Consider the following 115,200-nt stretch of genomic DNA (forward strand, 5'->3'; position numbering starts at 1 on the left):
GGGCAGACCTACCGCCCCGAGAGTCGAGTCAGCCTCCCTCAGTCCATGGTCCTGGGACCCTGGCTGACTGACCTTGCTTCTGGGCTTAAGAGCTCGTCTCCAGGGGGACCCCGAGGGTGAATCCCAGCTCAGAACGGTGCCAGGCTGTGGCATCCATAGCTGTTGGGGTGCCATCAGCACCCTCTGCCTGTGCCAAGCACCCAGCCAGAGTCTTGGTGTGTGGTGTGCCTGCCTTCCCGACAGGCTGGGTACTGGTTCACCCACTTGTAGGTGAGGGGACTGAGGCCCCTGGGTGTCCCTGTACTCCCAGGAGTTGGTGCCCCGCATTCCCAGGTTTCCTTTTTATTTGTGTATTTGTGTGGGTGTTCTCATCAGTACTTCTAGGAAAGGAGCCCTGGGGCTTAGAACCTCTGCCACGGTGCCCTGCAGAGCCAGGCAGGGCATCCAGGAGGTGTGTACAGAGCCCCAGCTGTGGACACAGGCACGTGTGCACACGCTGCGGGTTCCACCCCTCAGGCAGCTGCTCCACTCCCTCTCCTGCTGTGCGACAGACCCCGAACCCACTTCCTAGGAGAGAGCCCCAAATCCTCATCCCACAGCCTTTGGCAAGACCCATCAGTGTACCCCACAATTGCTTGGGGTTCTCACTGCTTCCACTGAGACCACCTGGTCCAGGCTCCTCATTGCTCTGGGGTCCCCCCCACTCAGCCTCCTTCCTGGTCTTTTCTTTTTTTGTTACCCTGCATGGCATGTGAGATCAAACCCATGCTCCCTGCAGTGGGAGCGTGCAGTCTTAACCATTGGACCACCAGGAAAGTCCTGAGCAGCCAGAGTTTTGTGAAGCTCAAGCCTGACTGTGCTCACTTGTTCAGAACCTACCATGACTCCCCAGTACCCTTGGGAGAAGAGCCCAGGCTGCTAACAGTGCTGAACACTTGTGGGGAGGGGGCTTCTTAACCCTTACAGCCTCATCTCCCTTGCTCTAACTAGCTGTGACCTCTTACCCTCTGCCACTGTTCCCTTACCTGAGACATGCCACCAGGCACACAACGCTTCATCTTACCCTATGCATCCTCCAGGTTGTAGCTCCACAGCTCCTCCTCCAGGAAGCCCTTCCTGACCACCTCCTCTGGGACAGCCCCCACCACCACCAGCTCCCTGGTCCCACATCCCAGCCCTGCCCGCTAAAGGTCATTACTACCTGGGGACAGGTAGTGTCCACTATGGACTGAGCCCTGTGAGTCTCAGAGCTGCCTTGGCCATTGCTGTGTCCATGGCACAGAGGAGTCACTGAATGTGCTGAGTGCATGTTTGCACAATTCTGACTCACAGGCACACATCCAGAAGTATAGACCTAGATGGGACCTGTTTTAAGACACCAGTGGAGAGACTACCATACAACTTGTTGGTCAACAAGTGTTCCCTGAGCCCTTCTGCTGCACACTGCTCTGAGCTGGGGTTAGTTCTGTGCACACAGTAGGGGTCAAAACAACCCCAGGCCTGCCCTCATGGTGCTCAGAGCCCCAAGCTGAGGATTTCCGACGTGTCCTTTCATTCACCCAACAAAGCGTTGTGAACCCTGATATTTCATGGGGCACAGGGAAGCAGGTGGACTAACTGGCCCTACACATAGGAGCCACTCTTCAACACTGAGGCAAGTTCTAGTCTAGCTGTATGTGGTTCTCTTCATTAAACTTCGGAACCCAATGGCCCCATCACCTTAGGGACCACGGCCCTTGCCTCATCTCCACTGCTTCCCCAGCAGTCCCTCACGTCCTTGCTGTTCTCTGAACATGCCATGCGTGTTCCCACCTCGGAGCCTTTGCACTTGCCATTCCTTGTGCCTTGAACACTCAACCTAGACATCCACATGGATCCTTCACCATTTCAGGTATCTGCTCAGATGTCGCCTCAGACCCTCTCTGAACTTCCAAACCCAAATGTTACCCTCATACTCAATCCTTGTATCCTGCTGTAATCTTCTGTAATACTATCATCACCGTGAGACACGTATTTGCTTATCTCTTTTCCAGCTGTCTCTTCCCCAGCTTGGATTTCAGTGCCATGATGGCAGGGGCTTTTTACTATTGTGTTGCTTGCTGTGTCCCCAGCTTTTGGAAGAGTGCCTGGTACTAATACCCTGTGCGCAATAACTCTTGTTAGTCATAGTTCACAAGAACAGATGAGAAAACTGAAACACCAGAGAAATTAACTTGTCCAAAGTCTGACAAAGTAATGTGACATAAAGTGCTAGAACAGTGCCTAGCATGTGGAAGAGCTCTATACAAGTGTCAACTATTGTTAGTATTTAATCCTCACAACCATCATATTAGACCCATTTTACAGAAGCGGAAACTGAGGCCCAGAGATGAAGTCAGTTTCCTATGATCTCCTAGTAAGTGGGAGACACAGGATTGGAACTTGGGCAGCCTGATTCTGAACCTTCAAATCATAGCCTTTCTAGCAATGCCCTTGTCATATGCAGACTGCAGCCTGCAGGCCCAAAACAGCGTTTTGAATTTTTCTGTAATTTTGACATGTTTTAAGTGGTTGGAGAAAAGTCTCAATAATATGTTGTTTCACATGAAAGTTAAAATTCAAGTTGCAGTGGCTATAACATTTTATTGGAGCACAGTCATGCTCATTGTTTCTGTATGGTCTTTGGCGCCTTTTGTGCTATGGCAGAAAATCCCATGGACGGAGGAGCCTGGTGGGCTGCAGTCCATGGGGTCGCTAAGAGTCGGACACGACTGAGCGACTTCACTTTCACGTTCATGCATTGGAGAAGGAAATGGCAACCCACTCCAGTGTTCTTGCCTGGAGAATCCCAGGGACAGGGGAGCCTGATAGGCTGCCGTCTCTGGGGTTGCACAGAGTCGGACACGACTGAAGTGACTTAATAGCAACTTAGCAGCAGCAGTGCTATGGCAGAGTGGAGTTTTGAGACGTCTGATCCTCAAAGCCTAAAGCAGAACAAATTTGCTATCCAGCCATTGCAGAAAATGTCTGCTCCCTATTTGGCTTTATAGCAGTACTCCAACTTAAGCTGACTTCATATCACCAGCAGGCTTAAGGCTACACCTTGAGAACTACAGTGGACTCCCCTGCCTCCCATGAGCAGTTCCAGGGCTGGCTTGGGTGCCCTGGTACCCAGTGCAGGCTCTGGCACACAGCAGGTGCTCAGGAAGTGTATGTTGACTGAATCAGTGAGTCCATGTGGGTCATGAAGAGAAGAGGTGGAACACTCAAATTTTTCACAAGCAGACACAGGATGTCAAACCTGGGCTCTGTGACCTGAGGGTGCCTGGTGTCCAAGCTGTGACCTAATGAATAGGCTTAGACATGATCTAACCAACTGGCTACCCCTCTTTGAGCCTCAATCTCCTCTGCATTAGTCCCAATTATCTCACCTTTCTCTGATGCTGGTGCAACGTGTGAGGCATTGGTGAGGGCCCCAGGTAAGCCCAGGGATCAGGCACTCAACTCGTGTACCCTGGGGTCTCTGCTGTTATCTTTCCCAGTTATTGAGCCTTTGAGCTGAAAGTGTTGTGGGCTGTTAGAAAACCTAAGGGAGCTGTGGGGAGGAATGAAACATCCATCCATTCATTCAGTAAACATTATTGGGCACCTACAGATGCTGTTCTAGGTGCTGGGTATACAGTAAGGAACAAAACAGACGAATCCTAGAGTTGACACCCTAGCTTTAAATGTTTCAGTATCTTCAACGATTGACTCAGGTAAAGGAACTGAGGTGTAGAGAGACCATGAAGTTTCGAAAAGTTTATCATCAGAGCAGCTATGGAGCTCTGGTAACCTGATCCTGAAGCTTCCCTTCCAGCCAAACAGGTCAAGGCCAGTTGGCAGACTTGGGAAGGCAGGTCACAGTTTCCTAATTTGCTACATGGGTAGGTTAGGTAGTGGCTCCAAGTGGACTCAGTGGTCTCGGCCTGGGTAATGGGAATCGTCGCTAGTCGGGGCCCCTCCGGTGCGCCCAGCCTCCTCTTCCCGGCCGGCACCGCCCCCGAAGCCACGTGACGCGTGGGGGTTTTCCCGTTCCCCTGGCGTGACGTAACGACGGGGTTCGGGCCAATGAACGCGCAGGCCGGCGGCGCCGGGGAATTCCGCCGCCCCGCCCCCGCCCGCCGCCCGCCCGGCCCGGCCCGGCGCCCCCCGCAGCCCCGGGCGCCGCGCGTCCAGCCCGGCCTGAGGCCCCAGCCCCTGCGCCGCTCTCCCGACCCGCGATCGTCCGCCAGACCGTGCCACCTGGCCGCTCTGCCCGCCCTCGTGTGTGTGTTTTGGTCTGGGCTGGCCTCCGGGCCGTCAGTCCCCACTGGTTGGGCCATGCCGAGTCGCCGCGTCGCCAGATCGTCCGCTGCGCCGGAGCTCGGGCCCTTGGGTAAGCGGGGCCAGGGATCAGGAGAGGAGTCTGGGGCAGGACTGGAGACGCGGGAGTTCTGGGGGTCCCGGAGTAGTCTGGGAGTTCCTACAGGAGTCCAGGGGTTTTGCGGGGAGAGTGTGAGGGTTTGTCGACACTATATCAAAGGGAAGGAAGGAGGCAGAGGATGGTGACCGGGTCCGGTCCAAGGTAAGAGAGAGGCGTCCCACTATAGAGTGAGAAGGGGGCGGGGCCTGACCCTGAGGCAAAGAAGGGGGCGGGACCCGACGACAGAGGGGAGGGGTGGGGCCTGACTCCGAGAAGGAGGAGCGCAAGCCGTTCCTGAGGGATTGGGCGTGGCCAGACGCAGAGAGGGAGAAAAAGGAGGGGCCTGGCTCCCAGAAGGGGGTGGGGTCTGAGATTAATACGATAAGGGGGCGGGGCCTAACATAAAGAAGGAAGCAAGCTTTCGCCTACTCAGAATAAGAGGCGGGGCTTACGGTGATAAGGGGGCGGGACAGACTCAGATAGGGAGAAGGGGCAGGGCCTGACTCTGGCAGAGAGAGAAGGGGGAGGGCCTGTTCTGAAAAAAAGAGGGCGGGGTCTGACTCAGAGAAGAAAGAGGAGGTGGGGCTCGCCTCAGGAGAGAAGTGGCAGGGTCTGAGAGGGAGAAGAGGACTGGCTTGACACTGGAAAAGTGAAGGGTAGGGTCTGACCCTGAAATAAGGGAGGGGGTGGGGGCTTTTCTAACTGAGGTTGATAAGGGCTCCTCCAGGCCCTTCTCAGCCTTCTTAACGGAGAGAAGGAGCAGGGTCTGAGTGTGACGAAGGGTGGGGTGACTGAGAGAAAGTAGAGAACCTGTCCATGAGTTAAGGAAGTAAGGCCAGACCAAGCAAGCCAAGAGTGAGGGGCCTGACCCAAAGAGGCGGTGCCAGAAGAGGAACGGGGTGGAGCTTGGAAGATTCTCTGGTTTTCCCGCCGCATCTTCATCACCTCCTGAAACATGCTTCCTTCCCTGCAGGGTCCGCTGACCTCTCCTCGCTCTCTCTCGCCGTTTCCAGGACCACGGGTGAGCAGCCCTCCACAGTTGCTTGCCCGTCTACACTCTCAGGACAGGGCAGAGGGAATCCTATGGAGGTGGCATTGTGCACGCCTCTGTCTGGGGGGTTTTGCAGAGGTCCACCTCAGCTTTCCTCAGCCTGTGTCCCTCCCTGCCCATTGAGAAGGGGGTCCCCAGATGCCCTACCTCCCAGGTGATAAGGAGCTGGGCAAGTATAACTTACTCGCTTTGTAAGAGTCCTCTCTAGAGATTCACTATCATAGTGCAGAGGGTAATAATTATATACTGGTGCCACCACCCCTTCACTGTGTGAATGTCTGCAAGTCATTTCCCCTCTCTGGGCCTCAGTTGTTCTCATCTGTAAAATGGGCATAATATCAATGCCTCCCTTTTAGAGGGACCAAGATGAGTCAATGAGCTGATACAGCTTAACAGTACCAGTATTAAAACAGTGACAGTATTAAAGCAATATCTGCCACACATTTAAGGATCACCAAGAGAACTGTTAAAAACAAATCTTTGGGCTCCACCCCCAGAATTTGATTCAGTGGGTCCAGGATGAGCTCTGGAAATGTGCATTTCTAGCAAATTCTCAAGAGATACTCAGAACCACTAGTCTATACAGCCCCTCATTCGGTGCCATCCAAAATTCATGGGACTTCCCTGGTGGTACAGTGGTTGGGACTCCACGCTTCCACTGCAGGGGGCATGGGTTCGATCCTTGGTTGAGCAACTAAGATCCCACGTGTCATGCAACAACAACAAAACACCCAATATACAGCGCTGACCAAGGAAATACAGAACCATGGCCAAAGGATGACATCGTTTCTCATAAATGTGCTGGAATTTGCAGGTCAGGAATTGAATCCGTGGCCCCTGAGGGCTGGGTCTGAACCTCTCTCTGGAGGTAGAATCTTGGGATGGACCCCAGAAGTGCTGGCATGGCTGTGGAGGAGGGCCTGTGGGTTCTCTAACAGATCTCTGAGTGGGAGATTCTGAAAGGTGGGAGCTGCACTGGAAACAGGTCCTCCCAAGCACTGCTTCTGGGCAGGAACAAGGCTGAGATTTTTCTGACCCAAGACCTAGATCTTTGGTTTCAATTAAGAGTAATTTTTGCCATAATCCATTCAACAAATATTGAGTGCCTATTCTTTACCTGGCCCTGTGCTGGGCAGTACTGAGGACTCAGCAGTAACTGAGACAACCCTGGCTGTGCCCTCATAGTGCTCCGTGGAGGCAGCTAGGTACACAATGAATTAACTGTAGGATTGTAAAATGTGATAAAGGCTATAAACAAATCTTGGGATCAGTGACACCTAAATAGCAAGGTGAGGATGGGAGAACTGAGATGAGGGAAATTTTCCCTCATTTTGATGGACCAGACACATACTGGACCCTGGGTATAGTGGGGAGGGGCAGACGTGTTTCCTCCTCTCTGGTGCTCACAGCCTACAGGAGACTGATACGAATCACTGTACTATAAGGTCATGTCAAATCCTGACAAGTGTCATGACAATGATAAAACCAAGGCACCTAACTATGAGTGACTGGAGGGGGGGTTCTGGGGGTTACCTTGGATAAAGGAGTCAGGGAAGACCTATCTAGGAGGTGACACTTGAATGGGGAACTGAAAGTGGAGAAGAAGGCATACAAAGAACTGAAGGAAGGGCATTCTTGCAGAGGTTAGCCTGTGCAAAGGCCCTGAGGCAAGTGGTGAGAAAGACAGTTGCTCAAGTGTGCTTAAGTGGCTGCCCCTGAATGGTGGCAAGTTTGTGTAGGAGGTGGAGAAGGGGGGTGTAGGTTGGTATTTGAGCAGACCCTGAATAAGGTGAAATCCCTAACATTTCCTGACTGAAAGAGGATTTTAGATAATAATAATTAAAAAAAACCCAATAACTAAACTTTATGAAGGGCCTGAAGTGTTCAGATTCTATACTAAGCAATTTCCCAGTGTGCGTCTAAATCCTCATGCTAATGCCTGAGATATATCAGAGCTCATTTTATAGAGAAGGAGGCTCAAGAGAAGTTAGGCAACTTGCCCAAGGCAACACAGCCAGCAAGTGACAGCTGGGATTCAAACTGACATTTGTGTGACTCCACACCTGATATTCTGATATGATGTCTTCCAACCTCCCCATTTTATAGACAGACAAACTGAGGCCTAGAGAGCAGAAGCAATTTCCCCAAATTCATAAAATATTGTCTCTGACATCTTACCCAACACTAGCCAGCATTTATGTATCACCTACTCTTATGGCAGTTCTCTTATGGCTTCCTGTATATCAGCTCATTTAATTTTCACAACAGCCCCACAAGAGGGGCATTAGTATTATGTCCATTTTATAGATGAAGAAACCAAGGCACAAGAAGAGGTTAAGGGACTTCCCCTGGAGAAGGAAACGGCTACCCACTCCAGTATTCTGGCCTAGAGAGTTCCATGGACTGCATAGTCCATGGGGTCACAAAGAGTCGGACACGACTGAGTGACTTTCACTTCGCTGGTGGTCAGTGGCTAAGACTCTGCACTCTCAGTGCAGGGGGTCCAGGTTCCACTCCTGGTCAGGGAATCAGATCTAGATCCTACATGCCACAACTAAGAGTTCACATGCCACAACTAAAACATCCCAAATTCTAAACTAAAAAAAAAAAGTTAAGTAATGGGCTCAAGGTCACATTAGCACATAGCAAGGAATAGAGCCAGGATTTGAACTGAAGCAGTCCAGAGCTTCAGTCAAAGTTGCCCGGGCCTCAGTTTCCCCCCGCAGCCTGGGAGCTCCTTGAGAGCTTGGACACAGGCTAAGTCATCTTTGGGGCCCCAGGTCATCCAGCACGGACGCCTAAGAATGTGTTTCCAAGTTGAAGTGACTTGACGTTGGCCCTGCCACTGAGCGACAGCATGTCCCTTCCTCTCTCCCAGCCTCAGTGTCCCCATCTACCAAGTGGGGGTGTCTTCCTCACCCTGCTGACTTCACAGATCACATGAGATAAGAAGTGTAGGAAGACTGCTTGCTTTCCAAGGAGCAAAGGTCTGGCTGCCGGGAGCCACTCCCAGAGAGTGGAGGAGGAGGACAGATCTGGCAGCTGAGCAGCTCGGTGATAATCCAGCCACCAGTCGCCAGCGCAGGCAACCATGGATGGGGCACCTGGACCCCGCCTGCCCTCCCTGGCTGTGTGACCCTCCAGGCTTGCTTGCTCCCTCGGGGCCTCCCGTTGTTCTACGTCTGTGGAATGGTGGGAGGTTGGTTTCGATCCTCCATGGTCCCTTCCAGGGCTGGGCTTTCCTGAGGAGGTGATAAGGGGCTTCCTCAGCATTGCTGTTATTCCCTCCTTAGGAAGTAGAGGTGAATCCTGGATCCCGGGTGGGCACTGCTGGGGACCAGCATGGGATGCAGAGCAGGTGGTTGCTTGGGGTTGGAGGATCAGCCTCCCTGGGGCTTCAGACACCAACAAGTGATATCTTGGGGTCTTGGGTGGGCTTTAGGGAGGGGTGCAACCTCACATTTTGTTCAGAATCTTTTTTTTTTTTTTTTTTTTGCTGAGCTATAGAACTTGTGAGATCTTAATTCCCCAACCAAGGATCGAACCTGGACCCTTGGTAGTGAAAGCACAGAGTTCTAATGACCAAACCTCTAGGGATTTCCCTTGTTTAGAATCTAAGGTGTCCCCTTTTTTTCCCCGCTGGTGATAAAACCCTTGGCTTTTCATCAGATTTTCAACAACGTTTCATAATCCCTGGTCTAAATGTTCTGAGAGGAGGCATTTGAGGGTAGCCTAACCCTAGGACCCCACATCGGGAGCTGAAGGGAAAGTAGGCCAGGAGCGAGAGATGGGGGTTGGGGATTAACATCCCAGGATTTCTCAGGATGGAGGAAGAGGGAAGGGTTCCAGGAGGGGAGGGGGTTGAGGGGGGTCTGTCTTAAAACATGAAAGTCTTGACTACTTTCTGGACCTCACCTTTCTTACCTTTCTCTTTCTCTTCCTTCCACAGATGAATTGGGTAAGTATCACAGGGTGGTCTGGGTGGGGAGGCTTAAGAGTCCCAAGTGCTCACAGAGGGGGATCTTGACCTTCCTTGTTGGCGAGGAGGTCACGGTGTGACTTCTGGGACTGCTGGGGGATTTTAACAGTCATGTGCTCCCAGGGTACTTAGCAGCACTTGTGAAAATTCAGCATATGCCAGCTGCCTTTAATATTAGTTACTATTACTACAGCTGTTGTTCATTCCTTGAGGGCACCGTATGGAGCACATGCTGTGAATTCGGCCCTGAACCAAAGCCTCTGCCCTCTTGGAGCTGATACTCTAGTCGCAGAGACCAAAGGAAAAGGAATAAAGAACAAAATAATGTTAGATCGGGCTAAGGCTTGTGAAGGAAATAAACAGGAAGGGGCCTGGGGAAAATACATTAGATCAGGCCTTTCTGAAGAGGTGAACTGAGATTGGATGAGAAGGAGCCTGAATGCTTCAAATAGGGGGACCAGGCAGATGGAGGAACCAGTACAACACCCTGAAGAGGGCCGGGCTTGGTAGGTGCAACAGAAAAGAGACCAGAATGTGGTGAGAGGGGGTGGTGGGAGGCAAGAGGCCCAGGACAGCCAGGATTCTGTGGCTAAGGCCAGGGGTGTGGGTTTTGTCTTGCTTTCCTGAGATGAATGGAGTCTGGGGGGAGTTTTATATGGGGAAGGTGTTGACTGACTCGTAGGGAGATGGGAGCCACTGGAGGTTTCTGTGCACACGAGGACAGGGTCTGATATCAGATCCCTCTGGCTGTGTGTGGTGGGTAGACTGGAAGGGGGAGGTGGGGACCAGGAGCAGTGATCAGATGGGAAAGGATGGAGGGCGGCCCAGGGCAGCGCGGGTGGGAGAAGTGGTGGGACTATACATGTATATTCGAGGGAGAGGCGAGAGAGAGAGTTCCAGGTGGTGCTAGTAGTAAAGAATCCTCCTGCCAATGCAGGAGATGCAAGAGACGCGGGTTTGATCCCTGGCTCAGGAAGATCCCCTGGAGGAGAAAGTGTCCACCCACACCAGTATTCTTGCCTGGGAAATCCCAAGGACAGAGGAGCCTGGCGGGCTACAGTCCATAGGGTCGCAAAGAGTCAGGCGTGACTGAAGCGACTTAGCATGCACACACACGCAGGAAAAGTTCATGGATTGGGCCTAGGGGATGTGGGATCCTGAGCCACTGACAAACTTGGCATCCTTCCAGCTTGATCACTGGACGGTGATGCTCCTTTCTGAGATGAAGCTTCGGCAAAGTAGCTGTTATTCTTGTTGTTATTAAATGGGGCAAGATGGAGGCAGGGGTGCTTGTGGCCTGGTCTTACCTTGATCCAGGTGAGAGGTGATCGAGGCGTGGGTGCAGGAGCTGTTTCGGAGGCGAGTGGACATGAGGGTGCAGGAGAAGGAGAAACCAGGCCCACCCTCAGGGCCTTAAGAACTGGGCATGCTGGGGGTCTATTTGCAAGAAGGAAGGCAGGGGCTTTTTTGTGTGTTCAGAGCTGAAGCCCCTACTCTGTGTGTGTGAAACCCACAAGAAATCTGTCTTGAAGAAACGAATGGACGGGGAATGGAGAGGGTGGCAAAAGTCAGGGGATTCAACAAGCCTTTTAACTATCAGCGTCACCCCCAGTTTTGGCTTCTCCCGCAGAGATCATTGACGAGTACATCAAGGAGAATGGCTTCGGCTTGGAGGGGGCGCAGCCCGGCCCGGGCGAGGGGCTGCCACGCCTGGTATCTCGCGGGGCGGCCTCCCTGAGCACCGTCACCCTGGGCCCCGCGGCGCCCCCGCCCCCGGCCACGCCGCCGCCCTGGGGCTGCACCCTGGGCCGGCTGGTGCCCCCGGCCCCGGGCGCCGGGCCGCGGCCGCACCTGGTCATCACCGAGCAGCCCAAGCAGCGCGGCATGCGCTTCCGCTATGAGTGCGAGGGCCGCTCGGCCGGCAGCATCCTCGGAGAGAGCAGCACCGAAGCCAGCAAGACGCTGCCCGCCATCGAGGTAGGCCGAGGGGGCTGGGCACCGGGAGGAGGGGGAGGGGGTGGGGTGGGGTGGGGACTGCGATTCTCTTGCCCCCAGGAGTCACACACGCGAATTTCTTTATTCGTGCGTTCTTATGAGGATGATGATTGGTTTTTGAATTTCATCTATTTATTTATTTTTGGCTGCACTGGGTCTTCCTTGCTGTGGGCTTTCCCTAGTTGCCGGGCGTGGGGGCTACTCTCTAGCTGTGGTGCGGGCTTCTCATTGCGGTGGCCTCTTGTTGCAGAGCAGGGGCTCTAGGCCCTCAGACTCGGATGCTCCACAGCATGTGGAATCTTTCCGGACCAGAGATTGAACCCCTGTCCCCCGCACTGGCAGCGATTCTTAGCCACTGCGCCAAGGGAGAGGTCCCTACGGTGGTTATTATTGTTGTTGTTGCTACTGCCGGGGTGGATGATACCACTGTTGCATGTGTGTGTGTCATGTCCAACTCGGCAACCCCATGGACTGTAGCCTGCCAGGCTCCTCTGTCCATGGAATTCTCCAGGCAAGAATACTGGAGTGGGTTGCCATTTCCTTCTCCAGATACCACTGTTACTTGGCATTAAATTTAAAGAGTTTTCAAAGAAAGACCTTCTTCCTGGCAATATGACAGTATCGATCACAATCATTATTGCTGTAAAGGCTGTGTAGCCTCTTGGTTCACGGTAAGAATCAGAGTGCTTGAGTTCGAATCCTGCTTCCACCAGCTGCTAGCTCTGCTGCCTCGGGCAGGTTACTCAGTCCTTCTGTGCCTTCTCTACAAAACGTGGTAACAAGGACTTCTCTGGTGGTCCAGGGGTTAGGGCTCTGCTTTTATACCTGAGGGCCTGAGGCTCAATCCCTCGTTGGGGAACTAGGATTCTGCAAACCGTGTGGCATGGGGAAAAAAAAGTAAAATAAGATCCCCAAACTTCTGGAAGCAGGATTGCCCATCAAAGGCAACTTGACAGCCATTGCCAAGTTGCCCTCCTCGGGGGTTGCACCCATGACTGTCTCTCCCAGTGATGTCTGAGAGGCCCGGTGCCTCATGCCTCTCCAACACGGAGCCTTGTTGTATTTCTGGATCTTTGCCCAAGTGTCTGTGGAGCCTGAATTGTGTCCTCACCATCCCACTAGGGCCGGATCCAGGCCCAGCTGCTCCCTGACCTCCAGCTTTCTCCCTGGTGACCAGCTCTCAGTCCCCTCCCAGATTTCCCTCCCCGCTTCACTGAGGCAGCCAGAGAGGTGCTGGTAAATTACACATCTGCTCCTCTCCCCTGCTTAGAATCCTCCTTTGTCTCCAGAGTGCCCTCAGGAGGAGGCCCAAGATCCTCCTGGGGAGGATCCTCCCCAGGGCCTCTGAAGACCTTTGCTTATTTCTTAAAAAAAAAAGAAAAAAAGATTTATCTATTTATTTAACTGTGCTGGGTGTTAGTTGCAGCACGTGGGATCTTCCATCTTAGTTGTGGCATGTCGGATCTGGTTTCTTGACCAGGGGTGGAACCCAGGCCTCCTGCATTGGGAGCGTGGAATCTTAGTCACTGGACCACCAGGGAAGGCCCTCTAAGACCTTGCCTGGTCCAGCTTCTGCTGCCCACTCCCACCCAGCCCCCTCACTCCCCACCATCCAGCCATCAGGCCTTCGCTACTGCTGTTCCTCCTGCCTGAAGTGCTTTCCACTTGCAGCCTTTAGTTCAGTTCAGTTCAGTCGCTCAGTAGTGTCTGACTCCTTGCAACCCCATGGACTGCAGCATGCCAGGCCTCCCTGTCCATCACTAACTCATGGAGTTTACTCAAACTCGTGTCCATTCAGTTGGTGATGCCATCCAACCATCTCATCTTCTGTCGTCCCCTTCTCCTCCCGCCTTCAATCTTTCCCAGCATCAGGGTCTTTTCCAGTGAGTCAGTTCTTCACATTAGGTGGCCAAAGTATTGGAGTTTCAGCTTTAGCATCAGTCCTTCCAGTGAATATTCAGGATTGATTTCCTTTAGGATGGACTGGTTGGATCTCCTTGCAATCCAAGGGACTCTTAAGAATCTTCTCCAACACCACAGTTCAAAAGCATTCTTTATAGTCCAGTTCTCACATCCATACATGACTACCAGAAAAACCATAGCTTTGACTAGACAGACCTTTGTTGGCAAAGTAATGTCTCCATTTTTTAATATGCTGTCTAGGTTGGTCATAACTTTCCTTCCAAGGAGCAAGCGTCTTTTAATTTCATGGCTACAGTCCCCATCTGCAGTGATTTAGGAGCCCAAAAAAATAGTCTCTCACTGTTTCCCCATCTATTTGCCATGAAGTGATGGGACCAGGTGCCATGATCTTAGTCTTCTGAATGTTGAGTTTTAAGCTAACTTTTTCACTCTCCTCTTTCACTTTGATCAAGGGGCTTAGTTCTTCACTTTCTGCCATAAGAGTGGTGTCATCTGTGTATCTGAGGTTATTGATATTTCTCCTGGCAATCTTGATTCCAGCTTGTGCTTCATCCAGTCCAGCAGTTCTCATGATGTACTCTGCATATAAATTAAATAAGCAGGGTGACAATATACAGCCTTGACATACTCCTTTCCCGATCTGGAACCAGTCTGTTGTTCCATGTCCAGTTCTAACTTCTTGACCTGCATACAGATTTCTCAGGAGGCAGGTCAGGTGGCCTGGTATTCCCATCTCTTTAAGAATTTTCCACAGTTTGTTGTGACCCACACAGCCGAAGGCTTTGGCAGAGTCAGTCACCCTCTATTTACCTGTGAGGCCTCAGCCCACCTCAGGGATGCCTGTTCTGACCCCTGTCCTGGTGCCAGCTTCCTCGTGTGAGATGTTTCCGTCTCCTCTCCATCAATGCCTCTCTCGTTATTTAATTGGAGGATAATTGCTTTACAGTGTTATGTTGGTTTTTGCTGTACAACAATGTGAATCAGTCATAACTATATACATATCCCCTCCCTCTTGAGCCTTCCTCTCACCCCACCCTTGCCTCTCTTTATATAGACATTTATAGGGGGCAATTGGAAAGTGAGTTGGAGGTATGATACTTTACTCAAAATGTTTCTGCCTGTATCTCTCAAAAGCCATGACTTTTTTTTTTGCAAGGTAGGATCTGTATCATGACAACACTCTTATCACATACTAGAAACGTAATATTCATGCAGCAATATCTTCTAAGGTTAAGTCCATAGTCTGTTGATCCCACTGACCCCAGATATCCTTTATAATTTTTTTTCCTTTGGTCCACTTGTTTAATATCCAGTCTAGTCCAATCGTGCCTTTAGTTGCCAGGTCTAAATATTTGTGTACCCTCTCCGTTCATACATTCAAACCCTAACTCCAAAAGTTGGAGGAGGAAATGGCAACCCACTCCAGTATTCGCGCCTGGGAAAATCCCATGGACAGAGGAGCGTGGCGGGCTGCAGTCCATGGGGTCCCAAAGAGTCAGACATGACCGAACACTCGCAACTCTGAAGGTGATGGGAGTAGGAGGTGAGGCCTTTGAGATCAGTGACCTTCCAGATGAGGTCCCAGAGAGCGTCCTCTGCCTTCCCCCATCTGAGGACACGGAGACAGAGCCTGTGCCCAAAAGAGGCCCTCGCCAGAACCCAGCTGTGGCGTCACCTTGATCTTGGACTTCCAGCCTCAAGAATCCTCAAGAAACAAAGACAGGCATCTTCGGTGTGATGGGGTTTGTTCCTCAGGTTGCCTTTGCGTTTCGGGACAGGGACATTTATGCAGGACAGAAAAGGTGTCAGTTTTTGTTGTTGTTGTTTATTTGGCTACGCTACAGCTTAGTTGTGGCTCGAGGAGCCTTCGATCTTCACTGCGGTGTGCAGGCTCTTTAGTTGCCTCATGAGGGATTTAGTTATGGCACGTGGATTTTTAGTTGCAGCATGTGGGATCTAGTTCCCTGACCGGGGATTGAACCTGGGCCCCCTGCATTGGGAAGTGCGGAATCTTGGCCACTTGACCACCAGGGAAGGTGTTTTGTAGTATGTCCCACATTCTGGATTTATTGGCTGTTTCCAGGTTAAATCAGGTTATTAATTTTGGCGGGAATACCCCAACGGTGAGGCCGTGGTCCTCTTAGAGTCTGACATCCTGGCACGTGGGGTGGCAGTTTGTCCTAGTATCTGATGCTGAATCGGATCCCGTGGTTAAGGTGGTTTATTACTCAGCTCTGGCTGCCCTCACAAAATCCCACAGACTGGGTGCCTTGAACCACAGGAATTTATTGTCTCATGGTTCTGGAGGCTGGAAGGCCAAAACTGAGCTATTGGCAGGGGTGGTTTCCTCTGAGGCCTCTCTCCTAGGCTTGCAGATGGCCGCCTTCTCTCTCTCCTCACTTGGTCTCTCCTTTTTGTCCACACTGGTGTCTCTTTGTACATCCAGATTACCTCTTCTTGTTCAGTCACTCAGTTGGGTCTGACTGTTTGCAACCGCATGGACTGCAGCACGCCAGGCTTCCTTGTCCTTCTTCTGGAGTTTGCTCAAACTCGTGTCCATTGAGTCAGTGATGCCATCCAACCGTCTCATCTTCTGTTGTCCCCTTCTCCTCCTGCCTTCAATCTTTCCCAGCATTAGGGTCTTTTCCAATGAGTCAGTTCTTCGCATCAGGTGGCCAAAGTATTGGAGTTTCAGCTTCAGCATCAGTCCTTCCAATGAATATTCAGGTTGATTGCCTCTTCTTGTAGAATGGCAACCCACTCCAGTACCATTGCCTAGGGAGTTCCATGAACAGAGGAGACCGGTGGGCTACAGTCCACAGGGTTGAAAAGAGTCGGAGAAAACTGAGCAACTTTCACTTCAGAACAGAAGGCCAAGAGGCAGGTTGCATTAGTCCCCACCCTAAGTGAAAATGAAAGTGTCAGTCACTCAGTCGTGTCTGCGACCCTGTGGACTGTAGCCCGTCGGGCTCCTCTGTCCGTGGGGTTTTCCAGGCAAGAATACTGGAGTGGGCTAGCCATTTTCTCCTCCAGGGGATCTTCCCAACCCAGGGATCCAACTTAGGTCTCCTGAATTGCAGGCAGATTCTTTATCGTCTGAGAAATCAGGGTAGCCCCTACCCTAAGGGCTGATTGATTTACTCACCTCTCTAAAGGCTATAAGGCTTCCCAGGTGGTGCTAGTGGTAAAGACTCCACCTGCCAGTGCAGGAGATGCAAGAGACTAGGGTTCAATCCCTGGGTCAGGAAGATCCCCTGGAGGAGAAAGTGGCAACCCACTCCAATATTCTTGCCTGGGAGAAATCCCATGAACAGAGGAGCCTGGCGTGCTACAGTCCATGGGGTCGCAAAACAGTCAGACACAACTAAGCACAGCACTTACAGGGTCTGTCTCCCTGGGGCTAGGGCTTCAACATATGAATTTTGGAAGTGTGCAGTTTAGCCCATAACTGGTAGTGACTCAGTTCCTTGATGGTCCAGTAGTTAAGACTGCATGCTTCCTCTGCAGGGGCACCAGTTCAATTGCTGGCCAGGGAACTAAGCTCCCACAAGCTGCATAGCGAGGGAAGAAAAAGCCACCAAAGTGATGAATAATTCTCAGTCTAAATGAAATCCAGCGCTCTCTCAATTGACACAGCCATTGCAGTTTTTGACACTTCAGTGCATTTGAAAGTTATGGGAAAAAATATGTGCGTGTGTGCTCAGTCGCTCAGTCATGTCCAACTCTTTGCGACCTCATGGACTGCTGCTCACCAGTCTCCTCTGTCCACGGAGTTTTCCAGGCAAGAATACTGGAGCAGGTTGCATTTCCTATTCCAGGAGTTAACCCGACTCAGGGATCTCCTGCATTGGCAGGCAGACTCTACCATTGTGGCACCTGGGAAAAAAATGCTACATATGTGAAACGGAAGGAGGCTCTGGCTTCTGACTTTTTCAAACAGGGTTGTCACCAATGTGAATGCTGGCGGGTTATTCAGAAGTCTTACAGGATTTGTGTGGGTCTGGTATTGCAGGCGGGGTAGCATCTCTGGCCCTGTGTCCTGTCTGCTGTCTCCATCACCAAAATTGTCACCCCTAGAGGGCAGTACTCGCCCACGGAGACACACCTGTTCATTGTATTTTATAGGCACTAGTTTTACATGTCCGAGAAGGCAGTGGCAACCCACTCCAGTGCTCTTGCCTGGAAAATCCCATGGCTGGAGGAGCCTGGTAGGCTGCAGTCCAAGGGGTCGCTAAGAGTCGGACACGACTGAGCAACTTTACTTTCACTTTTCACTTTCATGCATTGGAGCAGGAAATGGCAACCCACTCCAGTGTTCTTGCCTGGAGAATCCCAGGGACAGGGTAGCCTGGTGGGCTTCCGTCTATGGGGTCGCACAGAGTCGGACACGACTGAAGCGACTCAGCAGCAACAGCAGCAGCAGCTTTACGTGTTCACTTTCCCTGGTGGCTCAGCTGGTAAAGAATCTGCCTGCAATGCAGGAGAGCTGCGTTCGATCCCTGGGTTGGGAAGATCCCCTGGAGAAGGGAAAGGCTACCCACTCCAGTATTCTGGTCTGGAGAATTCCATGGACTGTAGAGTCCGTGGGGTCGCAAAGAGTTGGACACGACTGAGCAACTTTCACTTTTCACTTTACATGTTCAGATCACACTTTTTAGAGGTTCTCTGACCGGCAGGGCCCTTCGAGTGACCCAGGAAAACCAAGTAGGTCTGGGCCCCACCTCAAGGGGCTGGTATCTGTCTGCTGCCCCATGTAGCTGCAGAGTAGAATTCCAGCCCCAGTTGTCATAACTTCTTTTTTAAAAAGGAAAACCTGGAAATCTAGAAGAGCATGATGTCTCATACCTTTTAAATGTAGGCTCCAAATTTTCCCCAACTTCTGTTTTTTTTTTTTTTTTGGCCGTGCTACACATTAGTCGGGACCTTAGTTCCCTGACCAGGGATCAAACCTGTGCCCTCTGCAGTGAAAGTGCAGTCTTAAACACTGAATATCAGGGAAGTCCCTTCCCCAACTGTAAAAAAAAATTATTTTATTGAATTATAGTTGATTTACAATATCATGTTAATTTCTGCTGCATATCAGTGATTTAGTTATATATACATAGCTATATATTTATGCATATATTCTTTTCATTATGGTTTAGCACAGGATATTGAATATAGTTCCCTGTGCTATCCAGTAGGACCCTGTTGTTTATCCATCCTACGTATTCTCATTTGCATCTACTAATCCCAAATTCTCAGTCCTTCCCTCCCCTACCCCGCCCCAACTTTTTATTTTGAAAAAAAAAAAAAATCTTTTAAATCTTTCTTCTAGATTTCTTGTTTGTTTCTTTCTTTGCAGTATAACTGATATAAAAAAATACACACTTAATGTACACATTTTGATGAATTTAGAATGAGAACAATTGCAATCTCCAGAAAAATTTAAAAAACATACAACAAGCACCTGTGTACCCTTCACCCGTATTCACCAGTAGACCTCAATTTTACCTCAATTTGCTATATCTGACCCTCTTTCCATGCACACAAACATACATACAGATGCGTAGTGCTCACACACACACAGATATGCACGTTGCTTTTCTTGCAGACCTATTTGCAGATGAGTTGTAAATATCATGTTATTTCACCTGTAGATACTTCAGGGGGCATCTTCTAAAAATAAGCTCCTGCATGGCTGCGACACTCATTACTATGCCTAGAAAAAAATCAATAATATCACATAATATCATCTAATATACAGTCCATGCTGGAATTTCCAAATTGTTCCCCCCAATTTTTTTTTTTTTTTAAGATCTATTGCTTGATTGATTTTTGGCCGTGCTGGGTCTTTGGTCTGCACGGGCTTTCTCTATTTGCAGTGAGTGGGGGCTTCTCTTCATTGTGGTGTGGGGGCTCCTCCCTGTGGCAGCTTCGTTTGTAGTGGAGCACTGGTTCTAGGCTTGGGGGCTTCAGCAGCTGTGATGCACCAGCTCAGTAGCTGCAGCCCACTGGCTCTAGAGCACTGGCGCAGTGGTTGTGGTGCTTAGTTGCTCCGGGCTTAGTTCCTCCAGGCATGTAGGATCTTCCTGGACCAGGGGACCCACGTCCCCTGCATTGGCAGGTGCATTCTTAACTGCAGGGAAGTCCCTCAAAATGTGTTTTATAATGATTTCTCCCTCCTCAATCTAGGGTCCTGTGTTGCTTTTGGTTGTGTCTCTGGAGTCTCTCGCCTCTGTTTTTTTGGAAATTGAGTTGTATTTGATCAAATATTGTGTGTAGCTCTAAGGATTTTGACAGATGTATACATTATTTAACTATCAGCCGATCAAAATACTTTTTTTTTTCTTTTTGTTCAAATATAACACCTATCTTTTTTTTTTTTTTTTTTTGCTGCTCTGGGTTTTAGTTGTGGTGTGTGGGATTTAGTTCCCCAACCAGGGATCAAATCCAAGCCCACTGTGTTAGCACAGAGTCTTAGCCACTGGACCACCAGGGAAGTCCTCACTCATCTTTTTATTGTCTTTCATGACACAGATATGTCTGAATGGATGACCTGCAGTTAGGGCTTGTTTGACATTTCCTCATGATTGGGTTCTGGGGTTGCACTTCTGGAGGGGCTGTCATAGAAGAGAGCCTTCTTTACGGTCCAGCTCTCACATCCGTACATAACTATTGGAAACATATCTTTGACTAGACGGACCTTTGTCGGCAAAGTGATGTCTTTGCTTTTTAACACACTGTCTAGGTTCGTCATAGCTTTCCTCCCAAAGAGCAAGCATCTTTTAATTTCAAGGCTACAGTCACCATCCGCAGTGATTTTGGAGTCTAAGAAAATAAAAATCTGTCACTGTTTCCAACTTTTTCCCCTTCTATTTGCCATGAAGTGATAGAACTGGGTGCCATGATCTTAGTTTTTGGAATGTTGAGTTTTAAACCAGCTTTTTCACTCTCCTCTTTTACCCTCATTAAGAGGCTCTTTAGTTCCTCTTCACTTTCTGACATTAGAGTGGTACCATCTGTGTGTCTGAGGTTGTTGATGTTTCTCCTGGCAACCTTGATTCCAGCTTGTGATTCATCCCAGCAGAGGATGCCTGTGCTCCGTTGCCCCCGTATTGGTGATGCTGACCTTGTTGACCTGGTTAAGGTGGTGTCTACCAGGTCTCCCCACTATTAGCTTGCTCTTTGCAGACCACACTTGGAGACCTTGTATGCATCAATTTTTTTTAAGTTGAGCGGCCAAAGACAGTGCATCCGTGGGTCAGCTCTCATGTTATGAGGTCCCCAGGTTGGAAGCTTTGGGTTTAGGATCTAAAAGAGGTCTTCAACCGACACACTTCCATCGTTGAGGGGGAGACGAGGTACCAGAGGAGGCTTGGATGGGTGCAGGTGTCTGCGATGGGACCCCAAAAGCACCCGTCTTCCTGCAGCTCCGGGACTGTGGAGGGCTGCGGGAGGTGGAGGTGACCGCCTGCCTGGTGTGGAAGGACTGGCCTCACCGAGTTCATCCCCACAGCCTCGTGGGGAAAGACTGCACAGACGGCGTCTGCAGGGTGCGGCTCCGGCCTCATGTCAGCCCTCGGCACAGGTACCTGACCCTTGACCCCTTGTGCTTGGTCATGGAGATTTTGAGGGGCTGAGGATCACCCGAGAGAACCTTAGGGCTGGGGCAGCTTAACCAGACCCTCCCCACTGCACTGCCTAGATGGGGAGACCAAGGTCTGGGAACAGCGGAGGGTCTCATTTAGGCCTGGAACCCTGCTGCCTGCACCTTCACATGCATTATGTTTATCCCCATTTTGTAGGTGAGAAAACTGAGGCTCCGAAAGGTGAAGGGGCCCAGATAGCCAGTGGCAGAGCTGGGGTTTGACTCCAGACCTGACTTAACTGCAAGGCCCATTCTTTCTTTCACTTTATAATTTATATGTTTTCAATTAAAAAAAGCAAAAGGTCCGGAAAGGGTGTGCAGTGAAAAATGAATTTCTTTCCATCTTTGGTCCCCTAATCACTAGTGCCCCTTCTTGGAGGCAACTAAAGTCGTGCTTTGCCTGTATATATATATTTGTCATTCCCTTATGAATGGTAGACATTTGCACCTTGTTTCTATGTTTTAGTACATCCGAGAGAGAATTCCTGTCAGTACATTTAGAACTGTCCTATCCTTTTTTATTGGCTGCATAGTATTCCAATGCATGGATATTAACAATTAATCGAATATGTTCTTATTACTGGGCACTCATTCCAATCTCTTGTTGCCCTGTTACTGTTATTCATGAATGGTTTCATATATACCCTTTTCTAGGATAGAGTCCTAGAAATGAAATTGTTGGCCCCACATCTGTGCATTTATACTTTTAACAATTTATAAACTTAATGAAAATGTAAGTTCTGTGAGAGCAGAGATTTTCTCTCTTTTGTTCCATGCTGTAGCCCCCTGTTCCCTGTGCCTAGCACAGTCCCTGCCACACAGTAGGTGCTCAGGAAGTCTTGCTGGAATGAGTGAATACTGCCATGTTGTCTTCTAGTACATGGTCACTCGGGTGACTTACAGTCCCTCTAGCAATGAGTGAGAGTGCCTGATTCTCTACAACATCACCTACAGAGAGCACTATCCAGCGTTTTGATCTCTGCTGTTTTGGAGAGTTTTTTTAGGAATTGATATCACATTTGAGTTTAATTGGCAGTTTTCTTCTTATAAATGAGGTCAACTGGTGCTTTCATGGGATAAAGATAAGGTGTGTTCCCAAGTTCTCTCAGGAATCCTCCATACCCCTAAGGGTTTGAGCCCCAGCCTCCTCCCAGTGCTGGGAACCCTGGGCCTGAGGGGGCTTCGGCCTCTGAGGGTGTGAGCCCCGCAGCAGCATCTGCCAGAGCCGTCTTGTGGGTCAGGGTGACACCTGCCCTCTCAGGAGTGCCTCCCTTCACCCCTTCCCCCACTCAGCTTCAACAACCTGGGCATCCAGTGTGTGAGGAAGAAAGAGATCGAGGCTGCCATTGAGCGGAAGATTCAGCTGGGCATTGACCCCTACAATGGTGAGTCCCTGCGCCTAGCTTAGCATCCCATCCTCTCAAACTCCTCGCCCCTCCGCCACCCCATCCCCTTGCCTTTTCCAGTTTCCACCATTGCCCCAGCCCCAGCCCTTCCTTGTCCCCCATCTGCTTGCTAGGGTCTCCACCACCCACACTCAGCCTTCCTATGTCTCTCCCACAGCTGGGTCCCTGAAGAACCATCAGGAGGTAGACATGAATGTTGTGAGGATTTGCTTCCAGGCCTCATACAGGGACCAGCAAGGACAGATGCGCCGGATGGACCCTGTGCTCTCTGAGCCTGTCTACGACAAGAGTGAGTTGAGGGTGATGTTCCATTAGGATTGCCATTGGTCGCAAGTACTGGAAAGCCCCATACACAATGGGTGAACAAACAGGGAATTTTTTTTTTTTTTTGCTCAGTTATTAAGTCTGTTCCTGCTGATTCAGCTGCTCAGCTATATCAGGGTGCTGGTTCAGTAGCTCTGTGATTCTCGTGGCCTTGCCCTCATGGTCACAAGCTGGCTGCCACAGCTCCAGACATCATGTCTATGTTCAAGATGGTGTGCGGTGTCACCCTGTGTGGTGTGCAAGCTGTACACTGCCCACCTCTAGAGGTCAGCATTTACTAAGTAGCCTAAGGAAATGGGGCCTTCTAGTGTTGTAGAAAGCACAGTCAGTACAATGACGCAGTCCTTGGGAACAGGCAGCATAAGTAATAATTTCTCTCTTTTATAGAAAATAATACATTTCTCAGAATCACCCTGATAGGCATCTGTTTATGTCTCATTGGCCAGAACTTGGCTCCATGGCCACCTTTAGTTGCAAAGCAGTCTGAGAAAGCATGTATTTAGATTTTTCATCCTGTATCGAGGGGTACAGGCATAGAAGAGAAGATTAGGAATGGCTGTTAGATTTTAGCCCACTTACAGGGACTGCCACAGACATCAAAATGGGCAGGGAATATCAATCTAGGCTTTTATGGATGCAAGAGATAGAATCTCAACTCACATAAGGAAAAAAAAAAAAGAATGTTCCATTAACTAAAAATATCCAGAAGTAATACAGTGCTTCAGGTTTGTATGTATCCAGGCTCTCAGTGATGTCATTAGGGGTCTATTTCTTTCCATCTCTCAGTCATGCTTCCTTCATGTTAGAGTCACTCTTAGCAGGGCCCTCCCAGGCAGGGGCAAAATAACTGTACAAAGCTCTAGTCTTATGTCCTACCAGCCTGGAACTTTTCTCCCGCTCCTGAAGAGAGATTCTTTTACCCAATTTCTTTTTTTTTTTTTTTCCCTGCATGCAGGCTTTCTCTAGTTGCGGTGAGTGGGGCTACTCTTTATTGAGGTCCGTAGGCTCTAGGTACTTGGGCTTCAGTAGGTGTGGCAAGTGAGCTTAGTAGTAGCAGCTCAAAGGCTCTAGAGCTCAGGCTTAGTTGCTCTGTGGCATGTGGAATCTTCCCATACTAGGAATTGAACCTGTGTCCGCTGCATCAGCAGGCAGATTCTTACCCCCTGTACCACCAGGGAAGTCCTCTTACCCGATATTTTTGCTCAGAGTCCCAGGGCTGTCTCTCATTGGCCTAGTTTTCCTCACATTCTCCTCTCTGACCAATCAGCTGTGGCCAGGAGGAGGTGATGCTTTGATTGGCCAGGTCTAGGGCACATGGTCCCCACTTAGCTACCAATGGGCTTTGACCTATCCAATCCCCATGACAGAGATGGGAGCTCACTAGACCTCAGTGCAGAGGACTCATGGGATGTCCATTAACCCCTCCACCCTGGGCATCTTCTGTTTTCCACCTGCAGCACAGGTTCCAAAAATATCAGACACCCTGGCCTGTCCATTTCCCACCTCTCCACATCCTGAGTGGGCACCCACTGAGTTCCTGGTAAGGATTTGATGACTAAATTCCTTTTTTTTTTTTTTTTCCTTTGTGTGTCTTCCTCTCCTCTTTCCCAGAGTCTACAAACACGTCGGAGCTACGGATTTGCCGAATCAACAAGGAGAGTGGGCCGTGCACGGGTGGCGAGGAGCTCTACCTACTGTGCGACAAGGTGCAGAAAGGTGAGGGGCCTGGGGCAGTGAGCAGGCAGAGTGGGGTCTGCCAGCTTGCAGAGACTGAGACGGTGAGGAGTAGCTGGTTAACCAGGGGAGCCTAGTAGAAGGGTCCAGAGCTCTGGTTTCAGATATTGCCCATTGATTCACTCACTCACTGAGTCACCCACCCACACACCCACTCACTCATTCATGAACAGAGAAGGAGGCCTGTTTATACTAGCCAGCCTTGAATGCTGGGCAGACCTTGGCATCAGGAACTTTGGGGAACTATTCTGGTATTAAAATCGTGGAGTTGTATAAATAAATGCCTTATGACAGTTGGGTCGGGGCTCCAGATGGAGAAAATGGAGGTTTCCACTTGAGTCACATCCATTCAAATGCAAAACCCCTTTCTCAAACTGGCTTTTAAAAAATTTTATTATTTATTCATTTTTGGCTGCGCTGGGTCTTTGTTGCTTTGCGTGGGCTTTCTCTAGTTGTGGCAAACGGGGGCTACTCTTCGTTGTGATGTGCAGGCTTCTCATTGTGGTGGTTCTCTTGTTGCAGAGGACAGGCTCCAGGTGCACACATGCTTCAGTGGTTAGAGCACGCAGGCTCAGTAGTTGCACCATGCAGGCTCTAGGGCACGGGCTCAGCAGTCGTGGCGCACAGACTTAGTTGCTCCGCAGCATGTGGGGGTCTTCCCAGACCAGGGATTGAACTCATGTCCCCCTGCATTGGCAGGTGGATTCTGATCCATTGTGCCAACAGGGAAGTCTGGGTTTTTGTGGTTTTTTTGAAAGAGCAAATGCTTATTGGGTGGCTCTTCGATGCCGGCCTCTGTGCTAGGCAGTGCTGGGGCACAGCAGTGACCGAGACACGTCCAGACTCTGCCCTCACAGGGCTCTCAGTTCAGTGAGAGGTAGGGAAAGAAATACAAATTATAAATGTGTGTAATGCTGATAGGGAAGAAGACACAGTACTGAGACTGAACAGGAAGACCAAATATGGTCCAGGCATCTGGGAAGGCTTCCTGGAGGAGGTGGTATTTGAGCTGAGATCTGAGGAAGGCCAAGGAGATTCTTAGGAGACTGGGAATTGGGGTTAGGGCAGAAAAACTGATCCTGCCCCGGGTGAATGATTCAAGGTAGATTTGAGTTCTATTTCGTCATTGACTCACTGGCTGATTTTGGCCAGGTGACTTTAATACCCTGAGCTGGTTTCCTCAACCCCTAAAATGAGCTGGTATTAGGATGAGATGGGATCCCAAGTACCTAAGAGCTACATCACAAAGAGGTGGCATTTACTGAGGATTTTCTGAGTTCCAGACCTGGAGCTAATATTTTACATAATGCTTATAAAAGCCATCATACTTAACAAGGATTGATCACCTATTATGTTAAGTCCTCTTCTAAGCCCTTTTATTGGAATGACTCATTTAATCCTTCTAACAACTCCTATGAGGTGAGTGCTATGACTTTCCCTCTTTAGGGTGATGACTGGGCCCAGAAATATCAGTAACGTCCCCAAGTCCTAGGAGCTAGTGCTAAAGAGCTCTTGCTTGCCTGGATTCCCATCTTGGCTGCACCACGTGTTGACCACGTGACCTTGGACAAGTGGCTTAATCTCCTGGTGCCTTTGCTTTTTCCTCAATATCATGGGCTTCCTAGAACTGTTGTATGTCTTAGAGGTAATCTGTGTGTGTCCAACACATATAAAGTCTCAATATATATACACATATATGGGCTTCCCAGGTAGCGCTAGTGCTAAAGAACCCATCTGCCAATACAGGAGACACAGGAGATGTGGGTTCAATCCCTGGGTGGGGAAGACCCCCTGGAGGAGGCAATGGCAACCCACTCCAGTATTCTTGCCTGGAGAATCCCATGGACAGAAGCCTGGTGTGCTACGATCCATAGGAGCCAGACACAACTGAAGTGACTTAGCATGCATGCCGCATAATTAGTTTTATTCTTAGAAATACTTGTGTTGATTTTGGGGGAGGCTGAGTGAGTTGGGTCTCTGGTGGACCAACTGTCTTGGCTCAGCTGATGCCCCCACTTTCCTGCCAGAGGATATATCGGTGGTATTCAGCAGAGCCTCCTGGGAAGGCCGGGCTGACTTCTCCCAGGCCGACGTGCACCGCCAGATTGCCATTGTGTTCAAGACACCACCCTACGAGGACCTGGAGATCGTTGAACCTGTGACAGTGAACGTCTTTCTGCAGCGGCTTACTGATGGGGTCTGCAGTGAGCCTCTGCCCTTCACCTACCTGCCTCGGGACCATGGTAACCACAACAACCCAGGGTGACCCACTGCCCCAGAGACCAGGTCTCTCTTGCTTGGGATGACCCAAAGGGGAAAGGGGAAGAGGCAGAAGTAGAATGCAGGCTCTGAGTTGCACAGATGGGTTCAAATCCTGGTCTGCTTACTGGCTTGTGTGACCTTGGCTTCTCCTAGTCTCAGACTCCTCCTGTGCAAAATGGAAATAGTAACAGTACCCATCTCATGACATTTTGGGATTATTTAATAATTTCTCCTCTCAGCACAGCTGCTCATGCCTGGCCCTCTGCTGGGAACATAGTGGTACCAGAGACAGCCCCAGCCCTGTGCTATGAGGCTCATCGTCCTATAGGGGTGGGGGGATGGGGGGGAACAGATCTATTCCCATACAGTGGCAGCCAGGGTGGGCAGGGCTGGGATGGAACTGCTTATAGAATTCGTCTTGCAGAGTAGGGCAACTGACCCAGCCTTAGAGTTCAGGGAGGGTTTCCTGGAAGAGGGGGCAGCTGACCTGAGGACAGGAGAGTGACTAAGCAGTTTTCCAGAAAAGTGATAAGAGTTGAGGAAGAGTGTTTTAAGTAGCTGGAACAGCAAGTGCAAAGGCGCTGGGGCAGAATTATGCCTTAGATGTTCCAATGGGGTTAAAAGTAATTTGGGTTTTATTCTAAGATATGGACATCTATATACATTGGTTGGGAAAAAGCCAGAACAGCTCAACTTCCCAAATGGTTTCTATAATTAATTCTTATTTTTCATGGGTTATTTTGTATGCCTCTGGTATCTCCTGAACAGACAGCTATGGCGTGGACAAGAAGCGGAAACGGGGGCTGCCTGACGTCCTTGGGGAGCTGAATAGCTCTGGTGTGTCCCCTCTGCCCCTTTTGATGTCCCTCTCCAGGTCCCTGGGAGGGGTTGACTGACCCAACGCCCTGCCCACCCCCCCAGGTTGGGGAGGAGAGGCTGGTGGGATCCAGGGGTCCTCATCTTTGCCTTCCTTCAGATCCCCATGGCATTGAGAGCAAACGACGGAGGAAAAAACCAGTCTTCCTGGATCAATTCCTGCCTAGCCATGGCTCAGGTGGGTGTTGGTTCAGCGCAAGCCCCTGCCCTCGAGGTGGGCTGGTGGGGGGGGGGTTGCAGCCCCGCTTTTCTAGCCTCTTCAGGCCCCCCAAGAGCTCCTACATGGCCAGTGCCTCACCACTTAACCAGCAACATAAAGTGGAAAGAAGTGTTCAGAGGCTCCGATCTCCACTTGGCCGTTTACATGCTGTGTGACCTTTATCAAGTTGCTCTACCTCTCAGAGCTTCAGGGCGCCTCTGAAAAGTATCACCACATACCTACCTCATTGGCCTTTTAAATGTTACTGTATTTATTTTTACAGACACTCTGAGCATAACTGCTTTGTGTGCGTTCATTTAATCTGTACAGTCCTTCTGGGGGGTGCGGGGTGGGTGCTGTCATCTCCCCCCATGCCCCAGTCCCATTTTACTGGTGAAAAACGAGGCCCAGAGAGGTGACATCTCTTGCCCAAGGTCACACAGCCAGTCCCTGGTGGAGCGGGGAGTTACACCTGGGCAAAAGTTGATTTACTTCTAATTTATTAAAAATTTTAATTATTTAGGCTGCAATAGGTCTTCGTTGCAGCACATGGAATCTTCGATCTTCTCTATGGCACGTGGGGTCTTTAGTTGCGGCATGCGAACTCTCAGTTGCGGCATGTGGGATCTATTTCCCTGACCAGGGATCAAACCCAGGGCCTCTGCATTGGGAGCATGGAGTCTTAGCCACTGGATCACTACCCATGGGCACAGGTTTAGATTAGTGATGATACATGAGAAAGCAGTAGTAGGGAGTAGATGATGGATAAATGGAGGTGGTGTCAGAGCTAGCCAGCCTTGAATTCAGTCACCCCCTGACCTCTTCTACCATGGCCCTCATCTCACCTCACACGCCAGCCTCCAGATCCCATGAACTGTAACCCTGTCTGGCTTCTATCCAAAACCTCCCCACTCGCTGACCACTAGCTCTAAGAACACTGTCCCCAGCACCCCAGCTACCCCAGGAGCCCAGCTCCCAGCCAGTCTGCTGGAGTTGTCAATCTCAGCCAATCTCACCTGAAGGTTTCAAGTGTCATCTGTTGTCCCCCAACACCCTCTAACTAATGCCCAAGACCTCTGCCCTAGAAACCCCCAGTCCTAGTCCATTTCATCAACCTTCGACCCTGAAGTCCCTCATCATTAGCCACTTAGTAATTCTTTCACCTGCTCCATCACCCCAATTTCCCAGTATCTAAAGTTCCCCTCTCTCATTCCTTTGGCAAAGCTGGCTCTAGAGTGGAATGGTTAGGAGCCTGGCCTCTGCAATCAGACTGGGTTTGAATTCAAGGCCACAATTAAGCCACTGTGTGATCTTTTTTTTAAAAAATATTTATTTATGGCTGCATCAGGTCTTAGTTGCAGCATGTGGGATCTTTCTGGGTGTCATGTGGGCTGTTTGTTGAAGTACAAGGTCTTCTCTCTAGCTGTGGTGTGGGGGGGTCTAGAAATGGATTTGTGGTGCATGGGCTTAGTTGCCCTGAGGCATGTGAGATCTTAGTTCCTGAACCAGGGATCACACCTGTGTCCCCTGAATTGGAAGGTGGATTAACCACTGCACTGGGAAGTCCCTATGCAATCTCTTTGGGCCTCAGTTTACTTAACTTGCAGATGGAGATCCTCCTTCTTGGGGTTCCTTCTAGAATTTAGTGAGGCCACAATGCACAGTTATTTAGTATAGGATTTGGTGCCCAGGAGATGTTAGGAACTTGCCGGAAACCAAGAATGCCACCTGCATTTTGTTATGATCATGTTTAACTGAATTCACAGCAAAACCCCAAATAACAGGAACCTCAATAGGGTAGGACATTATTTCTCCTCTCACACACACACACAGTCCAGGGGTGGGTGGTCCACAGATGGTTTGGTGGCTGCATGATCATTGGAAACCCAAGCTCCTGCCATTTTCAGCTCATAGTTTCCACCTCCTGGTGCAGAATGGCTGTTGCAGCTCCAGCCAGCATGCCCACATTTCAGCCAGCAGCACTTGGTCACATGTCCACATCAAGCTACCAGGGAAACTGGGAAATAGAGTTCCAGCAGCACTGTGACTCCTTCTAAAATAAGTGTAGTCAGTCTTTGCTGGTGAGGTTTGTGTTGTCTCAAAAAGACTTCCACAATGACACTTAACCATTTTACCTTACAATTTTGGGATTTGGTATTTCTCCTTGGGTCTCCCATGGTGTGGAGATTTCACCTTTTGGGTTGTCTTTATACGCTGGGGGGCTTTGGAGCATCCTTGTCTTCCTCATTCTTGAGGAAAACTCACTAGCATTATAGGAGCACAGTTTCAACCCTGGTTTCACAACTCACCTGTGGACTGCAAGTTATTTTGCCTGTTTCCTTATTAAATAAGAATGATTCTTAGTTTTCTGAGGAACTTCCAAACTGTTTTCCACACCAATTTACCCTCCCACCAACAATGTATAAGGGTTCTCTTTTCTCTGCATCCTCACCAGCATTTGTTATTTATGTCTTTTTGATGACAGCCATTCTGACAGGTGTGAGGTGATACTTCATTGTGGTTTTTATTTGCATTTCTCTGATGATTAACCATGTTGAGCATCTTTTCATGTGACTGTTGGCCAAGTGCATGTCTTCCTTAGAAAAATGTCTATTCAGTTCTGCTCATTTTTTTAGTTGGGGTATTGTTTATTTAATATCGTATGAGCTGTTTTTCTAGTTTTAATTCAGGAAAGGATAGGCTAACTCTCCTGTTATGCACAAATGCAGTGGGGTTTAGGATAAGGACTGCCCTTATCTATAAGATCCCTGGGTGGGGAAGATCCTCTGGAGAAGGAAATGGCACCCCACTCCAGTACTCTTGCCTGGAAAATCCCATGGACGGAGAAGCGTGGTAGGCTACAGTCCATGGGGTCGCAAAGAGTCGGACACAACTGAGCGACTTCACTTTGAGCTGTTTTTATTTTGGACATTAACCCTGTACTGGTCATATCATTTGCAAATACCATATGACCCGGCAATTCCATTCCTGAGTGTATATCCAAAACAAATAAAACGAAAACACTAATTTGAAAAGAGACATGTACCCCAGTGTTCATAGCACCATTGTTTACAGTAGCCAAGAAATGGAAGTAACCTAAGTGTCCTTCAATAAATGAATGGATAAAGAAGATGTGGTGTATATATATACAATGGATTACTGTTGCTGCTTGGTCGCTTCAGTCTTGTCTGTCTGTATACGACCCTGTGGACTGCGGCCTGCCAGGCTCCTCTGTCCATGGGATTCTCTAGGCAAGATTACTGGAGTAGGTTGCCATGCCCTCCTCACAATATATTACTGCTCAATCATAAAAAACCCCTGTAATTTGCAACAACATGGATGGACTTGGAGAGTATTATGCTTAGTGACAGAGAAAGACAAATACTGTATGATATAACTTATATGTGGAGTCATAAAAAGAGTGAATAAAACGAAAAAGAAATACTGACAGATATAGAGAGCAAACTAGCGGTTATCAGTGGGAAGAGGGGAGGGGGAGGGGAAATACAGGGATGGGGATTAAAAGGTACAAATTACGATGGATAAATAAATCAGCAACAAGGACAGGGAATACAGCACAGGGAATATAACTAATATTTTATAACAACTATAAGCAGAGTATGGGCTTCCCTGGTGGCCTGGATGGTAAAGAATCTACCTGCAATGCAAGAGACCTGGGTTCAATTCCTGGGTTGGGAAGATCCGCTGGAGAAGGGAATGGCAACTCACTGTAGTATTCTTGCCTGGAGAATCCCATGGACAGAGGAACCTGGCGGGCTACAGTCCATGGGGTCGCCAAGAGTCAGACACAACTGAACGATTAAGCACACACACACAAGTGGAGTATAACCTTAAAAAATTGTGAATCACTACGTTGTTTGTACATCTGAAACGTATAATACTGTTCATCAACTATACCTCAAAAAAAATTATCGTAAATTAAAAAAAGGAGATAATGGTGATAGTCCCTACTCAGAGTTCTCCCTGGCGTTATAGGAGGCCACATGATAAAGTATTTAGCCACAGACCCGGCATTTGAGCTGGCGGAAGGTCGACCCTAAAAGCCCACCATGCTTCCTTCTTTCTTCTCATTCCTGCAGGACCGTACCTCCCGCCGTCAGTGCTGCTACCCGACACAGACTTCTTCCCGGGCACCGTATCCCTCCCCAGCCTGGAACCCCCCGGCGGGCCAGACCTCCTGGACGACAGCTTTCCCTACGACCCCGCTGCCCCCACGCTCTTGACCATGCTGGACATGTTGCCCCCAGCGCCACCACTCACCAGCGCTGTCGCGGGCAACGGCGGTGCAGGGGCTGCGGTCGGGGAGCCCCCCGGCCCCGAGCCGCTGACGCTGGACTCTTACCAGGCCCCGGGCCCCGGGGACGGAGGCACTGCCAGCCTCGTGGGCAGCAACATGTTCCCCAACCAGTACCGTGAGGCCGGCTTTGGGGGTGGCCTCCTGTCCCCGGGCCCTGAGGCCACGTAGCCCCGCGGCGCTGGAGGAGAGGCGCTGGGTCGGGAGGGAGGTGGCCTTCCAATCAGGATACCCAGCACCCCCATCCCCTGGGGCGGCCCTTGGTCAGTCTTCCGACGTCCTCGTCCTTCTGAATCGGACATCTTCAGCGCTGGGGAGAAACTCCGTAACACCGGTTTCTCCTGAGCTCATTTACAAATGAGAAAACTGAGTCTGGAGAGGAAAGGGGGCTTGGCTCTCAAGCACTAGCTTGTTAAAGCTGCTGTCTCAGCCCCCACAAGCAGGGGCACCTTCTCCAGGGGGATTCTGTTGTGTATATATGGGAGGAGGGTGCAGATCCCCCATCCTCCTTCCCCAGGCTTGAAGGTGGGGGGGGTGTAGGTTGTTTGTTCAGAGTCTTCCTAATAAACATGAGCTTTTGATCCCTGGGGGTCTCGTCTCTTCGCTAGAGAAACAACCCCCACACTTAAGTATGAAGTCTCCAGGCTCCGCCTACGCCCCTCCGATTTCCTCAAGCCCCGCCCTTCCGCTCACTCTCTAGTCCAACCTAGTTCCCGCCCCTCGAGTCGGCGGAAGTGCCTCTGCCGCTCCCCGCCCCGTCCCTCAGCCTCCCACTTCCGCTTCCGGTGCGGGTCGCGCGCGAGCGCAGCGGTGGGAGGCGGCGACGAGCCGGTGAGTGCAGGCAGCGGGTGACCTGCTGGCCTCGGGCGGACGTCAGCCCAGCTTCGCCCTTGCCTCGGCTTCTCCGCGGTCTGCTGTGAGACTCTGCTCGACCCGGGCCCCGAGGGCCGCCCGCCCCGCACCCCTTCGGCCTGCCGTGCCTCAGGCCGCGCCCTGCCTCCGCCGTCGGCCAGAACTCGCCGCGTCGGACCCTGCCGCTTGCCACAGGTCCCGCCCCCTTGTCAGAAAAACTTAACCGGATCCCTCAGGCCCAGACCGGGTGCTCGAGCCCGATCCTCCAGGCTTGCCCCTAAACGCAGCCCACCCGCTCCTGTCAGCTCGCTCCGCCTCCCTCAGCCTCTGTACCCTCCCCCCGCCCCCAATTTAGATTCCTGCTTTAGAGCTCGGCAGCGCTCCGTTCTTTTCCTCCGGCGCTGCCTCCTGCGCCCTCCTCCCGCAAGTGTCTGGAGGACATCCACCACCATCCACGCCCTTCACCTGCCCTCGACCCCGACCTCCACACCACTACCCTTTTCCCATAAAAAGTTTCTTCGTCCACCTGCCTTCATCCCCAGACGTCTGGTACCCAGACCCTCCCCCCACCCACCTGGTGGGCGCCGTTTCAACCCTTCCTCTCCCTTGAGCTCCCAACCCCAGCTGCTCATGTTCTTCCTCCAGACCTTACTTCAAACACTCACTCCTTCCATCCTTGAACCTTTCACCCTGATTCCTGCTCCTTCAACACAGGGTACCACTTTCGCTGGGCTGCTCACTCCAGAATCAACGGGAGTGGGGGTGGGGGATTCAGAATGCCCAGGGTACTGGATCAGACTTGCCCGGGATCCACCCGAGTGTATCCTGCTGCACAGCTCTGCAGCCTCACTTACACTCCCTGAAGCTGATGTTCAGGATTAACTCTATCAACTTGTTAGGTAACGGTGATTCTGCCCTTATTATTTTTTTTTTAACTCCATCTGACACCCCTTCCCTAATCCCTCAGGTTGAGGCCCCAGCCTTGGCCTCACCACAATGTGGCACGAGGCTCGGAAACATGAGCGGAAACTTCGAGGCATGATGGTCGACTACAAAAAGAGGGCAGAGCGGCGCAGGGAGTACTATGAAAAGATCGTAAGTGACCTTTAATCTGGGCTGGGAGCTCTGTGAGAGGGCGGAGCCCTGGTTATCCTGGTACCACCAGGCTTGGAAATATGCTAAGAGGGGATACCCGTTTTCTCAAAGAGAATGTCCATTTTTTGAGCATAATCATATGCTGTGCTGTGCTGTGCTGAGCTGAGTCTCTCAGTCCCATCCAACTCTTTTCCACCCTGGTGGACTGTAGCTCACCAGGCTCCTCTGTCCATGGGGATTCTCCAGGCAAGAATACTGGGGTGGGTTGCCATCCTCTCCTCCAGAGCATAATCATGGGGGGCGGGGGCAGGGAACTGATGTATTTTGTTTATTGTCACGTGCTGTGGTGTCTGGTATGGACTCAGTACAGAACTGGCATTGGCAGGGAGGAGGGAAGTCTTTGTAGCACTCCAGACATAAGATTGGCCACCTCCGGAATGTTGTCGGTCTTGCTTATTATTCCTGCGTTCACAGTGCCCAGAGGAGCTCAGCCCTTCTTAAGGTTTGACTGGGCACCCGGAAGGAGTACCGTCAGTATTCACTGAGTGAATTCTGACCATTTCTCCCCTGTTAGATGCTTCAGTTGCTTTTGGAGAGAAGAGCACACTCCGTCTTGTGACCTAAAAGGCCCTTGTGGTCTGGCCTCTGGGCTTCAGCCTGAGGTAGCTCCATTGGCCTTTTTTTTCCATCTCTGCCGCCACTGGGTATGGAGGCTTTAATGCCTCCTCTCAGTTCTTTACCTGTTACTTGTTCTTGAGACCCCAGCTCCAGTGGCATTGGCACACTAGGTTCTGGTCTTCCGTGAGATGGGATTTGTGTGGACGGTGTCATTTACTACTGCAGCCCTGCCGCAGGCTCCTCCCTGGTGTTTTGGCTTCCAGTCCTGCCGCCTCTAATCCACCTTTCTCAGAGGCCAGAGAGGTCTTTTTTTTTTTTTTTTAATAAGGGATGGAATTGCTGTTATTTTTTAAAAAAATATTTATTTGGGTGCACTGGGGGTTGGCATGAGAGATCTAGTTCTCTGACCAGAGATCCAACCTGGGCTCCCTGCATTGGGAGTGTGGAGTTTTAATTGCTGGACCGCTAAGGAAGTCCCCAGAGAGGTCTTTCTAAAGCGTAAAGCTGACTCTGCCCCTCTCTTACTCAGAACTTCTCTGTGACTCTTTAGTGCCAGGCTCCTCATGACAGCCTTTAAGACCATGCATGGCCTGGCTTTTACCACCTCCTCCAGACTCATCTTACTCTGCTATCTGCCTGATTCCTTTGCTCGTGTCATCTGGCCTCCCTACTATCTGGGGCTACTTTTTCTAGCAAAAAAAGCTGTGTAAAGAGCTACCAGTTTACCTCCCCAAATTGTATAGTTCTCTCTAGCCATAGGGGCTTTGCGTGAGTTTTTCCTTTACTACGTTAGCTCCTGCTCATCTCTCAGATCTCAGTCCTCAGGGAAGTCTTCCCTCATCCTTCATACTCAATCAGTGTCCCCTATAAATGCTGTCATGCTTCTTGTTTTTCCCCTTTGTGGAATTTAACACACATTTTCAGCTCTGTGAGACTGGGGACTAGGTTTATTTGGGTCATGCTACTGCTTTCCAAGCTTGAGCCCAACGTGGTTTATTTGGACTAGATGAATAAAACAATAGCAGTTGCCATTTTAATTGATCTTTCTCAGGCTCCAGGCTCTGTGAGGAGAACTTCAGATGTATGATTTCTTTGAGTCCCCGCAATCACCCATGAAACAGAGGCTGCTGTTATCCCAGGAGAGGAATCTCTGAGAGCCCGTCTCCAATGGTGTTGGAACAACTATGACATGACCACAAAGGCAGGGCCTGGGTCTGTGTTGGTTATAGTTGGTTATATATAGCGGGCCAGGAATGCTGTCAGCGCTCGGGGCTGAGTAACTGCTGCTCATTAAGGGTTCGGGGTGCGCCAGACCCTGTGCCTGCTACTTCGGCATGTTGTTTCTGGTCCTTTTAGCAGGCCTGGGAGATGGGTGTTGACCCCTGTTAAAGCTTTGCTCATAACAGTAGTAATGCTATTGAGCATTTGTGTGTTAAGCACTGTACTGAGCGCTTGACAGTGTCTCTGTTTCATCATATCTTCACTGAAGACAGAAGTTTATTTCCTTTTTACATAAAGGCCCAGAGGTGGCCAGTCCTGCTCAGGGAACTGTTATTCAGCCACGAGTGGCTTCTCTTGCCAGTGTTTTCTTAAGGTCTAAGAGGGCTACTCAAGCTCTAGCCATCATGTCTTTATATTCCATTCAGCAGGGCGGGAGAAGGGAGGGAGAAGAGGCCAATGGGCTCATATCAGTTGTTAAGAAAGTTTCTAAATGTTTGCACGTGGTATATCCACTCGTATCCCCATGGCCGGAAAGTAGCCCCTGGTCACATACAGCTGCCAGGAAGGCTGAGAGGCGTACCCTGGATTCTGGGGGGCCTTGTGCCAGTTATGTTAGGAGTCTCATTACTGTGGAGGAAGGGGCAGTGGATGTTGGTTGCCAACTAATGGGCTGTCACAAATGGTGGGGATAGGGGCACCTCCCTCCCAGGGTATCTGAGTATTTGGTGAGATTGGACACGGAGACTCCCGAGAGCCAACCTGCCCAGGCTAACTTGCTCAGTAAATGCCAGCTCTTCTTGGTGCTGAGGTTATTATTACCAAGTAGAGCTGGAATCGCATCCAGGTGGATGGATGGAGTGGAGGAAAGAAGGCCGGAGTGGGGTCACTCAGAAGGCCTGGGACTCCAGGTTCTCGTCCTTGTGAGCCAGAGAGCTCGCTGAACTCTGTTTTCCCCCTTGGGATAGGGATGACGACCAGCCCCTCTCACTGGGTGACAGGGAAGAGCTTCAAGAATAGAACAGTGTCTGTGGGGCGCGTGGTGGTGCAGGCCTGTACAAGCAGCTATTGTCCCCGAACATGAGCGTGATCAGCATTCAGATCAGAGCCACCAAGCTTTGGACGGTGGCGGCTTTGAGGAGAGGATGGGGCTGTTACGTGTTCTCTCTCATCTTATTCTCCGCCCGAGAGAGGCAGCTGAGGCCAGTGTTGAGGAAGCAGAGGTCGGCTGTGGCAGACTGGGCCGGTGTGTCCAGACAGCTGATTTCTCTTCTCCTAATCTGTCCTTGGTGCCTGCTCTCTCTCCCTTCCTGTCCCTGTTCCGTCGACCCTGTCAACTTTCTTCTAATTAGTGGTTTGGGTACAGAAACAGAATTCCATGTTGATGTGAAAGTGGGAAATAAAACAGATCTCAGCTCTGGCATCTCCTTCTCCAGGAGGCCCCAGCGGGCTGAGCGATACAACCCCTGGCTCCCCCATCCCAGCACTGCTCACTCTTAAGTCGTCACTGTGGGGCCCGAGTCTGTCCCCCACAATGAACTCTGAGCTGTGGGGACAGGGCTGACTGTTTCAGTCACAGCTGTGGCCCTAGCACAAGGCCTTGCTCAGAGTGGGTCCCTGCTTCACAGTTGAATGAGTAAGAGAAAGACCACGAACTTGTCTGACCCTCTTTGATCCTGGAGATGTAATGGTCCAGTGGTTAAATATAGATTTTGGCTCTTGAAGGATTCGTACATGTTTGTTTGGAGTTTGTTTCACCATAGCCAAGATGTGGAAACATTGTCAATGTCCAGCAGCTGATGGATGGGTAAAGAAAAGCGGCCTGTACGTGCAGTGGAGTATTACCGAGCCGCAGAAAGAAAGGGAATTCTGTCACAGGCTACAGCATAGAGGTACCTGGAGGACTTTATGTCCAGTGAAATAAGCCAGTCACAAAAAGACAAACCCTGTGAGATTCCATGTGTATGAGGTATTTGAAGCAGTCCGGCCCTTCGAAACAGAAAATGATGGTTGCCAGGAGTTGGGGGAGGGGAAAGAGGAGTAGTTGTTCAGCAGGTGTGGAGTTTTGGTTTTGCAGACAAAGAAGGTCTAGAGATCCGGTGCAAAGCAAGGTGCAGACAGTTAATGCTACTGTACTGTGCATTTAAAGGTGGTTAGGTTAATAGATTTTACTTGTGTGCCTGTTACCATGACCAAAATTATTTTAGAAAAAAAGTGGATTTTGGAGTCAGGCCTATTTGGGCTCAGATCCTGGTTCTGTTTGTGACTGGTGTGATCTGGAGCGAGTGAGCCTCCCCACTCTGAGCTCCAGTTTCCTCATCTGGGACGTGGGGTAGGAGTAGCGCCTTCCTCCCACGGTTGAGAAGTTTGAGGTGTACATAACGCAGCTGGCTTTTAGTGTGGTTCAGGGACTTTTCCTGAGGCTCCCAACAGAGCCAGGCCAGGGACCCAAGTCTTAACTCCTCACCCAGTGCCTTTTTGTTTCTCTGGTGCGGGTACAGTGAGTTCTTGGTACAGGCCAAAGTCCATCCTGCAAACAGTCCTGTGTGTGTCTTGGGTGTGGGAGCCAAGCATTTGGCCTGGAGCGGTCTCGGAACTCCGGGTCTTAGAGCTGCCCCGGGCGGTCGCGGTCACGAGGCCTGAGATGAGGGACTGAGGGAGGCGGGTGAGGTGCGGGAGGCGTTGGGTGGCAGCAGCGCCACCCTGTGGACGCGGGTGGAGCCAGCGCGCACAGGACAGGGAGCAGCCCCGGGGTAGCTGTGGTCATCCGGGAGTGTCCTCAACTCCTGCGGACCGGGTTGGGGTGGGAGCTGGAGGCCGCATGCGGGAGTGCAGGCTCTCGAGAGCTTGAGGCTGATGTGTTCTCAGTCGGGCTGAGGCTCCTCGCCTGTGAGTGAGGCTGTGTCCTGTCTCCTTTGGTCAATGTTCTGGGCCCTGCCCTGGGCGCTCGGAATACAAGGCGGGTCCTGGCCACGGGAAGCTCCATTCTAGTTGGGGCGGTGGGTGACAGGTGATGGGTGATGGGCGGTGCTCTGAAGAGAGTAGGGTAGAGTAAGGAGCTAGGGTCAGTCAGGGGCTGGGGGAGCTGTTTAGATAGGCTTGACGAGGAGGGCAGCTGGAAGGGAATCGGAAATAAGTGAGGAGACAGACGTGCAAGAGCAGGGCTGTTCTGTGGTGTGGAGGCCGGCGGTGTGGGACGGGGCAGGGCGGGGTTGGGGGAGCCCGTGGCGAGCAGAGAGGGCCAGGAGGGAGCAGGCCAGGGAGTGGGCCAGGCTCTGCGCAGAGGGACAGGGCCTAATACGTTTTAACACCACCTCAGGCTGCTCTGTGGAAAAGGAGCTGCAGAGGGCAAGGGTGGTAACGAGGAGCCGAGCCGGGGAGAGGAGGCTGCTGAGTGGTCAGGGACGGTGGTGGGGCAGGGCGCTCAGGATGGGGGGTGGTTGGAGCCTGGGGAGGGAAGTCTTGGGGAGTCAGGGTTTCGTGGGGAGCACCAGCTCTCCGGCTCGTGGCTCTGACGCGGCAGGGGGCTGGAGCTCAGCCAGGGCCTGGCACTTGTGGCGGGTGCCGCCAGATTTCAGGCTTTCCTGCTCCAGTTATGGTCACTTGGGGTTGTAACCTCCACAGGAGAGCTCAGGCCAGAGGTGAGAAGTGAATGGAAGGTAGCAGCAGGTGGTGAGGGGGTGGGAGGGGCTCTGAAGAAAGCAGTGACTCAGGGGCCTGTCTCCTCCATCTTGGTGCCCTTTTTAAAAAATATAGCTATATTGAGATATAATTCACATACTCAGGCCTTCCTTGGTGGTCCAGTGGTTAAGACTCTACACTCCCACTGGTTCTATTCTTGCTCAGGGAACTAAGGTCCTTTGTACCTTGAGGCATGGCCGAAAAAAAGAAGAAAGGGGGAAGAACATTTTTTAAATCCACATACTGTACAGTTCAGTGGTTTTCAGTATCTTCCCAACCCAGGTATTGAACCCAGGTCTCGCACATTGCAGGCGGATTCTTTACCAGTTGAGCCACCAGGGAAGCCCAAGAATACTGGAGTGGGTAGCCTGTCCTTTCTCCTGCGGATCTTCCTGACCCAGGAATCGAACCGGGGTCTCCTGTATTGCAGGCGGATTCTTTACCAGCTGAGCTACCAGGGAAGCCCTTAGTATATTCACAGGATTGTGCAATCATCTCCACAGTCTAATTTTAGAAACTCTTTGTGACCTCCAAAAGAAGCCCCATGCCCATTAGCAGTTAGTTCCCCCCTCCCCACAACCCTGGGTAAGCTATCTACTTTCTGTCTCTCTCGAGTCATCTGTTTTGGACATTTCACGTAAATGGAATCATAGGATATGTGGCCCTTTGTGACTGACTTCTTTCACTTAGTGTAGTGTTTGCAGGGCTCATCCAGGTTTTAGCATGGATCAGTACTCCATTGCTTTTTACTGCTAAATAATATTACATTGTCTGGCTATGCCATGTTTTGTTTCTCTGTCGTGCATTGATGGACTTTTGAATTGTTTCCACTTTTTGGCTGTTGTGCCCAGTGCCACTGTTGGTGTACAAGTATTTCAGTGTCTGTCCTTAGCTGTTTTAGGTATGGAGTGGAATTGCTGGGTCATGTGGCAGTTCTTTGTCTAACTTTCTGAAGAGCCTGATTTTTCCGTATTCCTGTCAGTTTCTTGCTATTGCCTGTCCTTTCAATTTTTGCCATCCTAGGGAGTGTGAGGTGGTGTCTTGTAGTTCTGATTGCTGTTTCTCTGATGAATAGTGATGTTGATCGTCTTTTCATGAGTTTATGTGGTCATGGTGTCTTTGAGGCTGCTCCTGGCCAACGTGCTTGCACCTGGCTCTGAGTGAGTGGCCCTGGGGTGGGTGTGGGGTGAAGAGTTGGGGACTGATATTTTAGGGAGGTCAGTCTCGGTACTGGCTCTGAGGAAGACTGAGCCAGAGCTCAGAGCCTCCTGTGGCTATCTTGAGAGGAAACCTGTCCCCAGAGGTTAGGTGGCCCTGTTGGTGCTGCCTGCACGCCCTGGCGTGTTCTTTTACCTCAGAAGTACGGCTTGCTTGGTGTAGAGGTGAAGCTGCTGCTGAACTTGGCTGTGAGGGCAGTGGCAGGGCTCGGGGCTCAGTTGGGTGGTGGCCTCCATCTTGTCCATCCCCACAGAAGAAGGACCCAGCCCAGTTCCTGCAGGTGCACGGTCGAGCTTGCAAGGTGCACCTGGATTCTGCAGTTGCCCTGGCCGCGGAGAGCCCCGTTAACATGTAAGACCGGGTTTGAGGGTGGTATCTGTGGCTGACGGTTAGGGGTCCAAAGGGACCTGGTGTATGGACAGACCTGTGGCGCCTCAGACTGGAAAGGCTTGGCTTGAGTGGGAGGGTGAAGGTCACTAGCTAAGGCGAGATGGCAGGGTTTGGGATGAAGACCCCATGGTGTAGTGGTTGGAGCACCTAGAGGGAACGAGCAGGGCCATGGCCGGAGGCCCAGGTAAGCAGAGAGTTGCTTGCCAGAGTGGGTGTTTTGAGGTGTTAGCAAGTGGCCCATGGGACCTTGTTCAAGGTCCCACTCTTGCGTGGTTCTGCAAACTAGGGCCCCGATTTCCTCAGGGCCCTTTCAGGTCAGGAGCCTGAATGTAGATTCAGGGAGTGTTGTGGCATAAGGAACAGGAGGTGGGGGCTGCGAGTGGGACGGGCCTGGGCATCAGAGGGGCTGAGGGCCAGGTTCCCAAGCACAAGGTGGCAGGGGGCAGGTGCTGTGTGTCCGGGGCACTGGGAGCCCAGGCGCCTTCCTCCCCTGCTCCTACTTCAGGATGCCCTGGCAAGGGGACACCAACAACATGATTGACCGCTTTGACGTCCGCGCCCACCTGGACCACATCCCCGACTACACTCCCCCGCTGCTCACCACCATGTAAGCCGCCTCCCCTGGGGTTGCCGGCCGGCGGTCCCTCCTGGGAGGGAAGGAGGTGTGCACGTGGGGCAGCCCCCGCCAGCGGGAGGCCGCCCCCTCATCCCCCTTCCTGCAGGCCTGGGGTGGGAGCTCCCTGTGATCTCAAGACCTTGTCCTCCTCCACAGCTCCCCAGAACAGGAGTCGGATGAGCGGAAATGTAACTACGAGCGCTACCGAGGCCTAGTGCAGAACGACTTTGCCGGCAGTAAGTGACCTGGGGTGTGGGGAGTGGGTTGAGGGGAGGGGTCCCTGGAGGCTGGAAGACCGCAAGACTGCAAAGAAAAGTTATCCCAGTACTTTCTACTCCAGGGCCTTGGGCGTGGTCCCAGCTCTGTCATGGACCCGCTCTGTTCCCATCCCTTTTCTCTCTTGGGGCCTCCGTCTCTGGAATTGGTACAGGAGATGTCTGCTGACCGAGATGGTCCTACCAGGTGGCCATTTTGACAGCCCATGCCCTCTAATTCTGTGATCTTTTTCCTAAAAAATCGGAAGAAATAGGAAGAACATATTTTTTTGCTGTATTTTCCCCACCTGCATGGGTCAGAATGTTAGCTCAGAAGAGGAAATTTATGCCTGTTTTAAGTGACTGCCTAGGCAGTTGGACAGCTTGCCAAGTGTTCATACATGTCCAAGGTTCTTTTCCCAAGCTGTCACCTCACAAAAGAGAAAACAAGTGTAGGGGCTGTTCCCTGCTCTGGACTTGTGGAGGTTCCAACCCTGATAGAGTTTTTCGTCTCTGTTACTGCAGCACATCTGTGTGATCACCCAGCAGGGTGGGGGTGATGCCCCATTTTACAGATAAGGACACTGAGGCTCGGGGGTTGGGAGGGACCCTCCAAGGAGTTGGGCTTCTCACCCTGCCCTTAAGCACTGCTGCCTCCTGCAGGCAGCTCTGAACTGGAGCTCACCTGAGAAGGATGCAAAGCCTCTCTCCCAGATCCCTCTGTGAGAGTAAGGGCCACACACTCGTCCCTCAGCCTGGCTGGCCTCATTTCCTGGAGAAGAGCAATCGTGGAAGTTTCTGTCCCTCAGGGTGATGTGAGGGTTCGCGTCAGGGATGCTTAGGGCCCCTGCACAGAGCCTGGCATAGTCCACCCTCACCGTGGGTTCACTGTACCCACATTTCTTTGTTTCTGAAATAGATGTTTAGATCTTTAAAAGCAGAGATTTTCAAATTCTGGCTATCAATGAAGCCTTCACATCAGGGGAGTGAAGCGTCACTGACGCGGTGGTGGTTTTTGCCTTCCCCCAAGGCCACACAGATGCTTGATGATGGAGCCAGAGTTTCCCTTAGTTCTGCCTGATTCCATCTCTTCATCCATCCATCCATTCATACAATTCCTGAGCACCTGTAGCGTGTCAGGCATTCTTCTGGGAGGAGGGGTCTAGTAGGGGAGCCACGTCATCACGAGAGCGGATGCTCATTACAAGCTGAGGCACTGTTTCGACAGATGGTATGCTGTTCTCGGAGGCGCTTGACTGAGGCTGGATCAGCAGAGGGTGGGGTGGGGCGGGGCGGGGAAGGAGCTCCCCAGTGAGGGGAGGTGGCTCCCGACTCTGTCCGAGCCATAAGGACAGCCGTGAGGGGACAGGAGGAGGGTGGTCTGGGGGACAGGGAAAGCCAGCCTGGCTGGAGCTCACGTGAGACGGCTCATGGGGCTGCCTAAGCCTGAAGCCTGCATAGAGCCCCAGGGCCCTCCCCTGGGGCTGCGTAGACCACCAGCAAAACGGGGGAGCCTGCGGTGATGGCTGTGCTGTGTCACCTTGGGGCTCGCCCAGACCCCCCACCTCGCTTTACAGATAGAAAAGCTGAGGCCCTCTGAGGGAAGGGGACATGTCCAGGGTCCCACTGGAGCTGGGCATGTGTCTTATTGTGCACGAACCAGGGGGCTCTGGTACATCGCTGAGCACCTCAAGTTGGGTGTTACAGCTGAGAGCCCAGATTAACTTAATTTAAACTGGGTCCCAGAGGGCCAGAGTGGCAGGCGCGTGGGGTCCAGGTGACTGACGCCCAGCTCTCAGGATAGGTTTGTTGTTCTGAAGGGTCCAGTCAGAGGTCTCTGTGACAGTGATAACTGTAGCAGTGCCCAGGCGCTCCCTCTGCCAGTGGTCCTCCCATTTTACAGGGAAGGAAACCGAGGCACAGAGTGGCTGAGTCCTTTCCCAGGGTTGCATGGCGAGTCAGCGGTGCAGCCAGGTCCCTCCTGTAGCTGCTGTGTCGTCGCCACGCACGCTGTGATTATCTGGGAATCCATGAGCCTGCCACCAGCCGTGCTGGGTTCACACCTGCCCAAGCCCCACTGCATTCTTAAGTCCCCCCTGAATTCTCAGTGTCCCCAGCCCCCTCTGACTCATGTGCCTCTTGCCCCACCCCAGTCTCCGAGGAACAGTGCCTGTACCAGATCTACATCGACGAGCTGTACGGAGGCCTCCAGAGACCCAGTGAGGATGAGAAGAAGAAGTGAGTCGGGGTCCGGGGCAGTGGGGGCTGCGGGGGGCAGGAGGACCATGCGCCCCACAGGGCTCCGTCTACCTGGTGTCCCCTAGAGCTGGACCTGGCGCTGGCGCCCAGTTGGTGATCGCTTCATCAGCGCTGCAAGGAGCAGGCAGCGCCAGAGGGGACGGGTTTGCTGACAAAGCTCTCCGTGGCGTTTTCCACCCTTGGGTTGGGAGGAGGTGCAGTTAGGAGGGCAGGAGCTGGACTGGGCCAGGGCCTGGGTTTGAGTCCTGCCCTCCGAACCTTGGTGCCGCCTGCTTGGGTACCCCAGGACTACAGGAGATGGAGCTGGGGAAGTGCTTGTCACCTGCTAGGCAGTAAGCGTGTGGCCCACAGCAGCTGATGTCACTCTGCAGAGGGCTTCTCCAGGCTGTGTGCCCTGAGGAATGGCTCATCCCTCTGCCAGCCTGGCCGGCCCCTCCACTGCTCTGCAGTCCCGGAGCCGCCTGCTTACCCCTTGCTGCCAAGCCGTCCCCACCGTGGTCCTCACAGAGGTGACTGAGCGTCTCAGTGACCGACCCTTATTCATGGCCACCTGTTTTGGACGAGGCTGGCGCAGGGATGGCATCAGGGCGTGTCAGCTGAGTTCAGCAGCACACGTGCCCTAGGCCCCTGCTCCATCCTGGACCAAGTTGGGCTGCGTTGTTACCCAAGAGAACTCGGGCCGGCTGTTGCAGGACACGTAGTCGGGGGTGGCAGTGGAGAGACCCAGTGTGAACGGGGCTGGGAGCTGAGGACGGCTGCCACCCCCAGACGAGGACTTCTGGACGGTGGTGCGCTGGAGCTGTAGGAAGAGGAAAGGGCTGGTGGCAGGTGGCCACAGAGCGTTCTAGGCCAAGGGACTGTTTGAGGGCACCAGGCTGCCTTGGCTCTCAGGAGGGTGGTGTGTGGGTCCTGGAGGCGTGGCTGGGCTGCATCCGGCCTGGGGCCTGCGTCTCCTCCCGGCGTGGCCCTGATTCTCGGCTCCCCCTTGCCAGGCTGGCAGAGAAGAAGGCATCCATTGGCTACACCTACGAGGACAGCACAGTGGCCGAGGTGGAGAAGGTGACAGAGAAGCCGGAGGAGGAGGAGTCCCCGGCCGAGGAGGAGAGCAACTCGGATGAAGATGAGGTCATCCCCGACATCGGTGGGGTCCCCTCTCTGCCCTCCCCATCCACAGTCCCCGGGCAGCATTTTCGTGTCTCGCCCCTCCCCCTGTGTGGGGCGCCCGTGCTTACGAGCCCGCCTCTCCTGCCCCCCGCCTCCCACTGTCCTTCCGTCTCACTCGTGTCCTCCTGGTCCAGCCTCCCTCGCTGTTTCTCTCTCCTTCCTCGTTTCTAGGACTCTGCTCCTCTGACACTATCCCCACCTGGGTTCTGGTTCTGTTCTCTTCTGACTTCAGCCTCTTGGTCTCTCCCTGCCCTTCTCTTTCGCTCTCTTCTGGAAAACACGTGTTCCTCCAGTTACAGAGCCGGCCTCAGCCCCCACCCCACTGCCCACCACCAGCTAAATGCCCACTGATCAGACCGGCCACCCATTTCTCCCCTCGACTCATCCAGCTCACTCTCAGCCCGTCTGCTGTTTGTTCAGATGTGTGTAAAGCCCACTTGACTCAGCCATCAAGCATCCCGCTCCCGAATACCTGAGACCTGCACCCCTGCCTCTACCCACCTAGATCTTCAGCCGCCCTCGTTCACACCCCTGTGTACATCACTCCCTCCCCGTCACATCCCCCTACCCCCACCCTCACCCACTGTCTATGGTGCTTGCTCCTGGCAGAGCCCCATGCCAGCCTGGGGATACCAGGACGTGCTGACTCGTGTCCGCACCCCCACCCACCCACAGAGGCCTGAGGTCTGGTGGGCACCCCCGCCCCCATGTCCTGGGGCGCTGCCCCTTCCTGTCCTCTTGCTTGGCTTTGGCCCCTGACAGCCTTTCTCTTGGTGCAGACGTGGAGGTGGATGTGGACGAACTGAACCAGGAGCAGGTGGCAGATCTCAACAAACAGGCCACGACCTATGGCATGGCCGATGGTGACTTCGTCAGGTGAGGCCTGTGGGCTGACACCGCTCCCCACCCTGTGGACCTGGCTTCTCTGCTGTTGCCCCTCTTCCTGAGCGCTGGTGTCCCTGACTCTGCACCAGGGACATTACACGCACAGGCTCCCGAGCTCGTGGAGGAGGGGTGGAGGTTGTAAGGGTTGGTTCTTGGGGTCAGCTTCAGTGATGTTGAGACAGAGGCTGCCCCGGCTGTGTGACCTGAGGCCTTCTGAGCCCCGGGAGCTTCAGGGGTTTCTGGGCATGGTGGGCAGCGCCCTCTAGTGGAGTGGCTCCTCTCCCTGCATTCACTGGCAGTTGCTGGTTGGGCCTGTGCCCTGTGCCTCACCCGGGTGGGTCACAGAGACTGATCCCAGCTAACAGGGTACTGAGTCCTGAGTACTCCCACGTCTGAACACAGCCTGAGTGTCTGAGCGTCCTCACTCAGGAGCAGCCAGCGTCCTCACCACAGCCAGAGTCTCACCTCTCTGGTCCCCTCCCCACACACTCCACCCCTGCCCGGCCTCCATGGCCTCTTTCCCCCTCAGATGCCCGAGGCCCCACCTGATCTGGGGCCATTCAGGTGCTGTGGGCTCTGCCTGCACCTGCACAGCTCACTCCCCAGGGGTCTCATCAGCTGTTACTCTAAGAGGGGCTTCCCCAGTCTCCCTGTTGAAAACTGCAGCCTCTACCAGGCCCCTGGACTTCTCTCCCCCTGCTGTGATTTCCTTTCCTATCAAGTTTTTCACTATTTAGTGAGTCACGTGTTATGTGACTTTGGTCATTGTCTGTCTTCTCCCCAGAATGTTAGTCCATGAGAGTGGGGAGTTTTGTTTTCAGTAATCCTGGATGCCTGAGATAACACCTGGCGTGCAATCGGTGCTCAGTAATAGTACTGAATGAATGTGAGACCCACCAGGATGGCTTGGGGTCCTTCGCCTCCTGCAGTGACTCTGCCTGTAATCTGACCTCGTTCCTCCTGGTGGCCCTCCTCCCCCTCCGCAGGATGCTCCGGAAAGACAAGGAGGAGGCGGAGGCCATCAAACACGCCAAGGCCCTTGAGGAGGAGAAGGCCATGTACTCGGTGAGGGCTAGGCCCGGGTGGCAGGGCAGGTGTGTGCTTCGTGGAAGGCACAGACTCACCAGCCTCGTCCCCACCCTGCTCCAGGGCCGTCGCTCCCGGCGCCAGAGGAGGGAGTTCCGGGAGAAGCGGCTGAGGGGCCGCAAGATCAGCCCCCCCAGGTAGGTGAGGTTCTGCCCTGTGCCCCCGCCCTGCCAGCATCAGTCTTTCAGGACTCTGGGGGAGGAGCCAAGGCTCAGGAAAGTCTGGGGGGCAAGCCTGTGGCTTGGGGAAAGAGTTGTCCTAATAGAGCGAACAGGGAAGGTCTGGGATAGGTGTGGCCACGAGGCACGTGTGGACACCCGTCCTGCCAGCCATCCCCCTCTCCCTGCTGGATTTGGAACCCATGTCACGTTCCCTGGCTGTGAGCAGAGTCAAGGGGGCATCATTGCTTCTGTTGTGGGCTGCCTCCCCCTATTAGAGTTTGGATAGGTGACTTTCTCTTCTTGAGCTGCAGTTTTCTCTTTGGGAAAGGGGCACCGTCACCTTCTGGGACGGGGGCTACACCAGTGCCCACAGTGAGGTCTCGGGCAGGTTTGGATGAGGCAGCTAATGTGCAGAGAGCCCAGCCTGGGGCCCAGGCAAACCGATGCCTCTGCCACATCTCCTGTGTTCAGGGGGAGTCTTAGGGTTGCTGTGAGGCTTAAGGGACCTGCGGTGGGCTCAGGGTTGGATGCGTGGTCTGGAAAATGTTCAGTCACGAGCTGCGATGATTCTTGCCATCGTCACCGAAGAAGTACAGGGCTGCGGTTCAGGCTCTGGGCAGGTGTGAGGGGATAGGAGGAGGGATGAAGGCAGGGCCCGTAACCTGGCTGGCAGCCTCCTCGTCACTGTCCAGTGCGTGGCCTGGGGCACCCAGGTCAGGGATTGGCCTTAATTCCATGTGTACTGACCCCACCCCCCACCGCACCCCGTCCCATCTGGTTCTCTCTACAGCTATGCACGCCGAGACAGCCCCACCTATGACCCCTATAAGCGGTGAGTTCCCAGGGCCCAGCACCCTCCTGATGGAGGGTAGGGTGGGGTGGGGTGGGGCCTGTGTGCTGTAGGCTGCCTTCCTGAGATCACAGACTGGGGAATGTGTTCTGCTTTTTTCTGATTTAAACATAATGGAGTTTTGTGTTAAAAGTGACCAAACATGGCAGACAGGCGGGACTTAGGTGTCAGGTGTCTTTAATCTGAACTGCCAGAAATAACCAGTGAGTGAGGAACGGGTACAGAATGGCCTGGTCACACACAACATGTGTCTCCTGGTGTGGGAGTGGTTGGTCAGAGGCCTTGGGGGTGGACAGGTCTCAGGCTGACCCGTTCCCTTTGTTGGATGGGGTGAGAGGGACCCTTGGGGCCCCTGGGAGGACAGATGAGATAAGGCAGGTACGCCTTTTGAGAAAAGGTCTGGCTCAGGTAGGTGCTCAACTGTGGGTGCCATGAAAGAGATTACGTAGTTTCTTTAACAAAATTGAGGTTGTTTCACACTTAATGCTTTCAAACTTGCTTTACACCTGACTTGACATCTTTTGCCAAGATAATGCACTGCTCATAGCAAACACCCTCTTCCAGCAACGCAAGAGAAGACTCTATACATGGACATCACCAGGTGGTCAATATCAGAATCAGATTGATTATATTCTTTGCAGCCAAAGATGGAGAAGCTCTATACAGTCAGCAAAAACAAGACTGGAAGTTAATTGTGGCCTCAGATCATGAACTCCATATTGCCAAATTCAGACTTAAATTGAAGAAAGTAGGGAAAACCACTAGACCATTCAGGTATGACCTAATGATTGTACAGTGAAAGTGAAAATAGATTTAAGGGCCTAGATCTGATAGATAGAGTGCCTGAAGAACTATGAACGAAGGTTCGTGACATTGTACAGGAGGCAGGGATCAAGATCATCCCCCAAAAAAAGAAATGCAAAAAGGCAAAATGGTTGTCTGAGGAGGACTTATGAATAGCTGTGAAAAGAAGAGAAGCTAAAGGCAAAGGAGAAAACTCTGCATTTGAATGCAGAGTTCCAAAGAATAGCAAGGAGAGATAAGAAAGTCTTCCTCAGTGATCAATGCAAAGAAGTAGAGGAAAACAATAGAATGGGAAAGACTAGAGATCTCTTGAAGAAAATTAGAGATACCAAGGGATCATTTCATGCAAAGATGGACTCAGTAAAGGACAGAAATGGTATGGACCTAACAAGCAGAAGATACTAAGAAGAGGTGGCAAGAATACACAGAAGAACTGTACACAAAAGATCTTCACGACCCAGATAATCACGATGGTGTGATCACACCTAGAGCCAGACATCCTGGAGTGCAAAATCAAGTGGGCCTTAGGAAGCATGACTACGAACAAAGCTAGTGGAGGTGATGGAATTCCAGTTGAGCTATTTCAAATCCTAAAAGATGATGCTGTGAAGTGCTGCACTCAATGTGCCTGCAAATTTGGAAAACTCAGCAGTGGTCACAGGACTGGAAAAGGTCAGTTTTCATTCCAATCCCAAAGAAAGGCAATGCCAAAGAATGCTAAAACTACCCCATAGTTGCATTCATCTCACATGCTAATAAAGTAATGCTCAAAATTCCCCAAGCCAGGCTTTAACAGTACGTGAACTGTGAACTTCCAGATGTTCAGGATTTAGAAAAGGCAGAGGAACCAGAGATCAAATTGCCAACACCCATTGGATCATTGAAAAAGCAAGAGAGTCCCAGAAAAATATCTATTTCTGGCTTATTGACTGTGCCAAAGCCTTTGACTCTGTGGAGCACAACAAACTGTGGAAAATTCTTAAAGAGATGGAAATACCAGACCACCTGACCTGCCTCTTGAGAAATCTGTATGCAGGTTAGGAAGCAGTGGTTAGAACTCGACATGGAACAACAGACTGGTTCCAAATAGGGAAGGGAGTACGTCAAGGCTGTATATTGTCACCCTGCTTATTTAACTTATATACAGAATACATCATGAGAGAAGCTGGGCTGGATGAAGCACAAACTGGAATCAAGATTGTCGGGAGAAATATCAATAACTTCAGATATGCAGATGACATCACACTTAGGGCAGAAAGAGAAGAAGAACTAAAGAGCCTCTTGATGAAGGCAAAAGAGGAGAGTGAAAAAGTTGGCTTAAAACTCAACATTCGGAAAACTAAGATCATGGCATCTGGTCCCATCACTTCATGGCAAATAGATGGGGAAACAGTGGAAACAGTGAGAGACTTTATTTTGGGGGGCTCCAAAGTCATTGCAGAAGGTGTGTGCGTCCATGAAATTAAAAGACGCTTGCTCTTCGGAAGAAAAATTATGACCAACCTAGACAGCATGTTAAAAAGCAGAGACGTTACTTTGCCAACAAAGGTCCGTCTAGTCAAAGCTATGGTTTTTCCAGTAGTCATGTATGAATGTGAGAGTTGGACTATAAAGAAAGCTGAGCACTGAAGAATTGATGCTTTGAAACTGCGGTGTAGAAAACTCTTGAGTCCCTTGGACCGCATGGAGATCCAACCAGTCCATCCTAAAGGAAATCAGTCCTGAATATTCATTGAAAGAACTGATGGTGAAGCTGAAACTCCAATACTGTGGCCACCTGATGCAAAGGGCTGACTCATTGGAAAAGACCCTGATGCTGGCAAAGATTGAGGGTGGGAGAAGGAGATGGCAGAGGATGAGATGGTTGGATGGCATCACTGACTCAGTGGACATGAGTTTGAGTAAACTCTGTGAGTTGGGTGATGGACAGGGAGGCCTGGCGTGCTGCAGTCCATGGTGTCGTAGAGAGTCAGACACGACTGAGCAAATGAACTGAACTGAACTGCACTGACATCCATGTAGAGGAAGCCTGCTGCTGTTGCAGTACAGATCTGTGCATCTGTTCTTAATAGTTCTCTGTCACTGCTTTTCCTGGTTGTATTGAGAAGGCCTCTGTGGTCATGAATCAGATGCTTGCAGGCCTGCTGTCTTTCTGCCCGCCGGCTCTGTTGTACCTGCTGTCTGTTGCCGCTCGGGACCCTGCTCTTCAGTGACCTCTCACTCTGTGGAGGGTTTGTTCGTGGGTGGACAGGCTCGAGGGGCCCGGTGACTGAGCCCCTTCTCCCTGCTCTTCAGGTCGCCCTCGGAGTCCAGTTCCGAATCCCGCTCCCGTTCCCGCTCCCCGACCCCCGGCCGGGAGGAGAAGATCACGTTCATCACCAGTTTCGGGGGCAGTGATGAGGAGGCGGCCGCAGCCGCAGCTGCAGCAGCTGCATCAGGGGCTGCCACAGGGAAGCCCCCGGCGCCTCCCCAGCCCGGCGGCCCCGCACCGGGACGTAATGCCAGTGCCCGGTCTGTAACGCTCACGCTGCCCGCCCTACACCCCAGGCACCGTGGGGGGGACTCGGGGCAGCGGGGGGCCACGGCCCGGGCTGGCGCTGACCGCCCCCCATGCCCACCTGCAGCCGCCGCTCCTCCACCTCCTCCTCCTCCTCCTCCGCCTCGAGGACCTCCAGTTCCCGCTCCCGCTCCAGCTCCAGCTCCCGCTCCCGCCGCGGCGGGGGCTACTACCGCTCCGGCCGCCACGCCCGCTCTCGCTCCCGGTCCTGGTCGCGCTCCCGGTCCCGCTCCCGGCGCTATTCTCGCTCTCGCAGCCGTGGCCGGCGGCACTCAGGTGGGGGCTCCCGAGACGGACACCGCTACTCCCGCTCGCCGGCCCGGCGCGGCGGTTATGGACCCCGGCGCAGAAGCAGGTGCGTGGGGCAGGGGCCCCATCTGGGTGAGACCCAGGCTCTGTGAGGGAGCTGTGGGGTTGGTGGGATGGTGGTCATCCCAGGTGTGGTGCCAGTGGGTGGGAGACTAGACTATGCTTGTTCCAGGGGCTCCCTGGGTGTTTACAGCAGCTGCCTCGTAGGACCAAGGTGCCCCGAGGGGAGGGCAGGGTGTGATGTAAGCACTTCTGGTGGGGCAGGAATACCGTCCTGGGAGACAGGAGGATCCCTCCTGCCCTTTCCCGGGGGTCAGGGCTGCCTATGGAGGGACAGCACGACCTGCTGGGTGAGAGTGGGACTTCAAAGCAGCCGGCCGGGTGAGGAGTCTGGCCCTACTGCTGAGCTGTTGGGGCCTCTTCATCTGTAGAAGAAATAGAATCATTACATCTCCTCCATTGAGTGCAAAGTTGTGACAAATTCTACTTGAGTGTTTGGTTCAGAGCCTAGCACTTGATGAGTGCTCTTGTTGTCAACAGCGTTATTACCTGTGTTATTGTTGTGGGGATCTCAGTGTCAGCTACCCACGAGATCTGGCAGGTAAAATCGAGGCACCCCGTGGGCCTGGTGACCTGGGAGCACACTTCCCCTCTGCTGGGGTTGTAGGCTACTCAGTGGCGGGTGTGGCTTGCCCAGTTTTTTGATTTTTCCAGAGAAACTGAGTTGGATGTTTAAAAGACAGCTCTTGTTTTCTCGATATTGCTGACAAAACCCGGGACAGTTCCCCAGAGTCTGTGTGATGTTGGTTTGGCATCCAGATCATTGCCTGGAGCCTGCCCCAGGGCAATGGCAGGAGACAGGCTAGGGGTCAGAGGGGGGCCTGGTCACCCTGAGGAGGGGCCCTTGCTGAGGAGTCCCCACGTCTTAAGCAGAGAGAGGATGGGGCTTACATATTCCCAGACTGGATTCTGTGGGTCTGGGTCGCAGGCTTGTGGGGAGAATTGAGGGGTCGTCCCCACTGGTGGTGAGACCCTAGGCCTGGCAAGGTGAGGAGGTGAGCATCCAAGGGGGGTCACCAGGCAAGTCCTGCCCTCCCAGAGATCACCTCGCAGGGAAATGGGCACACATGTGTCTAGTGAGACATGAAGAGCTGTTCTAGGCCAGTGTGTTGAGGACAGTCTCTGTTTAGAGACCAGGGAGGCCAGGGAGGATGTCTGAGGAAAGCAGCGGGAGGAACTTGGAGACAGACCACAGGGCCTCTTGGAGGCATGTAGATTCAGTGCCAGGGTGGGGGCGGCGCTCAGAGGGGTTCCCTGGAGTCTCACGGCCTCCCTCCTGCTCTGCGGCGCCCCCAGGAGCCGCTCCCGCTCCGGGGACCGGTACCGGCGGGGCGGCCGGGGCCCCCGGCACCATAGCAGCAGCCGCAGCAGCTGGTCCCTCAGCCCATCCCGAAGTCGCAGCCTGACTCGCAGCCGCAGCCCCAGCCTGAGCCGCAGCCGCAGCCTGAGCCGCAGCCGTAGCCGCAGCCGCAGCCAGAGTCACTCTCCATCGCCGCCGAGGGAGAAGCTGAGCAGGCCGGCAGCGTCCCCCGCTGTGGGCGAGAAGCTGAAAAAGTGAGTGGGGCTAGGGCTGGGGGACGGAGGTGAGGGGCTGCCCCACTGTTGTGTTTCAGAAGGAACTTGGTCCTGCCCTGGGCGGGGTCTGCCCTTGGCGGGGGTGGGGGTACTGAGGAGTCCCAGCCTTGCCTTGGGTGAAGGGTCAGAGGGGGTCACGACCCTGCCCTGCAGGATCCAGGAGGCACGTGGTTTCCGCCTGGGGGTGTTTGGGGCACACAGCCTTTGCTGTCTGGTCTGAGGGCAGTGCTGAGGCCACGTGGGATTGGAGGTGGCAGCTGCTTTTTCTTCCAGGACCGAACCTGCCGCTGGTAAAGAGACAGGAGCTGCCAAAGTCAGTAAGAATTTGGAACTCACCCGTCTAATTCCCGCCAGCAGCAGTGCCCGAGAGCTGGGCCCGGTGGGCCTGCAGGGGGGCCCGGGTGGGCCGGGAGATCCAGCCCCAGGGATTAAGATCCGTGCCCCGTCCTCCCTTTCCTCTGTCCACTGGGGCTCCCAGACCCTCGTGGCTGGTCTCCGCAGCCTGCCCATCCTCCGCTCCTGCCCCCGCCAGTCCCAGACTTTGGATGAGGTGGGTTGTGGGAGCTCCGGGATACCCACCCGCTCTCCTGCCTCTTCTCCCCCTTCCCCAGCCCAAGCTGAAGCCGCAGGAGAAGCTTAAGCTGAGGATGCAGAAGGCACTCAACAGGCAGTGTACGTCCTGGCCCCGCCCCTCCAGGGCTCCCCTGCTCCTTCTCCTCCCCGTCTGGCTGGGGAAGGCCCTGCTGTCTCCCAACAGGAGGCTCTTGGGAGGAGCGGGTGTGTACCCGCCCTGTGGCCGCCAGGTCCAGGGCCTCTCTGAGCTCAGCCTCTACCTGCTCATCCCTTGTGCCCTCTCCCCACAGTCAAGGCGGATAAGAAGGCGGCGCAGGAGAAGATGATCCAGCAGGAGCACGAGCGCCAGGTATGGGGCTGGGAGGGCGCAGGGCCCACGCAGGGCACAGCCCGGCCCCGCCCTCACCACCACCTCTGCTGCAGGAGAGGGAAGACGAGCTGCGCGCCATGGCCCGCAAGATCCGCATGAAGTAAGACTGCCCCCAGCCTGCCTCCGGGTGGTCCTGTGTTCCCCACCACCAGCCCGACCCAGAGCTCTGACCAGGCCCTCCGGGTGGAGAACAGTCAAAGCCTTCTCCGGACCTTCGTGTCCTTCCTGCCTCGCAGCTCCGCCAGCCTCCAGCTGGGGTTGCCTTTCCTTCTCTCTCCCAGATACCCACCCACTGTTCCCCAAGGCTGCTCTCGGGTCCTTACTGTCCTGTGTGGAATAGCACCCCCAAAAGCACCGTCCTCCAGCCCCCCCCTTCATAGCGCTCGTCTCCCCGGCATCCTAGCGTCCTGTCTGTGTCCTTACTCGCTCTTGCTGGCGTCCCCACTGAGAAGTTGGGTCTGGCTGCCAGGCTTCTGCTGTGTGCTCAGCCCCCAGAACCCTGGTGCTCATAAATGCTGAGGGCTGGATGCAGGCCAGCCCTGCGCTGGGAGCCTGGGCTTCGCTCCCCTTGCTTTCTGCTCCTCTCCTCGCCTGACTCTTCTGCAGAGCTGAGTGGCCCAGAGCCTGGTTCAGACAAACCTGGGGTTTAATCCAAGCTCCGCTTCTCTCTGACTCTGTGGCCCTGGGGTGGGTGCTCGTCCATACTGTGAACAGTCCTTGTTGCCAGCTGTACAGGGTAACTGAGGAATCAGTGCCCTTAGAGCGTCAGCCTGTGTGGGGCCCGTGAGCAGAACTGGAGGCTGTAGTGCTTGGTGTTGGCAACGAGGGGAGTCAGTCAGTTGAGAGCTGTGTCACCTGTACTTATTTCTCTTTCTACCCTGTGTTTGTTGTGGGTCCTTGGGCAAGTACCTTAACCTCTCTGAGCCAGGATTCGTTATGTAAGGTAGATGGAATAAGGCAGCCACCTCTGGAATCCCACTGTAAGGCTCCTGATGTGTGGTGCCTGGCACATGGGAAGGCTTGATGGCTGGAGCTGCTGATACTGGTTGGTTGTTTATTACACACCCATCACACGGGTGCATCAGGAGGTGGGGAGCATAGTGCGTAGGGACTCGGCATTCTAGTCAGTCAGGCCCAGCTTCTGATCCTACCTCACCTCTGCTACCCCCTAGCTGTGGGCCTTTCTCCTGTCTGAGCCTCAGTGTGCTCATCTGTTAAATGGGGATGAAATGAGATGTCCCATCTCATAGGCTTGTGGACAGGATTTTGTGTGATCAGGGCCAGGCGCTACAGCACTCAATTAATGCAGCTGTTGGGGTGGCACTCAATAAATGCAGCCCTTGGAATAGCAAAGCAAATCCCGGTCATTCTGACAAAGGCCAGATAAGCACTTAGCGTGTCAGTCCCTTTGTTCAGAGGCTGCGCCTGGAGCATGACAGGAAACGATCCAGCCCTCAGCAAACTTTTCATCAGGTGGTAGACTGGGATTCAGCTGCCGGCCAGTGTCCCCTGTCTGAGCTCAGTGCTCTCGTTTCCAGGTGGGGAAAGGAGCAGGACCTGCCCCTTGGCTAACTTTTCCACTTGACCTGGCAGGCGACCCAGCTGGCCCTCGAGTTCAGTATTCTCACCTCTTACCCTGGCTCGCCTCTCCCTGCAGGGAACGGGAGCGCCGAGAGAAGGAGAGAGAGGAGTGGGAACGCCAGTACAGCCGGCAGAGCCGCTCGCCCTCCCCCCGCTACAGTGAGTGTGCCCCGGTCACCCTCCCCGCTTCAGTGAGTGTGCCCCGGTGGCCCTCTTCCCGCTACAGTGAGTGTGCCCCGGTGGCCCTCCCCCGCTACAGTGAGTGTGCCCCGGTCACCCTCGCCCTCTACAGTGAGTGTGCCCCGGTGGCCCTCGCCCTCTACAGTGAGTGTGCCCCGGTCACCCTCGTCCTCTACAGTGAGTGTGCCCCGGTCGCCTTCCCCCGCTACAGTGAGTGTGCCCCGGTGGCCCTCTTCCCGCTACAGTGAGTGTGCCCCGGTCACCCTCCCCCGCTACAGTGAGTGTGCCCCGGTGGCCCTCTCCCCGCTACAGTGAGTGTGCCCCAGTGGCCCTCGCCCTCTACAGTGAATGTGCCCCGGTGGCCCTCGCCCTCTACAGTGAGTGTGCCCCGGTCACCCTCGCCCTCTACAGTGAGTGTGCCCCGGTGGCCCTTGCCCTCTACAGTGAGTGTGCCCCGGTCGCCCTCTCCCCGCTACAGTGAGTGTGCCCCAGTCGCCCTCCCCCGCTACAGTGAGTGTGCCCCAGTCACCCTCACCCTCTACAGTGAATGCGCCCCAGTGGCCCTCCCCCCGCTACAGCCAGTGCCTCTCTGGTCGCTGGGTCAGGAGAGCTGGGCTGGAGGCTCTGGGACATTAAAAAGAGATGTCAGAACTGGGTTACAGAAAGCCGCGGTACACCTTCCACATCAGCCTCCAGTAAACTGGAACGTTTAAGCTGTACACACGGCACACAGTGCTTCAGTCCCCAGGGAACTGCAGGAGTTGGAAGAGCTTCGTAGCACGTGGGTGTGGGCGAGGGGCAGGCAGTGTCCTGCTCTTCTCACGTGCACTCCTGTGCCCTTTCTTTCCAGGTCGAGAATACAGTTCTTCTCGAAGGTAAGCAGGCAGGCCCTGTACCCCGGGCAGTCACTGTTGTCCTCTGGTGGGAGGTCCCAGTCCTGGTTCCCCCATCCTTGCCCTGGCCCCCCTGCAGTCATCAGAGCTGCCCAAGGCCTGGCCGCATGCTGCACGCAGCTGATTTCTGCGTCACTGAAGCCCCAGTGGTCCCACGTGGGTGGCTGTGTGTGCACCTGCCCACACGGCTGGGCTCCCTGCTTCCTGCCCAAACCCTCACGGGGCCTCTCTCCCCGCTTCTCCCCCCAGACGGTCGAGGTCCAGATCCCGAAGCCCCCACTACCGACATTAGGCAGAAGCGTGGGCAGGCAGAGATGAGGTGGGGGGACGAGGGCTCGAGCTGTGATGCTGCTGGTTTCTCTAATAAAGTCACACGTTATTTAATTCCCTTCCCTGGTCTCCTGTTTTTGTCTGTGTGGTCAGTGCAGGGCCCCCACACCCCGGTGCCCACCAACCGAGGCCAGTGGGGGAAGGTGCTTGGTGGCTTCAGGGAACAGGCGCCAGTGTGAGCTGGTGGGGAGTCCTGCCCACATCTGGGCACTGGAACATGGCTCCTTGGTAATCAGAACTGCTGCTCCTGCCACACTCAGGGCCCGGGTGCCCTGTGGTGGGAAAAGGGCTGAGCACCCCGCCTGTGGAGGATGGGCCAGGACTTTGCCCAGGGGCCTCCGGTGACAGGTCCAGGCCTCTCCCCGCCCTCGCCTCGGCCCCTGCCCTGGCCTCGCCCACACCAGGAACCGGGAGCACAGCTTTCTGTGCCAGTACTGTGGTGCCCCAGGCGCTGGGGGCCAGCCTCTCCCCTCACCCCATCGTTCCAAACCGGTCTGTCCAGCTGTCCACCCCAAGGAGGGAAGCCTCCCACCCCAGCTCAGACACCCCAAGAAAACCAGAGTCCAAACATGTGTAGCTGCGGGCAGGCTTTACTCATGGGCTGGGGGGAAGGATAGGAGGTCACAAAGGTGGGTAATCGTAGTGCCCTGGACGGCAGGGGGGCATCCCTCTGCTCAGGCGTCCCCAGCCATCTCGGGGTGCTTCTGCCGCAGGTGCTTGTCCAGGGTGGCCCGCAGGCCGAAGGGCACGCAGCAGTGGGGGCACGCGAAGCGGGGCCCGCTGGGCCCCAGGCCGTGCATGCGGCGGTGGCGGTTGAGCTTGCTGCTCTGGGCGCAGGCGTAGGAGCAGAGCTCGCAGGCGTAGGGCCGCTCGCCCGTGTGTGAGCGCCGGTGCACTGTCAGGTTGCTGCTGTTCGTGAAGTGCTTCCCGCAGAACTCGCAGCTGCCCCCAGGCCCCGGCCCCCGGTTCTTGCCCGCTGGCTTCAGCGGCTTCTTGGGTGACGTCTTCTGGTTCTTCTCCGGGTCCGTTCTTTGCTCCTTAGTTTCAGGGCCCCAGCCGTCCCCACCAGGGCCTGCCTGAGCCCCACCGCCAGGAGCCCCGGGTTCCTGGACCCCTGCCATGGCGGCTGCCCCAGCCCCCTCTCCTCCTCTGCACGGGAGGACGCTGGCAGGGGCTGCGGCATGGGCGGCGGGCTCGGGAGGGGCGGTGGAGGCCTGCTCCTGGCCAGTGTCAGCCAGGCAGGGGCTATGGGGCTGCAGCTGCCGGTGGGTCTTCTTGTGGCGGTTGAGCTTGCTGCTCTGGGCGCAGGCGTAGGGACACTGGTCGCAGGCGTAGGGCCGCTCGCCTGTGTGCGAGCGCATGTGCACTTTGAGGTTGCTAAAGGAGCTGAGGGTCTTCTTACACACGGGGCAGGTGGGGCTCCGCCGGGTGGACCCCACCCGGGAGCCCTTGACCTCGGCTTCGGGCCCCACCACCGATGACACGGCCGACACGGCCACGGCCACCTCAGCCAGGCCCAGCAGTGGGGCCTCCGGGGACTCAGGTTCCGTCTGGTAGATGGACAGTCCATGGTCCCACTGGGCATGGCGCAGCAGTTTCCAGGCTCCCGTGAACTGTCGGCCACAGCGGAGGCAGTTCAAGGCCTTCAGGTCCTCACGTTCTGCAGAGGGGAGAAGGGCCAGGAAGCAGTGTGACTGGCAAGTTGGAGAGGGGAGAAGGGCCAGGAAGCAGTGTGACCGGCAAGTCGGAGCAGCTGCAGTTCACAGCTGCCAGCTGGACATGAGGTGGGAGAGGCTCTGGTCCAGCAGCTGAGAGGCAGCAGAAGAGGCCAGGCCCCCTGCCCTCCCGGGGGGAAGGTGTGCAGAGAGCGGGACGGACAGATAGGGAGCAAGGAAAATCCATGCAGTACATGAGTCCCTGGGGACTCCCTCTGTGTTTGAAAAGTCTTCAAGAAAAGGTTAAAAGAGGAGAGGGATGGATAGAGGAGTGCTAGCTTATATTGGGGTCACAAAGGGCTGACCTAATTAGGCCTCCTGGGCACCTGCCACCCGCAGCTCCCTCTTAAAATTTTCCTTAGGAGAGAAGGCTTTCATTTTCCGCATGGGAAAACTGAGGCAAAGAGACCTTTCCCCAAGGTCACAGTTAGGAAGGGGTTTCAATCCAGAAATCCCAGGGAGTGGGAGAGAGAGGAAAATTTTTTTAGAAAAAATTATTGGTTTACTCGTAAAAACAGCTCTTGATAACTGGATGTCTCTGCCAGGCCCCATATACTTGGGTTCCATCCATGATCCCCTTTTCCTGCCTTAGAGACAAGGGTGCCAAGGTTTAAATGAGAAGTTTAGCAGTCACCGTTTTCCTTTGACCCTCAGGTACTATTAGTAACGTACTTCCAGATCCTTTTGCCTTTATGTTTTGGATGGGGGCGGCTTTCCCGATGCACAGGTCAGGAGCACAGGTGGGGGTTGGACAGGGTCAGCCTGTCCTGACTTCCAGTTGGTTCCCCTGCCCCCAAGCTGTGTGACCTTGGGCAAGAAATACACATCTCTGAGCCTCAGTTTCCTCATTTGCTAGAATATGGGCATCCTAGGGGTCCTCTCCCTTTTAGACTTGCTGTGACCTCAGATGGAGAATAGCTGAGAGTTCTGGTCCATCAAGCCCTCTATAAGCATTAACTGTTGTTTGGTCACTAAGTCTTCGCGACCACATGGACTATAACCCACTAGGCTCCTCTGTCCCTGGGATTTCCCAGACAAGAATACTGGAGTGAGTAGCCATTCCCCTCTCCAGGGGATCTTCTGGACCTAGGGATCAACCTAACCACATCTCCTTCTTGGCAGGCGGATTCTTTATCACTGAGCCACCTGGGAAGCCCATCGGTGTCTACAATTCTCCCAAGCCCAAGCACCTTGGAGTGTTTTGTTCCCATGATCCCATCACAGCCCCACCCTTGTCCACCGGGCCAGCCTCCCTGCTGCAATCAAAATCCCCCCTCCCCCTCTCACTGCAGGACCCTCTCCCTGGCCCAGCCCTGAATATAATTCCATTTCTCACAAATCCCAGGGGCACATGGCACAGGGGCTAGAAATCCAGAGCTGTGTATGAGCTTCACAATCGATGCTGACCAAAAGCTCAGCTCGCCAGACATCTAGTACCAAGTTAAGGGTTTTAATTCCTACCCACGGCTGGGAGCCCAGGTATCCAGACACCCAGGACCTGGCTGAAAACAGGGGCATGCAAGGCTGGGAGATTCCATCAGAGAGGGAGGCCAGAAGCCCCTTCCCCAACTCCAAGCAAATGCCCAGCACCTCGATGAGAAGTGATCATTAAATGGAAGGGGGTGATAACACCCCCAGTCCAGCTGGCCTCGGCTCCCCTCCCCCAGGCTGCTGCCCTCCCCAGAGGTCCCCCCTACTGCCACACTGGTCCAGCCACCTGGCCAGTTATTTCTGGCCAAGGGGAAGGAGAAGTGAAACCAGATTGGGGGTGTGTGTATGGCAAATCCCCAGACCAGTCTTCTGGGGCTGGCCACACCCTGTGGGTGGCCCTCCTCCCCTGCCCAGCCCCGCCCCCACCTACCCCCCTCACCACTACTAGTCTCAGCCCTAGGACAGGGCAGGCCGTGGCCACGCCTAGGCTGCACCCGGTGGGGAGCCAGAAAGGGGAAGTAGTGCTCACTGCCCCGCCTGTCCAGCTCAGCCCCTCTCCCACAGGAAGCCGGGCCCTTGAACTTGAGACCGGTGACTGCATCCCGGCTCTACTCACCTGAGCCCTGGCAGGGGCTGGGGCCTCTGAAGAGCTGACAGCCCAGCTTCTTGTGGTCCATGAAAGCAGTGATGGCCTCCAACGGGAAGGTCTGCAGGCAGCGGCCGCAGGTCAACAGATCTGGATGTTTGTCGGTCCACGGCTGGCGGTCTGCAGGGAGGAAGCGGGTGGTGAGCGTGGGGTGGGGCCAGGATGGGGCCTGGGGGTTCAGAGGAAGAGGGGAAACCCGAAGGTCAAAAGGCAGGTTGGAGGCTAGGACCTGGCCAGGAAATTAAGGCAGGGGCCGGGAGCTGGGGGGGAGGGGGACGGGGGTCGGTGCCCCGAGGAGGTCCCACCCGAGAGGGAAGGGAGGGAGCTTGGCCCGGGGCTGGTGTAGGGGGCGCTCACCGTGAGGGCTCAGGGACAGCGGCGTCCACGGCGAACACTGGTTGCTCAGGCTGAGGGCGTGGATGAGGCCGCCGGCGGGCACGGGGCCGGCGCAGTGGCGGGGTTCGCTCTCGAACCGCTCTGGTGCGGGCACTTCCTTCGGGGTCAAGGGCCCTAACCCCGGGGCCTGCAGGGGCCGCGGGTCCGGCTCGGGCTTCACGTCGATGACGAGGTCTCGCATCTCCATCTCGTCGTCTGAGTTGGCGGCGGGCGAGGGTTCTATTCGGCGAGGCATGCAGCCGGCCTTGCGGCGGGACATGGGTCGCGGGCAGGCGGACTGACGGACTGGCGGATGGCGGGCGGAGGACACGCGAGGCGTGCGCGCTCAGACCGAGGCGCCCAGGTGAGTGACTGCGGCGACCCGCAGCGAACTCTTACACGTGCTGGCCCGGCCCGTGGCTCCGCCCACCGAGGCGGGGCCTGCCGGGAGAGGACTGCCCCGCCCTCAGCCAAACTCAATCAGGACCGTGACCCCTGCGTTTGGCTGAACGATTGAATGTTTTAAAGATAAGACTTCACGCGACCACGCACAAACAGCTATTCCTGACCCCGTTCCCGGGCTGGTGGAAACTGAGGCACAAGCTGCCCACTCACACCCCCAAGCGAGAAAATGGTAGGGGCCAAGTTTCTAGCTAGGCGCCTGATAGTAATCTGACCTATTCCACTGAATGCATTACAATAAAAATTCCTTACGTAAACAAGGGTTAAGCGCCTACTATGTGCCAGGTTCTGGACTAAGCACTAAGATGCAGCAGGGTAGAAAAACAGACAATAACCCTGACCTCTTGCAGGTTATTCGTTCTGAAAGACAGAGTCTCCAGAAGATAAACTGAAATATGAAGTGCTGTTCACAAGTGCCATGGGGGGCTGGCGCGGAGCTAGGAAGGGTTATAAAGGGACAGGATTACTGGGGTGGGGTTGGGACCTCAGTTTTCTCCCCATGCCAGGCCTGTGTATTCGAGGAGTTCTGTAAATTAAGTTCTGTATTGACGGAGTTCTGTGAGAAAACAAGGTCAGCTCCAGGGACATCTTTTGACCACTTTAAAGTCTTCGGGTTTTTTGAGACGGAAGCCTTGGGAGGATTTGGAGCCCTGGAGGGTCATGATCATATACACTGACTCTGCTCCTAGACCTGGACTCGCCATTAAAACCAAATAGCCAACCAATAGCCTCCTTCCGCTGGGGCCTCCTCCAACTTCCCTTGTCAAAGCTGCTCTCTGATCGCTATTTGAAGTGGCATCAACACCCTGCCCCACCCTCCAACCTTGTAAGTTTTCTTTTCTTCCTGGCACCGACCACATCACCATCTAGAACTGTTTGTTTACTCTCCTATCTCCCCTCTCCCTAACACAAGCCCCCCCCCCCACCCCCCAGAGGTCAGGGCCAGGGTCAGTTGGCTCTGGCCTGCCGGCTGCGTCCTCAGCCCAACACTGAGGGAATTTCACATGCTAATCTCCTGGAGTCCCGCTGCAAGCCTGAGGGCCCCCTCATATTGTTATTCAGGTCTCAGCTCAATCTTCCTCTAAAGACCAGAGGACCTCCCTGACCACAGGATCTAAGAGAGCCCCACCCTGCCGAAGGCCTTACAATTTACACTCCGTGACCTCCATCTGTCCCCAGTTCCCTCCTGGGCTTCAGGTTTCCCATCTGTGACCCAAGGTGGCTTCTTCTTCAATGCTACCTCCCATGACGGCCCAAATAAAGACGCTCCTCCAACCTGCTACCCCCTATCTTATTCTCCTTATTTTATTCCTTTTGCATCCTTGTCAAGCCTTGAAGGACCTTGTTGGTGTATTTGTTCATGTAATAACCTATCGGATCTCTCTCAATCTCTCTAGAATGTAGGTTCTGAGATGGACGGAGCCAAATCCATCTTGTTCAGGAACAGAGCTCCTAATGGTTCATAGTTCAGTTAACAGATTGTGTATTGAGCTACTTCTATATGCATTTTTTTCCAAAATATATCTGTAGAGGGTCTGTGTACCAGGCACTGGGTCTTGGGGATCCGGTGGTAAGCCGAGGTCCACAACACCCCTCCCTTAATGAAACCGTGGGGAAGAATGCATTTTGAGCCCAGAGCAGTGCGTTTCCAACTCAGGACAGACATTTTGCCTTTCAAGGCCTCAGTTTTCAAGACAGGGTTATGGAGAGTCCTGCTGGGCAAAATGACCGCCTTTGGTCTCTCCCAGGTGCTGCTCTGCAAGGCTTTTTCCTGGTGCGTGGCTGCTGAAAGCATGATCTCAAGGTTTCAAAGGGAAGGTGGGGTTCAGAATGGAGGTGAGGGGTAGGAGTGTGCACGTGTATGGGGTGGGGGTGCCAAGTCCCATGTGCCTAGAGGAGCCTCAGTTTCTTCTGTAAAATGGACATCCTGGACCTCCACACCTCGCAGACTGGTAGATCAAGAGCTAAGCGCAGGGTCAAGCCGCTGGCTGGGTGGCACCCCGGGTCTGTGCTGGTTTCCGAGACCGCGCCCGCGCGCCCGCGACCACGTGGGGCGGCGGCGGCGGCGGCGCGGGCGGAACCCAGGCTCAGAGGCTAGCGGCCTGCCCGGGCCTCTGCAGCTGGAGCGCCGGCGGAAGTAGGGGCGCCAGCCGCCGTGAATCTCAGAGTGGTGGGTCGCGAGCAAGATCCGGCTCCATGGTCCCAGCACGGGACGCTCGCCCGCGTGTAAGACCCCGAGCGGCGGGAGGCGGCGGGTCCGCGCTGGCAGCACCGACTACTGGGAAGTTCTAGTCCCCGAACACCTGCATCGGGGAGGGACTGCACTCCCAACGCAGCAGCGGAGACATCCCTGCGCCCGGGGTGAGTTGCGGGGGAGGGGGGAGGTGTCGGAGGTCGGAATGCAACCCCTCAGGAAAATAATAACGACGACGATAATAACAGTAATAATGGCTGCAGTTCTCAGACTCCGGCTTTTCCTGGAGCAGAATCGTTGGCTTAATCTGTGTCGGGAGGTAGGAAGAACGTCCAGCCCAGGGCGGAGTGGGGAGTGGACGCCTGCGGGCCGGGAGGACCTACTTAGTATGAGAAAAGGAGAGCGACGGGTGGCCGGGGCGGAAATGAAAGGAAACTGACCAGCCCTGGTGGGGGGCGGGGGATTCAGCGCTCGGTGTCCAGATGCTCACCCGACGCCCCGTTTAACTAATTTGTATCCAGACCGGGCCAGCCCTTGGGGTGGTGGTTGTAGGCAGGTCATTATGTCGGTGAATTCGGTCTAGAGTCTTCGCTGTTAGCCTGGTAGCTCAGTTGGTCTCCAACCCTGGCCATTGAAGGTTTAGCTAAGCGTTTGTCCACGGAGCCGACCATTCTTATTTTCTAGAAAGTGAACTTTGAGGCCCCCGAGGATGGAAGTTTGTGAGTCTCCTGCCCCTGCCATTGATCCAAGTGATGGGCACTGTAGTTTTTTCTAGTGGGGAATGGGATCCAATTTTTTTTTTCCCCCTGAAACCTGGGCAGGAAATCCTTGGCTTGGAGACTGATAGGATTAAGGACTCCCAGTTTGGTCACCAGGAAGAATACCTGCTTTTGCTGTCTTGGGCACACCCTATGTGACCTTTCTCAAACCAGTTTCTTATCAAGTCACTCCCAGACCTCAATGGCTCTCCTTTGCTCACTGAAAAAACTGCCCTTTTGCATAGGGCAGGGGTGATGGCCCTGACTGTTGGTAGACCAACCTGGGTTTGCTCCCTTTTCCTGTCAGTCACCAGCTTGCACCCAGTAAATGCTTTGGCATCACCCAACTTCAGTTTCCTCTTTGGGAAAATGGGGATTGTTGCAGGTATGACCAAATCTTTTTTTTTTTTTTTTCCTCCATAGTAGCAAAAACTATGCTGGCCCATGTTTAATTTAATTTTGTTTTACTAAGGAATTTAACAGAACTCTTCGGCAACTTGCATATTTCCCATCGGCCCTAGAGGGGAGTGTTTCTCCTAAAACACTCAAGTGTTAACCTACAAGTGCTGGGAGAAAGCCCTGGGGGCTGGTGACCCTGGACTAAACTGGGAATGCAGTGGTCAGATACATTAGAAAGCGTACATATCCCTTAATCTCATTGACAGCCATCTGTGGTGAGATAATGAACATGTAGCAGTCCCAGTAATTCATTGTTCACTGTGGTCTTACCCATCAGGTGGAAACCTGGGAGTCTTCCTTGGCTCTGCCCAGTGCGTTAGCAAATAGTGAGGGCTCTCAATCCTCAACAGATAGCCTAATCCAATCATTTCTCCCCGCCTGCTTCACTGCCCCAGATAGTCATCTTCCGCCTTCCCCAGTGAGCTGGCTTCCTCACTGGGCTCCCTGCTTCTCCCCTTGCCCCTCACAGTCCATTCTTTGTGCAGCAGGCAGAGGGATCCTATGAGTCAGACCCTGCTCCTCCTCTACTCAGAGATACCCCAGTCCTCAAGGCCCCTGCCCGCACCTCCTGCACACTGGCCTCCTTACTATCACCCAGTCACCCTTCTATGGGCTTTGAGTTTGCTGTCCTCTCAACTGGAATGCTTTCCCTCCATATCTCCTCATGGCTCAATTCCTCATTCCATTCTGGTCCTTGCTCCAATGTGAGCTTATCAGAGCCTTCTTTCCCGAGCCCCTTCCTGGAAACCACCTCTTACCCACCCAGGCAGGGCCAGGTGTCGCCTCTGGGCTCATGAGGCCCCCGGGCTCCTTCATTCCAGCCCTGCCTACTCTTGGTGTCACTGTCTGGAGCCCTAGTGTGTGTCATCCACTGGACAGTAGGGCCGGGCCCTTTGGTTCCCACCTGGGTCTCCAGCACCACCCAGTGTGGGTCAGGCGCAGAGCAAGCGCTTGGATAACAGAAGGAGTGAATCCTTCCACAGGTGTTTATTGAGTGACCCCTGGTTGCCAGCCCTTGTGATGTAATTGGACATGTCCCTTCTCCCAAAGGTTTACGTTCTGTGGCAGAACAGATGGCACGTAGGCAGACAAGTAAATGCATATTGTCAGGAGGTGATAGTGCTGTGGAAAAAAAAATGATACTGCACGGTGAAAGGGCTATTATTTTCCTCCCTGTAAGGAGGAATGTTTGACCTGAGTGAAGTAAGGGAGGAAGGCAAGCCATGTATCTGGAAATATATATGTCTCATGTATGGAAGAGGGTTCCAAGCAGTAAGAACAGCATGTGCAAAGGCCCCGGGGCAGGAATGTGCTTGGCATTTTCAGGGACTGACAACAGTGACGACAGGGTAGAGGGGAAGGAGATGAGATCAGAGAGCTGATAGGGCCTTGGAGTGAGGGCTTTTGCTTTTGGCCAGATGGCGTGGGAGCCATGGGAGGGCTCTGAGCAGAGGAGGTGTGAGATCAGACCTAGAGCTGAAGTTGAGAAACGTTGATTCATTTCTCTGCAGGATCCTTTCATGCAAGGAGCTGAAAGTTGAGCTGCCGAGACAGGAAGAGCTTCACAAGGAAAAAGACAATCCCAGTCATCTCTGTATGGTGAGTGTCCCTGGGATGGGACACTGGGTACCTGATTCATGTCAGTCACTTCAGTGAATCACTTTAGAGAGGAGGGGACTGAAGCAGGGGGAGGGGTGCACTGCCTGAAACTCAGGTCCTCTCTCCTGCCCACAATGCCAGCATCTCCTTACATGCAGTCAGCATCAGTGCAGCGGTCAGGGTGCAGGGTAAATTAGGAGTGTGAGATTAACGTATGCACAGTACTATATATAAAATAGATAACCAACAAGGACCTACTGCATCGCACAGGAGGGAACTATACTCAATCTTCTGTAATAACATATAAGAGAAAAGAATCTAAAGAAGGGTATGTATAGTTTTCCCTGGTGGCTGAGTGGTAAAGAATCTGTCTGCCAATGTAGGAGACATGAGTTTGATTCCTGGGTAGGGAAGATACCTGTAGAGGAAATGGCAACCCACTGCAGTATTCTTGCCTGGGAAATCCCATGGACAGAGAAACCTGGTGGGCTACAATCTATACGGCTACAAAGAGTTGGACATGACTTAACAACTAAAGAGCAAAATATATGTATATAACTGAATTATGTATATATTCTTATATATATACATATAACTGAATTGCTTTGCTGTATACCAAAAGCTAGCACAACAACTATGCTTGAAAAAAAAAAAAGAAACCCAACCTCAGTGTAGTAGCATGTAATATGTTATAGGCGAGTGCTGAACTTTCACGTTTGTTAGGTCATTTAGTCCCCATGGCAACCCTGTCAGGTTGGTCCTCTTGTCAGTCTGTTTTATAGATGGGGAAGCTGAGGCACAGACCGATTAAGCAACTCCCCCCAGGTCACACAGCAGTACCAGTACTCATACAGTTGTTATTCAAGTGTAACTTGAATGACACTAGGGAGAACCTAGTGTGTGGGGTCATGAACCGATGGTGCATGGGCCTGCTGAATCCTGATACCAAGTGGAGGTGGCTGTTGGTGCCGTTTCTCTACACAGTGGAAAAGGAAACGTCTGTTGCTTGAGGTCACCCACCTAAGCAGGCCTGAGAGCTCGATTTCCATTCCATTCATTCCAGCAGACACAGTATTTAAGGAGTCTGGTCTGTATGCCACCCCATGTTCCAGGACTGGGGCTATGCAGAGGGGAAAAAGCAAGGTCGCTACCTGTGGGGAGGCAGCCATCTCGCAGGGAAAAAGACCATAAGCAGACCAGTAAATAGACATCACGTGTAAGAGAGGGGCATGCTCCGAAGAGTGAAGAAGCTGACGCAGATGAAGGGGGCTGAAGGGGAGATCTTGAAGACAGGCTGCCCTGGGAATGGGGAGAAGGCAGTACAGGCAGAGGGAACCCCGGTACCAGGGCCCACGAAGAGACCACGCCAGGCGTGCTTGAGACCAGCAGGGAGACCAGTGCGGCCGGGTGGAGAGAGTAAGCAGGGGCGTGAAGCCAGGGCACGGGCGGGATCCGGAGCACACAGGGCCGTGAGGGCTGTGGTAAGGACTTTGACTTTGAGCAAGACGGCAGCCAGGGGAGGACTCTGAGCTGAAGAGGGATGTGATCTGACCTAGGTGTTAGTGGGGTCCCTCTGGCTGTGTGTGAGGACAGACTGGCAGCGGGTGAAGGTGGGATCCGGAGTCCAGTGAGAAGCTGACTTCAATAGTCCAGGCAGGGGATGACAGTGGCTAGACTGAGCTGTTGGACAGAGTGAAAACTATTAGGTTGGGAATCAGTCAGTTCAGTTCAGTCGCTCAGTCGTGTCCGACTCCTTGCGACCCCATGGACTGCAGCACGCCAGGCCTTCCTGTCCATCACCAACTGCCGGAGTTGACTCAAACTCACGTCCACTGAGTCAGTGATACCATCCAACCATCTCATCCTCTGTCGTCCCTTTCTCCTTCTGCCTTCAGTTTTTCCCAGCATCAGGGTTTTTTCAAATGAGTCAGTTCTTTACATCAGGTGGCCGAAGTACTGGAGTTTCAGCTTCAGCATCAGTCCTTCCAGTGAATATTCAAGGCTTATTTCCTTTAGGATAGACTGGTTGGATCTCCTTGCTGTCCAAAGGACTCGCAAGAATATATATATATTTTAAATTTAAAATATATGTTTTTCTCCCTGAGCATTTCTTGTTTGCCGCCTCTAACCAAGAATAACCCGGTTAGAGTTCCTTAAGCCGGTATAACCCAGGCCACTTCCTTGGTGGCTCAGATGGTACGGACTCCGCCTGCCAACACAGGAGACCTAAGAGATGTGGGTTCAGTCCCTGGGACAGGAAGATCCCCCTGGAGAAGGAAATGGCAACCCACTCCAGCATTCTTGCCTGGAGAATCCCATGGACAGAGGAGCCTGGCAGGCTACAGTTCATGGAGTTGTGAAGAGTTGGACACAACTGAGCAGCTAACACACACACTCTTAGGAAAGCACCAAATCCTAACCACTGGTTAACCCTAACTAGGGAACTGCCTGCGGCCCCGCCCAACATTTGTCTTTTATGATCTGGATATTTTTGAAGAACCAGGCTAATTTTTGGGGGGTTTTTTTTTGGTAGACTGTCCTTCAATTTGAGTTGCCTCAATAGATTGAGGTCATCCATTTTTGGCAGGACCACCATGGAAGGGGTGCCCTGTCCTGAGTGTGTCATATCAGGATGCCCTTGGTGTTTGTTTGCCCCATTACTGTACGTGTTGATTTTAATGCCAGCATTAGAGTGGTGTCTACCATGTTTCTCCACTGCAAAGTTACTCTGAAGTCTTTACAAGGAATATCTTCTGAGGAGGTACTTTTAACACTTTGCAGATATCCTGGGCCTTCTCAAACGCATGGTAAGGACTTTCCCCTCTCCTCCCTTTATTTCTTTTATTTATTTAAAATAAGTATGACTCAAAAAATTTCACCCTTAAAAAAAAAATCCCCCTTTTGAGCTGACTCCTGTGTGAATGGGAACTTATTTGGAAGATACGCTGTGCTTAGTCCCTCAGTCGTGTCTGACTCTTTGTGACCTCGTGAACTGTAGTCCCCCAGGCTCCTCTGTCCATGGGGATTGTCCAGGCAAGAATACTGGAGTGAGTTGTCACGCCTGCCTCCACAAATAACAGATTGGATGGGCTGTTTGTGAGAGAGGTCACGGCTTGGTCTTTTAGCAAATATTTATTGCCAGGGACTGGGGATAAAAGCAGTACAGGGAATTTCTTGGTGGTCCAGTGATTAGGACTCCCCATTTCTACTACAGTGGGCCATGGGTTCGATCCCTGGTCCAGGAACCAAGATCCTCTGGGTGGCACAGCCAAAAACTTGAAAAATAAAATTTAAAAAGCAGTGCAAAGGCCCTGCTTTCATGGACCTTGTAAATGGGGGTGCTAGGTCCTGGGAAGGGGGGTGACTGGCTGAGGGATGGTACAGATTTTAGAAGGGGGACTTAGGAGTGGGGTTTTGGACAGGTTAAGTGAAGATGGGGTAGATAGGCCTCTGCCCCCAGCCCCCTCTTCCTGTAGCTCCACACTCCCCGTAATGACTCCCTGGTCTGCTTCTTCACCCAACAGCCAGGATGATGCCGACTCCGGTGGCCACTCCTGTGCCTGTGCTCCGGCTCCCCCGGGGTCCTGATGGCTCAAACCGAGGCTTTGCTCCCGATGGACGCAGAGCCCCCCTGAAACCGGAAGTCCCTGAAGTCCTGGAGCCTCCAGAATCTCAGGAATTCCGGGAACAGCAGGCTCGAGCCTCCCTTCGGGAGCGCTACCTCCGCAGCCTGCTGGCCATGGTGGGGCGCCAGGTGTGCTTCACTTTGCACGAGGGTGTACAGGTGATTGCCCACTTCGGAGCCACCGACCTGGACGTGGCCAATTTCTACGTGTCGCAGCTGCAGACTCCAATAGGCGTGCAGGCTGAAGCACTGCTCCGGTGTAGTGACATTATCTCATACACCTTCAAGCCATAAAGACTTCATCGTGTTCATCTTTCTGCCTTGGGCGTAGCTACAGTCTCCCAGGCCTCCATATGTTCCTGAGCTTGGACCTCTGGGCCCGAGAGTTCAGAACCCCCTTGGAAATTCGCACCAAGCTCCAAGCAACTCTGACATCTCTGGACATCCAGGGTGTAGTCAGTAAACTTCTGCAAACCCATGGGTTCTACATCCTGTTGAAAGGAATGCTCTACCTCACAGAACTCTCAACTCTACAGATATATGGGCCCCATGCCAGTTCTTGAAGATTTGGGACAGAGGGAGGGAATAAAGGATAGCAGATTACCTAATGGGAAATTATCTATTGAAGAGGGTGCAAAGGTCAGCCACCCTGGAAATATTCCCCAATGCTTCCCTCCTGCCAAGGAATCAGTTATCTCAGGAAACTTTGCTTCTTGTTTTATTTCTCTTTAATATAGCCTATAGGGATTGAGCCAGATTTAGGGAGTGAAAGGGTGGCTATTGAAAGGCTGAATCTGTGGAGCTGGGTCAGGAAGGGGAAGACATGTGAGTGGGGGGAGCTGGGATAAAGATATGGGGATTAGACCATGGCTAGTCTGGAACAGCTGGTGTGACCTGGATGCCAGACTTGGGAGACTTGGACTTTTCTGGTGGGCTGGCTTGTATACAGTGAGGGGAATGACTTGAATTGGGTCACATGGTCACATACAAGAGGTACCTCCCATTGCCTGGCCTCTGGGTGGGTAGCCTTTAGGTGGGTCAAACCCTGCATGGCAGCACCGTTGGGGAAAAGGGGATTAAAGGTTAGAGTGAAACTTTGCCCCTTCTCCGTTTAACCCCGGCTTTGTAGCCTGGCTGTCCATTTCACACACTTTACCTAGCCCCATTACTAGCAGTCTTTCAGCAGATTTACTTTATTTGGCCATGACACTGGGATCTACTTCTCATACCAGGGGTTGAACCATCCCCCCTGTAGGGGAAGCACAGAGTCCTAACCATTGGACCTCCAGGGAATTCCCTCAGTAGATTGTTTTAAAAAGTAATTTCTGCCCCCTCTGTAGTCCCATCAGTTTAAGAATGTAAGTGAAGATTCCGTTCAATATAGATGTGATTTGCTTTGGTCATCTTCAGTGGTCAAGGTGCGGCAACCACTGAAGTTGAATGAAGCTTGTGCAGGGCCTCAGCTCCCATTTGTTCATTCACAACGCTACCTCTGGCGGCTCCTGGGCCCAGATTTCGAGTTGCCTTAGCGACGACGTCACTTGCTCCTCCCCAGCGCACCTTTTTTGGTTTTAGCTCCGCCCACCCAGGGTTATGGTTGGGTTGGGATAGAGCGGAGAAAGTGTGGAGGCGAATAGTAAACGACTGAGTCAGCCCTTGTGGGGGCGTGGCTTGAGTTCGTGCTTGTTCGCTACTGGCTCCGAGATCTACCTGCTCCATCGCCGGGTATTTCGGTTGGAAGATTCGTCCCTTGCTTTCGGAATTTCTTCCTTCGTCCAGCTTTTTCTTTTCTTAAAAAAAAAAAAAGCTAAATTAAGGCTAGAACACCTTATGGACTCACATTTCCGTTTTTAAGTTTATATAAAATACAATTTATACAAAAGAGCCCGACACGACTTACCGCCTGTATAACCACAACATCCAAAGAGGGTCATTGATGAAATTGCAGTCTGCAAATGGAAAGCTGGAGCCTAACCAGCAAATGGAGACAGGCTTTGTCTCCAGGCAGAGGTTCCCTCTGTCAGCATCCATCACCTGTACTCATATAATCAACACAACTCCTATAGCCTTTCAAGTTCTCCATCCCTTTATTTCTCTCCATACCAGTTGGCCTAGCCTCACCAAGCATATGTTTTTATTCCTATCACCTCCACTCCTTTCTCCGTTGCCTGAGCTCGTGACGAATGTGTGAGGGCCTGAATGTTAGTTACCTACTTTGAAGCGGGGAGGCGTGGGGCGGGGGAGCGGCTTAGGTTCGCGCTTGCGCGCTGCTCCGGGAGACGGCGTCTATCTCGCCCCGCCCCTCGTATTCTGCAGTTCCGGCTCTGCAGATTCACTACTCACGTTTCTTTTTCCCGTGGCTCTTTCTGCTTTTTGGTACCCGCTTTAACAACGCACGAGACAACTCTACCTGAAAATAACTTAAATTGATTTTCTGCTTTTCCGTGTATGCGGCGGGCTCACTGGCCCTTAACGAAAGTGCGGCTGCGAACGAGCAGACGCTCACGGGGCTCGGGGGAGGCGCGCTCGAGCTCCCGGCGGCGACGGCTACGACGACCAGAAGAGGGGACGGAGTCGGCGCCTGAAGCAGTGGCTGAGCCCATGCCCCGGGACGGCGGGAGGGCCCGGAGAGACAAGTCCGGGGCCCGGGGCATGTCCCCAGGGCCCCCGTGAGGAGGCGGCGGCGGCGGCGATGGAGATCCCGCCGCAGGAGGCGCCGCCCGGGCCGGGCGCGGACGGCGAAGCCGAGGAGGGCCCCGCCGAGGCCCCGTCTCCCGGCCCCGCATCGCCCCCGGCCGACGGGCGCCTCAAGGCTGCGGCCAAGCGCGTTACTTTCCCTTCCGACGAAGATATCGTGTCCGGAGCTGTGGAACCCAAAGACCCCTGGAGACACGGTAGCCACGGCTGGAGCGCGGGGGCGGGCTGGTTGGGGACCTGGGAGTCGGTGCGGCGACCAGTACAGAGGTGGAGCTCAATAAGTTGCCCCTAATAATGATTTAAGGAGACAGTCGTCCGTTTAGAGCTTGGAGGGTGTTAGAGAGGGAGTGGCTGTTGGGTTGGGAAGGTGAACATTAGCTAGTTTATGTTACTCCCTCTCTCCCCTCCCCAAGGGACGCTGATGGTGATCGTTTGAGGAATTCAGACGGTGAGCAATCAAAGAAAGTTTAGTGGCTTGGGAGATTGATTAGGAGGGCAAGTAGCCTTTGAGTTCATAGTTCCCTCAGAGAAGGATAGAACAGTCAGGCGAGGAAGAGTGGGTCAACATTGTCGCTGAAAGGGCAGTTGGAGGAGTTTGATGGGCCCATGGGGACAGAAAGAGGTTACAATCGTCGGTCTGCAAGCCTCGGGGCTGGGGATGGTCACGTGACTCAACTTCGTTGGCTGAAAGGAGGACAGGGAGTAAACTTGGAGCCTGGCGGTAGAGGAGTAAGTCAGTCCTGGGACTGGGAAAGGGAGGCAAGGTAAACAAACTTGCCAGAAAAAGGAGCTAGTTGGTGGTCAGTTTGGGGCTGGTTGAGTTAGTCCAGGGAGGTGTTCGATCTTGGCATCAGGAAGAAAAGTCACCGCGTGCCTCCTCTTCCTCTCCTCCCCTACTCCCCCCCCCCCAAAAAAAAAGGGAAGCAGAACATTGTCAGTCATTCAGGAGCAGAGGAACTTTGGAGCCTGGCTCTGGGAGGGCTATCCTTGTTTTGTTCCCTCTAGCCCTGTCCCGCCTGCCCCGAGAAAGCATTGGAGTTGCTGGCGGTGGAAGGTGAGAGCGCTGGAGAAGTTTGATGGCTCGAGGTGTGGTGGGGAGAGAGCGACTGCATAGGTTAAAAGTTCTCTAGAGAAGGTCAGCTCTGTGTGGGAACTGAAAGAGTAGTTGGAGGAGTGTGTTTTATCTGTAGGGCTGGGAAGGTGAAAAGAGGCTCCAGAGATGGATGGCAGGGTTGAGTCCTGGACAGGTCTGGGACTCGTGCAGGGATGGAGCCAAAGACGAGAGGGATCGGCCTGGACCCTGGTCTATAGAAGTTGGTCTGTGGGCCCTGGGAGAGAGGTAGAAATGTTGCTGCTCTGTGGGCAGTGGAGAAAGCGATGGCTTTGATGTGAGGGTGGGAAGCGTGGGAGCTGAAAGCTGAACACACGAGGAGCGGCCGCGAATGCCATCTTGGCCTGTTAGTGTTTTGTTTGTTTTGTCTTTTGGCTGCATGGTGTGGAATAGGGGATCTTAGTTTCCCGACCATGGATCAAACCCCGGGCCCGGTGCTGTGGAAGCACAGTCCTAACCACTGGACCTCCAGGAAATTCCCCAGCCAGTTATTATTAAACAGACAGTGGTTAATTTAAAATTCTTGGCCTTGGGAGCCAGCCAAGTCCCTGGGCTCTCGGCCTTCAAGATAGGTTAGGTTGGAGGGCTTGGGGAACTAGGGCTGAGGAAGGGAAGAGGGAACAGGCCCCAGATATAGCATCCGGTCCAGGGAGCTCAGAGCAGGAGGGAAAGAACTGGAGAGGCAGAGCGGGATGGTGGCTAGCCTGGGCTCCAGCTCAATCCTGAGTCCCATTTACCCAAAGCGTGACCTCAGGCTGGGTTCCTAACTCCTCAGAGCCTCGATTTCCCACCTGTAAGTGGGTGAGAGTAGCCATGCCACGGGGTTTCAGAGAGGACTGAATAAAGTTGTGTGTGGAAAGTGGTCGGCCAGGGTGGGCCTTCATGAGGCTGCAGTTATCGTTGGTCATTTTAGGGGTGACGTTAGGTGCTACCGGTCGTTTTAGGGGCTAGCCTGGATGAGTTGGTTCATGGAGTTGGGGGCGGGGGGCATGCTTCACAACCTTCCAGTCGGTTGGTGGGCTCGGGCCCGGGGGAAGGGAAGATGTTCCGTCTGTGGGCCGGAGCACAGTGGTGGCTGCAGCAGTTGGAGAGTCCGGGCCGGGGGCGGGGTTCGAGTAGGGGAACATTTCTGGCCCGCGGGTTCCGAGAAGAGCAACAGCTGTGTGTTAGCAGCTGTTGGGCTTTGGGGAAGCCATTTTTCCTCTCTGAGCCTCCTGTTTCTTTCTCTGCAAATGGAGGTGCTAATTTCTACTGTGGGAAAGTTGTGAGGATTAAATAAGATAGTCCTTGTAAGTTCCTGCCACATAAATAGCAGCTGCTGTTATCCAGGCAGATTCAGTCTGGTTTTTTTTTTTTTGGTTGGTTGGGTTCTTTTTTTTTTTAATGTCTCGGGCAGTCGTGAAGAGGCGGTGAAGGCGGGGGTTGGGGGGCAGAATGTTGAGTAGGAGGGTCAGTTGGTGCCTGGCTGGGAGGGGTTGAGAGGATGGTGGCTGGGAGGGACGGCGGGACTGGTCTGCACTCACTCTCCAGAAACATCAGTGGGTCTGAGGTGGAGAGGTGATGACCTGGAGAAATGGGTTGATTTTACGGGAGGGTGGGGAAAGTTGGTCTGTCTGGGCCAGGGAGAGGGGCTGAGGTTGACCTGCGAGGGAAGGAGTTGGTGGCAGGGGAGGGAGTTCTCAGGCAGGGGAAGGCGCATTGGTGAGGTTGGTGAGTTCGGGCGATGGGATTTGGCAGGCCTGGTGGTGCTGGCCGGTGAGTCGCCCTGTGTCTGGGGAGGACAGTGGAGTTGTTGGCTGGTCTGGGACTGAGGGAGACAGAGGCTCGCCAGGCTGTGGAAAGTTGGGCCAAGGGGCTTGCCCAGTTGAGAGACTGAGGGTCTCAGCTGGGGGCTTCAGGGAGGGGTTGACAGGTCTTGGAGGAGGGGCAGGAGATTTGCTGGAGGTGGTCTGTGAGCCGCGGGAAAGCAGAGAGGGTGTCATTTGAGCTCCGGCCCTTGTGAGAAGGGTGAGGGAGGGGTCACGCTGGGGGTGAGGGAGGGGGTCACCCTGGTGACACGACCCCGAGGCCAAGGGTGAAGGAGGAATTGGCACATCGGAATTGGAAGAGATCATTCAGAAGCTGCTCTTCCATCGCAGAGATGGAGAAGTTGCGCCGGCCCAAGGTGCAGGAGCATCCCCAGGCTGGGAGCAAGCAGCCACTGGAGGAATTGGGCCCTAGCACCAGGCGCCCAGTCAGCAGAGCCTTGCCCTAGGAAGAAAGCTTGGCCAGGCCTGACAGCCTCTGGCTGCAGTGGGCGAGGCTGGGTCTGGGGCTAGGTGGAGGCCCAGCTGGGTGGGAGCCTCTGGGGGTGTCTGCTTGAGACAGGAGCCCTGTCAGGCCGTGTCAGAGGTCACGTTTTGGGGAATTCCTGGAGACCAGACATTTGAAAGAGGTGTGGGAGGGTCTCATGCCTCCTGAGGCTCAACCCAGCCCAGCGCTCAGAAGGGCCTTTCCTGGCTCCCATGTCACGTGATGTCCCTGCCTGCCCCCAACTTGGGGGCCTGCTTGTCTGCCTCATTGCACTAAAGGCCGCCTGCCTTTAAGATACACATTTGTTTCGTGCTGGTGGTCTCTCTCCCCATCTAGAATGGGAGCGCAGGCACTGTCCATGCTCATTCCCACTCAGCCCCTCGAAAGACACATGAGGGTCATGGCCGAATGAGCACCAGGGGCGCGTGCAGCCATGCAGAAGGGCTGAGGCCAGGCCATACCTGGGGCCCTCTCGCCGCGGTGTGCTCCCTGCCCAGCCCCGGCTGCAGAGTGCTATGGCTCCGGCCCAGCCCCGATTCTCGCTGAGCTGGTGGTTTGTTTCCTCATCTGTGAAATTGTGAGCGCTGTCCTGCTGACCTGACCTCCAGGATGTCTGAGCGGACGGGATGGACCTGGTGGGGCCGGGGGGTCTCTGCAGCAAGCCAGTTGCCTGCCGGTGGATGGGCTGTGAAGCTGGAGAGGGGGCCGCCTCCGTACTGCCAGGCTGGGGCCAGTGTGTGGCACACACTGGCACACACTTGTGGAAGTGGGCCCCCATGGAGGAGGGGCTCGCCTGCTGCAACCCCCATCCATAGCAGCAGGCCTTGCGGTCCCAGCTCCTCTGAGGGTCTTGTACCAGGGACTCTTCAGACCAAACTGCAGGAGTGACCTGAGGCCCAGCTGTCTCCCTAGTCCCAGCTGACCGCCATGTGGGGAGGAGACACGGGTTTGGTGAGGCAGGCGTCGGGGAGCACGTGACACCGGCCGCGGTCTGGGCGGCTGTCTCCCCCCTCCCCCCAGTCCTGCCCATGACTCATTCCCCGCTCCCTGACCTCCACCCTGTGCAGTCTGTCCTGGAGTGGGGGCATGGGAGCTTTGCCCCCCCAGGAAACTCGTCATGTGGAGTGGAGGCGTCTGCAGGGTGGAGGGGGCCCAAACATGCCCAGCTCCGGCCACCCGAGCTTCAGGGGTGGGATGGGGGCGAGGGGCTGGTGGGGACAGTGGCCGTCGTGTTCCTCAGTGAGGATCAGAGGGCGTGGAAACACCATCCTGTTCGTTTTCACTGAAACCCGGGCTGCAGATTGAGTCCTTGAAACAGCTTTGACAGGTGGGAAGGAACCTATCCGTAGTGGACAGAGGCTCTCTTGCTAGCTAATGGCTCATTTTACCTGAGTGGTGGGCGGTCTGGCTGGTGAGGAGCCAGTGCCCTTGTGGGGGGTGGCTCTGGTGCTTCCCCCAGGGAGGGCCCACCCTCACCTCCTCCTGCCGGCACTGGCACAGAGACTCTGCCATGTGACTTTGGGCAGTCGTCCTCTCTGTCCATAATGATATTTCTGCCTATGAAATACAGCTGGCAGTCATGCCTCCTCATAGGGCGATGAGGATTAAGTGAGATGACTGTCCCCGGGGAGTGCTGGGGGGGCCTGTTCTTGTCGTCGCCAGTCTTCTGCCCCCCGCCTACAGCCCCTGGCCTCCGTGCCCTGCTGTCTCTGCTGTGCGTTTACACTCGCCTCTCCCCCAGCGTTTCCCTCGTCAAAACCCTGCGGTCTATCCGTCAGAAGAGTTCCCCGACATCCCTGACAGGGACAGTCCTGTCGGTGACGAGCTGGGTGACTCTGGGCAGGCTGCCCAGCCTCTCTGAGCTGAAACTCAATCAGCCGTCTCGGCCTCTGGCTGAGAGGCAGCAAGGGCAGCGAGGGTCTAGATGCAAAGCGCTGAAGTGTTAGCCGCAGCCTCTCAGACACCGGCCATGACTGTGGACAAGTTCCAGTTGCACCCCCCCCCCCCCAGCCCCGTCCCCTCTGTAGAATGGCCTGGTGCCCAGCCCTAAGCCCCATGGGAGGCTGACTCTGTGGTCGGGCCTGTGTGGGGAGTGGCTGGCCCTTCTCTCCACCTCCAGGACTTTATTTGTGTTCGAGTCACATTTCCCTCTTGAAGGGTGAAGACTGTGGGTCACCCCTGTGACCTGCGTCTGGCGCCCAGGAGGGTGGGCGAGAGGCAGGGGAGTGAGGCTTTCCGTCAGCTCTCATGCCGCCGAGGGCCTGGGGAGAAAGCCTCTCGGAGGAGCTGATGGGCCTGCACCAGGCCCCATGCCTCGGGCGCTTGGCGCTTGGTCCTCCAAGGGGGCTGTCGAAAGTGTGTGCACGCGCTTCTGGGAACCAGGCGTCTCCTGTCTCTCTCAGGCGTTTGGCTCCAGAAGTGTTAAGAGCTGTGGAGCCAGACGCCCTGGACTGGACTGGCCGAGACGGGGGCGGCTTCTGGGAATGGAGGCCAGGAATCTGTGTTTCTAGAAAGCTCCCCAGGCGGCCAGGTTTGGCTGTCCTGCTCAGGGCCCCTGATTCAGCCCAGCTGCCCAGCGCTCAGTCCCAAGGCTCAATTCCAGACCTCAGTTCAAGGGTGGCTGGGGCTGGCCTCGCAGACTTGTTCTAGAGCACACTGAAGCGTCTGACTTGCGGTAACTGCAGAAACGGGATTTGGGTGGGCGGCCTTCCGCAGTGGAGTGCGGAGGGGCCCAGGCGGAGGCCCCTGCTCTCCAGGCGACCCTGGTCACCGCTCGTTACTCCCGCGCGCCCACCGCTGTGCTGAGTGGGTGTCTCGGTTATGTCTCCCGGCCGCCCGGGAGGCAGGCGCCGGTCTTCACGGTTTGTAGACAGGCACTGGGAGCACAGAGAGGCGAGGTCGCTGGAGGCGGCCACAAAGCCAGGCAGTGTGGCGGGGGGCCTGCGCTCTCCGCCCGAGTCCTGGCTGCGTGAGCTTTGGCTCACGGCTGCATCCTCTTCTGCCTGCTGCGGGGTTTCCTTGTCTTGAACCCATAACCCTTTGTGAGATGGAGATGACCATTCTAGCCTCACCAGGAAGCTCAGGGACGAGAAGCAGCCTGAGTGAAGGAATCGGCTGGGTGGCGCTCAGGAGGGGATCTCTGTGGTTCTTGGGCACCTCAAGCGTCCTGGGAGGTCCTCGCTGCTCCCCAGTCCTCAGCCTTGGCCCGAATTCCTCCTGTGCTCCCGTGTTGGGATGTGGTGCGCGCTCAGTCCCTTCCGGCGGAAGGCGAGTGCAGCCTCTCATTTAGTGAATGCTGATGTTAGGGGCCAGGGGAAGAAGGCAGGCCCTGCCTCCGTAGAGGTCACGGTTGAGTAAGGGAGCCGCACGGTAAACGGTTCTAATCAAATCGGGGTGCCCACGACCCTGACTGGGAAGAGCTGATGGGCAAGGCACGGGTGGCTTCTTGGGGAGGAAGGGGCCGTCTCAGGCCTAAAAAAATCACTGGAGTGAGCCAGGTGAGGAGCAGCTGGAAGAAGTGCAGAGGGTTGGAGGCGGAGCCAGTGAGGCGCATCCGAGGAGGAGGAAAAGGCCAGTCTTCCTGGAGTCAGAAGTCTGGAGGTGGAGGCAGGAGGGTCCGAGGCCAGACTGGGGAAGGCGGGGAGGGACCATCCACCCGGGTGGGGCCTTGCGGGCCCTGTTAGCCTGAGCGTGGCAGGGAGCCAGCAGAAGGCTTTAAGAAGGGGCCTGCCCACTTTTCAGCAGAACCTTCTGGGAGTGCGGCCTGCAGAGGCTGAGACCAAGGCTGGGGCAGCAAGCCTGAGATTCTCAGCCTTGTGAAGCCCTGCGGTGGCTAGGAGCTTGCATTTGTTTGATTGATTTAATCACCGGATTTATCTGAACCTCTCCCTCCCCAGAAGGTTTTACACTGTGGTGTTCTCCCCATGGGTCTCTGAGCTCCAACCCCCCAACCCTAGTTCGTGTCCCCTGCCCTGGGGTGGGGTGATGGGGTGGTGAGTGGGGGCGTCGTGCACTTGGGTGCTTGCACGGCCTCCCCTGTGCCACCTCAGCAACTGGCTTCACCTGTAAAGTTCCCCAGGTCCCACACTTCCCAGATGCAGAGAGCTCTAAAAACTGGGGTCTAACATAATAGAGGAGGCATCCTGTGGTGATTTTCTAAGATCAGGAAATTCTGAGCTCTAGAATATTGGCCCAGCAATTTCCAGTAGGAGACCATGGAGCCCCCAGTGGGCCCCTTCCCCGTTTCTGTGAAGCTGTAGTAATGCGAGGCAGCCCAGGCCTCGAGCTTCGGGGCACTCTGGTGCCAGTCCACCGCTGCCCTCTGTCCAGAGGCGCTCGCCTGGCTTCTCTGCCTCAGTATCCCCTCTTGTGTGGGGATTAAGAAACTTGGGAGGTGACTGGACCGGTAACTAGCTGTTGCATGCAGTAAGGGCTCGTTAGAGCTGAACGGGGCCGTGTCCTGGTGAGCCTGCCCTGGCTCCCTCCTTTCCAAGAGCAGACTGACCAGCCCGAGACCCTGGGCTGATTGTGAATCCCACCGCGTGAACGCAGACACGTCCTGAAACCTGTCTGTGTCACAGTTTGCTTGTCTATGGAGCCATTTTGGCACAAGAGGAATGTGTTTCGAAGCCTCCTGACTCTTGGTGGGGAGCCAGGCCCAGCCTTCCGAGCCAGGGGCACCCCGTAGCCCCTGCAGACCTGGTGAGAATGCCGGGTCCTTGACCTCACCACTCCCAGGCCGCCCCCATCACTCCCGCCCTGAGCTGGGCCATGCTCGTGTTAGGGCAGCTCCCTCTTGGGGGTGCTTTCCGGGCTGGAGCTGCAACAGGAGGTGGGGGTCTGGTGCTTCAGTTAGGGCGGGACAGGCGGAAGGGTCCTCTTTCCAGGAAGGGGGTTCCAAGGCCGGGTGCCCCCAGGCCGGGTGCCCCCGGGAAGGACCGACGCCCGTCGTGCTTCGCTTCTGCTTTCTCCCCGCTGGGAAGGCAGTTCCGCGAGCGCAGAGCCTGGCTTGGTCTGCCTCCTGAGTGTCCCCAGAGCCGCTCGGCAGCCCTCCCCTTGGCGAGCCGTGGTGGGGGCAGGTATCCAGTGGGCACCCTATATAAAGTTATTCTCACCGTCTTCCTTACTCTCTGCAGCAGCTCCGGAGCCTTTGCCTCAAGGTGGGGGTGGCGGTTTGAAAGTGTCTGCTGACAGCCGCTCGGCTCATGTGACTTGCCTGACGCCCTCTCCCTTTCCAGCAGAAGCCTGGGGTGGGAGCCCTGTGGTCTGATGCTGCGGAGGCCTTGTCGGATCCCAGCTGGATGTCCTCCCCGGTCGGGTGGGTGGGAACCCGCTGGGGTCAGACTCGTGAGCCACTTTCACGCCCACCCCTCCGTCTCCCCATAGCCGTAGCCTCCTGCCAGCTGCCATCAGCCGTGTGGTGGGGGAGCTGCTGGTGTTCTGTGCGGCCCTCCCCTTTGTGCGAAGCCAGCACCTTCACGGCTGAAGCCCCTGGGTTCCTCAGAGCCCTGGGGCGGCTGGGGGAGGCAGGGCGGGGCTGCCGGGAGACGGAAGCGCCCAGTCCCCGCCAGGGAGGGAAGCAGCCCTGCGGAGGGTCAGGCTTCAGGATGGCCGTGGTGGTGACGACCGTGGTGGGGTGATCGGAGCTCTTCGCGTGCGTTCACTCGTTTAATCTTCACAGCAGCCAGAAGGGGAAAGCCGGGGCTCGGGTGCCGAAGCCACACGGACAGTAAAGGGAGGGGCCGTGTTCGAACCGGAGGGAACAGGGCTCACCCTCTGCTCTGTTCCCCAGAAGCCTCCCAGCCTCCTCACCACAGGACAGAGGCTGCGCCCCTGAGCCAGTGGGGAGCCCTTCCCAAGCCGGTGTCCATCCCCGTCCGTCCCCTACCCCCCGGCCCCCCGAGTCTAATCCACAGACCACGGTTCCCTCTGCCCTACGTCCCCGCACTGGCGCACACGTCGCCTCCAGACAGCGCTGCTCTGCTCTCCCGGGCTCCTGTGGTGCCTCCTCACGCTGTTGTTTGTTTGGGTCTATTTCCCCGCACTGGACCCAGGAACACCGTGAGAGACCGCATCTGTTCCCTCTGGCTCCGTGTGAACACCCCCAGGCCACACAGGGACTCGGAGCCCCGTAGGCCTGCTGACGAGCGCCCCAGGTCGGGAGCCTCAGGCCCCTAACCCAGGCCTGGGCCTCAGAGTAGTTGGGGGCCTGAAAGGGAGCAGGGGCCAAGGAAGATGTTCATAGGGTCGCTTGGCCCGTTTGTCCACACTGCCATCCATCCATCCAGCCATCCGTCCGTCCATTCATCCCTTGCCACCACCTCTCCCCACTGTGTACCAGGTGACGGAGTCCTGACTGCCCTCCCTGCTCACGTCCTCTCTCCATTCCTGGGAAAGCGAGCCCTGTTTCTTCACATCAGGCTTACGGCCCCTTCCCCCCACTGCCTTTCACACCGCATGCGGGAGCTCTAAAATAGCTCGCAAGGCCGTCCCCCACTGCCTCCACTGACCATGGCTGGGCCCCCCCTTGCCCGTGTCTTCTCTGGGCTCAAATGCGGTGGCTTCTTCTCAGTTCCAGCCTGCCGGGCGCTCCCCACATCCTGTCCTGGAATGCCCGCCTTGCTCTCACAGCTCTAGCTTGTCCTCAGGTAGCAGCAAACCCTTCTTTCCTGACCCTCTCACTTGGTTCCCCCCAGAAGGTCAGCGATCTGGTTCTCTGTGGGCCGGAAGGTACTCTTGCACCCTTGGCTGTGAACATCATGAGGGCGGGGGTGGCTTTGGCTGGGTGCTCCCATATTCCCTGGTGCTCCAGCATGTGGCACCGAGAGAAGGAAGGGCAGGTGGTGCCAGGCCTCAGGGACTAGGCAGGCCACACTCTGGCAGCCCAGGACAGGACAGGAGGAGGGCCCCGAGTCTGCCGCGGGTGTCCCCCTGCCAGATCTGCAGAGCCCGCGGGAGTGCAGGTCGGCCGGCAGGCCCGTCCTGGCTGTGGGCTTGCTGTGGGTCCTCGGCCAAGGCACTGCCTTTCTGTGCAGCAAGGGGGTGTTGAGGTCCCTTCCCACCGTGTGTGTTTCCCTGTCTCTGTCCATAGGCCACCCCCACCATTTAGGGAACGGAGTGCCAGGACCTCCTCACCGTGGGCTGGAGGGCAGGGCAAGAGAGCTCAGGCGGTGGTAACTGGCCCGCCTCTCTGCTTTTGTGGCAAGTGGCCTGATTCCCTGCCCGCCAGCGACAGGGGAGTCCAGCCCCCACTTCTTGCCCTGTGATCCCCTTCTCTCCTGATGCAGCTCTCCCGCCTTTAATCACAGTGACTAGAAAGGGCTGTGTTCCCTGGGATGGGGCTTGGGGGTCCTCTGTCCCCTGGGCCTGGGCTCAGCGCTTGGGGTCTGCGGCATGGAGCTTCTCTGGGCTCCCCTGCCAAACTGCTGTCTCCCCGTTAAACTGCAAGCCCCAGGAGGGCGGGGCTGGGGCTGGGGCTGGGCTGTCCTGTCCTGGTCACTGCTGTGTCCGGCAGCACCGAGCCTGTGCTTGGCGAGTGTCGTTCCATTAGCATGGAGTTGGGGGGTTGGTGTGGGCAGAGCCTGGAGATAGAGCTCCCCATGGAGCCCTGCTCAGAGCCCGCATGTCTGACAGCAGTCTGACCCCGGCTGGTCCTGAGCAGACACCCCAGGCCAGTGAGTTCGGGGGGCGGGGGAGGGCAGGGCCATCTGACTTGCTGGGCGGCCGCCAGCTGTTGGGTCCAAATGCCTGTGCTCACTGACCACCCATCCGTGAGGATCCCGCAGGCGCAGGCTCCGCCCCTGTTTCCCACTCAGGATTATCCGGGGTGGAGGCTTATCGTCCTGGCTGTACAAGTGAGGCAGCAGGCTGGATGGGGTGGCCTGGCACCCAGGATGGCTGCTACTGCTGCTCAGCCACCTCTGCTGCTTTGAGGGGCAGAGTGACACGTCCTCGAGGAGGGCAGCTGAGAGACCTGCCTTGTTGTACCCCTGGGCTCCCTGCCTGACGTTATTATGAAAAGAGAGAGTTTGGGCTCTGGGGCAGTAGAGATGCCATCTGCAGCCCACGGGGCAGCTGAGCAAGTCCTGCCCGAGGCTCAGCTTTCTCCTCACCCCCTTAGTGGGGGTCGGTGAGGGGAGCTGGGGGTCGGTGAGGGGAGCTGGGGGTGGAGGGTGTGCGGTCACCTGAGAAGCTCAGGATGGTTGTTACTAAGGGAGAGACCCCTTACTTTGATTCTTTTCTGACTTTACAAATAAGATATGTTCACTGTAAAAAAAAAAAAAGACTTGGAAAGTCAAAAGAAGAAAATGAAAATCACTTCTTAGGCTTACCATCTGGAATTTTTTTTTAAAAGCTCCTGCTTCTATTGCTAAGTCACTTCAGTCGTGTCCGACTGTGCGACCCTAGAGACGGCAGCCCACCAGGCTCCCCCGTCCCTGGGGTTCTCCAGGCAAGAACACTGGAGTGGGTTGCCATTTCCTTCTCCAATGCATGAAACTGAAAAGCTCCGCTGAGATGTAATTCACGTACATTTCAGCCATGTAAAGCACACAGTTCAGTTTTTCCCAGAATGGTGCTTTGTCATCGCAGACCATTTTTAGAACATTTTATTACCTGACCTCCTCTCCCTGCCCCAAGAAACCCTGAGCCCCTGAGCAGGGAATCCCAGCGCCCCGCCCCCGCCCCCTCAGGCCACCGCTGGTCTGCTCTTGTTAGCTTCTGGGCGTTTCCTGGAAGTGGAGTCGTGCTGCCCATGGCCTCTTGTGTCTGCCTCCTCTCACCGAGCACGGTGTTCATAGAGTTGACCCACGTCGTGCCCGTGCTTCATTCCTCGTTATCACTGAATAACATTCCATCGTGTGGATGGTTCATCTCTTTGTCCATTGATGTGCATTTGAGTTATTTCCACGTTTTGGCCGTGATGAATAGCGCTGCTGTGGATGTTCACATTCAGGTTTTTGTGTGGACCCAGGCTTTCATTTTTCTGAGATTTCTGTGAGATTGCTCGTTCATCTGGCGACTCTAACCCTCTGAGCAACTGCCAGACCATTTTCCCCGGGCGGCTGCCCCACTTAGCGCTCCCCTCCACCGGGTGAGGCTTCCGCTCCCTCACGCCACATCCTCCCTTCCTCGTCCGGCCCTTAGATCCCAGCCACCCCACTGGTTTTGATCTGATCTGCGTTTCCCTGACGGCTGATGGTGTTGAGCATCTTTTCACATGCCTCTCAGCACTTGTATGTCTTCTTGGGAGACATGTCTGTTCAGATCCTTGGCCTGTTTTAAAATGGGATCATTTGTCTTCTGGTTAGGCTGTAAGAGTTCTATATATATTCTGGATGCAAGACTCTTTATCAGAAGCGACGCGCACCACCTGGAATGTCGTCAGCGTGAAATGCCAGAGCACTTCCTTCCCATCTCTTCAATGGCTAAGTTACAGTGCCACAAACACGTAAAAATAAAACTGGGCAGAGTCTGGGTATACAGTTGAATGTCCTGCATTTTCACCTCATTTTTCCTTTTTTTTTTTTTTAACAAAGCACGATTAAAATCCACCATCAGGCTGTTGTAATTTATTCCAGCCATTCCGCGTTGCTGAGCATTTAGGCCCTTTCCAGTTTTCAGCTGCATGAATAATGCAGCGACGTTCAGCCTTGTCCATAAATTTTTCTGTTGTCACGGGGAGCTTTCTCAGAAGAAATTCTTAGAAGGTGGTTTTACCAGGTCAGAGGGTAGGAACCTTTGAAGTCTCACATACAGTCTGTGCTCACAAAGGTCTGGAAGCCTCGAGGGACAGCACTTGGTTGTATCTCTTGATTTTTTTCTTTTTTAAAGAATGAATGAATAATACTTGCATTTGGGTGTCTTGGTGCCCAGATGGTGTTTGGTTTTAATGAGCCTTCTTGAACTAGTAGTTAACTTGCTTCTTGTTACCGCGTTAGTTGCTTCTTCATGCACTGGGCCCATTTTTGTTTGGGGATGTTTTGTAAGCCCCGTGTCTCTATTTCGGATATCCACTCTTGGGCATTACATCGTGTGCAGATATATTTTTCCTCATTTATCATTGGCCTTGCTGGAAAGCTGGAGGTGGGGGAGCCTCCTTAAAAAGAGTCCCTGTGGCCTTTGCTCTTTGCTGGCTTTCTGCAGCAGGGAGGGCTGGGTGGGTGGGGGGTGGTGGGCTTGGCTCGGGCCCTGGTGGCACTGCGGGAGGGAGGGGGGTTGTGTTAGTGGCGGCCAGGCCCGGTGCAGAGGGGATAGCAGGTTCCCAAGAGGTTCTCCTGGAAACACACCTGCAGCCGCTGTTCGCTGAGCACCAGGCCGAGCCACCCGTCGAAGCTGGTGGGGCCCCTAGTTGGTGACCTGGCGCCATCCGTCACTTGCGGAGGTCACAGCCCTGTGCGGAACGTGGCCGAAGCCCTGTCCCTGGGCACGTCCAGTCTGCCTCACCCCCGGGAATCTGGACCCCCCCGCTCCTCCAGCGTCTATAGGCTGGGCCTCTGTGCTGGCTCTCCCTCCGCCTGAGAGGCTCTCCCCACCTTCCGTGGGGTTACCACTGGTCTGCTGACATCCACTCCCTGCCTTGTGTCTGCCTTTTCCATCGGGAGGGACTTGGGAGGGGATGGTCCAAGGCTGCGTTCACTGCCTTGGTGTTCCCTTGGAACTGCACCTGCCCCTGAAGAGGAGCGTTTGAGGGGCTGAATGAATTTCTGCCTCGTAACTCGTCTTTTAGGTCTCAGCCTAAATGTTCCTCCCTCTGCAGGCCTTTCCCGGTCTAAGTGATCATCACCTGTGTTTTCCTCTGAGTGCTTTCTTGCTTATAATTTGTCACTTTTATTTGTGTGTCACTTTTATTTGTGTGATCATCTGTCTGCCTTCCTAGCAATCTCTCCCCGAGGGCAGGGATCCGGGTCTGTTTTGTGCTCTGCTGTCTGCCCAGCCCAGGTTGCTTGAGAAAGAATGAATGAGTGTGTCCTTCAGCACCCAGACACACCTTGTGAGGCTGCGTGGCGGTGCTCCCCTTTCATAGGGGAGGAAAGTCAGGTCGGGCAGCGAGAAGTTCCAGGCACTCAGTGCCCATCCCTGGAGCCTTCACTACACCAGTAAACAGCTCACAGTTATTGGATTTTACAATTCCAAACTAAAGTCCCCAGTGCCTCTGAGTCCAGCTGGCCATCTGGTGCCCCATCCAGAAGCCTGAGGCAGGCAGCCTGAAATAGCCGGCCTGGTTGTCCCCTGATGGCCCTCAGCTTTCTCAGAGGTCGCCTTCCCTGAGCTGGGCCCGTTGCCTACCCAGGATTTCAGTAAGTGGGCGCGATGGGAAGCAGGGAGCCAGCGAGTGATTTGCAGGCCTTTTTCAGGTACCGCAGTGCCCCCAGCCCTGCGTTGGGTCCCTTGCCTGTTTACTGCACTTGACCCTGACAGTGACTTCCAGTTCCCCAGAGGCACCTCAGTTCTCTGTCCTCTGAGCCTTTGCACTTGCTGTTCCCTTTGCTGCAGCACACTTCTCCCTCTGGTTATTTTTTTGGCTGCACAGAGTAGCTTATGGGATCTTAGTTCCCCGACCAGCCCAGCCCAGGCATTGAACTTGTGCCCCCTGCAGTGGAAGCGTGGAGTTCTGACCCCTGGACCACCAGGGAATTCCCTCCTTCCCTCTGCTTTTAGAATTACTGTTACTAAGTTCTTTTTACGGCATTTAAACTATGTATGTACCATACACGTAAGTTGAAGTGTAGTATAATAAAGACCCGTGAGCCTACCTCCCAATTTAGGGCTGAGAACATTACCATTAACTCAGCTCTGTCTGGGAGGGAGGGTGGATGGAGCCCAGAGACCCATGACTGCTACCCTGCAGGTTGCGATTGTCATGCCCTTTTTTTTTTTTTTTAAGTTTTATCACCTGTGCGTGTATGATGAAAAACTATGGAGTTTGGTTTTGCTTGTTTCTGAGTGTTATAAAAATGACGGTGTGTCATGAGTGGAGACCTGGTGCTCTCCTTTCCCCTCAGCGTCGCGTGTCTCACTTCCATCCATGGAGATGCTCCCGAGCCTTCCGTTGCATGGCTCTGCCTTAGCTTGTCCTCAATGGACGTTTGAGCTGTTTCTGGCTTTCAGTCTGACACACTGGCGCAGCTGTGAATTTTGTGTGTGCGTCGCCTGGGGTGTGAGCAAGAAGTCCTCCAGGGTACAGACCTCGGGGTGGACTTGCTGGTTGCGGTTGGGGCTGCGCAGTGGTGCATGATCACACCCAGCCCTCTCAGGGGCCTCTTCCCCCCCTTACCTGGGGAACTCCTACTCAGACCCCCCTGGGTCTCCTCACCGCCACTCCCACTTTCTTTCCTTCAGTAGACGGAGCACCTGCCGTGGACCAGGCACGGTTATGTTATATTCCAGGATGAGATGGTGAGTGAGACTCAAGCCCCTGTGCTCACGTGACCGGTGTTGTTAGGTAGCCCCTCCTCCAGGAAGCCCTCCCTGATCCCCGGGTCAGGTTAGGTGCACTCCTGGGCCCTTCCGCCTTAGTCCTGCCCCCTCGGGGTCATCACTGTCTGGGAACTGCTCTGTCTCCACTGTGGAGGCAGGGATCAGAGGTGTTTTGAATGCTGTGTCCCCAGCATCACCCTCCAGGGGTGGAACACAGAGCAGGTGTTGAGTGAAGGATCCATTGAATTGCTGCTGAGACACTGACCCTTGAGGCAGGTGGGATTAAAGAGAGAAACGGAGTCCAATATCCAGTAATCAGAGTTAAACTTGGGACCCTGGTAGAAGGAGGGACCGTGGCCTCTGCCCTGGGCAGCTGAGAGGAGCTGCCGCCCGGCTCTTGCCACCTCAGTCAGTGGGTGGGCTAGGCAGGGGTGCCTCACTGAGCAGTGGGAGTTAAGAGTTGGCACACGCGTTCCTTTGAAGAGGGCAGGACTGGGAGGCTGTGGTGAGCCTCACAGACATGGACGAGGCAGGCACCAGGCGTCCCGGAGGAGCGGTGGGCGCTGCTCAGGGCCGTCGATCAGTAACCGCAAGGGTGGCGGTGGCTGGTGTTGGCAGAACGCCTGCCCGGTGCCGGGCACAGCGCTGACACCATCCATGCGCCAGCCGGCCCTGTCCACACCCTGTCCCTCGGGGTAGGTGGATCGTTGCCCCATTTCACAGACGTAGGGGGACGGTGAGACGCAGAGGGGGGAGTCCGGCTCGCCCGGCCCACTGGGAGTGGAGCAGCATCTCCCGTCTGCAGGCAGGGGGGCGCTGGCTTAGAGCTGCGCGGCCGGCCTGGGCTCCTCCTCGTCCCGCCGCCCTGTGGGTCCTCCTCTGTCCCCAAGCCTTCACTCCTGTGCCCTCAGGTGCCCAGCCCTGGGTAAATATTTGTCTCTGGGCAGGCAGGAGTGGTGCGACCAGTATTTCCGAGCCAGGTGCCCGGGGACAGGTGGACGCAGCTGGCCCAGGGGCGGAGCTCGAGGAGCCTCCGGGCAGCGCCGAGCCTTTGTTTGCCTGGGGCTCCACTCGCTCTCCAGGTGTCAGCTCACGTCCGCGCTGACAGCAGGCCGGCCGGTCGACCCGCCCCAGCCTCCCGCCAAATGCGTCACATAAGTGATCTCGTTGACTGCTGCTAGAAGCCTCCGTGCATGTGTGTGCGCGCGCGCGCGCGTGTGTGTGTGTGATCAGCCTCCCGCCAAACGCGTCACACAAGTGATCTCGGTGACTGCTGCTAGAAGCCTCCGTGTGTGTGTGTGTGTGTGTCTCTGTGTGTGTCTGTGTGTCTGTGTGTGTGATTGGCTCCGTTTTCCAGAAGAGGAAAGTCAACCAGAAAGAGACCAGGGCCTTGTCCTGTGGCGGCTGGGGTCTGGTGGGAAACCATTGGGGCCGCGTGAGGTACATGAAGGCGCTCACGGGAAGGTCACAGAGGCCTCTGTGCGCTCCTGCGGGGCGGGGGATCAGAGCTGATGGGAAGAGCGGGCCCCAGCTCTCCGGGCCACAGTGCAGCTGACTGGCTCCCTTCTCCGGTCACTGGCCGTCCTGGTGGTCACGCAGGCTGAGCAGAAATCCCACATCCTTCCTGTCAAGTGGGGCCTGAGAGGGCCAGGCTCAGCCTCGTGGGGCTTGGGGACAGCCTAGAGAAGGGGACCTGGGCTCCTCAGACACCACAAACAGACATTGCCAGACGAACCATCTGCCTCCAGGGGCCATGCCCTCTGCACCGGCCTGCACTGTTCTGGGTCAAGAAGGTGGATTCACATCACGAGGCAGAAAGCCACCAGTCACACACACGCACACACACACTCCAGGAGATAGCTCTCAGTGTCTCTCTCACACACACACCCCCCCTAGAAGGCAGCTCTCAGTGTCGCACGCGCACACACACACACACACACTCCAGGAGACAGCTCTCAGTGTCTCACACACACACACACCCCCAGGAGGCAGCTCTCAGTGTCTCTCTCTCTCTCTCACACACACACACACACTCCAGGAGACAGCTCTCAGTGTCTCACACACACACACACCCCCAGGAGGCAGCTCTCAGTGTCTCTCTCTCTCTCTCACACACACACACACACTCCAGGAGACAGCTCTCAGTGTCTCACACACACACACACCCCCAGGAGGCAGCTCTCAGTGTCTCTCTCTCTCTCTCACACACACACACACACTCCAGGAGACAGCTCTCAGTGTCTCACACACACACACACACACTCCAGGAGACAGCTCTCAGTGTCTCTGACACACACACACCCAGAAGGCAGCTCTCAGTGTCTCACACACACACACAGACACACACACACCCAGAAGGCAGCTCTCAGTGTCTCACACACACACACACACACACACACACTCCAGGAGACAGCTCTCAGTGTCTCTCTCACACACCCCCCCCCCCAGAAGGCAGCTCTCAGTGTCTCACACACACACACACTCCAGGAGACAGCTCTCAGTGTCTCTCACACACACACACCCAGAAGGCAGCTCTCAGTGTCACACACACACACACACACACACCCCCAGAAGGCAGGTCTCAGTGTCACACACACACATACACACACACTCACTCCAGGAGACAGCTCTCAGTGTCTCACACACACACACACACACACACACACACACCCCCAGAAGGCAGCTCTCAGTGTCTCACACACACACACACACACACACACACCCCCAGAAGGCAGCTCTCAGTGTCACACACACACACACACACACACACACACTCCAGGAGACAGCTCTCAGTGTCTCACACACATACCCCCAGGAGGCAGCTCTCAGTGTCTCACACACACACACACATCCCCCCCCAGGAGGCAGCTTTCAGTGTCTCACACACACACACACACACACACACACACACACACCACCCAGGAGGCAGGTCTTAGTGTCACACGCACACACACGCCCCACCCCCCAGGAGGCAGCTCGCAGTCAAAGCCCCGCCGTGGGCACTTGCGTTGGGTCGTGCTGCGGCTCAACCAGTACTGGGCTGGACACGTCGTCTTGGTGGTTCAGCATCAGCGGACGTTGAGCTCTGTGCCCACCCACGTGTGCTGGGCATGCAGCACCACCAGGGAGGCGAGAGGCAAGTCAGCCTCGCCACCACAGACCCACTTTGGGGGCGGGAGGACGATGGAGCCCAGGGCCGGCGCAGAGAAGAGGGGGCGCAGAGAAGAGGGGGCGCAGCTGGTGGGTCAGCGCGAGGCTTGGGTGATCCTTAGACACCTCGGACTGTCCACCCCCACCCTGAGCCAGCCGCACACGCCTCTCTCCTGGCCGTGTCCTTGGAAAGCACCTGACCTCCCTGGGCCTCGCTTTCCTCTTCTGGAAAGCTCGAGGCAGCGTGTACTGTGGACAGAAAGCGTCGGGTGTGGTTAAGGGCAAGGGTTGTGGGGACTTCGTGATGGTCCGGGGGTTCAGAATCCCCCTTGCAGGGCAGGGGACGCAGGTTCGATCCCTGGTCAGGGAAACTAAGACCCCGCGGGCCACAGAGCAGCTGGGCCTGCGTGACACAAGGAAGATCCTCTGTGCCGCAACTAAGGCCCGCCGCAGCCACGTAAGTGATAGCAGAGGAAGGGAGCCAGGACCGCGGAGCCGGGCTGCTTAGGCCTGAGCCCCACTCCTCCCACTGGCTCTGTGGCCTCTGGTGGGCTCCTTACCTTCCGCTGCTTCAGGTTCACTCTTCACCTGGGGAGTAAGTCCGCCCTCACCTGGTTGCCGGAAGCAGTAAGTGTCCTAAACGCCAGCAAGGTGCTGTCCCTGTGTGTTTGCTGCCGTGAGTAGCAGTGCTTTGGAATTAGAAGGGGCTGTCTCACGGCTGGCGCGTGGGTCCTTAGGATGCCCTGTGTGACCGTGCCCCGTGACCTCCCCCTCCCCCTAGAGCGCCCTGGAGCTTCAGCAAGCTCCTGCTGAGGGGGAGGCTCCGTGGTGGGCCGAGCTGAGTCGTCTGTGACTTAGAAAGCTTCCGGCGCCTTCAGACTGCACGAGTTTCTGTAGCAGGATCTTCAGATGAGCCGAGCGGTTTGGAAGGTTATGCGGGTCCGCAGGTAGAGTAGCCAGGCCCTCCCTCTTCCTGGCCTGGGACTCCTGGCTGGTTGCATAAGCGTAGCCCAGCCCCTGCAGCTGGTGTCCCCGATCCTGCCTCCCCTCCCCCAGTCACGATGCCTCCCTCCCGAGAGGAACAGGGAAGACCACGCTTATCACCCGGGGAGCTATGGGCCTCGTGGCCCCTTCGCAGGCCTGGGGAGGGGCCCGCAGTCTGAGAAGACAGGACTGACCCAGCCTCTCCTGAGGGGCCTCCTGTCCAGGGCACAGTGTGGCTTCCTGCCCCCGTCATGTGGCTCTCTGGGGAGAAAGGAAGAGAGACTTCGTGCTATTCACAGAGCAAGTCATTCATTTGCCGCAGTGATGTCTCTAGACTCAGGGAGCCCTTGGTGTAGGACAGAGAGCAAACAAGGAAACAGATACCAATTGGGGGCGTCCCGTGAGGCCCCAGAGGGATGTGGTGGAGAATACGGGTGTGGGGGCACTGATTTAGGAAGGGGCCAGAGAAGGCTTCTCAGAAGTGGCAACATTGGAGCTGAGACCTGGATGACAGGTTAGGAAGGGGGTGTGGGGAGGGGAGCGCTCTGAGCCACAGCAACAGCAGTTGCCGACCTAGAGGCCAAAACAAGCAAGGTCGGGCCGGGGAGGTCTGCACGCGGGGATGGGGGTAAGAGCGCTGCAGGATCGAGTCAGGGGCCTTGTCCTGGGGTGAGGAGTTGCAGCCTCAGTCCCAGTGCAGGGACAGGCCGTGGAGACTCAAAGTGCCAGAGGCCAGCCCATCCCTCACCACGGTCACCGTGGCTCGTTACGTGCCTGCCTGTCTCCGAAGGGCAGAAGCTGCAAGGTGGGGGGTTTTCCTTTCCTGGGGGACCTGCTGGAGTGTCCCCACACATGCTCACCATGTTTCTGAAGGTGCACACCCAAACACACCCCTGGGGGTCTCCCCAGCCCTGCCTCGGCTCTGCCAGGGACAGGCAGGGGCCCACCCAAGCGAAGGCCCAGGAGACCAGGCTGGCTGGAGTGAGGGGCGGCAGCCCCTGGCGCTGGTGCGGCTCCAGGACAGATGGAGCTTGGCATCACCAGTGGCGACATGGGCACCCTCTGCTGGGAAAGTTAGCGCTTCCAGCCTGGGCGTGACCTCCGCTGCCTCGGTCCCTCTGAGCTGCGGAAAGGCTGGCAGGGGTGGAGGAAGCCCAGTGCTTCGTCATCGGGAAGAACAACTCGTGACCATGTCCCTTCGTTTTTCCCGAGGAGTCACAGGCGGAGGCTTCTTTTGGAGCCAGCTGTGCTGCTAGAAACCCCTGCTGGTGGAAGTCGTCCTAGCAAAGGCCGCTGCTCCCCTCCGCTCTGTCTGGGCCCTGTCACTCCCCCGGCCTGGCCCCAGACCTCCTGGCCCCCAGAGCGCCCTGTGGCTGGGTCCTGGGGGAGCCCCCGGCCTGGCGGGGGGAAGGCCTGAGGAGTCGTAACCGCCGTGGGCACGGGCACCCGAGGGCGCTTCCTCCTGGCGGACGCGGAGCCATGGAGCTGACTTCGGCCGACTCTGGAGGCCACAGTGGCCCAGCCGTGAGAGAGGAGGCCCTGAGTGTGCGTCCTGTGTGCCCACTCAGGTGTCGCCTCCTCTCGGCACCTGAGTTTGTTTGTCTTAGGTTGGGGGCCTGATCACCTCCCCTTCCCAGGGGTGCTGTGAGGCGTCAGCTCAGGCACATGAAGGTTGTCACCATCGGTGGGCTCCGTGCAGAACTCAGGGACGCTGCCATCAGCAGGCCAGTGCTGGAGCCCTCGGTCGCCCCGCTTCACCACCGTGTGCCTCAGATTCCCCGTGACAGCCCTCCGTCTGGGTGCCCTGTCCCCCTGGTGTGGGTCTGAGGCCCAGCTTTGTATTCCTCCCTTCCTTCCTGCAGCCCATATTGGCTGATCACCTGCTGGGCCAGACCTGACTGTGTGATTAAGGTTGTCATGAAAGGCTGGCCTTGGCTTCCCTCAAGCTTCCTCCCTCCAGTCCCAAATGCTGCCCTGGGGCCCTGTGTGGACCACCAGCTCTGAGCTGCCCCCCATTTAACTTTTCATTATGGACGTCTTCCAACATAGCAACTGTAGGAGTATGATGAACCCACTTTCCGGCTTCAGTAACGACCCGTATGTGGCCAGTCTTGACCCTCAGGCTGCCTCGCTCCCATTATTTTGCAGCAAGTCCTAGATACCCACCATCCCCCATACGTTCTTCTAAGTTGCTTCTGAATTGGCGGGGGCGCTCAGCCTCAAGCCAGCCACCTACTGTTGTTGGTGGTCATCTCCCCCAGATCTCCCCCAGTGCAGGATGAGACCGTGCTCCCTGTGGCCCTGTACACGGTACATGACGCTCGGAGAGGAGCGGCCTCCACCCCCGACCCCCCGCCAAAGGAGGCTCCCCGCCCCAGGGCGAGGCTCCGGAGGCTGCCAGGAAAGCCGTCACGCTCCGATTCCTGGGCGGCGTCCCTTGCTGCTCCGTCGCTGGGTTAGCTTACTTTCTAACAACGAGCACTGTTCCGTGAAAGGTGGTGTTCACCGACATACTCTTCTGTTCCGCGCCATGGGTAGTAACCTTTCAAGGATCTCTGAATGAGTCTCCAAGAGTGGAGGCGCTGGAGCAAAGGGCACACGCATTTGTCTTTCGGCGTGCTGATGGGTTGATGTAGCCACACTGCTGCCGAAAGGGGTTGTGCCTGTTGCTGCGGACACCAGCTCCTCGAGGGCGCGCCCGCCTCCCACGGTCACCAGCAGGTGCTGTCCAGCTCATGGGGTCGGCCTGTCTGAAAAATACATCAGTGTACTTGCATTTAATTTGAATCCCTCTTTATTCTGATTTATTCTGAGAATGAGCGTGGAGGGATTCCGAACCTTGGTTTCCATCTTTGGGGACTGGACTGGAGGAGGCCGTCATCAAGGGGTGGCGGGGAGAACTCAACGAGGCCCCCTCCCCAGCCGAGGAGCCAGCGCGGTGGCGGGAGACGCAGGGTGTGGACAACGCAGAGGGGGCCAGCTGCGGCCTCTGCCTCCCGCTGGAGAAGCGCCCCTGGGCAGGTCACTTCCCATCGCGTGCCTCACCTGGAAGGCAGGGTGACGATGCCTACGGGGCATTTCTGGCAGTCTGGGCCCTGGTATCCTGCCCACCTCCCTCCAGGCTCTTCTGTATTCTTCTGCACGTGGAGCTGACCCCCTGCCCCACGATGTCAGAAGGCCCTGTCTGCCTTCAAGGCCTGGGACAGTGGCCTGGCATGCGCTCTGCTGTCTGCCTCTCCCTCCCCACCCTGTCACGGTGCCTTCTCTGCGCCTGGCCCTGTTAGGGACAGTGCAGGGGATGTGCGGGGAGCCCAGGGGAAGGAGCCTGACCAGCAAGGGGTCATGGAGGGCTCCCCAGAGAAGGGGGCCCCTGAGCTGAGGGTTGAAATGAGGCTGTCCTGCCTAAGAGGAGAGAGAGAACGAGGTGAGGTGAGGCCCTGGGCCTTTCTGGGAAAGGAGTTTCGAGTGTGGCTGGAGCACACTGCTGGCCGGGGTGCAGGGGCTCCATGAGCAAGTCTTCACAGGGGCTTCTGAGACCCAGCTTCCCCCTCCACCTTGTCCCAGCTCAGTCCAGAACATGCACAGCACCCCCAGAGGGCCTCCCTGGATGGACTGCATGCTCCTCCCCCCAGATAAGAACCCCTGGGGGGTGGGGATTCCTCCCCCCGTCCAAGCCCTCCCTGTCCTCCCAGTGCCAGCACACAGCTTGGCAAGGCCTGGCCTGGGAGGTGTGGGCTGACGAATAGGAAGATGGTATCTAAGTGGGAATTCTGGGTTAGAAGCCTCACTCCAAGGGGCTGAAGGCTGAAGGGGGATTCTATTGTCTTCTGGATCTGCGGAGCCTTGACTAGCTTGACTTCTGGCCTCGCTGGATCCTGTGTCTCTCTTCTCCTCTGGGCTCACCTCTCCCAAGTCGGCTTTATTCTTGGGAGGCACTCTCCCCTTGGTGGATTCCGGAGTGGCTGCTCCAAAAGCGGGAGGCCACCTCGTCCACCCCTGGAGACGCGAGCTCTTGTTTCCTGACAGCCCTGCAGGGGTCATCCCCCTGTCCCTGGTGAGTCACTGAAAGGAGGCTGCGGACAGGGCACCTCTGGGGAGGATGGCGGGACATGGAGGTAACGCAGACGTCCCACGTGGGGCCCGGGGATGGCGGCGTGAGGGCGGTGGGGCCTGGGTGCTGACTGCCCGGGGCAGCGCGGGGAGACGCGGACAAGGCAGCCTCACTGTGGGAGCGTGCTGTGAGCCTGGCACACCGCCTGCCCGGGGGCTGCTGGCCAGGTGCCCCCTGAAGGTGTGAGCCCAAGCGGCCTGGGTCGGCGAGGATGGTGTTCCCCAGATGGTGAGGCATGGGCCACAAGAGCCTGGGTGCCCTGCAGGGCTGGTCACTGCAGTGACCTTGCTGCTGTGAGGCTCTGGTTTCCTCTCTGTCGGGCAGGGTGATGGTGACGGTGCCCTTCTGTCTGGGGTAGGAAGGGCGTGACAGGACCCTCTGAGGGTGGGCTCCGCAGATGCGCTGACCAGGCCCTGGGAGTCGGAACCACGTGCGGTTAGAACCCAGGCCTGGCTCCAGGCCACCCAGTAGCCTCAGCCTCCCTCTTCAGCTCTGGGCGCCAGTCCTGACAGCCTCCCTGTTAGGGGACTCAGGGGGCTTCCCGCTCCCTGGCCCTGGTCTCTGCAGACGCAGTCCTCCCCAGACCTCGGATACCCCCTGACACTGCTCTGAACCAGCCTGGTGGCTCCTGTCTCGTAGAGTGGAGTGTTCACTGAGGCCCGCTGGGTCCCCACCCCTCCGCCTCTCCTGGTGGCCTGGATCCAGCCCCGCCTGTCCCCCTGCTGTCCTGCCTCTCTGCTCCCCTGGGCTACTGCCCCCTGCTCTCTGTCTCTCTCATCTGTGTCTGCAACCTGCTTTTGAAGCCTCAGGAGTGAGAACTGGCCCCCATCCCCTTGTCCCACCACCCCCCCCACCTCCACTGCTGCTTCCTGGTTTTGACGCCCACTGGGGTGACCACAGCCCCAGGCTGACGCAGGTATGGCCTGAGCCACCGCCGCCCCCTGGTGCACCCCGTCCTTGCCTCTCGTGGGTGCCTTTGCACCTGTGTGCAGAGGAGAGAGCCCTCTCGGCTGTCACCTGACGCCTGGCATCGGGTTTCTGTGCCCCTTTGTGCGGCAGGGGTGGGGGAGCGGTCTCGTTTGCCCCACAGCCTCTTCCTGGGAGACTGGCACCAGCTGCACATGGGCCTCGCTCCCCACAGCTCACACCTTCGCCCCGGCCCCTGCCTCCCCCCGGGCCCGTCAAGGTCATGTGAGAATGGAGCCATGTTCCAGTTACAGAGCAGGACAGGTCGGAGTGTGCATTCCAGCCCGGCCGCTCCTGACTCCGTGACCTTGGACAGATGACTTGCCCTTTCTGAGCTTGCTTCCCCTGATTACAAAGTAAAAATGCACCTGCCAGACTCATAAGGTCACGCAGCTGGCCGGACAAAACTGCATAGAAAGTGCTCAGCATGGTGGCTTAGACGGAGTAAGTGCCCGATGCCTGGCAGTGGTGGCCGCAGCCACCATTGCCACCTTTACCAGCTGTGTCTCCCGCCGAGCCAGGCCCTGTGCTGGGCAGCTCTGTGGCGGGTGCTCTCATGCCCCTCTCTCCTGAGACCCTCCAGATTCCCTTTCAGAGAGGAAAAGAGTCATTGTGTTCATCACAGCCTCACAGGATGAGGATCGGAACATGGGTCCTCTTACCTGAAGCAGTGACCTCTTCGCATCCCACTCCCGGCGCCCGGGGGTGCGCCCCTCACCGCACCGCCCCTCCTCTCTGATGGCTGCTTACACCAGCCCCTGCCCAAATCAGACCTTGGCAGCCGTGGCTATGGGAGCTGGAAACACACTCACAGGCGTGTCCCCTTCGCACACGCCTCACCAACCATTCCGTCACTCAACAGGTGCTTTGTTCTCTTCTGGGTCCCCGCCTTCCAGTGTGGGCACAAAACAGGGCAGTGACAGCCAGCCGGCCTCGAGGAGCACTCCGGAGCGTGAGCTCAGCCCTGGCCTGAGGGGTGTGCTCTGCTGACTCAGTGCACACTCACCCTGGGAGGAGTCCCGTTCGGCCCCTTTTTCAGAGTCGGGTGGTTGCGGGGCAGACGTTCCGTCGTTTTGCTCAGAGTCATAGGGTTTAAGTTGGGAGCCAGGACTTGGTCCCAGGCGCTCCGGCTCCGGAGCCCGTGCTCAACCACGCTGCAAGACCCCGTGTCTCCGGTAAGCCGCGTCCAGGCAGGGCCTCTCTGAGCTCACGGGGGCGGGGGGCAGCCAGGCCCCAGGCCCCCAACAGCAGGCTGGAGCTGGGCCCTCACCACTTTGCAGCCTTGCCCTCGGACCCTGGGGCAGGGCTCTGACTCAGGTCTCCCAGCCTGGCCCAGCCTGGCGGCCAGTGACCTCACCGTGTGAGCGGTTCTCCTCACCCTAGCTCTCCGGGTCCGCCTGCTTGTTTGTGGGTGCCTGGCTGCAGCCTGAGGCCCAGGCCTTTGACTTGCAGCGGCCTTGTGGTTCTGTTAAGGCTGGACAAGTCGAGGGCGGATGACCCAAGGTGGGGCCTTGATGATTTCGTCACAGCATCACAGATGAGCAAGTGTGTGGGGGCTGGTCCTGAGCCGGCTGCCCGGGCCAACCCCCCAGCCTGTAAAGTGCTTGGGTGGCGCCTGGCACGGCAGAAGTGCTGCATAAACACTCTATGTAATTTGTCTGAACCACCTGTACTGCCGTTTCCTTACCGTGTGTTTTTTTTTAACATTGGTTCATTAAAAAAATTTGAATATGTTTCTTCTCATTTATTTCCACTGATAATCTATGCAAAATGCTGGTTTTGATTTAATAGTTCCTTTTTCTTATATATGAATGAAATGCCCATACATACTGATGACCTCAAGGTCCTTCCCAATCCACCTGACACTCACACGTGCCCACTGGTGACCGACCAGGCCTGGGGACATGGCTGGTGGTGCTGTTGAGAAAAGCAAGGCGGGGCCAGGGGAGTTCAGGCTGAACCCTGCTTCTGTTCCTCTGTTTCACCCCACTGCTGCCCCCACCTGGAATGTGTGTCTCAGCATCAGAGGAAAATGACAAGACGCAGCTATCATTCTTTTTGAAAAGTAATTTTATTGTGTTTGCCAGTTTGGGGCTGAGCTGGGTCTTCGCTGCAGCGCGCGGGCTCTTCTTCAGTCGCGGCGAGCAGGTGTGCTCTGGTGGCGGTGCGTGGGCTTCCCGTTGCCCCCCGTGTCTTCTCGTGTGGCGGGGCAGGGACTGCAGGTGCACGGGCTTCAGTAGTCGTGGCGCACAGACTAGTTGCTCCGCGGCGCGTGGCATCTTCCCGGATCAGGGATGGAACCCGCGTCTCCCACACTGGCAGGTAGACTCTCCGCCACTGAGCCTCCGGGGAGCCCGCAGTCGCCACTCGTGTCTGCAGCTGCCCTGGGCCTTGGGCCCCGGGTCTCCCAGCCTGCCTCTCCTGCCCCTGCTCTCAGCTTCCCCTACTGTGCCTGAGTGGGCAGGTGCTGCCTCCCCCAGCCCTGGCAGTGGCCTTGTGTGAGGCTGTACCGGCATCCAAGCCCCACGGGCGCCTTGCTGGAGGAGTGGCTGGATGGTACTTGTGGCTGGTGTGGAGGTGGCAAGGTCAGAGACCCTGGCCCTCAGACTCACCAGGAGGCCTCTCAGGGCAAAGACCAACCCAGTGGGTAGGCTTTCAGGGGACATCAGGAGCCAGAAGTCCTAGGCAGTCAGGGAGGGCTTTCTGGAGGAAGCGGTGTTGGAGCTGGACACCTAAAGGACCAACTGCAATTTGAGAGGTTGCTAAGGCTCATGTTTCCTGCCCAGACTGTCTAGGATACTGAGAACTGCTAGTTAACCCCATGTGTACCCCGTCCCTACTTCATCCCCATCTGAGGTGACCAAACCAACCCCACGTTGGCCTGGGGTCCGTTACGGAAGGGAGTGGGTCTCAGGGAGCAGTTTTTGCCTTTTGGCCATCGCGTAAAGCCTATGTACACTTTCTTGGAGTGACTTTTTTTTTTTTAATCCTCGAGTGGGTTGCCATGCCCTCTTCCAGGGGATCTTCCTGACCAAGGGATCGAACTCCCGACTCTAGAAATCTCCTGTATTTGTAGGCAGGTTCTTTACCACTAGTACCTCTTGGGAAGCCCCATGGAGCAGCGATTCTTAAAGGCGAAAAACGGGATTTATAAAGGGTACAGTTAAAATACAGTATATTGAATACCTTTACAATCATTATATAGTATTTATACTCATCCTCATTGACACGTTAAATAACAGGACATAGCAGCAGCTCGGACGGCTCCCAAAGCAGTGATGAGCATTCAGGATCTGCAGTAACTGTTACGTGACGTGAAAACATCTGCCGTTTCTATTGATGACAGAGTGTTAGGGTCTGCTAAAGAGTGTTTCTTTTCTCTCTTTTTTGCCTCTAAGAAGGAAATGCTAAATTACGTCACAGTTCAGCTAGTGAAACTACAGAGGCAATTTTTCTCAAGTTCATGGACCCCCTGAGAGGTCAGTGGCCCCCTGCTTGGCGGACTCCCTGAGTACAGGCCAGTGCCAGTCCCCCCTCCCCCAGAGCTGGGAGCCCCCGGGCACGTGATGCCATGGCAGCGGGGCCAGCTGACACGGGGGAGGCTGCTGGTCACCTACAGCTAGCTTCTCTCAGGCTCCATGCTGCCCACTTCCCCCAAGAAGGAAGCGAGGGGTCTAGGATGGAGCCTGAGCCCTGGGAAGCCCAGGGCCTCTATGGGCTTCTTTCCTCCAGCATCCCTACCTAACACAACAGAGAGAGTTCCGGAGCAGGTATTCTGCTCTGCCTGGCCCCAGGGAGGCAGCTTTCCTTCCCTGGACCTTGGTTTCCTCCGCAAGAAGTCATGGTGCTGTTTGATAGGGTTGGGTGTTGGGCTCCTGGCAGAATGGTGGCCGGAGGGAGCGTCCCCTGGAAATGCCTGCCCGGAAGCTCTGCAGGGGCTCCCACAGGTCCATCCCCTGCCCGCCCTGCAGCCCCCGTGTCCGCCCCACTCTGCTGGCTCCCTGCACCCAGGCCTGACTCTGTGCCTCCCCGGCTCAGAGCCCTTCCTGCACTCCTGGCTGCTGCTGCTGCTACTAAGTCGCTTCAGTTGTGTGTCCGACTCTGTGCGACCCCGTAGACGGCCTCCTACCAGGCTCCTCTGTCCCTGGGATTCTCCAGGCAAGAACACTGGAGTGGGTTGCCATTTCCTCCTCCAGTGCGTGAAAGTGAAGCCACTCAGTCGTGTCCGACTCTTTAGCAACCTCATGGACTGCAGCCTACCAGGCTCCTCTGTCCATGGGATTTTCCAGGCAAGAGTACTGGAGTGGGGTGCCGTTGCTTTCTCTGGCACTCCTGGCTGCCCCCGGGCAAAATCCAGGCTCTGACAGCCAAAAACTGGTCTTTTCACCTGGCGAATGGCTAAACAAAATGCATACCTGGGCAGTTACTACGCAGCACTACAAAGGGGCCGAAACTCAAAACTGTTCGGTTCCAGAAAGAAGTGGGCTGCCAGAGGCCACATACTGTTTACCGTCGTTGTATGAAATGTCCAGAAAAGGCAAATCTATGCAGACAGAAAGGCTAGCCCTACCTTCCACGTGGTAACAGGCCCTGAGATTCCCAAGGACAAGCCTGTGCAGGTTGGGTTTCGGCTGCACCCCTCGTTCATTTGGGGAGCCACTGTCCGCCTCCTTGGGGCGCCAGGGCCATATCAGGGACTCTGACTGCTGCCGTGTCCCTGGGGCACAGGAGGCCCCGTTTGGTGCTGAGGGAGTTTCTGGAGTGAGGAATCTGAGAGGCCATGTGGCATCGCAGTTGAGGCCTGAGTTCCAGCTCCACCACTCACCAGCTGTGTGACCTTGGGCAAAGTGCTTCACCTCTCTGAGCTCAACTTCCTCATAAGGTTGGAGTGTGGCCTCATTCTCTCATTCAAAGGAAACCACAAATCAGACATCTGCTCTGGGTCTGGCCTTGTGCTGGGTGGTGGTGGGGAGACCTAGGGAGCCCCAGTCCTGCCCTGCGGGGGCTCCCAATCTCGTGGAGGAAGCAGCTGACAGGTAGAAAAGTGGCGTGACATTAGCTGTATGATGTTTATGGGAAGGTGCTCGGGGAGCTGCAGGGAGGTGTGGGAGAGTGGGCTGACTTGGTTTGGGGGCGCTGGGAGACACTCCCCAGCGCAGCAGTCACAGCAAGGGGCCTCAACAGCAGGACTGCACTCAGTGGGTTGTTGGAAGGAGGTTGAGAGGGGAAGGGGCGGGGGGCAGAGGCTAGTGGGTAGGAATGGGTGAATGAGGCCCAGGGGGTGGAGCGTCACCTGCCTGGGTCTTCTTTGCCTACAGCCCAGAATGTGACCGTGGACGAGATTATTGGCGCCTACAAGCAGGCTTGCCAGAAGCTGAATTGCAGACAGATCCCTAAGCTCCTCAGGCAGCTCCAGGTATGCCAGGTGACTGGGGGTGGGAGTGGTCCCTGGGGTGAAGCTGCCCTCCCTGTACCCCCCAGCACCCTCTGGGCCTGTGATGTCTGCCCCAAGCAAGAGAGGGTACACAGAACACTCCCCCTCCCCAGCCTAGCCGGCCAGCCAAGGGCTAATGTAAATATGTCTTTGAAAATCCTCTTTTAAGTGGTAAAACCAGTCAGGCTCTTCATGAATATTTAAATAAACAGTACAGAATTATATAAAGTAGGAAATTACTTGTCAAGAATCATCCGCTCCCCAAAGAAGTTCTCTTCCTCAGGGGAAAAGCCATGTATATGAAATTTAAAAGTCTGAATGACAAAAATAATGTATATTCTTTTAAAAAGTTCAAATACTGCAGATAAAGAAAGCACGCCGTTTCTCAATTCTTGCCCAAGTCCCATTCCCAGGAGTGCCCCCTGGTGGCAGCTTGGGGTTTTCACCCTCTAGACTTTCTGCCTTTATAAATGGGGGAGTCACTGTCCAGAGGTGTGTAGACACGTGGGCAGGTTCTGTTTTTTTGTATGACTAAGGCCTTGCTGTGGGGCTTCTCTGGTGGTTCAGCCCATAAGGAATCTGCACTGTGGGAGACTCAGGTTTGATCCCTGGGTTGGGAAGATCCTTTGGAGAAGGGAATGGCAACCCACTCCAGTGTTCTTTCCTGGAGAATCCCCATGGACAGAGGAGCCTGGCGGGCTGCAGTCTGTGGGGTCACAAAGAGTTGGACACTACTGAGCGACTAACACACACACACACAGGGCCTTGCTGTGCCTCTGGCCTGCTCTCCTCTAGTCGTCACTCGCAGGCCGCCTGTCCACCCTGGTCGTGTTGGTAAAGCACTGCCTTAGTGCCTTCCCTCTGGATGGGTCATTCCAGAATGTTCCAGGATTGCTTGTTTCAGAGCCCTGGCTGCCCCACTGTTAGGGACAGACAACCTGACAGCCTGGTCAAGGGCTTCCTGGCTTGACCACCGTCCGCTCTGCTTTCCCAGGAGTTCACGGACCTCGGGCACCGCATCGACTGCCTGGATCTGAAAGGTGTGTGTCTGGAAGGGGCCGGGGGCCCTTGGGTGGTGGGCAAAACTGGGACCTCCCTGGAGGTGGCCGAGGGCAGGCAGAGCTGGGCCAGAGAGAGGTGTGGGCGTCCCCGGAGGTGAGACAGGTGCCTCGAGCCGTGGGGAGGCGGGAGGGTCTTTCCTCCCTGGGTTGGCCGGGAGCCCGTGCTTCCACCCAGCGGCCCGCCCCACATGTGAGTGCACATGCGTAGAGATGCGCCCACAGATGCGCATGCGCACACGGCACTCCGTCTCGTCTCAGGTGAGAAGCTTGACTACAAGACCTGCGAGGCCCTGGAAGAGGTCTTCAAGAGGCTGCAGTTCAAGGTCGTGGATCTGGAACAGACGAACCTGGACGAAGATGTGAGCAGCCCGCCACCGCCCATCCCCACACCCTGAGCTCCCTGCCCCTTAGAGGTCTCGGGGGAGGGCATAGCAGAAAAAAGGAACCCCCTTGGACAGAGGCTGGACGGGGCCTCTTGAGGAGCAAGATCAGGGAGATGGCCAGAGCGCCTGGAGTGCGGGGTGGGGTTGGACTCTGGATGGGGCCCAGAGAAACGGTCTCACAGACTCACCCCAGGATGGGGCTTCCTAAGCAAGGGGGATGCGTGGGGCCAGGCCTGAGCGGAGGCGTATGGCCTTCGGGAGTCTAGTGCCTCAGCCCCTGCCTCTTGGCTTCCCCGGGCGGCCGCAACCTGAGGCCGAGCCCCGCTGTCTCTGCCCAGGGTGCCTCAGCCCTCTTCGACATGATTGAGTACTACGAGTCGGCCACACACCTCAACATCTCCTTCAACAAGCACATCGGCACCCGGGGCTGGCAGGCCGCCGCCCACATGATGCGCAAGGTGGGCACCTCCGGCCCGCAGCCTCTCTTCATAGGGCCTGGTTCCACAGCCCTCCCTTCACCAGCCAGTGTCCCCCGCTGTACAGCCAGGTGGCCCTGCTGTCCATGAGGCTGTTGGGTGGGGGGGGCCGCCCCCAGGGCGGAGAGGGCGGGGCCAGCCTGACCGCGCCCCTCACGCACCTGCCTCGCAGACAAGCTGCCTGCAGTACCTGGACGCGCGCAACACACCCCTCCTGGACCACTCGGCGCCCTTCGTGGCGCGCGCCCTGCGCATCCGCAGCAGCCTAGCAGTGCTGCACCTGGAGAGCTCCAGCCTGTCGGGGCGGCCCCTCATGCTGCTTGGTGAGGCCCCAGGGCGGTGTGCTGCTGGGCTCGGGCTGTTGGCCAGGTCCCCCAGGCCTGGCCGGTCACAACCCCCTCCCCCTCTCCCCTAGCCACGGCCCTGAAGATGAACATGACTCTGCGGGAGCTGTACCTCGCCGACAACAAGCTCAACGGCCTGCAGGACTCGGCCCAGCTCGGCAACCTGCTCAAGTTCAACTGTTCCCTGCAGATCCTGGACCTCCGCAACAACCACGTGCTGGACTCAGGTGGATATGTGGTCCCTACCTGACCCCTGCTTCAGTTCCCCGGCACCCACTGTGTGGCCAGCCAGTCACTCGTGGTGCTGCTGACACGGGTGGCTAGGACAGTCCTAGCCCTCCCCTCGTGGTGATGGCGCAGATAGGGCCAGGCTGTGGGAGCCCCAGGGTTTGGCCCCGACTTGGGATGAGGGAGGAGGGAACAGCTCAACTGTTCCTTCAGGGTGAGGTGCAGTATTGACCAGATAGTTGATATTGGGATAAAGGATCAACCAGAAGCTGTTCAAGGTGTGCAGGCAGGGACCTGTGGGTGGTGATGAGGAGGCTGGGCTGGAGCCAGCCATTTAAACAGCCTAGGGAAGAATCCAGGCAGAGAATACCAAGTGCTGAGATCTGAGGTGGGAAGGAGCTTATGCATACATGCTCGGTCACTTCAGTCATGTCCTACTCTTTATGACCGCATGGACTATAGCTCGCCAGGCTCCTCTGTCCATGGAATTTTCCAGGCAAGAATACTAGAATGGGTTGCCATGCCCTTCTCCAGAGGATCTTCCTGACCCAGGGATCAAACCCCCATCTCCTGCATTGCAGGCAGATTGTTTTACTGCTTAAACCATCAGGAAAACCTGGGAAAGAGCTTAGATGTTAGATATCTGGGGGGAAGAGCCCCAGTGAGCCCGAAGGTGAGTGAGCAGTGAAGAGGGACTAGTCACAGGGCCTTGTCAGTGGGAGGAATTTGATTTCATCCTGGCTCACTGTCGAGCAGAGTCCCAGGGGAGGGAGGTGCAGGATGGGGCAATAAGTCCAGCGCCTTCCTCCAGGGCATCTGGCCCTGGACACCATGATTACTGAGCACCTACCACATTCAGGGCCTATTGGCTCCTGGTTCACAGCGATGAGTGAGGCAGAGGTCTCTGTCTCGGGAGAGACAAAGCCAAGATACATGAGTAATGTCTGTTAGATGGTGAGACATGCCGTGAAGAGAAGCAAGCCACGATGGTGGACAGAGCTGTCTGCTGAGGGTAGGCTGGCCAGGACTGTCCTGTGAGCAGGCGAGATTTGAGTGAAGATCTGAGACAGGTGGAGGAGTCCTTCATCTACTTAGCCAGAGGACGAATGATCCCTGGGGTTGGGAAGTTGTGTGTGCCAGGTCCCAGGTAGTGGGGCCAGAGCCTGTGGGGCTAGACAGGCCGGGGCGGGGCTTTCTGAGCACTCTCAGCTGGCTCTTGGCCAGCATCCCCCGGGGAGACTCCCCGACCACCGGCAAGACTTGCCCACGGGCCTCCCCAGGTCTGGCCTACATCTGCGAGGGCCTTAAGGAGCAGAGGAAGGGGCTGACGACCCTGGTGCTGTGGAACAACCAGCTCACGCACACGGGCATGGCTTTCCTGGGCATGACGCTGGTGAGTCGGCTGGAGAGGAAGGGAGCAGCGTGGCTCCTCCAGCACCTCCCCCGTCCCCCTTCTTCCTCCTCTTCCGCGGTCTCGGCTCATCCTGCCAGTTGGGGAACCTGGCCTCTCCCGCCAGCCCTGTTTTTGCTCCGGCTCCTGCTCCCTCTTCCTCTGAGGGCAGCCCTTCCTTCATTGCTTCTCCACACCCAGCACCACAGCCTAGACAAGACAGTGCCTTGTGCCAGGGGAAGCCGCTTTGTCTAGAAAGTTAGCATTCCTGGAAGTCTTCAGTAAGTCTTGACTCTCTTCATCACATGGTATTCAAAGCAAGCCCACAGGGTACAAGGCCTCAGACCCAAGTTAAGAATTACCCACAGCCAGGCCTGTGCCCAGAGCCCTCAGGAGGCTGGCGAGGTCAGAGGGTGGGCCTGGGGCTGTGGGGTGGCTGGACGCTCGGAGGGCTGAGTAGTGGACGGGGCAGCTGGCACTTGGGAGATTTCTGCGTACATGAGGGATTCGGCCCAAAGCAGGAAGGTGCCGGTGCTCGGACTAGGGGCACTGCCAAGGAGAGCCTGCCTCTTTCCTGACTGGCTTCCTGGGCCTTTCCTGGCTCTTGTGCGCCAATCCCTCCAGCCGCACACACACAGCCTGGAGACACTGAACCTGGGCCACAACCCCATCGGGAATGAGGGCGTGCGGAACCTCAAGAACGGCCTCATCGGCAACCGCAGCGTGCTGCGCCTCGGCCTGGCCTCCACCAAGCTCACGTGCGAGGGTAGGGCGCAGGGCATGGTGGGGCTGGGGCGGGGGGCGGCCAGCCGAGCATGGGCCCGTGGCCAGCCCCTGCGGTCCCCCTCCCAGGCGCGGTGGCAGTGGCGGAGTTCATCGCCGAGAGCCCCCGCCTCCTGAGACTGGACCTTCGGGAGAACGAGATCAAGACAGGCGGGCTCATGGCACTGTCGTTGGCCCTCAAGGTGAACCACTCCCTGCTGCGTCTGGACCTCGACCGTGAGCCCAAGAAGGAGGCGGTGAGCGGGCTCTTCCCTGCCGGCAGGGGGTGGGCCGGGGACCTGCTGTGGGCAGGCCACCCAGAGCCCGAGCCCGGCCCACTCCTCTGCCTGCAGGTGAAGAGCTTCATCGAGACACAGAAGGCGCTGCTCGCTGAGATCCAGAACGGCTGCAAGCGCAACTTCGTGCTGGCGCGGGAGCGGGAGGAAAAGGAGCAGCGGCTGCAGCTGTCGGCCTCCATGCCCGAGATCACCGTCACCGAGCCCCAGCCCGACGACGAGCCCCGGGAGGAGCCTGCCGCCGAGGCGCAGGAGAACGGGGCACCGGGCTCCAACCCCCGGCCGGACTCAGACTCAGACTCAGACTCTGAGGGGGAGGACGGGGACGAGGCGGATGGGGAGAGGGCCGAGGCCCCCTGCCCCGCCCTGGTGCCCCCCACGGACTCCCTGGGCCCTGGGGACAGGAGCCCCCCAGGCTGCCCCTCCTCCCCCGCCGAGCAGCGCATCTCCGTGTCCAGCCCGGGCTGGGGCCACAAAGTGTTTGTGGTGACCCGGGTGGAGAGTCCACCCGAGAGGGCAGAGCCTCCTGTGCCCCCCGCCCCTCCTGCCACCTCCGCCCCTCCTGGTCCTGCGTCCCCACCCGCCTCAACCTCCCCCCCACCCTCACCTTTCCTTACGCCCACTGAGGCTGCCAGCACTCCGGACCCTGGGCCACCTGAGTCCCAGCCACCGCTGGAGCCGCCCCAGGTGGGGCCACCATTGCCCAACGGCCTGAAGCCTGAGTTCGCCCTGGCACTGTCCCCAGAGCCGCCCCCAGGGCCTGAGGCCAAGGTGGGAAGCTGTGGCCTGGAACACGGTGAGAGGCGCCCTGGGGCTGGGTGGCGGGGCCCCTGGGTGCTGTGTGTGACCCTGGGCAAGCATCCACCCGTGGGGTGCCTCAGTTACCCCTTGAAGAAAGTGGACCTTGACAGGGACGAGTGGGACTGGGTTCTCGGTCCCCACCATACTCCCTGGGGTCCCTGGGAGCCCCTTGGGGATGGGGCATGTCAGGTCTGCTGACTGGAGTCTGAGGGTCTCAGTGGCCCCCGGACCTGTGCTCCCTTAGGAGTCTGGCTCAGGCAGGGCTCCTGCCCCAGCCCTCCCATCTGACTGGAGGCCGCCCACCCTTCTCCCCCGACCCCCCACAGAACTGAGCTGCTCCAAGAACGAGAAGGAGCTCGAAGAGCTGCTCCTGGAAGCCAGTCAGGAATCTGGGCAGGAGACACTGTGACGCTTTAGGTGCGGTGCGGTGCGGGCCGGGCCGGGCCGGACCGGGCCGGGGGGCTGGTGGCAGAGCCCCGGCTCTGACAGGCTCTCCACCTTCTCTCCTCCCGAAGCTCCCTGTTACCCATCGGTCTTCGAAGAGCTGAGGCCAGAGCCATGAGAATCTGCTCACCCTCACCCCCAGCCTTCTGAGGCCCGGGACACCAGAGGGTGGGGGCTTTCCTGGGACCCTCGCCCACCGCCCACACAGCAACACTACACGGGGTGCAGGAGCTTCAGGGGTGGCCCTCCCCGCCGTGACTGAAGCACTTCTATTTATGTGTCGACACTCGAAGACTCTGGGCTGAGGGTGGAAGGGAGGAGGAAGTGGACGCGGTCTCCAAAGTCATGGGGCTCACGAGGCCCCAGCGCCTCTTCCCAGGGGCCCATTTGGCCAGGCTTGCCCCATCGAGGGCAGGAGTCCTAGGTGGTGGCGGGATGGCCCCCCGGGGCCCTGGGTGTGGGACCAGGCCGGAGGCATGGCTTGGGAGGGGCGGCGGCGGCGGTGGTGGTGGTGGTGGTGGGTGGTGGTGGTGGTGGTGGTGGTGGTGGTGGTGGTTGGACTTGGTGGAGCAGCCCCAGGCAGGGTGAGGGCCTGGGCTGGGGTGGGGGGGGGGAGACGGGAGCCGAGGATCAGAGCTTTCTTTATCTTAAGTGCAATAAATCTTTCAGGGAGCTGGGGTGGGGAGCAGCCAGGGCTTGGAGACCCTGCTGTCCCGGCCACGTGAGGCTGCGCCCTGAGAGGCACTACAACCCGGGGTGGGGGTGCGCGGGGGTGGAGGGGGGTGGGCAGAGGGCGGGGGAGGGGCTGCTCCTGTTGGTGCAACTCTGTTCACACCTTTTCTAATAAACCAGAGCTGGGTTCCCCGTTTGCCTGCTCTCTGCTTGCGCTGATCTGGGTCTCCACTGGGGGGGTTCCGGGCAGAGGGAGGGGAGGGCAGGGGCGTGACAGGTCCCGGCTGCGGAGCATCCATGGGGATGTGTGGAGGCCATCCTGCAGGAGAGCCCCAAGGTGGGACAGGCAGGAGCTGGGTCTTCCCACCACAGCCTCCGCACCGGCGCCCCTTCCTCAGGAGCCCAGGCTCCTCTGTGACACAGCCGGTTCATCCCTGCTTCCACTCCCCTCTCTTCCGAGGAAATACCTTGCGAATACCTCCCAGCTTCAGGTCCAGCTCGGGTTCAGAGGTCATTGCTCTGCCCAGTCAGACTCTGTGACCCTCACAGACTATAGCCACCCAGGCTCCTCCTTCCGTGGGACTTCCCAGGCAGGAATACCCGAATGGGTTGCCATTCCCTTCTCCAGGGACTCTTCCCGACCCAGGGATTGAATCTGGGTCTCTGGCATTGCAGGCAGGTTCTTTACTGCCTGAGCCACCAAGGAAGTGGGCCAAGGAGAATGGACAGCCCAGCCCCGTCAGCCCCAGACATCCTGGGAGGAGGACGCCTGCCCTCGGAGCCCGGCGGTTGCCTGGTCACTGCCCACAGGCACCGAGGTGCGGCTGGAGGGCTGTCGGGCACGCACTTCTGGGAAATCTGAGTCTCACCTTTCAGAAAAGGTGAGAACCACTTCAGGGGAAGGCCTTCACACCTGCTCCTTTGCTGTGTGGGAGGCCGGTTCAGGTCAGGAAGAGGTGCGGTGAGAAAACGAGAGTCACAGCATTGATGACCAGGAGCCCCTTCCGTTCGTATGCAAACTGGGGGGGTCTTCTGCCCCAGTTGCCTGAGCGACTGGGATGAACACCTTGAGTCACCAACCACTGCGGTGTCCTTACTGTCCTTAGGGCAGCCGCAGCTGGGACTCCCTCTCGTCTGGGCAAAGGGCTGGGGGAAGCCATGTACGCTGGTCACCAGCCCGTGGCACCCGCCCCACTGGCAGCCAGGGAGACACCCACACAGTGTCCAGGTTCCGGGCTGTGGGCAGCGTCATCCTCTGACTGGTACAGCTGTGACCAGGTGGGGGACGAGCCCCTCCAGGCTGCCCTACCTCCAGCCCCCACTTCCTGGGGAGACCCAGGAAGGCGAAGTTTCTTTCAAAGTGCTGAGAAACCACAGTCCTTTGCCAAGTTGAGGTATTATCAGTATAGCCCCCTAAAAATCACAGTAGGTTTTTGGTGAAATTTAGCCATTGCCTAGGAGTCAACCCCGGTGGGGGCTTTTGGTCCTTACATCAGTGTTGGGTGCTCATCCATCCCCTTTACTGTCTGCCTCCACCTCCAGGCCAGGTGATTAACAGACTGGGCCGAGGAGGGCACGTGGGGAAGGAGCCTATGCCTCGTGGGGTGCCTGGGAATGTCTGGAGTCCTCTTCCCAGCCTTGTCCCTGCCCTTCACTTCAGCTTGTAGTTAGGGATTCAGGGTTGAATTGTGACCCTCCCCCAGACCTCGGATGGGACTTCAGAAATGGGGTCTTTATCAAGGTATTCAAGTTAAAATGAGGTTGTAGGATGGGCCCTGATCCAATATGAAAAGGGAGAATTTGGAGACAGGGACAGAGGTACTCACAGGGAAGATGTAAGGACACCAAAGGCTTTGTGAGGATGGAGGGCTTGTGACGCAACCACAAGCCAAGGATGCCAGAAGCTCGAAGAGGCGAGGAAGGGCTCCCTCTCCGGGTTTCTGAGGGGCACGGCCCTGACAGCTCCTTGATTTTGGACTTCTGACTTCCAGAACTGTAAGGAAATAAACCTCTGCTGTTCTAAGCTACTCAGTTCGGTTCAGTTCAGTCGCTCAGTCGTGTCCAACTCTGCGACCCCATGAATCACAGCACGCCAGGCCTCCCTGTCCATCACCATCTCCCGGAGTTCACTCAGACTCACGTCTGTCGAGTCTGTGATGCCATCCAGCCATCCCATCTTCTGTCGTCTCCTCCTCCTGCCCCCAATCCCTCCCAGCATCAGAGTCTTTTCCAATGAGTCAACTCTTCACATGAGGTGGCCAAAGTATTGGAGCTTCAGCTTCAGCATCATTCCTTCCAAAGAAATCCCATCCTTTAGAATGGACTGGTTGGATCTCCTTGCAGTCCAAGGGACTCTCAAGAGTCTTCTCCAACACCACAGTTCAAATGCATCAATTCTTCGGCGCTCAGCCTTCTTCACAGTCCAACTCTCACATCCATACATGACCACAGGAAAAACCATAGCCTTGACTAGACGGACCTTAGTTGGCAAAATAATGTCTCTGCTTTTGAATATACTATCTAGGTTGGTCATAACTTTTCTTCCAAGGAGTAAGCGTCTTTTGATTTCATGGCTGCAGTCACCATCTGCAGTGATTTTGGAGCCAAAAAAATTAAGTCTGACACTGTTTCCACTGTTTCCCCATCTATTTCCCATGAAGCAATGGGACCAGATGCCATGATCTTCGTTTTCTGAATGTTGAGCTTTAAGCCAACTTTTTCGCTCTCCTCTTTTACTTTCATCAAGAGGCTTTTTAGCTCCTCTTTACTTTTTGCCATAAGGGTGGTGTCATCTGCATATCTGAGGTTATTGATATTTCTCCTGGCAATCTTGATTCCAGCTTGTGTTTCTTCCAGTCCAGCGTTTCTCACGATGTACTCTGCATATAAGTTAAATAAGCAGGGTGACGATATACAGCCTTGACGTACTCCTTTCCCTATTTGGAACCAGTCTGTTGTTCCATGTCCAGTTCTAACTGTTGCTTCCTGGCCTGCATACAGATTTTTCAAGAGGCAGGTCAGATGGTCTGGTATTCCCATCTCTTTCTGAATTTTCGACAGTTTATTGTGATCCACACAGTCAAAGGCTTTGGCATAGTCCATAAAGCAGAAGTCAATGTTTTTCTGGAACTCTCTTGCTTTTTCCATGATCCAGCGGATGTTGGCAATTTGATCTCTGGTTCCTCTGCCTTTTCTAAAACCAGCTTGAACATCAGGGAGTTCACGGTTCATGTATTGCTGAAGCCTGGCTTGGAGAATTTTGAGCATTACTTTACTAGCATGTGAGATGAGTGCAATTGTGCAGTAGTTTGAGCATTCTTTGGCATTGCCTTTCTTTGGGATTGGAATGAAAACTGACTTTTCCAGTCCTGTGGCCACTGCTGAGTTTTCCAAATTTGCTGGAATATTGAGTGCAGCACTTTCACAGCATCATCTTTCAGGATTTGAAACAGCTCAACTGGAATTCCATCACCTCCACTAGCTTTGTTCGTAGTGATGCTCTCCAAGGCCCACTTGACTTCACATTCCAAGATGTCTGGCTCTAGATTAGTGATCACACCATCATGATTATCTGGGTCATGAAGATCTTTTTTGTACAGTTCTTCTGTGTATTCTTGCCACCTCTTCTTAATATCTTCTGCTTCTGTTAGGTCCATACCATTTCTGTCCTTTATCGAGCCCATCTTTGCATGAAATGTTCCCTTGGTATCTCTAATTTTCTTGAAGAGATCTCTAGTCTTTCCCACTCTGTTGTTTTCCTCTATTTCTTTGCACTGATCGCTGAAGAAGGCTTTCTTATCTCTTCTTGCTATTCTTCGGAACTCTGCATTCAAATGCTTATATCTTTCCTTTTCTCCTTTGCTTTTCACCTCTTTTCTTTTCACAGCTATTTGTAAGTCCTCCCCAGACAGCCATTTTGCTTTTTTGCATTTCTTTTCCATGGGAATGGTCTTGATCCCTGTCTCCTGTACAATGTCACGAACCTCATTCCATAGTTCATCAGGCACTCTATCTATCAGATCTAGGCCCTTAAATCTATTTCTCACTTCCACTGTATAATCATAAGGGATTTGATTTAGGTCATACCTAGATGGTCTAGCAGTTTTCCCTACTTTCTTCAATTCGAGTCTGAATTTGGTAATAAGGAGTTCATGATCTGAGCCACAGTCAGCTCCTGGTCTTGTTTTTGTTGACTGTATAGAGCTTCTCCATCTTTGGCTG

The 115,200-nt window shown here is 55.3% G+C and overlaps 5 protein-coding genes across 12 annotated transcripts; 4 read left to right on the plus strand and 1 right to left on the minus strand.

Annotated features, from left to right (window-relative positions):
- RELB (RELB proto-oncogene, NF-kB subunit) lies at nt 4,152–32,700 on the plus strand. 2 transcript variants are annotated; one of them, XM_018062568.1, is made up of 12 exons: nt 4,152–4,396; nt 5,397–5,444; nt 9,424–9,432; nt 11,084–11,430; nt 20,784–20,941; nt 22,295–22,386; nt 22,565–22,696; nt 24,343–24,447; nt 26,493–26,708; nt 27,496–27,564; nt 27,704–27,781; nt 31,903–32,698. In XM_018062568.1, the coding sequence occupies exons 1-12, from the start codon at nt 4,342–4,344 to the stop codon at nt 32,286–32,288; spliced, it is 1,695 nt and encodes a 564-aa protein (XP_017918057.1). In that variant the 5' UTR covers nt 4,152–4,341; the 3' UTR covers nt 32,289–32,698. The 2 variants fall into 2 exon arrangements, with proteins under 2 accessions (XP_017918057.1, XP_017918058.1); XM_018062569.1 differs by lacking the exon at nt 4,152–4,396 and adding an exon at nt 8,353–8,673 and having other exon boundaries at nt 31,903–32,700.
- CLASRP (CLK4 associating serine/arginine rich protein) lies at nt 32,883–57,757 on the plus strand. 7 transcript variants are annotated; one of them, XM_018062571.1, is made up of 21 exons: nt 32,883–32,948; nt 33,937–34,064; nt 41,053–41,150; nt 41,695–41,796; nt 41,962–42,041; nt 44,213–44,297; nt 45,311–45,459; nt 46,262–46,358; nt 47,354–47,432; nt 47,517–47,590; nt 48,405–48,446; nt 51,564–51,779; nt 51,893–52,180; nt 53,491–53,748; nt 54,043–54,082; nt 54,381–54,441; nt 54,633–54,691; nt 54,766–54,812; nt 56,370–56,452; nt 57,324–57,348; nt 57,616–57,757. In XM_018062571.1, the coding sequence occupies exons 2-21, from the start codon at nt 33,966–33,968 to the stop codon at nt 57,656–57,658; spliced, it is 2,025 nt and encodes a 674-aa protein (XP_017918060.1). In that variant the 5' UTR covers nt 32,883–32,948; nt 33,937–33,965; the 3' UTR covers nt 57,659–57,757. The 7 variants fall into 7 exon arrangements, 3 of the variants coding, with proteins under 3 accessions (XP_017918060.1, XP_017918059.1, XP_017918061.1); XM_018062570.1 differs by having other exon boundaries at nt 32,900–33,164; XR_001919520.1 differs by lacking the exon at nt 57,616–57,757 and having other exon boundaries at nt 54,043–54,086; nt 57,324–57,349.
- ZNF296 (zinc finger protein 296) lies at nt 58,271–64,296 on the minus strand. Its single transcript, XM_018062573.1, has 3 exons — nt 61,846–64,296; nt 61,459–61,608; nt 58,271–59,356 (listed from the first exon to the last, which is right to left on the minus strand). The coding sequence occupies exons 1-3, from the start codon at nt 62,141–62,143 to the stop codon at nt 58,371–58,373; spliced, it is 1,434 nt and encodes a 477-aa protein (XP_017918062.1). The 5' UTR covers nt 62,144–64,296; the 3' UTR covers nt 58,271–58,370.
- Nucleotides 64,423–71,664, plus strand: GEMIN7 (gem nuclear organelle associated protein 7). Its single transcript, XM_005701773.3, has 3 exons — nt 64,423–64,686; nt 67,248–67,335; nt 70,860–71,664. The coding sequence occupies exon 3, from the start codon at nt 70,865–70,867 to the stop codon at nt 71,252–71,254; it is 390 nt and encodes a 129-aa protein (XP_005701830.2). The 5' UTR covers nt 64,423–64,686; nt 67,248–67,335; nt 70,860–70,864; the 3' UTR covers nt 71,255–71,664.
- Nucleotides 73,307–110,833, plus strand: PPP1R37 (protein phosphatase 1 regulatory subunit 37). The gene is made up of 13 exons (XM_018062574.1): nt 73,307–73,854; nt 104,007–104,104; nt 105,117–105,162; nt 105,442–105,542; nt 105,905–106,024; nt 106,215–106,365; nt 106,458–106,613; nt 107,895–108,007; nt 108,629–108,770; nt 108,857–109,023; nt 109,120–109,858; nt 110,190–110,280; nt 110,379–110,833. The coding sequence occupies exons 1-12, from the start codon at nt 73,653–73,655 to the stop codon at nt 110,270–110,272; spliced, it is 2,118 nt and encodes a 705-aa protein (XP_017918063.1). The 5' UTR covers nt 73,307–73,652; the 3' UTR covers nt 110,273–110,280; nt 110,379–110,833.

The sequence above is a fragment of the Capra hircus genome, chromosome 18, assembly GCF_001704415.2.
Source record: "Capra hircus breed San Clemente chromosome 18, ASM170441v1, whole genome shotgun sequence".
NCBI lineage: Eukaryota > Metazoa > Chordata > Mammalia > Artiodactyla > Bovidae > Capra > Capra hircus.

Bases quoted from the DNA above. Each gene is read 5' to 3' on its own strand.
- RELB (XM_018062568.1), top strand. From the start codon at position 4,342: ATGCCGAGTCGCCGCGTCGCCAGATCGTCCGCTGCGCCGGAGCTCGGG. The intron at 22,387-22,564 runs GTGAGTCCCTGC...TCTCTCCCACAG, and splicing joins GGGCATTGACCCCTACAATG to CTGGGTCCCTGAAGAACCAT. The intron at 22,697-24,342 runs GTGAGTTGAGGG...CCTCTTTCCCAG, and splicing joins TGAGCCTGTCTACGACAAGA to AGTCTACAAACACGTCGGAG.
- CLASRP (XM_018062571.1), top strand. From the start codon at position 33,966: ATGTGGCACGAGGCTCGGAAACATGAGCGGAAACTTCGAGGCATGATG. The intron at 45,460-46,261 runs GTGGGGTCCCCT...CTCTTGGTGCAG, and splicing joins TGAGGTCATCCCCGACATCG to ACGTGGAGGTGGATGTGGAC. The intron at 47,433-47,516 runs GTGAGGGCTAGG...ACCCTGCTCCAG, and splicing joins AGGAGAAGGCCATGTACTCG to GGCCGTCGCTCCCGGCGCCA.
- ZNF296 (XM_018062573.1), bottom strand. From the start codon at position 62,143: ATGTCCCGCCGCAAGGCCGGCTGCATGCCTCGCCGAATAGAACCCTCG. The intron at 61,609-61,845 runs GTGAGCGCCCCC...TCCTCCCTGCAG, and splicing joins GCTGTCCCTGAGCCCTCACG to ACCGCCAGCCGTGGACCGAC. The intron at 59,357-61,458 runs GTGAGTAGAGCC...TCCCCTCTGCAG, and splicing joins CAGCCCCTGCCAGGGCTCAG to AACGTGAGGACCTGAAGGCC.
- GEMIN7 (XM_005701773.3), top strand. From the start codon at position 70,865: ATGATGCCGACTCCGGTGGCCACTCCTGTGCCTGTGCTCCGGCTCCCC.
- PPP1R37 (XM_018062574.1), top strand. From the start codon at position 73,653: ATGGAGATCCCGCCGCAGGAGGCGCCGCCCGGGCCGGGCGCGGACGGC. The intron at 105,543-105,904 runs GTGAGCAGCCCG...GTCTCTGCCCAG, and splicing joins AGACGAACCTGGACGAAGAT to GGTGCCTCAGCCCTCTTCGA. The intron at 109,024-109,119 runs GTGAGCGGGCTC...CTCTGCCTGCAG, and splicing joins GTGAGCCCAAGAAGGAGGCG to GTGAAGAGCTTCATCGAGAC.